This window comes from Oncorhynchus mykiss, chromosome 23 (genome assembly GCF_057628025.1).
Source record: "Oncorhynchus mykiss isolate SJ-2025 chromosome 23, ASM5762802v1, whole genome shotgun sequence".
In the NCBI taxonomy this organism is placed as follows: domain Eukaryota; kingdom Metazoa; phylum Chordata; class Actinopteri; order Salmoniformes; family Salmonidae; genus Oncorhynchus; species Oncorhynchus mykiss.
Genome location: NC_143044.1, coordinates 37,440,971 through 37,582,344, shown reverse-complemented (window position 1 = coordinate 37,582,344; position 141,374 = coordinate 37,440,971). Strand labels below are relative to the sequence as shown.

Genomic DNA, 141,374 nt, shown 5'->3' with positions numbered 1-141,374 from the left:
CATACATGTGCCTGGCCCGCCACAGGAGTCGCTAGAGCGTGATGGGACAAGGACATCCCTGCCAGCCAAACCCTCCCCGAACCCAGACGACGCTGGGCCAATTGTGTGCTGCCCCGTGGTTCTCCCGGTCAGGGCCAGCTGCAATAGAGACTGGACTCAAATCAAATCAAATATATTTATATAGCCCTTCTTACATCAGCTGACATCTCAAAGTGCTGTACAGAAACCCAGACTAAAACTCCAAACAGCAAGCAATGCAGGTGTAGAAGCACGGTGGCTAGGAAAAACTCCCTAGAAAGGCCAAAATATAGGAAGAAACCTAGAGAGGAACCAGGCTATGAGGGGTGGCCAGTCTTCATCTGGCTGTGCATGGTGGAGATTATAACAGAACATGGCCAAGATGTTCAAATGTTCATAAATGACCAGCATGGTCAAATAATAATAATCACAGTAGTTGTCGAGGGTGCAACAAGTCAGCACCTCAGGAGTAAATGTCAGTTGGCTTTTCATAACCGATCATTGAGAGTATCTCTACCACTCCTGCTGTCTCTAGAGAGTTGAAAACAGCAGGTCTGGGACAGTTAGCACGTCCATTGAACAGGTCAGTGTTCCATAGCCGCAGGCAGAACAGTTGAAACTGGAGCAGCAGCACGGCCAGGTGGACTGGGGACAGCAAGGAGTCATCATGCCGGGTAGTCCTGAGGCATGGTCCTAGGGCTCAGGTCTTCCGAGAGAGAGAAAGAAAGAAAGAAAGAGAGAATTAGAGAGAGCATACTTAAATTCACACAGGACACCGGATAAGACAGGAGAAGTATTCCAGATATAACAGACTGACCTTAGCCCCCCAAGACATAAACTACTGCAGCATAAATACTGGAGGCTGAGACAGGAGGGGTCAGGAGACACTGTGGCCCCATCCGATGATACCCCCGGACAGGGCCAAACAGACAGGATATAACCCCACCCACTTTGCCAAAGCACAACCCCCACACCACTAGAGGGATATCTCCAACCACCAACCTACCATCCTGAGACAAGGCCGAGTATGGCCCACAAAGATCTCCGCCACGGCACAACCCAAGGGGGGGCGCCAACCCAGACAGGAAGATCACTTCAGTGACTCAACCCACTCAAGTGAAACACCCCTCCTAGGGACAGCATGGAAGAGCACCAGTAAGCCAGTGACTCAGCCCCTGTAATAGGGTTAGAGGCAGAGAATCCCAGTGGAGAGAGGTGAACCGGCCAGGTAGAGACAGCAAGGGCGGTCCGTTGCTCCAGAGCCTTTCCGTTCACCTTCACACCCCTGGGCCCGACTACACTCAATCATATGACCTGCTGAAGAGATGAGACCGAGTCTGCGTCTCTCACATGGGTAGGCAGACCATTCCATAAAAATTGAGCTCTTTAGGAGAAAGCCCTGCCTCCAGCTGTTTGCTTAGAAATTCTAGGGACAATTAGGAGGCCTGCATCTTGTGATTGTGGAGGTATGTACGGCAGGACCAAATCGGGAAGATAGGTAGGAGCAAGCCCATGTAATGCTTTGTAGGTTAGCAGTAAAACCTTGAAATCAGCCCTTGCCTTAACAGGAAGCCAGTGTAGGGAGGCTAGCACTGGAGTAATATGATCACATTTTTGGGTTCTAGTCAGGATTCTAGCAGACGTATTTAGCACTAACTGAAGTTTATTTAGTGCTTTATCCGGGTAGCCGGAAAGTAGAGCATTGCAGTAGTCTAACCTAGAAGTGACAAAAGCATGGATTCAGTTTTCTGCATCATTTTTGGACAGAAAGTTTCTGATTTTTGCAATGTTAAGTAGATGGAAAAATCTGTCCTTGAAACAGTCTTGATATGTTCGTCAAAAGAGAGATCAGGGTCCAGAGTAATGCCGAGGTTCTTCACAGTTTTATTTGAGACGACTGTACAACCATCAAGATTAATTGTCAGATTCAACAGAAGATCTCTTTGTTTCTTGGGACCTAGAACAAGCATCTCTGTTTTGTCCAAGTATAAAAGTAGAAAGTTTGCAGCCATCCACTACATAGCAGTGAAAGTTAACATTATGTTTTCGAATAACATCCCCAAGAGGTAAAATATTAAGTGAAAACAATAATGGTCCTAAAACAGAACCTTGAGGAACACCGAAATTTACAGTTGATTTGTCAGAGGACAGACCATTCACAGAGACAAACTGTTATCTTTCCGAAAGATAAGATCTAAACCAAGCCAGAACTTGTCTGTGTAGAGCAATTTGGGTTTCCAATCTCTCCAAAAGAATGTGGTAATCGATGGTATCAAAAGCAGCATTAAGGTCTAGGAGCACGAGGACAGATGCAGAGCCTCGGTCTGATGCCATGAAAAGTTAATTTACCACCTTCACAAGTGCAGTCTCAGTGCTATGATGGGGTCTAAAACCAGACTGAAGCATTTCGTATACATTGTTTGTCTTCAGGAAGGCAGTGAGTTGCTGCGCAACAGCTTTTTCTAACATTTTTGAGAGGAATGGAAGATTCGATATAGGCCGATAGTTTTTTTATATTTTCTGGGTCAAGGTTTGGCTTTTTCAAGAGAGGCTTTATTATTGCCACTTTTAGTCAGTTTGGTACACATCCGGTGGATAGAGAGCCGTTTATTATGTTCAACATAGGAGGGCCAAGCACAGGAAGCAGCTCTTTCAGTAGTTTAGTTGGAATAGGGTCCAGTATGCAGCTTGAAGGTTTAAAGGCCCTGATTATTTTCATCATTGTGTCAAGAGATATAGTGCTAAAACACTTGAGTGTCTCCCTTGATCCTAGGTCCTGGCAGAGTTGTGCAGACTCAGGACAGCTGAGCTTTGGAGGAATATGCAGATTTGAAGAGGAGTCCGTAATTTGCTTTCTAATGATCATGATCTTTTCCTCAAAGAAGTTCATGAATTTATTACTGCTGAATTGAAAGCCATCCTCTCTTGGGGAATGCTGCTTTTTAGTTAGCTTTGTAACAGCATCAAAAATACATTTTGGATTGTTCTTATTTTCCTCAATTAAGTTGGAAAAATAAGATGATCGAGCAGCAGTGAGGGCTCTTCGATACTGCACAGTACTGTCTTTCCAAGCTAGTCGGAAGACTTCCAGTTTGGTGTGGTGCCATTTCAGTTCCAATTTTCTGGAAGAATTGCTTCAGAGCTCGGGTATTTTCTGTATAACAGGGATCTAGTTTCTTATGACAAATGTTTTTAGTTTTTAGGGGTGCAACTGCATCTAGAGTATTGTGCAAGGTTAAATTTAGTTTCTCAGTTAGGTGGTTAACTGATTTTTGTCCTCTGACGTCCTTGGGTAGGCAGAGGGAGTCTGGAAGGGCATCAAGGAATCTTTGGGTTGTCTGAGAATTTATAGCACGACTTTTGATGGTTGGGGTCTGAGCAGATTATTTGTTGCGATTGCAAACGTAATAAAATGGTGGTCCGATAGTCCAGGATTATGAGGAAAAACATTAAGATCCACAACATTTATTCCATGGGACAAAACTAGGTCCAGAGACAAACCAGAATCTCTAGTGGCACAGCTGGCAACTGCAATGCAGTGCCTTAGACCACTGCGCCACTCGGGAGACCTTCCAGAGCAGTTAGTGTGTTCATCTTAAGAACAGTACCAGTCAAACGTTTAGACACACCTACTCTTTCATTTACTCTTAGTAAATTTAGGTCTTAACTCTTCTTTTTCTTAAAACTACATTGTGGGTTAAGGGCTTGTAAGGTGTGCACCTGTTGTATTCGGCACGTGACAAATAAAATTTGTTTTGATTTGGGGCGGCAGGGTAGCCTAGTGGTTAGAGCGTTGGGCTAGTAACTAGAAGGTTGCAAGTACAAATCCCCGAGCTGACAATCTGTCATTCTTCCCCTGAACAGGCAGTTTAACCCACTGTTCCTAGGCCGTCATTGAAAATAAGAATTTGTTCTTAACTGACTTGCCTAGTTAAATAAAGGTAAAAAATTAAATTCACTTGATCCACCACTAAACTGTGCAGCAATTGCTAATGTAAATACTATGGTCATAGGTACTGTACCAGTCAAAAGTTTCGACACCTACTCATTCAAGGGTTTTTCTTGATTTTGACTATTTTCTACATTGTAGAATAACAATAGTGACCAAAAAAGTGTTAAACAAATCAAAATATATTTTGATTCTTCAAAGTAGCCACCCTTTTCCTTGATGACAGCTTTGCACATTTTGGCATTCTCTCAACCAGCTTCACCTGGAATTATTTTCTAACAGTCTTGCAGTTCCCGCATATGCTGAGCACTTGTTGGCTGCTTTTCCTTCACTCTGTGGTCCAACTCATCTCAAATAATCTCAATTGGGTTGAGGTCGGTGATTGGAGGCCAGGTCATCTATTGCAGCACTCCATCACTCTCCTTGGTCAAATAGCCCTTACACAGCCTGGAGGTGTGTTGGGTAATTGTCCTGTTGAAAAAACAAATGACAGTCCCACGAAGCGCAAACCAGATGTTATGGCGTATCACTGCAGAATGCTGTAGTAGGCATGCTGGTTATGTGTCCCTTGAATTATAAATAAATCACAGACAGTGTCACCAGCAAAGCACCCCACACATTACACCTCCTCTTCCATGCTTCACGGTGGGAACCACACATGCAGAGATCTTCCGTTCACCTACTCTGTGTCTCACAAAGACACATTGGTTGGAACCAAACATCTAAAATTTGGACTCACCAGACCAAAGGACAGATTTCCAATGGTCTTATGTCCATTGCTTGTGTTTCTTGGCCCAAGCAAGTCTCTTCTTCTGATTGGTGTCCTTTAGTGGTTTCTTTGCAGCAATTTGACCATGAAGGCCTGATTCACTCAGACTCCACTAAACAGTTGATGTTGAGATGTGTCTGTTACTTGAACTCTGTGAAACATTTATTGGGCTGCAATTGCTGAGGCTGTTAACTACTGAACTTTAACTCTAATGAACAATGCACACCTGTTAATTGAAATCCATTCCAGGTGACTACCTCATGAAGCTGGTTGAGAGAATGCCAAGTGTGCAAAGCGGTCATCAAGGCTAAGGGTGGCTACTTTGAAGAATCTAAAATCTAAAATATATTTTGATTTGTTTAACACTTTTTTGGTTACTACATGATTCCATATGTGGGGGACAGAGTGGCGCATCGGTCGAAAGCACTGCATCACAGTGCTAGACCCGGGTTCGATCCTGGGCTGTATCACAACCGTAAAATAACTGTAAAATAAGAATTTGTTCTTATGTGACTCTCAAAATTACATTTTGTTGGTTACTACATAATTCCATGTGTTATTTCATGGTTTTGATTGCTTCACTATTATTCTACAACGTAGAAAATAGTAAAAATAATGAAAAAGCCTTGAATGAGTAGGTGTGTCCAAACTTTTGACTGGTACTGTATATACATACAGTGCCTTGCGAAAGTATTCGGCCCCCTTGAACTTTGCGACCTTTTGCCACATTTCAGGCTTCAAACATAAAGATATAAAACTGTATTTTTTTGTGAAGAATCAACAACAAGTGGGACACAATCATGAAGTGGAACGACATTTATTGGATATTTCAAACTTTTTTAACAAATCAAAAACTGAAAAATTGGGCGTGCAAAATTATTCAGCCCCTTTACTTTCAGTGCAGCAAACTCTCTCCAGAAGTTCAGTGAGGATCTCTGAATGATCCAATGTTGACCTAAATGACTAATGATGATAAATACAATCCACCTGTGTGTAATCAAGTCTCCGTATAAATGCACCTGCACTGTGATAGTCTCAGAGGTCCGTTAAAAGCGCAGAGAGCATCATGAAGAACAAGGAACACACCAGGCAGGTCCGAGATACTGTTGTGAAGAAGTTTAAAGCCGGATTTGGATACAAAAAGATTTCCCAAGCTTTAAACATCCCAAGGAGCACTGTGCAAGCGATAATATTGAAATGGAAGGAGTATCAGACCACTGCAAATCTATCAAGACCTGGCCGTCCCTCTAAACTTTCAGCTCATACAAGGAGAAGACTGATCAGAGATGCAGCCAAGAGGCCCATGATCACTCTGGATGAACTGCAGAGATCTACAGCTGAGGTGGGAGACTCTGTCAATAGGACAACAATCAGTCGTATATTGCACAAATCTGGCCTTTATGGAAGAGTGGCAAGAGGAAAGCCATTTCTTAAAGATATCCATAAAAAGTGTTGTTTAAAGTTTGCCACAAGCCACCTGGGAGACACACCAAACATGTGGAAGAAGGTGCTCTGGTCAGATGAAACCAAAATGGAACTTTTTGGCAACAATGCAAAACGTTATGTTTGGCGTAAAAGCAACACAGCTGAACACACCATCCCCACTGTCAAACATGGTGGTGGCAGCATCATGGTTTGGGCCTGCTTTTCTTCAGCAGGGACAGGGAAGATGGTTAAAATTGATGGGAAGATGGATGGAAACAAATACAGGACCATTCTGGAAGAAAACCTGATGGAGTCTGCAAAAGACCTGAGACTGGGACGGAGATTTGTCTTCCAACAAGACAATGATCCAAAACATAAAGCAAAATCTACAATGGAATGGTTCAAAAATAAACATATCCAGGTGTTAGAATGGCCAAGTCAAAGTCCAGACCTGAATCCAATCGAGAATCTGTGGAAAGGACTGAAAACTGCTGTTCACAAATGCTCTCCATCCAACCTCACTGAGCTCGAGCTGTTTTGCAAGGAGGAATGGGAAAACATTTCAGTCTCTTGATGTGCATAACTGATAGAGACATACCCCAAGCGACTTACAGCTGTAATCGCAGCAAAAGGTGGCGCTACAAAGTATTAACTTAAGGGGGCTGAATAATTTTGCACGCCCAATTTCAGTTTTTGATTTGTTAAAAAAGTTTGAAATATCCAATAAATGTCGTTCCACTTCATGATTGTGTCCCACTTGTTGTTGATTCTTCACAAAAAAATACAGTTTTATATCTTTATGTTTGAAGCCTGAAATGTGGCAAAAGGTCGCAAAGTTCAAGGGGGCCGAATACTTTCGCAAGGCACTGTATATACACACAGTGGGGAGAACAAGTATTTGATACACTGCCGATTTTGCAGGTTTTCCTACTTACAAAGCATGTAGAGGTCTGTAATTTATCATAGGTACACTTCAACTGTGAGAGACGGAATCTAAAACAAAAATCCAGAAAATCACATTGTATGATTTCTAAGTAATTAATTTGCATTTTATTGCATGACATAAGTATTTGATACATCAGAAAAGCAGAACTTTCTATTTGGTACAGAAACCTTTGTTTGCAATTACAGAGATCATACATTTCCTGTAGTTCTTGACCTGATTTGCACACACTGCAGCAGGGATTTTGGCCCACTCCTCCATACAGACCTTCTCCAGATCCTTCAGGTTTCGGGGCTGTCGCTGGGCAATACGGACCTTCAGCTCCCTTCGAAGATTTTCTATTGGGTTCAGGTCTGGAGACTGGCTAGGCCACTCCAGGACCTTGAGATGCTTCTTACGGAGCCACTCCTTAGTTGCCCTGGCTGTGTGTTTCGGGTCGTTGTCATGCTGGAAGACCCAGCCACATCTTCAATGCTCTTACTGAGGGAAGGAGGTTGTTGGCCAAGATCTCGCGATACTTGGCCCTATCCATCCCCCCCTCAATACGGTGCAGTCGTCCTGTCCCCTTTGCAGAAAAGCATCCCCAAAGAATGATGTTTCCACCTCCAGGCTTCACGGTTGGGATGGTGTTCTTGGGGTTGTACTCATCCCTTTTCTTCCTCCAAACACGGCGAGTGGAGTTTAGACCAAAAAGCTCTATTTTTGTCTCATTACCACATGACCTTCTCCCATTCCTCCTCTGGATCATCCAGATGGTCATTGGCAAACTTCAGACGGGCCTGGACATGCGCTGTGTGCGCTGCAGGATTTTAATCCATGACGGCGTAGTGTGTTACTAATGGTTTTCTTTGAGACTGTGGTCCCAGCTCTCCTCAGGGCATTGACCAGGTCCTGCCGTGTAGTTCTGGGCCGATCCCTCACCTTCCTCATGATCATTGATGCCCCACGAGGTGAGATCTTGCATGGAGCCCCAGACCGAGGGTGATTGACCGTCATCTTGAACTTCTTCCATTTTCTAATAATTGCGCCAACAGTTGTTGCCTTCTCACCAAGCTGCTTGCCTATTGTCCTGTAGCCCATCTCAGCCTTGTGCAGGTCTACAATTTCATCCCTGATGTCCTTACACAGCTCTCTGGTCTTGGCCATTGTGGAGAGGTTGGGATCTGTTTGATTGAGTGTGTGGACAGGTGTCTTTTATACAGGTAACGAGTTCAAACAGGTGCAGTTAATACAGGTAATGAGTGGAGAACAGGAGGGCTTCTTAAAGAAAAGTAACAGGTCTGTGAGAGCCGGAATTCTTACTGGTTGGTTGGTGATCAAATACTTTTGTCATGCAATAAAATGCAAATTAATTACTTAAAAATCATACAATGTGATTTTCTGGATTTTTAGATTCCGTCTCTCACAGTTGAAGTGTACCTATGATAAAAATTACAGACCTCTACATGCTTTGTAAGTAGCAAAATCGGCAGTGTATCAAATACTTGTTCTCTCCACTGTAGGTAACTGCCCAAATAAAGGAAACACCAACATTGAGTCTTAAAAGGGTGTTTGGGCACCACGAGCTGCCAGAACAGCTTCAATGTGTCTTGGAAGGAAAATGCACCCCACAACACAACATATCATTTGTATCTCTCATTTACTCATGTCTTTCCTTTATTTTGTAAGTTACCGGTTGCCTACAGTCGGGAAGGCCTGTGATTTCTTAATCTGGCCCTGGACATTTCCTGTTTTCATCCGGCTGGTCATGACTTTTTTAATGTGTCAGGTAATTCATCCCTTGAAATGGTTGGATGGAAATGTGGTTAGCAAGCCCCTGGCTGTCCGCAAATAAATAAATAAAAACTAGAAAATGTGGCCATCTGCTTTGCTTAATATAAGGAATTTGAAATGATTTATACTTGTATTTATACTTTTAACATATAAGTAAATGTAATTCGTAAAAATGTATTTTGATACTTAAGTATGTTTTAAACCAAATACTTTTAGACTTACTCAAGTAGTATTTTACTAGGTGACTTTCACTTTTACTTGAGTCATTTTCTTTTGATGTATCTATACTTTTACTCAATTATGACAATTTTCAACTTTTTTCCACCACTGCTGATTTGTACCGTGAATATATTTGATCCTCTTCTTCTCGAAAGGTTTTTTTCAGGCGCTCTTTTGCCCTCTAATCTTGTATTGCAAACAGGTTGCAACTCCACTCCACAAAGTGGCGGAAAAGAGCAATCTAGTTAGTGGGACTGTGTACAAAAAACTGAAAGAAGAAAAAACATTGACGTTAATCATTGTAGCAACAAGCGCACGGAAGGAGGCAACGCGACTATCATAATATATCATCCGTTACGGTACTGTAACATGTTTGTCAACAATTAAATATGTTGTTTTTGTGTATATTTGATGTCGTAAGTGCTGAAAAACTGAACCTTCTTTAGGCTAACTCGTCTAAAGGAACGAGTACTTATATTTTGGATAACGTCGGTGTGCTAGCAGCCGGCTAGCTTACTATAGTTTAACGTTAGTAGCTTGTCACACTAACAAACAGAATGCTACGTTACTGCGTTCTCTTTTCCCGTCATGTTTGTTATCTAGCTATGCAACTCAAACCTCATGTTACCTGGCTGAGTAGTTGATTCATATGAGCACAGTAATAATAGTCATTGGTAATGCCTGGTACTCATTGTCAGTAAATTGTTAATCATCAGTACTTTGCGAGCCAATTCATCTCACTGTTCTTGCTTTCATACAACACGACAGACCACCATGGCTTCCGATGACATTGCCCTGCTGGCCGAGGCGCTGTCCAAGACTCATGTAGGATATGGAGAGTTGAGCTACAAGGGCCAGGGACTGAAGCTGGACAACACAGAGTCTGGTGAGTGCACTGATTGCAAACTGGTCAACAACAGGAGACTTAAATATGGCATTGTTCTCTAACAATGCCAACACGGTTAACAGCTTGGTTAACAGCTTTGATAATAGTCTTCTGTCATCTGTTGGTGAATCTGGTTGTCTCTGCAGTGAAGGAGTTGGTGCGGGAAATAGAGGAGTACCAGGGACTCCGGGCCCTGCGGTTGGAGGGAAACACAGTGGGAGTGGAGGCAGCGCAGGCTATCGCCAAAGCCTTGGAGTGCAAAGACCAACTTCAGGTACTGGGTGGAGAGAGGCTTGAGATCAATTGTCTGTCTCCCAGGATTAGCAAAGCAAACTGACTTGGGCCTACTGCTGAAAATAGTGAAGTCACCCATTCACCCCATGATCCTTAGGAGGGTGTCAGCATTTTACTGTTGAGTGTATTTCTTTACATCCTGCTTTAACTGTTTATTTTTTAGAGTTGCCACTGGAGTGATATGTTCACGGGTCGCTTGCGCTCAGAAATCCCAACTGCCCTGGTGAGTCAACACTAACAACCTCCCCTTGTGCTTCATCTAATTTTATACATATACTGATATACAGTGACAAGAAAAAGTATGTGAACCCTTTGGAATTATCTGGACTTTGCATAAATTGGTCATAAAATTTGATCTGATCTTCATCTAAGTCACAACAATAAACATACAGTCTGCTTAAACTAAAACACAAACAATTTTACGTTTTCATGTCTTTATTGAACACAGTGTAAACATTCACAGTGCAATGTCTTACCGTGGACTGATGAACATCAAGGCTTTAAGAGATAATTTTGTGACCCTTTAACAATTCTTAATCTTGGGTTTTCTGAGATCTCTTTTGTTCGAGGAATGGTTCACAGCAGGCAAGGCTTCTTGTGAATAACAAACTCCAATTTTATGACATTTATGCAGAAATCCAGATCATTCCAAAGGCTTCACATACTTTTTCTTGCCACTGTATGTTCCACAAGTCTGTAGCTCTTCATGTCTCTCTTCATCCTCAGAGGTCCCTGGGCAGTGCGTTGATGACAGCAGGGGCCAGACTGCGAGAGCTTGACCTGAGTGATAACGCCTTTGGGCCAGATGGGGTAAAGGGCATTGAGACTCTACTGAAGAGCTCTGTGTGTCACTCTCTACAGGAGCTGAGACTCAACAACTGTGGCATGGGCATCGGAGGGGGCAAGGTGAGCATTTGGAAACACTAATTGTGTGACTGCTAGTACTTACTGACTTAGGAGCATAGGCCATCAATGACTTTTCTCCATCATTTGTTTTTCTGGTCTACTGTTAGGATGTGCCACAAAGTAACCAGTGTTTTTGTCTGTTAGATCCTGGCGGCAGCGTTGACTGAGTGTCATGAACAGTCCAGTGTTCTCGGTGCCCCACTGAAACTGAAAGTGTTCCAAGCAGGCAGAAACCGCTTGGAGAACGAAGGAGCCACAGCCCTTGCCCTGGCATTTCAGGTACAGACAAACGGACACAAACTGCAACTTTATGATGAGGATCTATCCCCATATCATTATTCTCTGTAATGAAGACATGTCTCTTGTTCACACACTGAGCTTGTTAGATGCAGCTTGGCCTAATATCTTTCTTTTTTTTCTCCCCTCTCTTTTGTGCACTCTCCCTCCCCCTAATTTCTCTCGTGCTCTGTTTCTCCATCTCCCTCCTCCTCTCTCTTGTCAGCTGATGGGAAGCCTAGAGGAGGTGCACATGCCCCAGAATGGGATCAACCATGCTGGGGTGACTGCTCTGGCCACCGCCATGCAGCACAACCCCCACCTGCGCATCCTCAACCTCAACGACAACACCTTCACCAAGAGAGGGGCGCTGGCTATGGCTCAGGTATTAGTTTTTTACTTTTAACATATTAGGTTTTATTTTACGAGTTCTCTTAATTTATAATGATATTTTCCCCTCTCTGTCCCCAGGCTCTGAGGCACCTAAGGACTGTGCAGGTGATCAACTTTGGGGACTGCCTGGTGCGTTCTGAAGGGGCCATCGCTCTCTCTGCTGTCCTGAGAGAGGGACTGCCCACTCTTAAGGTCAGTAGAGGTGTGTGTGTGTGTGGATTACCCAGTCTTGTCTGATTGTTCATTCCTGTGTTCAGGAGCTAAATCTGTCCTTTGGGGAGATCACGGAAGCTGCAGCACTGGTGTTGGCTCAGGCCGTACAAGACAAACCCCATATGGAAAAACTGGATCTCAATGGTATTATTCACCACGCACTACTTCAATCAGTCTGAATGGCCATGAAATATAGATCCAAGTGTTAATGACAAATCCATTTTGTGTGTTTTGTTTATAATATATGATCTGTTTTTGTCCAGGTAACTGTTTGGGGGAGGAGGGGTGTGAGGCTCTGAAGGAGACCATGGACAACATGGACAGGGCTGACATACTGGCATCTCTCAGGTAGGTGTGTGTTGATGTCATCACAGGTGTAATTATACAACATTTAGCTATCGTCCTAGATGCTGTATTGGCCTTGTTCTACGCTCTATAGTGATGATGAGGGAGAGCCTGATGAAGAAGAGGAGGAAGAGGAGGAGGTTGAAGATGAGGATAATGGCAAAGAGATGAAGGAGAATGGAGTGAAGGATGAAAAAGAGAGCCCAGTGAAGCTTGAGCCAACTTGTCATCCAGAGATCCTCTCTTTCCTCAGCTCCCCCACTGCTGAGACACTGCTCAAACTGGGGGACAACAGGACTGGACTCATCCAGCAACACGTAAATGATTACTGTGGTCATGGGCCATTCACACTTTAACTGTTGAAGTGTATCTGAAGAGGGCCTTGTTGTGTAAGGTTAGAAGGCAACAACAGTTGTCATTGGGTTTTAACATCTATTGTGGAAACTTCCCTGGTCAGGTGGATGTCTCTGACCCTGATAAGGTTGCCGATGCCTTCCTGAGAATCTCCTCTCTGTACAGTGATGACCATGAGGTCAAGAAGGCTGTCCTGGAGACTATTGGTGAGCCTAAACAGTCAAACACCCTCTTCTCTAAGTCCTGTCCGGCATCCTGCCTTGTCTCTGTTGGAGTGGGACTCTTAATGTGACTAAGTTGCGCTGCTTGTCCTACAGACATCCTGTTGAAGAAGGCATTCTCTGGTTCCTCCCTGCAGACCTACAGCTTCCTGTCCACTCTACTGGTGATGCTGGGGCTCCTCAAGGTAGCAACACTATGTACAACATGCTTATACCGTTCACTGAGTCTCAGCCATGTCAGTTACCATGTTGGGGTCAATCCATTCAAATCCATTACTTGCAGGAAATGAACAAAAAATGTCCTGTTTTCTATGAGATTTATTTAACTTGACAGGCTACAAAAATGTAGCCCAACTCTGATTAGCAGTAATGCCAGCCCTAATGTATATGGCTCCCATGTTAATCTGTGCTGTCCAGGGTGAGGGCAAGGCGAAGAAGGTGCAGGTGTTACCTGGTCACCTGTTGGTTTTGGAGCACGCTGTCCAACAGGACTACTTCCCCCAGGACCACGCCACCCTGCTGGACACCTTTGTCGCCAGGTAAGGCTGTGTGTGTGTACCCGTTAGTCTGTCTGGGTAGGTTGTGGACATTGAATAGTAGGCAACTCCATGATCCTTGGGGTCTCAAGGGTGTCCCTCAATGAAGAAAAATAACAAATCTAATCTTCTAATACATCACAATGGAATAAATTACATTTCAATACTGTCACTATAACATCAGAATGGCGTCTAGACGCACAGAATTTGAATTGTAGTTATATGGTGGTGGAACTGGAGCATTAAGACATCACAATGGCTTCTAGACGCACAGAATTAGAATTCATATTTCATACTATGATGGAGGAACACGGTATAATTCTAGTTCGATCCGTCTAGACACCATTTTAAGAAAAACACGTCTAAATATAACTTTTCAACATTGCCTGCTCCAGAGTGTTTTCACTACTTATAAAAACGGAATATTGTAGGGCTTCCCTCATGCCCCTTCTCATCACTGTGCTAGCAGCCATGTGAGTGCAAGCTAGCTACCAACCAGAACATTAAGCTAGCCAAGACTAGCTACACAAACAGACTATAAAGCTACAAGTAGTGAGTTACAAATGGACTGTACTAAAGAAGTTAAATGTCTTACCTGTAATGAAATGTTTTACACACACATAGCTTACTTGAACACCGGGTCCCCACATTTCCCACTCGCCCACACTGACTAGTCTGAAGCCACAGGGATCTTCTCGCAGGCTCCATTCCCCTACGTGGGAGCATTGCGATCCATAGGTCGGGATTTTTGACCTGGTTACATGTACATTGAACAACACAGCAGCTTTTCGGCATGTTTTGTTATTTCTCTATAACAAAAAATCTACTACGAAGTTGTCTCTTTTACATTGGAGGTCAATAGGAAGGAATTTAGGTTTTCTTCAATTTGTGTGTGTGGTCAAGGGGAATTCCTTATTAAATAAATATAGACTGGGACTATTGGAAAGTAATTTATTGCACTGTGATGTAATTAGACATGGGTTCAAATACAGTACATTTGTATTTTAAATACTTTTTCTGTGTATTTGGCTTAATCAACTACTTCTATATGAAAATAATTTCCTATAAATACTATTTGAAACTATTTTCAAATACATTTATTTTCTTGTTTTAATTTTATCTTGTGATGAGCTTAGATTTTCCCACTGTTGTGGAGGTAAAAGTTCTTATGCGTCTGTGTATGCAACCTACAGGCACGGTAAAGCCCTGAAGTCCTGCAGCCATGCCCGAGATAGTCTCAAGTCCACACTGGAGAGAAGGATCTCCCCGGAATGCTGAGCCCTCCTGCAGCCCAAATGAACCAGTCAAAGCCACACAACCTACGCACACACTCCCACTCAGGACACACACTGCACTGATAAAGGGACATTCCTTGCATGAGGACCTCGCATAGAGATACTTTACACTGGACAGAAGGGGACGAAAACCAATCTACCTACACTCAATACATACCTGTGCGTTTTAGATTCATGAAGCTCCTCCAATGAAGATGTATTGAAGACTAGTTATTCAGACAGGGTTTCCTCATTTTTATTTTTCTATTTGATCTTGTTACTATTTTTTTTTACAAAAAAGGGACATTTTCGTTAAGCCTTTAAACTAAAGACATCGTGGGGAGAAAGTGATTTGAAAAATTGAAGTTGATGGGCACACACAAGAATGGTGGTCAGATTCCGTAAGAACATGGTATTACGTTCTAGATGAACCTAGCTGGCCACGTCTGTACTGCTCAGCCTTAATATTATCCCACCATATTATTCCTGAGTTCAACCAGGTCAGATTCATTACTGTGCATCAGACGGTGAGGAGTGGACTACAGTATTCCTGTGCATCGCACCGTATGGACAGGAATAGACATCTATGTATGTATTGCTCTTGTACTGTATGCCGTTATAACAATGTGGAGCTCAGGAGACTAACTTGTTGAAAGGGAACTTATGGGGGAAATAGAATTTACCTTTGATTCTCATGTGTCTTACAACTTTAATGTAATGAACATTGATCTGTATAACATTGGAATAGATGTACAGTATCATCAGGACTATATTGATGTTTTTCATGTTAATCTGATTGTATTGAGATGAAGGGAGTGATGTGATAAAATATTACTTTTCCAAGAGTCCTCAGTGTGTTTATTCATTTTAATCAAACTTAAACGGTAATCCTCAAACCAGAATCAATTCCTCTTCTTGTTTATTTTCACTGCCAGGGATTTACCTCAACATCTATGTTAAACACATGTATGCCTACATTAGACCTATTAAGGGGTGTAAATATTTGATAGGAACACCAGTCACTGACATTTAGTTGTTGGAGAGGCTGGTTAGTTGGCCTCAAGCCACCCTATAGAAGCCGTACAGTAGCTAGGCGATATGCATACTGTTTATACATCCCCTGAGGCGCAGCTCTACTGCGCACTTTGAAACCCACGAGAAATGAATCGAAAGACGGGGTCAGAGTGAATGGAGGGATAATGAAGTTTATTTTGGATGGGGTACAGCCAGGGGAAGAGCATGGGAGAGAGACCAGGGACCGTGAGAGAATAAACGGCAGTACAAAGAACGGGAGCTGAATAACAGGGACACGAATACGGAGCGAGAGTGAGTGAGTAAACGGTAAATGGTGGAGAGATGCTGCCTAGGTTGCGTTAGAATAAAGCGTCGACTTTGTGTTGAGACCTTCAGATATTGATAATATATTAATAATGGGAAAAAACTGCCGGACTTTAATAACTTCTAGAGATTGGACAGAATGGGTCAAATACACTGTCATGATTTTCTGTCAGCCTACACCTTATTTAAAAAAGACAGAGACGTGGGAAAGTTGTGGTGGAATAGCCAGGTAACGGTAGAAAACCAATAGAGGGAAATGTATTCCCCCATTCCCCCTGGTTTATTTACAGGAGACACTCGGCAGCGGTGAGTCCTGTGCCCAGCCGTGAATACACTGCGCGTCTTTGTGCGCAGCCGGCGTGCCAGCTCAACTGCGGTCTAAACTGCTTATCCCCGGGGGGACACTGACACACAGGCTTTGCCCTAGGAAATTCCACCGTCTCTTATTTCTCCCCCTCTCTCACAACTCTCTCATTCACTCAAAATTCACAACGGTCTGTGATCATTGTAGGTGGAGATATCTTTGAAAAATGTGTTAAAACAGTTTTTCAATTGCTAAGTAGTAACAAGTAGGCTAGTGGTCAACAAGGATTACATCGTTTTAGTTGGATTTATCTGGAAACTTTCCTCGTTTCAGGTAGGGACAATCTCCCAAACCCATATTTCCATACTTAGTGAATTGTTTTGGTTCAGGTAGACTGCGACATCAGACTACAAGGTGATAACGGTTTCATTGTGATGAAATAGCTTAAACGTGTGTATGTAGGCTATCATTGAAATACTGTCTTTAGATGCGGAAAAACACATCGTGAATAGTGAATTTCCATTATGAAACTAGGAGAAACATTGGGATTCATGCCATTCTTGCTATTATTGGCTATTAGGTCTACCCTCTAAATACATTTTCTCACAGTCTGAATCTGGTGAAGCATGTGATTGGAACAGGCAGGTTTGACAAGTTTTCAATTTTTTAGTTGCTCTAAATATATATTCAGACAGGTCTTACGCTTTTTAGCAAGATGTTCATTTTTTTTTACCTTTATTTAACTAGGCAAGTCAGTTAAGAGCAAATTCTTATTTGCAATGATGGCCTGCCAAAAGGCTTCCTCTGGGCAGGAGAGCTGGGATTGAAAATACAATACAAATAAGGATAAAACACACAAGACAAGAGACACCACATCACGACAAGAGACACCACAACACGACAAGAGACACCACAACACGACAAGAGACACCACAACACGACAAGAGACACCACAACATGACAAGAGACACCACAACACGACAAGAGACACCACAACACGACAAGAGACACCACAACACGACAAGAGACACAAAAACACGTCAAGAGACACAACATCACGACAAGAGACACCACAACACGACAAGAGACACCACAACACGACAAGAGACACAACATCACAACAAGAGACACCACAACACTACATACAGAGACACCACAACATGACAAGAGACACAACAACATGACAAGAGACACCACAACACTACATACAGAGACACCACAACACGACAAGAGACACAACAACACGACAAGAGACACCACAACACGACAAGACACCACATCACAACAAGAGACACCACAACACGACAAGAGACACCACAACACGACAAGAGACACCACAACACGACAAGAGACACAAAAACACGTCAAGAGACACAACATCACGACAAGGGACACCACAACACTACATACAGAGACACCACAACATGACAAGAGACACAACAACACGACAAGAGACACCACAACACTACATACAGATACACCACAACACGACAAAAGAAACACAACAACACGACAAGAGACACCACAACACGACAAGAGACACCACACCACAACACAACAAGAGACAACACATCACGACAAGAGACACAACAACACTACATACAGAGACACCACAACACGACAAGAGACACCACAACACGACAAGAGACACCACATCACGACAAGAGACACAACAACACTACATACAGAGACACCACAACACGACAAGAGACACCACAACACGACAAGAGACACAACAACACAACAAGAGACACAACATCACGACAAGAGACACCACAACACGACAAGAGACACCACAACACGACAAGAGACACCACATCACGACAAGAGACATCACAACACGACAAGAGACACCACAACACGACAAGAGACACAACAACACGACAAGAGACACCACAACACGACAAGAGACACCACAACACGACAAGAGACACAACAACACTACATACAGAGACGCCACAACATGACAAGAGACACAACAACACAACAAGAGACACCACATCACGACAAGAGACACCACAACACGACAAGAGACACCACAACACGACAAGAGACACCACAACACTACATAAAGAGAGACCTAAGGCAACAGAACATGGCAGCAGCACAAAACACGGTACAAACATTATTGGGCACAGACAACAGCACAAAGGGCAAGAAGGTAGAGGCAGCAATAAATCACGCAAAGCAGCCACAACTGTCAGTAAGAGTGTCTGTGATTGAGTCTTTGAATGAAGAGATGACGATAAAACGGTCCAGTTGTAAGACAATGACCAATGACCAAAGCTGCATGGTCTCGTGGAGTTTTAGCCTACAATCAGTTAGGGAACTTTAGCATAAAGATACATTATAACTATTATCTTATGTAGGATATTGAATAAATACGGATTTATATCGTTTTACGAATGGATTAACCGTATGCATAATTGTAGTTGTTGGGACCACATTTAAATACATGTATATAGATAGTTTTAACGCGGCGAGGTGTGAAACGGCTTTTTAAGTCGAGATGCGTCTCACCGAGTTGATAATTAAGCCGTGGAATGTAGACCGGCGAAAACCGATGCATACTTGCAAAGACTTGAGAAAGCAAATAGGCCAAATTACTCTAATCGGAAAAATAGACGGGTTGAGAAATTAGATTAACTCGATAAAGGGATAAAATTGAGACTCTCTAAAACATATAGGTCTACATGGGATATGGAATGGCTGTCAACTGTGTTTATCTTGTAGTAGAATAATATTTGCGCAGCCAGTTGAATCTCCTTTGATTTTCCAGATGTATTCGATGGACTGCCCCGTAGCCTTGAGGTCTCTGCTGGTACTGTTCTTGGCCATCCCGGGGGCGCACCTTGGCAAGTGCCCAAAGGAGTGCATATGTGACCAAATCTCACTCACTGTTACCTGTGTCAAAAAAAACCTGACAGAGGTGCCTTCCACAATCGACGAGGTAAGCCTAAACCCCATGTGACTGACTCATTGAAATTTTGGATTTTATGAAGTAAGCCTAATGATTACAATTCAAGGGGTAACCTGTTTGAATACAGCAGGGTTTCCCAGACCATGTCCCAGGGCCCCCTGGGTGGACGTTTTGTTTTTTGCCCTAGCACTACACAGTTGATTCAAATAATGCTTGGTGATGGGTTGATTATTTGAATCAGCTGTGTAGTGCTAGGGCAAAAACCAAAACGTGCAGCCGGGGACACTACAGGTTGAATAACAAAATCATATTAAACAAATCTCAATCATTATCAATCCCTTCCACCCATCAGATCACAGTGAAACTGGATCTGAGAAGCAACTACATCCAGGAGCTGCCATCAGGTGCGTTCAAACACACGCCGTACCTGACACACCTGTCCATGCAGCGCTGCAATCTCCGCACCGTGAAGGAGGGGGCGTTCCGTGCTCTGGGCCGTCTCGTCTTCCTCAACCTGGCCAACAACAACATGGAGATCCTCTATCAGGTGAGAGAGATTTGCACAGTGTTATATGTGACTGTTTCTGTGGTTTGACTATGTTTCTGGGGGAACTTGGTATTGAAAATGAAAAGCTCCACACTCTCTTTCTTCATCTCATTTCCCTTTATCTCTCTCTCTCTCTGTCTTGCCGCCACTCTCTCCCCTCCCTCCCATTCCCCCTTCCTCCCACTCTCTCCCCTCCCTCTCATTCCCCCTTCCTCTCACTCTCTCCCCTCCCTCTCATTCCCCCTTCCTCCCACTCTATCCCCTCCCTCTCATTTCCCCTTCCTCCCACTCGCTCCCCTCCCTCTCATTCCCCCTTCCTCCCACTCTCTCTCCTCTCCCATCTCCAGGAGTCGTTTGACGGTCTCTCCTCACTGAAGCAGCTGCTGATTGACCGTAACCGAGTGGAGGAGATCCAGCCAGGGGCCTTCTCTCAGCTGGGGTTCCTCAACCTGCTTTCCCTCACCCACAACCAGCTCACCTATATCCCCAACATGGCCTTCCAGGGCCTGCAGAACATAAAGTGGTTGCGCCTTAGCCACAACTCTGTTAACTACATGGCCACTGAGGCCTTCGCAGGCCTGTTCACCCTCACGCGCCTCAGCCTCGACCACAACGAGCTGCAGTTCTTTCCTACTGAGACCATGACCAGGTATGATGGTTGTGTTGTCTCTTCCCTGACATACACCACAACACCCTTTTTCCAGGCACCATAAAGGCCTATTCTACCAACCATCCATTCCTCATTCCTCTCTCTCTCTCTGTCTCTCAATTTTTACAATTCAATTCGCTTTATTGGCATGACGCAACAATGTACATATTGCCAAAGCTTATTTTGGATATTTACAATATAAAAATAAATAAAAATGAGAATCAAAATTGTCAACGGGACAACAGTAACAACAATAACCAGGGGTCAAAATAACCATACATTGAACAATAACAATAAGCATACAGTAGAGTACATGTGCAGGTTGATTGGTCTGTCAGAGACTGTCCCTCAACTCATGGCAGGCAACAATGTAGTGTGCTGCCAACCCACAGCTCTATGCGTCCTCCCCCAACAGGACGGGTAGCCAATCCTCATCAGAGAGGTCTTTGAAACCTTGAATAAGGGTTTCAAATTTGGGAAAATGACACTCTCTAATTGTTTTATATTTTTTACATTTTGTCAGGAAATGCAGCTCCGTCTCAGGTTCTCTCTCTCTCTCTCTCTCTCTCTCTCATTCCCTCTATCTGTTCCCTCTCTCCAGACTCCCAGAGGTGACCCGTCTGGACCTCAGCTTCAACCCCATGACGTTCCTGGGTGAGGAGACTGTCTCCATGAACAAACTCACCCACCTCTTCATGGACCACATGTCCCTGCAGGACCTGTCCCACACGGCCGTGTCCCTGTCCCCCTCTCTCACCCACCTGGACCTCAGCCACAACCAGCTCCGTGTCCTCCAGCCCTTCACTCCAGCCTCCCCCAAGCTGGCCCGTCTTAACCTGGCTGGAAACCCCATCTACTGCAACTGCTACCTGCTGCCGCTGAGGGAGTGGGGCATCCGGAAGAAGGTGAAGCTGATGGGGGTTTGCGGGGGACCGGCTCACTTCTCTGGGGAGAACCTGGAGGCCATCCACCCCCGGGACCTGCGCTGCCAGAGCCAGGAGGCCATGCTGAAGGCTGAGTTTGAGGAGCAGACTAGGGTGATGTCGCCCCCCACCCCAGAGCCCATCAACAAGGTCAAGTGTCCTGCCAACTGTGCCTGTGAGGTGAGAGAGGGGGATGCTGAGATTTTGATATGGGTTATGATCTTGCTATCCTAAAATGTATTTACCTCACCAAACCCTCTCTCTTCTATCTTATTCCTCCTGTCTTCCCTTATCCATCCCGCCTGTCCTCCCTTATCCATCCCGCCTGTCTCCCTTATCCATCCCTCCTGTCCTCCCTTATCCATCCCTCCTGTCCTCCCTTACCCATCCCTCCTGTCCTCCCTTATCCATCCCGCCTGTCCTCCTTTATCCATCACTCCTGTCCTCCCTTATCCATCCCTCCTGTCCTCCCTTATCCATCCCTCCTGTCCTCCCTTATCCATCCTGCCTGTCCTCCCTTATCCATCCCTCCTGTCCTCCCTTATCCATCCCGCCTGTCCTCCCTTATCCATCCCGCCTGTCCTCCCTTATCCATCCCGCCTGTCCTCCTTTATCCATCACTCCTGTCCTCCCTTATCCATCCCTCCTGTCCTCCCTTATCCATCCCGCCTGTCCTCCTTTATCCATCCCGCCTGTCCTCCCTTATCCATCCCGCCTGTCCTCCTTTATCCATCACTCCTGTCCTCCCTTATCCATCCCTCCTGTCCTCCCTTATCCATCCCGCCTGTCCTCCTTTATCCATCACTCCTGTCCTCCCTTATCCATCCCTCCTGTCCTCCCTTATCCATCCTGCCTGTCCTCCCTTATCCACCCCTCCCGTCCTTCCTTATCCATCCCTCCTGTCCTCCATTGTTCCCCTCAGGGTGAGACACACCACTCCTCCTGTGAGAACCGCGGCCACAACAAAGTCCCCCTCGGCTTCTCCCCCGACACGCGCCTCCTCGACCTGCGGGGCAACCACTTCCACTACATCCCTGCCAACAGTTTTCCCGGCGTTGCCAAGGTAGTCTCCCTCCATCTACAGCGCTGTAAGATTGTGGAGGTGGAGCCTGGTGCGTTCCATGGCTTGAAAGGGCTGGTCTACCTTTACCTCTCAGAGAATGAGCTTGACTCCCTCAGCCCCGACGCCTTCAAGGGCATGCCTCAGCTCACCTACCTCCACTTGGAGAAGAACAAATTCACAGTCTTCCCCAAGGGGGCCTTCAAGCTGCTGCCTGGTCTGCTGGCCCTTCACATGGAGAACAACTCCATCGCCAAGCTGGAGCCAGGGATCCTGAATGGGGCTGAGAAGCTGAGGGGGCTCTATCTGACCTCCAACTTCATCAATGGTGTGGCCCCCAGGGCACTTGACCCATCCCCCGACCTCGACACTCTTCACTTGGGAGGGAACAAGCTCAAGGAGGTTCCCAGTGATGCGCTAGCGAAGACAGGCAACCTGGGAGAGTTACGGTTGTCTGGGAATCCCATTCGCTGGATTGGGCCGCATGCTTTCCAGCCATTAGCTAGGGCACTGAAGGATCTGTATCTGGACGGCATGGGTTTGGAGAAGGTGAGGGGATATATTTACATGCCAGTACATCTGTGGTTTTCCTGTCACTCCTCTACTTTCTCCTTGTTTTCGTGTATCTCCCTTCATTCCCTTGCAATCTCATATGCTCCAGTTTCTCTTCTCTCCTATTCCCTCCCCATGACATGCCTGTGTTTTGTGGTTCTCGTGCAGATGTCTAAGGACTCTCTGGCAGGGCTGGGTGCTGGTCTGAGGAGTCTATACCTAGAGGGGAACCAGCTAGAGGAGGTGCCTGACTTCAACCCTCTGACCGGCCTGGAGGTCATCAACCTGGCAGAGAACCCTCTGCTATGTGACTGCCCCCTGCTGCCGCTACGCATGTACCACATCCGCACATTACGCTCTATCACATACACACACTGATACATGCTTGCAAACTCCCCCTCTTTCTTCCTCGCTCATGTACACACGTGCTGTAACCCACTCATGTTCACCCTCTCATACAATCTGTAAACACACAATCATGTCTTAATGAAAATATGCTGTACTCAACATACATGACAATGCCTTTGTTAAAGCCTAACTCTCTTTCCCTCAGGTGGATTGAGAAGGTGAACCTGAAGGTCCGGGCCACCTGTGTCCACCCACCTGAGCTGCGAGGCCGGAGGGTCAAGGACGTCCACGTCTTCAAGGCCTGCCCTGGAGGGGAAAGCCTGCCCTCTGCCCCCCTCCCGAAGGTTTCCAAACCCCCCAAGTCCACCAAACCCAAACCTGCCCACCTCAATGCCCCCAGACAGGTCAAGGTGGTGAAAACCAAAACCAAAGCTCGCAAGATTCAGACCCCAAAGCCCACCGTCTCCAAGAAAACCACCAAGAGAAGCATGGTGGTTTGATTGCACATAGCTGTCACTATTACACATAACTACAGGTGAGGAGATGTAACTGTCGGAGCTATAATGATGTGCCTCACTTGTCTCCCTCAAGGCTTTGACCTCTGTAGATATGCACAACTCAACACAGAACAGACCAACACACAGTGGTCTTCATAGACAGATGCTATTCTGAAGAGGGTAGAAAAAGATGTAGAATTTCAATAATGTTGAAACTATTCTTTAAACACCAGGATTATACTGCATGTTATTTCTATAATCGAGTGGCTTCCTGTTGAAAATGTATTGAATTCATACTAACATTTTCAAATGGATTTTCAAACATTATGAAGTTTAGTCCGCTATGCTGACGCTTGCTAGTGAAAACCAAACTGTAGGGAGCTCCAACATTTACTTCCCAATCTCCACATTCCACTGTACTAACACTCACTCTAATGGCCATTAAAGGGCAGTTTGACATACAGTATGTTGTAATTGCACTTTCTGTTTCCCACTTCGAAAACATTTTTGAATGTTATGGAGATCGAAATAAAGAATGAACAATTCTGTCAAGTGAGATGCTGGTTCAGTGTGGAAAAAGTTTGGCATTATAAAGAGCTCAAAGCTAGGTTCCTACCAGTACATAGCACTACCCTACTGTCTCGGTGTGTAGTAATGCATGTGTTTCCTAGCAGATCCTAGTTTAGTCAGTGAAATGTCAAACGTGAAGGAAGGTCATAAATCCCACAGACACTCAGAGCAACCAGTTCACTGAAGTACTTTAATCCAGGATTGTATATACAACAACCAAAAGGAATCTGGATATAAAACAAATAAACATTATACAACAACATCGACTGGGTGTTTGTTATTCAATGTATGGAAGAATGTCCTTAACGGGTGTCACAGTATTGGCCTTTCTGTTAAACTGGAACAGTTTTATTCAGCTCCAGAGCAGAGAATGTTCAGAAGTGGGACCAGCTCAACAGACTCATCTGATCTTCAGGTTCAGGTGATCCAAGGCTGTGATGGTGTAGAATGAAGTTAACCACAGACATTCATCTACGGTCAGTTTGGATAATTGTATTCAGGGTATATCAATTTCAGTGAGTCTCAACGTTCCATCGGTTCCACCTCTGTCTGTTGCTTTCTGCTGGTCCTCTCCCTGTGGCTCCTGCTTGACCACCCCCAGGGAGGGTGGAGGGACCTGGGCCTCTGGCAGGGTCGGTGCGATGGGGGTCTCCACCTCCTCCACCTTCACTGCTATGACTAGAGAGAAAGAGGAAAAGAGGACAAACACAATGAGCAATTAAGAAAAGTGAAAGGCATTCAATAATCATCTGCATGTTCTCTTTCTTCCAAGTTATCAACTACATCTGGTATGGCTGGACTGGACGTCATTACAGGATGTGTTTCTACTCACTCTCCTGCTCCTCAGGTTCTGCCTTAATCTGCTGTGTGAGGGATGTGTGTCTACTCACTCTCCTGCTCCTCAGGTTCAGCCTTAATCTGCTGTGTGAGGGATGTGTGTCTACTCACTCTCCTGCTCCTCAGGTTCAGCCTTAATCTGCTGTGTGAGGGATGTGTGTCTACTCACTCTCCTGCTCCTCAGGTTCTGCCTTAATCTGCTGTGTGAGGGATGTGTCTACTCACTCTCCTGCTCCTCAGGTTCAGCCTTAATCTGCTGTGTGAGGGATGTGTGTCTACTCACTCTCCTGCTCCTCAGGTTCAGCCTTAATCTGCTGTGTGAGGGATGTGTGTCTACTCACTCTCCTGCTCCTCAGGTTCAGCCTTAATCTGCTGTGTGAGGGATGTGTGTCTACTCACTCTCCTGCTCCTCAGGTTCAGCCTTAATCTGCTGTGTGAGGGATGTGTGTCTACTCACTCTCCTGCTCCTCAGGTTCAGCCTTAATCTGCTGTGTGACGGATGTGTGGTCTGACTGTTCTGGGGTTCCGGCCTCAGGTTCAGACTGTTGGCTCGGACGTCTTGGGGGGCGGTTCTTGGAGATGAAGTTCGCCAGTTTCTTCTTCACCATCCTTTTCTCTGGAACGTGCAAAGAGAGAGGGTTACAACAGAGGAAAACATTGAGTTGCATGGTTGAATCTAAAAGTGGGTTATCTGGTTTAGTTAGTATCTGTGGTGTGGGATGGTTTTGGGAGGACGTACTCTTTTTCCCCATAGGCTTGTGTTTCTTGCGACTTGCAACAGGATCTACGAAAAGGAGAGAACACAAACATTCCAAACAAACGGCACTCAAAGCATCAACACCAAACAGTGGGGTATGTGTGTTAGTGCCGTCCATCCCTCGGTCCAACCTGGACCCAGGAGTAGACATAAAAAGTTAAGTAGTTGCAAAGTTGCTAAAGTTGTCCGTGAAGCGATTTGAACAGGCAACCTTTGGATTGCTATACGTTTGCCTTATATGCCCACCCATCCACCCTGACCAAACACATTTCAATTTGCCTTCAGGAACCTGTCTTATGGACCATACCAAACGTAACATATCATACTCATTTGAGCGTCTTAGATTTTAATTTACTATGTTACGTCTAGTCTATGAGACCAGGCTGCTGAGTCCTCAGTTCTTACCTGGTCCAATGGGTGGCTGGAGCTGGTATCCTGTGACCTCGCACCAGCCCACAGGGTAGATGTCTGGTGACTGAACGTCCACCCACTGGTCAAAGTCCGGCTCCCAGCCATCAAAGTGCAGCAGTAGCAGCCGGCCCACACAGCGCCTCACGGTGGCGACGCACACCAGCCACGGCTCCATCAGGTCCACAGCTTCCAACTTCATTTTCTGAGTGAAGCCGTGACCTGAGCTGTCCTGTAGGACACACACGCAGTCACGCCCGCCCACACGCCATAGAACCAGAAACAGAACAGTGTTTCTAAACCTCTCTCAGTACCAATAGCTTCTCACAAGTCCATATACTGGAGACTGGGTATGACACTGGGTATATAAACAGCTTTGAGTTACCGTGTTGAAGAGCTGTGCTGGCGCTGTTCTGGCTCCCTTCTCCTCAAGGTATTTTGCCCAGGAGAAGGTTTTCCAGTCATAGCCTGGTAGAGAAGATGAATATGCCACCGGTATAAGGGATATGACACTGCATGTGGAACCACTCACTTAATTCTTATTATAGATTCACCATGCAGGTGGTGTTTGCCCAAAACATTAAACCAGAGCAACAAGAAAAAGGAAAAGAAAGAGAGCAGGGGAGAGAGCAGTGGAGAGCGAGCGTGTAGGGGAGAGAGCGTGTAGGGGAGAGAGAGAGAGAGAGCGCGTAGGGGAGAGAGAGAGCGCGTAGGGGAGAGAGAGAGCGCGTAGGGGAGAGAGAGAGCGCGTAGGGGAGAGAGAGAGCGCGTAGGGGAGAGAGAGAGAGCGTAGGAGAGAGAGAGAGAGAGCGTAGGGGAGAGAGAGAGAGAGCGCGTAGGGGAGAGAGAGAGAGAGCGCGTAGGGGAGAGAGAGAGAGAGAGCGCGTAGGGGAGAGAGAGAGAGAGAGCGCGTAGGGGAGAGAGAGAGAGCGCGTAGGGGAGAGAGAGAGAGCGCGTAGGGGAGAGAGAGAGAGAGCGCGTAGGGGAGAGAGAGAGAGCGCGCGTAGGGGAGAGAGAGAGAGAGCGCGTAGGGGAGAGAGAGAGAGAGCGCGTAGGGGAGAGAGAGAGAGCGCGTAGGGGAGAGAGAGAGAGAGCGCGTAGGGGAGAGAGAGAGAGAGCGCGTAGGGGAGAGAGAGAGCACGTAGGGGAGAGAGAGAGCGCGTAGGGGAGAGAGAGAGCACGTAGGAGAGAGAGAGCGCGTAGGGGAGAGAGAGAGAGAGCGCGTAGGGGAGAGAGAGCGAGAGAGAACGTAGGAGAGAGAGAGAGAGAGAACGTAGGAGCGAGAGAGAGAGAGAACGTAGGAGCGAGAGAGAGAACGTAGGAGCGAGAGAGAGAGAGAACGTAGGAGAGAGAGAGAGAGAGAACGTAGGAGAGAGAGAGAGAGAGAACGTAGGAGCGAGAGAGAACGTAGGAGCGAGAGAGAGAGAGAACGTAGGAGAGAGAGAGAGAGAGAGAGAGAGAGAGCGCGCGCGTAGGGGGGAGAGAGAGAGAGTGCGTAGGGGGGAGAGAGAGAGAGAGCGCGTAGGGGAGAGAGAGCGCTCGTAGGAGAGAGCGCGCGTAGGGGAGAGAGAGAGCGCGCGTAGGGGAGAGAGAGAGAGAGCGCGTAGGGGAGAGAGAGAGAGCGCGTAGGGGAGAGAGAGAGAGAGCGCGTAGGGGAGAGAGAGAGAGAGCGCGTAGGGGAGAGAGAGAGCACGTAGGAGAGAGAGAGAGAGAGAGAGCGTAGGGGAGAGAGAGAGAGAGCGCGTAGGGGAGAGAGAGAGCACGTAGGAGAGAGAGAGAGAGAGAACGTAGGAGAGAGAGAGAGAGAGAACGTAGGAGAGAGAGAGAGAGAGAACGTAGGAGCGAGAGAGAGAGAGAACGTAGGAGCGAGAGAGAGAGAGAACGTAGGAGAGAGAGAGAGAGAGAGAGAGAGAGAGAGAGAGCGCGCGTAGGGGGGAGAGAGAGAGAGTGCGTAGGGGGGAGAGAGAGAGAGAGCGCGTAGGGGAGAGAGAGCGCTCGTAGGAGAGAGCGCGCGTAGGGGAGAGAGAGAGCGCGCGTAGGGGAGAGAGAGAGCGCGCGTAGGGGAGAGAGAGAGCGCGCGTAGGGGAGAGAGAGCGCGCGTAGGGGAGAGAGAGAGCGCGCGTAGGGGAGAGAGAGCGCGCGTAGGGGAGAGAGAGCGCGCGCGTAGGGGAGAGAGAGCGCGTAGGGGAGAGAGAGAGCGCGTAGGGGAGAGAGAGAGCGCGTAGGGGAGAGAGAGAGCGCGTAGGGGAGAGAGCGTAGGGGAGAGAGCGTAGGGGAGAGAGAGAGAGCGTAGGGGAGAGAGAGAGAGCGCGTAGGGGAGAGAGAGCAGTGGAGAGCGAGCGTGTAGGGGAGAGAGAGAGAGCGCGTAAGGGAGAGAGAGAGAGAGCGCAAAGGAGAGAGAGAGAGAGAGAGAGAGCGTAGGGGAGAGAGAGAGCGCGTAGGAGAGAGAGAGAGCGCGTAGGAGAGAGAGAGAGAGAGCGCGTAGTGGGGAGGGAGAGAGAGCGCGTAGGGGGGAGAGAGAGAGCGCAAGGGGAGAGAGAGAGGCGCGCGCGAGAGAGAGAGGGAGAGCGAGAGAGGGAGAGCGCGAGCGAGAGAGAGAGCGCGAGCGAGAGAGAGCGAGAGAAAGAGCGCGAGAGAGAGAGAGAGCGAGAGAGAGAGAGAGCGAGAGAGCGAGCGCGAGAGAGAGCGAGCGCGAGAGAGAGCGAGCGCGAGAGCGAGCGCGAGAGAGAAAGAGAGAAAGAAATGGAGAGAAGGGGGGAGAGAGAGAGAGAGAGAAGGGGGAGAGAGAAGGGGGAGAGAGAGAGAGAGAGAGAAGGGGGAGAGAGAGAGAGAGAGAGAAGGGGGAGAGAGAGAGAGAAGGGGAGAGAGAGAGAGAGAGAAGGGGGGAGAGAGAGAGAGAAGGGGGGAGAGAGAGAGAGAGAAGGGGGAGAGAGAGAGAGAGAAGGGGGGGAGAGAGAGAGAGAGAAGGGGGGGAGAGAGAGAGAGAGAAGGGGGGGAGAGAGAGAGAGAGAGAAGGGGGGGAGAGAGAGAGAGAGAGAAGGGGGGGAGAGAGAGAGAGAGAAGGGGGGGAGAGAGAGAGAGAGAGAGAGGGGGGGAGAGAGAGAGAGAGAGAGAAGGGGGGAGAGAGAGAGAGAGAGAAGGGGGGAGAGAGAGAGAGAGAGAGAAGGGGGGGAGAGAGAGAAGGGGGGAGAGAGAGAGAAGGGGGGAGAGAGAGAGAGTAGTGGGGAAGAGAGAGAGAGAAGGGGGGAGAGAGAGAGAGTAGGGGGGAGAGAGAGAGTAGGGGGGGAGAGAGAGAGTAGGGGGGGAGAGAGAGAGAGTAGGGGGAGAGAGAGAGAGAGAGTAGGGGGGAGAGAGAGAGAGAGAGTAGGGGGGAGAGAGAGAGAGAGAGTAGGGGGGAGAGAGAGAGAGAGTAGGGGGGAGAGAGAGAGAGAGTAGGGGGGAGAGAGTGTAGGGTATTACCAGGGGGTGGTGTGAGCTGGATGTTGTGCTTCTGGCAATATCCCTTGGGTAGGATGGCATGGGAGGAAGCATGGTAGCAGAACCAGTCAGACCCATCACCTGACCCATCAATGCCCACCATCAGGTAGCCATCCAACAGCACCTGGGAGAAAGAGAGAGTAACAACAGTTACCTTGCTACTAGACTCCATTTCAAGGTAATCCAAGATGGCGTGGCAGTCGGACGTGTGTTTTGTCTTATCCTGTGTAAATAATTGTTTTCCTCGTTTTCCCCCCATATTTTTTTGTATATATTTTAATCTCAATTTTCATTTACGGACTGAATATACTCTCCTGCAACCCGCCTCACCCAATGTGGTACGGATCTGCTATTTTTATACTTTAGAACCAGAACCCCCATCAGAAGCTAGCCAGCTAACTAGCTAGTAGTCAGTCAGCCACTGCAAGGGGTCTTCACCGTTGACTCGGACACCAGCCAGCCTCAGCTCGGTCAATACCTGCCAGACTGCACAGCGCGATATCAACCCAGAGCATATCGGACTGTTTTTACTCAACCACATCTCCGGATTCCTACAGCAAGCTCTGGACCTTTACACCGGATCATCGCACCTAGCTAGCTGAAATCACATGCGGAGACCTCACCTGGCTTAACTGGTGCCTCGAGAGACGCAACCGCTCTCATCGTCACTCTGCCTCGGTTTACCTCCACTGTACTCACATCCTACCACACCCTTGTCTGTACATTATGCCCTGAATCTGTTCTACCACGCCCAGAAATCTGCTCCTTTTATTCTCTGTCCCCAACGCACTAGACGACCAGTTCTTACAGCCTTTAGCCGTACCATTATCCTACTCCTCCTCTGTTCCTCTGGTGATGTGGAGTTTAACCCAGGCCCTGTAGCCCCCAGCATCACACCAAGGTGCTCTCATTGGTTGACTCCTGTAACCGTAAAAGCCTTGGTTTCAGGCATGATAACTTCAGAAGCCTCCTCCATAAGTTTGCTTTATTCACTGCTTTAGCACGCTCCTCCAACCCAGACGTCCTAGCCATGTCTGTATCCTGGCTTAGGAAGGCAACAAACATTTTTTAAATTTCCATCCCTAATTACAACATTTTCCGTCAAGACAGAACTGCTAAAGGGGACGGAATTGCAATCTACTGTAGAGATAGCCTGCAGAGTTCTGTCATACTATCCAGGTCTAAGCCCAAACAGTTCGAGCTTCTACTTTTAAAGATCCATCTCTCCAGAAATAAGTCCCTCACTGTTGCCGCTTGTTATAGACCCCCTCAGCTCCCAGCTGTGCCCTGGACACCATTTGTGAATTGATAGCCCCCCATCTATTGTCAGAGATCGTACTGCTAGGTGACCTAAATTGGGATATGCTTAACACTCTGGACATCCTACAATCAAAGCTAGATGCCCTCAATCTCACACAAGTTATCAAGGAACCTACACCAGGTACAACCCCAAATCCGTAAAACATGGGCACCCTCATAGATATCATCCTGATCAACTTGCCCTCCAAATACACCTCTGCTGTTTTCAACCAGGATCTCAGCGATCACTGCCTCATTGCCTGCGTCCGTAGTGGGTCCGCGGTCAAACGACCAACCCTCATCACTGTCAAACGCTCCCTAAAACACTTCTGCGCACAGGCCTTTCTAATCGACTTGGCCTGGGTATCCTGGAAAGATATTGACCTCACCTCGTAAGTAGAGGATGCCTGGTTGTTCCTTAAAAGTGCTTTCCTCACCATCTTAAATAAGCATGCCCCTTTCAAAAAATGTAGAACTAAGAATAGATATAGACCGTCGTTCACTCCAGACCTGACTGCCCTTGACCAGCACAAAAACACCCTGGCGTACTGCACTAGCTTCGAATAGTCCCCACAATGTGCAACTTTTCAGGGAAGTCAGGAACCAATACATGCAGTCAGTTGGGACAGAAATTTCAAACAGAAATTTGCATTCTGCAGCACTAATTCCACAAAGTTTGGGGACACTGTAAAGTCCATGGAGAATAAGAGTACCTACCTCCTACCAGCTGCCCACTGCACTGAGACTAGGAAATACTGTCACCACTGATAAATCCACGATAATCGAGAATTTCAATATTGCACCTGGCAATCCCAAACCCGGCCAACAGCTCCGCACCCCCCGTGCTTCTCCTTCACCCAAATCCAGACAGCTGATGTTCTGAATGAGCTGCAAAATCTGGATCCCTACAAATCAGCTTGGCTAGACAATCTGGACCCTCTCTTCCGAAAATGATCTGCTGCCATTGTTGAATTCCCTATTACTAGTCTATTCAACCTCTTCGTATGAGATTCCTAAAGATTGGAAAGTGGTCATCCCCCTCTTCAAAGGGGGAGACACTCAAGAGCCAAACTGTTACAGACCTATATCCATCCTGCCCTGCCTTTCTTAAGTCTTCGAAAGCCAAGTGAACAAACAGTTCCCTGACCATTTTGAATCCCACCATACCTTCTCAGCTATGCAATCTGGTTTCCGATTGCATAGCCACGCTCAAGGTCGTAAATGACATCATAACTGCCATCGATAAAAGACAGTACTGTACAGCCGTCTTCATCAACCTGGCCAAGGCTTTCGACTCTGTCAATCACTGTATTCTTATCGGCAGACTCAACAGCCTTGGTTTCTCAAATGGCTGCCTAGCCTGGTTCACTAACTACTTCTCAGATAGAGTTCAGTGTGTCAAATTGGAGGGCCTGTTGTCCGGACCTCTGGCAGTCTAAGGGGTACCACAGGGTTCAACTCTCGGGCCGAATCTTCTCTGTATACATCAATGATGTTGCTCTTGCTGCGGGTGATTCTACGCAGACGACACCATTCTGTATACATCTGGCCCTTCTTTGGACACTTAACAATCCTCCAGACGAGCTTCAACGCCATACAACACTCCTTCCGTGGCCTCCAGCTGCTCTTAAATACTTGTAAAACTAAATGCATGCTCTTCAACTGATTGCTGCCAGCACCCGCCTGCCCGACTAGCATCACTACTCTAGACGGTTCTGACTTAGAATATGTGGACAACTATAAATACCTAGGTGTCTGGCTAGACTGTAAACTCTTCTTCCAGACTCACAATAAGCATCTCCAATCCAAAGTTAAATCTAGAAGAATCGGCATGCTATTTCGCAACAAAGCCAAACATACCCTTGTAAAACTGACTACCCTACCGATCCTTGACTTCGGCGATGTAATTTACAAAATAGCCTCCAACACTCGACTCAACAAATTGGATGTAGTCTATCACAGTGCCATCTGTTTTGTCACCAAAGCCCCATATACTACCCACCACTGCGACCTGTATGCTCTCGTTGGCTGGCCCTCACTACATATCCGTAGCCAAACCCACTGACTCCAGGTCATCTGTAAGTCTTTGCGAGGTAAAGCTCTGCCTTAGCTCACTGGTCACCATAGCAACACCCACTCGTAGCATGCGCTCCAGCAGGTATATTTCACTGGTCATCCCCAAAGCCAACTCCTACTTTGCCGCCTTTCCTTCCAGTTCTCTGCTACCAATGACTGGAACAAATTGCAAAAATCACTGAAGTTGGGGACTTATATCTCCCTCACTAACTTTAAGCACCAGCTGTCAGAGCAGCTTCCGATCGCTGCAGCTGTACATAACCCATCTGTAAATAGCCCATCCAACCAACTATCTTCCTCATCCCCATATTTGTTTTTGTTTTTCTGCTCTTTTGCACACCAGTATTTCTACTTGCACATCATCCTCACATATATCACTCCAGTGTAAATTGCTAAATTGTAATTACTTCGCCACTGTTGGCCTATTTATTGTCTTACCTTCTTACTTCATTTGCACACACTGTATACAGATTTTTCGATTGTGTTATTGATTGTACATTTGTTTATCCCATGTGTAACTCTGTTGTGTTTGTCGCACTGCTTTGCTTTATCTTGGCCAGGTCGCAGTTGTAAATGAGAACTTGTTCTCAACTGGCCTACCTGGTTAAATAAAGATATATATATTTATTTTTAACAGGTTGAATCACAAGTTTGCTGGACAGAAGAAGCCATTAAAGCACTACACAGCTGATTTAAATAATCAAAGCTTGATGAGTTCATTTCAATCAGATGTGTAGTGCTAGGGCAAAAACCAAAACATGAACCCCTTGGGGTCCCTAGGGCCGAGTTAGGGAAACCCTGCTTTTATACAGTTACAGTTTAATGGCTGCGATAGGAGGACATTGAAGATGGATCAACAACATTTGAGTTACTCCACAATACTAACCTAAATGACAGAGTGAAAAGGAAAGCCTGTACAGAATAAACATATTCCAAAACATGCAACCTGTCTGCAATAAGGAACTGAAGTAATAATGCAAAAACTGTGGAAAATAAATGATGTCTTGAAAAGAAAGTGTTATATTTGGGAGTACCACATGGTGGTGGCTGCTTCATGTTATGGGGTTAGCTTGTCATCGGCAAGGACTAGGGAGTTTAAGATACAAATAAATGGAATAGCGCTAAGCACAGGCAAAATCCTTGGGGAAAACCTGGTTCAGTCTGCTTTCCAACGGACACTGGGAGAAATTCACATTTCATCAGGACAATAACCTAAAACACAAGGCCAAATCTACAGTGGAGTTGTTTACCAAGACATCATTGATGTTCCTGAGTGGCTGAGTTAATATATGACAAGACATGAAAATGACTGTCTAGAAAAGATCAATAACCAACTTGTTTTTTAAAGAATGTGCAAATATTGTACTATCCAGGTGTGCAAAGCTCTTAGAGATTTACCCAGAAAGACTCACAGCTGTAATCACTGCCAAAGGGGATTCTAACATGCATTGACTCAGGGGGTTGAATAATTATCTAAAATCAAGATAGAACACCAATTTATTTATCTTCCTTTGAAATTAGAGTATTTTGTGTAGATCGTTGACAAAAAATTACAATTAAATCCATTTTAATCCCTAATTTAATACACTATAAGTACATTTGTGCAAATACTTGACACCCTCAAATGGAGGGACAAGATACATAGTGCTTTAATTTCTAAACCGAAAAACATATGAAAATTCCCTCAAATAAAAGGTGACATTCTGTTGTGTCACCTCATATAAAACAGTCCAAAATGTTGGAGTATAGAGCCAAATTAAGTGTACATAGACAATATTAGTTAAAAGATCACAGCATTGCAGCCAAGAATGAGAATCCGCTCAATCATTACCTTTTGTATAGTGGCCACACAGATGTTGCCCAGGTTTACAGGATTGATGGCCTCCAGCTTCATTCCCACCTCAAAGAAGCCTCCTTCCATGTACACAGTCCTGGGCTGTGGGGGGGGGGGGGCTCACAGAGAGGCATAACAGTGTTATAAAAGTCCAGTCATGAAACAAGCCGTTGTGGCATGCAGAAACACAGCGCTCCATTTGTGCTTATTTTGCAGACTCCTCTGGTGTTAATCAAACCATCAACAAATGAGCTATAGATAGACAATGATTAATGTGATCAGTCTGTATACTGACCTTCTTAAACAGCATGGGGACGCTATCACAGTACACCTTACGGAATGTTGGGTGGTCAACGTCTGGGGAAGAACGTTTCATATTATCAACCTTCAACTTTATCAACATAGAAAACAACCCCCCCCCCCCCCCCCCCCCCCCGGTGCACAAGTTGGTTTAATCCCGTACCAGCCAGTTTGATGACATGACCCACTTTGCTGGACCAGCCCACTGGGTGCAGAAGGGGGCTCCACATATGGCACCAGACATCAGAGAGGGGCTCCCCTTTGGCCTCCTGCTCCCCGTCCTCATAGACCAGTCTTAGGCGGCCTCCGGTCACAGTGTCCACCACTGCCAGCCGTGTCCGGCTCACCAGAGTGCGGTCCACCACCTCCACACGCATGCCAGTACGGAACGGACACTTCATACTCTCGGCCAGCTGTGAGTGAGTGAGTGATTGAGTGAGTGAGTGCGAGTGAGAGAGTGAGAGAGAGAGATGGCCATTACAGAGACATGGGGCAGTGGTGGAGAGATGTGGTAATTTGGTTGGTTCTACCACAAAGAAAAAGTATGTCTGACACACGTTACCTTCATATAGAAGTCCACAGGCAAAGTTCTGGCTCCAACCAGCCGGTTCATCAGATACTCCTTCCAGTCAGAGATGTTCTGGTGCACAGCTAGAAAAGGGACACACAACCAATAGTGTGCATTCGGAAACTATTCAGACCCCTTCAATTTTTCCACATTTTGTTACATTACAGCCTTATTCTAAAATTGATTAAATTGTTAGTTTTTCTCATCTACACATAATACCCCATAATGACAAAGCAATTTTTAGACATGTTTGCAAATGTATAAAATATAAAAACTGAAATATTACATTAAACATAAGTATTCAGACCCTTTACTCAGTACTTTGTTGAAGCACCTTTGGCAGCAACTACAGCCTTGAGTCTCCTTAGGTATGACGCTACAAGCTTCGCACACCTGTATTTGGGGAGTTTCTCCCATTCTTCCCTGTAGATTTGCTCAAGCTCTGTCAGATTGGATGGGGAGTGTCGCTGCACAGCTATTTTCAGGTCAATGGCTGGGCCACTCAAGGATATTGAGACTTGTCCCGAAACCACTCCTGCGTTGTCCTGTTGGAAGGTGAACCGTCGCCCCAGCCTGAGGTCCTGAGCATTCTGGAGCAGGTTTTCATCAAGAATCTCTCTGTACTTTGCTTCGTTAATCTTTCCCTTGATCCTGACTAGTCTCCCAGTCCCTGCCACTGAAAAACATCCCCATAGCATGATGCTGCCACCCCCATAGCATGATGCTGCCACCCCCATGCATCACCGTAGGGATGTTGCCAGTTTTCCTCCAGACATGACGCTTGGCATTCAGGACAAAGAGTTAAATCTTGGTTTCATCAGACCAGAGAATCTTGTTTTCTTAGCTCTAGGAAGAGTCTTGGTGGGTCCAAATTTTTTCCATGTACGAATGATGGTGGCCACTGTGTTCTTGGGGACCTTCAATGCTGCAGACATGTTTTGGAACACTTCCCCAGATCTGTGCCTGGACACAATCCTGCCTCTGAGATCTATGGACAATTCCTTCGACCTCATGGCTTGGTTTTTGCTGTGACATGCACTGTCAACTGTGGGACCTTATATAGACAGGTATGCTTTTCATATTCATGTCAAATCAAAATCAAACTTTATTTGTCATGTGCCGAACACAACAGACCTTACCGTGAAATGCTTACTTACAAGCCCATAACCAACAATGCAGTTCAAGAAAGAGTTCAGTTTATTTGGTAAATATTTTCTTAAGTAAAAAAAAATAATGAAAAAACAATAAAATAACAATAACGAGGCTATATACAAGGGGTACCTGTACAGAGTCAATGTGCTGGGGGTACAGGTTGGTTAATTGTACACATAGGTACTGGTAAAAATGACTATGCATAGATATGTAAATAGTCCGGGTACCCATTTGATTAATTGTTCAGCAGTCTCATGGCTTGGGGGTAGAAGCTGTTACGGAGCCCTTTGGTCCTAGACTTGGTAATCCGGTACTGCTTGCCGTGTGGTAGCAGAGAGAACATTCTATGACTTGGGTGACTGGAGTCTTTGACAATTTTTTGGACACCGACTAGTATATAGGTACTGGGTGGCAGGAACTCGGCCCCAGTGATGTACTGGGCTGTACGCACTACCCTCTTTAGCACCTTCAAGGTCAGATAACGAGCAGTTGCCATACCAGCCCGTGATGCAACCGGTCAGGATGCTCCTGATGGTGGAGCTGTAGAACTTTGAGGATCTGGGGACCCATGACAAATCTTTTCAGTCTCCTGAGGTGGGAAAAGGTGTTGTCATGCCTTCTTCACGACTGTCTAGGTTTGGACCATGATAGTTTGTTGGTGATGTGGACACCAAGGAACTTGGAAACTCTCGACCAGCTCCACTACAGCCCCGTCAATGTTAATGAGGGCCTGTTTGGCCCGCCTTTTCCTGTAGACCACGATCAGCTCCTTTGTCTTGCTCACATTGAGGGAGAGGTTATTGTCCTGGCAGTCTCTGACCTCCCTATAGGCTGTCTCATCATGGTCGGTAATCAGGCCTACCACTGTTGTCATCAACAAACTTAATGATGGTGTTGGAGTCGTGTTTGGTCACACAATCGTGGGTGAACAGGGAGCACAGGAGGGGACTAAGCACGCACCCTTGAGGGGCTCCAGTGTTGAGAATCAGCATGGCAGACGTGTTGTTGCCTACCTGTACCACTTGGGGGCAGCCCGTCAGGAACTCCAGGATCCAGTTGCAGAGGGAGGTGTTTAGTCCAAGGGTCCTTAGCTCAGTGATGATCTCTGTGGGCACTATGGTGTTGAACGCAATCAATTGAATTAACCACAGGTGGACTCCAAGTTTGAGAAACATCTAGATGGAAACAGGATGCACCTGAGCTCAATTTCAAGTCTCATTGCTTTTTGTTTCGAGTGCATTACTTTTAATTTTGAAAAATAAAAAATGTATACATATTTTTATTGGCAATTTTATTTATTTCAACTTTATTTAACCAGGTAGGCTAGTTGAGAACAAGTTCTCATTCGCAACTGCGACCTGGCCAAGATAAAGCATAGCAATTCAACACATACAACATAGAGTTACACATGGAATAAACAAAACAGTCAATAATACAGCAGAAAAAAGAAAACAAAAAAGTCTATATACAGTGAGTGTAAATGAGATAAGATAAGGGAGTTAAGGAAATAAATAGGCCATGGTGGCGAAGTAATTACAATATAGCAATTAAAACACTGGAATTGTAGATGTGCAGAAGATGAATGTGCAAGTATAGATACTGGGGTGCAAAGGAGCAAGATAAATAAATAAATAAATACAGTATGGGGATGAGGTAGATAGCCCATCTGTAAACAGCCCATCTATGTACAGGTGCAGTGATCTGTGAGCTGCTCTGACAGCTGGTGCTTAAAGCTAGTGAGGGAGGAAATAGTCTCCAGCTTCAGAGATTTTTGCAGTTTGTTCCAGTCATTGGCAGCAGAGAACTGGAAGTAAAGGCGACCAAAGGAGGAATTGGCTTTGGAGGTGACCAGTGAGATATACCTGCTGTAGCGCGTGCTACGAGTGGGTGCTGCTATGGTGGCCAGTGAGCTGAGAAGGCGGGGCTTTACCTAGCAGAGACTTGTAGATGACCTGGAGCCTGTGGGTTTGGCGACGAGTATGAAGCGAGGGCCAACCAACGAGAGCGTACAGGTCACAGTGGTGAGTAGTATATGAGGCTTTGGTGACAAAACGGATGGCACTGTGATAGGCTGCATCCAATTTGCTGAGTAGAGTGTTGGAGGCTATTTTATAGATGACATCGCCAAAGTCGAGGATCAGTAGGATGGTCAGTTTTACAAGGGTATGTTTGCCAGCATGAGTGAAGGATGCTTTGTTGCGATATAGGAAGCCGATTCTAGATTTAATTTTGGATTGGAAATGCTTAATGTGAGTCTGGAAGGAGAGTTTACAGTCTAACCAGACACCTAGGTATTTGTAGTTGTCCACGTATTCAGAACCGTCCAGAGTAGTGATGCTAGTCGGACGGCGGGCAGGTGCGGGCAGTGATCGATTGAATAGCATGCATTTAGTTTTACTTGCATTTAAGAGCAGCTGGAGGCCACGGAAGGAGAGTTGTATGGCATTGAAGCTCGTCTGGAGGTTAGTTAACAGTGTTCAAAGAAGGGCCAGAGGTATACAGAATGGTGTCGTCTGCGTAGAGGTGGATCAGAGAATCACCAGCAGCAAGAGCGACATCATTGATGTATACAGAGAAGAGAGTCGGCCCAAGAATTGAACGCTCTAGCACCCCCATAGAGACTGCCAGAGGTCCGGACAACAGGCCCTCCGTTTTGACACACTGAACTCTGTCTGAGAAGTAGTTGGTGAACCAGGATAGGCAGCCATTTGAGAAACCAAGGCTGTTGTCTGCCAAGAAGAATGTGGTGATTGACAGAGTCGAAAGCCTTGACCAGGTCGATGAAGATGGCTGCACAGTAATGTCTCGTATCGATGGCGGTTATGATATCATTTAGGACCTTGAGCGTGGCTGAGGTGCACCCATGACCAGCTCTGAATCCAGATTGCATAGTGGAGAAGGTACGGTGGGATTCTAAATGGTCGGTAATCGGTTTGTTAACTTGGCTTTCGAAGACATTAGAAAGACAGGGTAGGATAGATTGTAGGGGTCCAGATTTTGCAGCTCTTTCAGAACATCAGCTATCTAGATTTGGGTGAATATAAAGAAACACAAATTACAACTTGAACAGGTACATCCTTTTATCCCCTTATATGTATTGAAACACCTCCCTCCCCTTAACAAAAGCAGCACACATAAAAATGTAATAAAACATACAATTGGAAATAATAAATATACGCACATATGCACACATACAGTCAAAAGTTGACACCTACTCATTCAAGTGTTTTTATTTATTTGTACTATTGTCTACAGTGTAGAATAATAGAAGACATCAACACTATGAAAAAACATATGGAATCATGTAGTAACCAAAAAAAGTGTTAAACAAATCAAAATATATTTTAGATTCTTCAAAGTAGCCATCCTTTGCTTTGATGACAGCTTTGCACACTCTTGGCATTCTCTCAACCAGACTCATGAGGTAGTCACCTTGAATTAATTTAAACTAACACCTGTTGAAAGTTAATGCGTTTGAGACAATTTTGTTGTGACAAGGTAGGGGCGGTATACAGAAGATACCCCTATTTGGTAAAAGACCAAGTCTTTTTACCAAAATTTAAAGAACTTCTTCAAGTGCAGTCGCAAAAACCATCAAGCGCTATGATGAAACTGGATCTCATGAGAACCACAACAGGAAACCCTAACCCAGAGTTCATTAGAGTTACCAGCCTCAGAAGTTGCAGCCCAAATAAAATTGAAGTCTGCCATTTACACCTTAGCCAATCACATTTTTTTTTTTTTTTTTAAACACAGTTTTTCACAATTCCTGACATTTAATCCTAGTAAAAATTCCCTGTCTTAGGCTAATTAGAATCACCACTTTATTTTAAGAGTGTGAAATGTCAGAATAATAGTAGAGAGAATGATTTATTTCAGCTTTTATTTCCTTCATCACATTCCCAGTGGGTCAGAAGTGTACATACACTCAATTAGTATTTGGTAGCATTGCTTTAAATTGTTTAACTCGGGTCAAATGTTTAGGGTAGCCTTCCACAATAAGTTGGGTGATTTTTGGCCCATTCCTCCTGACAGAGCTGGTGTAACGGAGTCAGGTTTGTAGGCCTCCTTGCACGCACATACTTTTTCAGTTCTGCCCACATATTTTCTATAGGATTGAGGTCAGGGCTTTGTGATGGCCACTCCAATACCTTGACGTTGTTGTCATCAAGCCATTTTGCCACAACTTTGGAAGTATGTTTGGGGTCATTGTCCATTTGGAAGACCCATTTGCGACCAAGCTTTAACTTCCTGACTGTTGTCTTGAGATAATTTCCATGCCTCATGATGCCATTTATTTTGTGAAGTGCACCAGTCCTTCCTGCAGCAAAGCACCCCCACAACATGATGCTGCCACCCCCGTGCTTCACGGTTGGGATGGTGTCTTCGGCTTGCAAGCCTCCCCCTTTTTCCTCCAAACATAACGATGGTCATTATGGACAAACAGTTCTATTTTTGTTTCATCAGACCAGAGGACATTTCTCCAAAAACTGATCTTCGTCCCCATGGGCACTTTAAAACTGTAGTCTGGATTTTTTTATGGCGGTTTAGGAGCAATGGCTTCTTCCTTGATGAGCTGCCTTTCAGGTTATGTCGATATAGGACTCGTTTTACTGTGGATATAGATACTTTTGTACCCGTTTCCTCCAGCATCTTCACAAGGTCCTTTGCTGTTGTTCTGGGTTTGATTTGCACTTTTCGCACTAAAGTACATTCATCTCTAGGAGACAGAACGTGTCTCCTTCCTGAGCAGTATGATGGCTGCGTGGTCCCATGGTGTTTATACTTGCGCACTATTGTGTGTACAGATGAACGTGGTACCTTCAGGCATTTGGAAATGGCTCCCAATGATGAACCAGACTTGTGGAGGTCTACAACTGTTTTTCTGAGGTCTTGGCTGATTTCTTTTGATTTTCCCATGATGTCAAGCAAAGAGGCACTGAGTTTGAAGGTATGCCTTGAAATACATCCACAGGTACACCTCCAATTGACTCAAATTATGTAAATTAGCCTATCAGAAGCTTCTAAAGCCATGACATCATTTTCTGGAATTTTCCAAGCTGTTTAAAGGCACAGTCAACTTAGAGTATGTAAACTTTCTGACCCACTGGAATTGTGATAGTAAATTATAAGTGAAATAATCTGTCTGTAAACAATTGTTGGAAAAACAAAGTAGATGTCCTAACAGACTTGCCAAAACTATAGTTTGTTAACAAGAAATTTGTGTTTAAATGACTGTAAGTCATTTAAGTGTATGAAATCTTCTGACTTCAACTGTAAATGCTTCAGAGTTCAAGTAGCAGACACATCTCAACATCAACTGTTCAGCGGAGACTGCGTGAATCAGGCCTTCATAATCAAATTGCTGCAAAGAAACCACTACTAAAGAACACCAATAATAACAAGAGACTTGCTTGAGCCAAGAAACACGAGCAATGGACATTAGACCGGACATTAGAATCTGTCTGATGAGTCCAAATTAGAGATTTTTGGTTCCAACTGCCATGTCTTTGTGAAACGCAGAGTAGGTGGACAGATGATCTCTGCATGTGTGGTTCCCACCGTGAATCATGGAGGTGGTATGATGGTGCTTTGCTGGTGACACTGTCAGTGATTTATTTAGAATTCAAGGCACTCTTAACCAGCATGGCTACCACAGCATTCTGCAGTGATACGCCATCCCATCTAGTTTGCGCTTAGCAGGACTATAATTTGTTTATCAACAGGACAATGATCCAACACAATTCCAGGCTGTGTGAGGGCTATGTATGTCTAAGAGTGTGTAAAGCTGTCATCAAGGCAAAGGGTGGCTACTTTGAAGAATCTCAAATATATTTTGATTTGTTTAACACTTTTTTGGGTACTACATGATTCCATGTGTTATTTCATCGTTTTGATGTCTTCACTATTATTGTACAATGTCAAACAAAAATGTAAATAAAGAAAAACCCTTGAATGAGTACACGTGTCAACTTTTGACTGGTAATGTACATACACAAAAATACATCTAAAATATCAAAACATGCTATCCCTTCCCTCCCACACCCTCTCATATCCCCTGTTGGCCAACATTCATACTCCTGATAAATGGAAGGCTACTGTTCAAAAAAGGAAATTAAAAGGCTGCCATCTCAAGAAAACATTATCAGTACAACCTCTCAAAGTGTTTTTTCTAAGTGTAGAAAAGACATTAGATCTTTCAACCAGGCTGATACAGTGGGGGGTTGGAGGATTTCCAATTAAGCAAGATGTGCCAGCAGGCTATAAGGGAAGCAAACTTTACAACATCTGCTTTACTTTTAGTGAGACTAGGCAACAAAAGATGGAACTCCAAATATAGCAATCAAAGGACAAGCCTGCGGGTCAATATCTAGAATTTTAGAGAGAGTATTAAAAAAGAATGACCAACACTCAGACATCTTAGAGCATGAATAAAACATATGGGTGTGGTCTGCCAGAGTGATTGCCAGAACATCTATCACGTGTCATTTGTGTCTGGGAGGAATTTACTACGTTTTTCTATGGTGTAGTGAATTTTGTGCAAGACCTTGAACTGAATGAAACTTAACCGAGCATATGGAGTTAAGCCTAAGGCCTCCTTGTTGATTGGAGAGGGTTCAGAGGAAAGCATCATATAATCTAGAAATCAGAAACCTAGGTCAAATTTCATTTTAACAGATTGGATTCTACCAGCTAAGAAGAGAGGCAGACTATCCAAGCGTTGTAAGTCTGCTTTAACTCATGTGACTAGACTTGCTAAGTTTATTTTATGGAGGGTGGAGAATGTGTTATATTCACACCTCAATAGGAAACACCAGAGGGCGACAGACGTAAAGGCAGTGGGGTTGATGGGAAAGCATTCATTTTTCTGAATGTTCAATTTGTAACCGGAGAATGATCCAAATGTGTTTAAAAAATGCATTGTTATCAGAGTTCACGTATTCATACATATCCGTGAGATGAAATTGGACCCAAAACCAAATCTTATCAAAACTGAAATAAATAACCCCACTCCACCAGGTCGAAAGCCTTCTCTGCATCAAGAGAAGCAACCATTTTAGGGTCTGGAGAGAGGAGAGAGTATAAACGTTCAAAAGACGACGTACATTGGAAAACAGTTGTCACCCTTTGATGAAACCTATTTGATCATCAGATATGACATCCTGAATCCAGGGTTCCAACCGGCATGCTAGAACCTTAGCTAATAGTTTAACATCATAGCTCAAAAGTGAAATGATCTTTATCTTTCTTGAGTATAAGTAATATGGAGGCTTGAGTTAGCGTCGTGGGGAGAGAGCCCTGTGATAACGAGCCGGTGAACATACCTAATAGTAATGGGGCGAGTTGATCTGGGAATTCTTTTGAATAATCGGTTGGGAAGCCATCAGGGCCTGGGGCCTTGCCACTTTGCATTAACTTTAGACCCTTTGTTATCTCATCTAGATGTTGAGGGTTGTCCAGAACTTCACTGATGTCCATACTAAATGGATGGAATATTCAAGTTATCTAAAAAGTTGTCCATAGCCGTAATATCTGTTGGATTTGTAGAGGGTAGAATAAAATGGACACAAAACTTGAATAAATATTAGAGGGATCACTTGTAAGATTACAGGAAGAGTTATATAACTGAGATGCTGACTGGCGTTTAAGTTGGTGTGCCAAAAAGCGGCTGGCCTTGTCACCATATTCGTAGTACGTCCCCTTAATTTGTTGCAACAGAAACTCTGCTTTATCAGTGGAAAGTAGATTAAATTGAGTTTGAAGTTTCAACCTCTATAAGTATATTCAGGGGATGGTGAAGTTTGGTGAAGCGGTCTATTGCCAGGATTGAGTCCAGCAGTTCTTGAAATTATCTTTCCCCGTAATACAGCTTTGAAAGTCTCCCAAAGAAGAGAGGGGGAGGTGTTGTTATTTTTATTCCTTTGAATGAATACATTTATGTTAGTTGAAATAAAAAGTTGAACAATTCTTTGTTAGACAATAGGGCCATAGGGTCAAATGTTTTTTTTGCGTTCGGAGTGAATGCCAGAATGTCCAGAATGTGGGGGGAATGGTCCGAAATTACTATAGCAGAATATTCTGTAGTTTTAACTGAGGGGAGAAGGGTTCTAAAAAAAATGTAGTCTATGAGTGAGTATGCTTGATAAACATGAGAAAAGTAGAAGTCTTTTGTGACAGGGTGGAGGAAGTGCCATGGATAAACACAACCCATTTGGGTCGTGAATGTAGAAAGAGCTTTTGCCATCCCGGAAGGAGTAAGTGTTCTGGGATTAGACCGGTCGAGTCATGGTTCAATAACAAAGTTAAAGTCCCCGCCAAAGATGAGACGGTGGGTGTCAAGATTAGGGAGAGAGGCGAAAAGAGATGTCTTAAATCTAGTGTCATCCCAGTTAGGGGCGTAAACATTTGCAAGTACTTCAGGGGTCTGGAAGAGTGTCCACTAACTATTGTATAATGTCCTCCAGGATCTGAAATGATCTGAGAGGGTGAAAACTGTGCTCGTTTGTGAATCACTATTGCGATTTCCCTGGCTTCGCCGTTAAAATTAGAATGAAAAACCAGTCCAACCCAGGCTTTACGCGATCTAGTATGGTCGTTAACACATATTACATTTCTTCAAGAAAAGCACCTATAAGTATTCAGGCTGTTCAGATGTGAAAATACTCTGGAGCTCTTAATTTGCCCTCCACAACATGCAAATGTTCCATGTCACCAGTCTGACTGGAAGCCCCAAAATATCATGCTGACTTGTTGTTGAACTAGACATGAATCCTTATAAGAGGAGAAGTCAAATGAAGAAAAATGAGGAAGAGAGATTGAGAGAGAAGCTACATGAAAAAAAAAAACATTGAATTAAACAAAAACTTAGAGAAACACAAGAATCTTTGGATAATGCCAACATAACCCACCTCCTCACCCACTCAACATACATATATAAATAAAATATAAGTGATAGTACAACACCATTCAAAAAAAATACAAATTTTAAACTTAGCAGCAGAACTTCTCTCTTACTCGGCATCCGTTGATTACCCTAAACATGTACAGTGAGGTCAAACCGACCTAGGAAAGAAGTTACATACACCCTTGAAATTAAAAAATAAAATATGTCAGTAGGTAAGTGTACAATTTGGGTTTTGGCCACACTTTAAATAAAAGAGTATAACCTTCAGATATTGAAAAATGTTAACTGTGATCGGTGGCATTTCAATGGCCATAATATGAATGTAGTCCACTAGGTGTCGCCACATGACTGAGTAATGAGAAACATTCTAAAGTAGGCTATGAAAATGGTCAGCCCCAGTCTTTGTAAATTGTTACAAATGTCCTTAGGGGGAAACAATGAAATAACAGTATACAAATGGACAACTAGCATTTTGGATATGTACAATTAAGCAAATGAACCAGGGATCTAAACTCCTCTGCTAGTGCAACAATTAAACAAGAGTCAAATTGGAAGAGTGATAGTTTTAGATTCCAATGTTGTTGTGGAATCCAAGATAAAGTGAATGTGACTGAGGACCATCAGTGACCAGGGCCTGAATACATATGTAAATAAGGTATTTCAGTTTTACTTTTTGTTATAAATGAGCAAGAATGTTTAAAAACATGTCATTATGGGGTATTGTGTGTAGATTGATTAAATAAAAATGTGTCCTCATCAATTTTAGAATAAAGCTGTAACGTAACAAAATGTGGAAGAAGTCAAAAGGGTCAGAATGGACTGTATTGATCCACTAGCAAAACATTTAATGAACCCACTTTTTTTTTTTTGTAAGTGTAATCAAATTGTTGCACTTCTTCAGATACTGCTTAATAAAAAGGATGTCTCATTACCCACAATTATTTATTATTTTTTTACAGAAATGTTAACTAAAACTTTTAGACCTATAGTACTCTATACCTGTGGAGGTCACTCACCCTGTGGTGGCACCAGCAGCTTGCCGGTCATGGCACACCATCCGATGGGGTACATGTCTCCAGAACCCAGGCTGCACCAGAAGTCCTGGCTGCTGTCCTCCTCAAAGCCCTCGTACCTCAACCGAGCTTTATAGCCTGGAAAACAGAGAGAGGAAGAGGTAAACTAACATTCAGTCCATGACAAAAAAAATAATCATGTTTGATGTCTCAGGATGCCTCCTAAATGGAACCTTGTTCCCTGTGTAGTGCACTATATAGGGAATAGGGTGCCATTTTTAGATGTCCCATCAATCAGTTTCAGAGTATTTGGCTGACCTGCAAGTTGGATGATGCTAGCGATCCAATACACTTTACTGGGCAGGATGGCACTAGTGTTCAGGACCTCTACCTTTAACCTCACTGTGATGTCATCCCACTGGGCACAGAGTGGCGCCTGCAGGGGAACAGCAGCAACGTTAGTTCACCAGTAGAATAAAGAAAGCAATTTATTGCTACGCAACTTTAAAATAGAATAGGATAGTATTGTAATAAGTGAAAAGGAAGACTTGCATGTCTGAAGCAGGCCACTGAAGCAGCAAGAGAGCCTGCCTTCTCCAGGTAAGCACCCCAGTCAAAGTTTCCTGTTGCTGCAACTATATGACAAGGGGAAAAGGGAGAACCAACAGGTCTGTCTCAGAAAGGAACTAAATGTTTCCCCTCTTCTAACTTACATATAATGATTGAGAGGATTTGTCTTCCTGGCTGCAATGGTGTGATGTTTTAACTAATATTTTCAATATACACTTAATTCTGGCAGCTTCATTAAATAGTACCCACAAAACACTAGTCTCAACGTCAACAGGTGACTCCGGGATGCTGGCCTTCTAGGCAGAGTTCCTCTGTCCAGTGTCTGTGTTATTTTGCCCATCTAAATATTTTCTTTTTAATTGGCCAGTCAGATATGGCTTTTTCTTTGCAACTCTGCCTAGAAGGCCAGCATCCTGGAGTCGCCTCTTCACTGTTGACATTGAGACTAGTGTTTTGCGGGTACTATTTAATGAAGCTGCCAGTTGAGGACTTGTGAGGCGTCGGTTTCTCAAACTAGACACTAATGTACTTGTCCTATTGCTCTGTTGTGGACAGGGGCCTCCCACTCCTCTTTCTATTCTGGTTAGAGACAGTTTGCACTGTTCTGTGAAGGGAGTAGTACACAGCATTGTACGAGATCTTCAGGTTCTTGGCAATTTCTCACATGGAATAGCCTTCATTTCTCAGCACAAGAATAGACTGATGTGTTTCAGAAGAAAGTTCTTTGTTTCTGGCCATTTTGAGTCTGTAATGGAATTCACAAATTCTGATTCTCCAGATACTCAACTAGTCTCAAGAAGGCCAGTTTTATTGCTTCTTTAAAATCAGAACAACAGTTTTCAGCTGTGCTAACATAATTGTAAAGGGGTTTTCTAATGATCAATTAACCTTTTAAAATGATAAGCTTGGATTAGCTAACACAACGTGCCATTGGAACACAGGGGTGATGGTTGCTGATAATGGGCCTCTGTACGCCTATGTAGATATTCCATTATTTAAAACGTTTAAATCATTATTTATATATAAATAAAAAACCCTTGAGGAATAACGTGTACACACACACACAACATTCTCAGTATTATTTATTTGTATTTATTTTCTCCTTCTTTAAAAAAAGTCATATTGTTCTTTAGTCATAGTGTTCTTAGTTTAAATGTGTGTTGCTGTTCCTGTCCATTAGTGTTGTGTATTTTGTCATGTTCTATGTTGTGTGGACCCCAAGAAGAATAGCTGCTGCTTTTTCAACAGCTAATGGGGACTTTCTCACTCATCATTTTTCACGATTCAGTCATGATTATCCGTAATTATACATTATTTACCATTAAATTTCAATTGGGCACAACATAATCCAAAGCAAACTGCAAATGGGCTCCCGAGTTGCGCAGCGGTCTAAGGCACTGCATCTCAGTGCTAGAGGCATCACTACAGACCCTGGTTCGATTCCAGGCTGTATCACAACTGGCCGTGATTGGGAATCCCATAGAGCAGCATTCAATTGGCCCAGCGTCGCACGGGTTAGGCAGTCATTGTAAATAAGAATTTGTTCTTAACTGACTTGCCAGGTTAAATAAAGGTTAAACAATCCAACAAGTTTGTAGAGTCACAAGCTTGATGGAGTCATTGTGTGCTAGGAATATGGAACCAAATCTTAAAACTTTTCACAACTTTATTACACTATAAGTGAAATTGTCAAAATACTTATGACACCTTCAAATGGGGAGACTAGATACCAAGTGCTTTCATTTCTAAACCGCAAAACAGATATGACAATGTCGCCTCATTTTCTCTCAAATCCAAAACGCTGAAGTATAGAGCCAAATTAAAAGTTAGGCTTTTACCCCAGCAATGTAAAAGCCCTCCAAGTGGTCTCACCATCCTGTCCAGTAGAGCTGGAGCTGTTGTCCTGACTGCTTCCCAGAGAAGCAATCATGTTTCCCATCTGGGTGGACCAGGCAGTCTTAATCAGCACCTTGGCCTTCTTGGTGGGAGGCTTTCCCTGGAGAAAATAAAACATTGAGTGAAGCCAAGGGTGATGCTATATAAAAGGCTTTATAAAAGGCTATACAGTATAAAGTCTATAAACATCTAGCCTCACCACCTGTAACACACAGACAGATATTCTCTCTCACCTGAAGTCGTGCCAGGATAGAGGACTTCTTGCAGTTGGAGGAGTAGGCTCTGGAGCAGGAGACGCTGCAGAAACGCTTGGTCTTGGAATAGAAGGTGTCTCTGGTCCCGCTGAAGCCACACATCTCACACACCACTGTGTAGGGAAGAGGATGAGAATATGTTACAGAACAGATTGGTGGTTTTGGTGATCCATGATGAGTATCCTTGCCTGGAATTTTATATCAGCAGGCTAACTAATTAACTTTATATCAACAGGCTAACGCAGTCTTCCCTCACCCGGTCCGTCATCTATAGTGAGAGCAGAGTAGTAATCTCCAAAATAATCATCCATCTCATCTTCATCATCTTCATCTTCATCTTCGTCATCGTCATCCTCTGCATCAGTGTCATCCGACTGCAGAGGTCCCCCCTCAACATCCTCCTTTCAGAGAGAGGAACAAGGTTGGGTTAGAGAGAGGGTCATGTATGATTTGAACTGTTCTGAAACATGGAACTGTGCTTCAGCTATTAAATAAACTGTCTTTAACATCACAGATTACCAACCTTATGTTATAAATCTAGCAAGCTACCGCTTGTTTACAAAAGTATAGTATTGCGCTTGTTTTTTCTCAATGTCAGGTGGACACTGACACACAACACTAACGGTCACAGACTCACCGTGTCATATTCCTGTGGTTCTACAGGGACGCCACGTCTCTGGGCTTTGGGGGTGCACACGTTGCAGCCGAAGCCCTCACAGGAGGTGCAGGGGGGCCGTATGAACACTGTGGGGACAGCCCCATACTTCAGCTTCAGCTGTCCTTTGGCAGCGAGAGCCTTGAGGACGGGGTAGGGCTTGTTTTCAAAACACTCCTTACCAAAGTGTTCACAGCAAAGCTGGGAGTTCGGCGAGGCGGTCCAGTTGCTCCGAGTCCGCTGGACCTGCTTCTCCCATTTGTGAAACTCCTCTGTGTCATTGTTAGGGAAATTGTACAGAGTAACACCATCTTCCCACGACTTGCCACACCCATACGCCACACAGCGGTCGGGCATCGTCTTCTGGCACGTGATTAGACTGTTTTGAGAATGACGTCTGGCAGTCAAAGTCTAGAGTCAGGTCTTCCTTCTTGTTGTCTCGTGTGATGTCATACCACTGCTCCTGGGGCTGCACTCTGTAACCAAAGGGGCAAGATTGAATTTGACATCACATTATTGGTTAAAATGGGACCTGTGCTCCTTGCATCAGAAGTGTATTCTATACTTTAAACAAAATCTTAATTTCTTCATGTCTTCTCTAATATCGAACATAACAGTGCTGATTGCACATCCAATGGCATTCAACAATTAACATTAGTTTGCTACCTTGCTAGCTAGCAAGCTAACAGAGTATTAGTGCAGTAACCTCGCTATGCGTTTCTCCGAATCTATTCTACCACTCACCAACACTGTAAAAGCAATCTTAACTTTCGTTTATTAGTATTCTAGCAATGTACACTTGAATCCCTTCGCTTTAAAACAACTTTGCAAAATCAGCCTCAGTAACACATGTTAGTCACCTACCGCTTCTTCGTGTTTATTCCTGTGAAAGGTATTCTGGGAGTTGTAGTTTTCAGAAGACATATTCCTCCCATGTCTCTGAACCAGTGATCAATAATTCCCTATTACAGAAAAAACACAATTTCCCTTAATCGTTATTACTCTATTGACTTCTCGTCCTTTTGACCTCTCGTCCTCTGTCTCTGCGTTATGTATTTATCTTCAACATATTCTTACACCTCCTGTACGCCCTGTTCACCCACGACTGCTTGGCTGCACACGACACCAACACCATCATCAAGTTCTCTGACAACACGACAGATCACCGGCGACAATGAGGCAGCCTATAGGGAGGAGGTCAAAGACCTGGCAGTGTGGTGCTACGACAATGACCTCTACCTCAACGTCAGCGAGGCAAAGGAGATGATCATGGTCTACAGGAAATGGAGGGGCGAACACACCCCCATCCACATCGATGGGGCTGTAGTGGTGCAGGTCCTAAGCTCCACTACAATGTCCAATTCATAAAGGAATGAACATGTCCACATCACTAATGAATTAACATGTTCCACAGATACCCACACAGTTGTGAAGAAGGCATGACAGCCTCTTACCCCTCAGGAGGCTGAAAAGATTTGGCATGGGCCCTCAGATCCTCAAAAAGTTATACAGCTGCATTATTGAGAGCATTATGACTGGTTGCATCACTGCTTGGTTCGGCAACTGCAAGGTACCTGACTGCAAGGCACTACAGAGGTGATGAGTACAGCCCAGTACATCACTGGGGCTGAGCACCCTGCCATCCAGGACCTCTATACCAGGCGGTGTTAGAGGAAGAACAAAATAATTGTCAAAGACTCCTGCCACCCTAGCCATTGGCGGCAGGTAGCCTAGTGGTTAGAGCGTTGGACTAGTAGCCGAAAGGTTGCAAGATCGAATCCCTGAGCTGACAAGGTAAAAATATGGTATTCTGCCCCTGAACAAGGCAGTTAACCCACTGGTCGTCATTGAAAATAAGAATTTGTTCTTAACTAACTTGCCTAGTTAAATACATGTAAAATAAAAAAATAGACTATTTTCTCTGCTGTCGCATGGCAAGCGGTACCAATGCACCTAGTCTGGAACTAAAAGGACCCTGAACAGCTTCTAACCCCAAGCCACAACACTGCTAAATAGCTAATCAAATGGCGACCTGGAAGACCTGCACTGGACTCTACACTGAAACAGGACTCTACTCACAAACTGGACCCTACACATGCACTGGACTCAACACACGCACTGGACTGTACACATGCACTGGACTCTACTCACACACACTGGACTCTACAAACACATACACTGGACTCCACACACACACACACTGGACTCTACACAAACTGGACTCTACACACGCACTGGACTCTACTCACACACACTGGACTCTAAAAACACATACACTGGACTCCACACACACACACACACTGGACTCTACACACACTGGACTCCACACACACGCACTGTACTCCACATACACACACTGGACTCAACACACACACACACAGGACTCTACACACACACACTGGACTCCACACACACACTGGACTCTACTCACACACACACACTGGACTCTACACACACTGGACTCCACACACACACACACACACACTGGACTCCACACACACACACACACACACACACACTGGACTCCACACACACACACACACACACACACACACGCACTGGACTCTACACACACACTGGGCTCCACACACACACTGGGCTCCACACACAAACTGGACTCCATACACAAACTGGACTCCACACACACACACTGGACTCCACACACACACACTGGACTCTTCACACACGCACTGGACTCTACACACACAAACTGGACTCTACAAACACAAACTGGACTCTACAAACACAAACTGGACTCCACACACAAACTGGACTCCACACACACACTGGACTCCACACACACACACTGGACTCTACACACACACTGGACTCTTCACACACTGGACTCTACACACACACACGCACTGGAATCCACTCACACACACACGCACTGGACTCCACACACACGCACTGGACTCTACACACACGCACTGGACTCCACACACAAACTGGACTCCACACACACACACTGGACTCTACACACGCACTGGACTCTACACACACACACACACACACACCGGACTCTACACACACTGGACTCCACACACACGCACTGGACTCTACACACACGCACTGGACTCTACTCACACACACACACACACTGGACTCTACACACGCACTGGACTCTACACACACACACACACACACACACTGGACTCTTCACAAACTGGACTCTACACACACACACGCACTGGAATCCACTCACACACACACGCACTGGACTCCACACACACGCACTGGACTCTACACACACGCACTGGACTCTACACACACGCACTGGACTCTACTCACACGCACTGGACTCTACTCACACACACACACACACCGGACTCTACACACACTGGACTCCACACACACGCACTGGACTCTACACACACGCACTGGACTCTACTCACACACACACACACACTGGACTCTACACACGCACTGGACTCTACACACACACACACACACACACACTGGACTCTTCACAAACTGGACTCTACACACACACACGCACTGGAATCCACTCACACACACACGCACTGGACTCTACACACACGCACTGGACTCTACACACACAAACTGGACACTACTCACACACACACACACACGCACTGGACTCAAAACACACGCACTGGACTCTACTCACACACACTGGACTCCACACACACACACACACTGGACTCAACACACACACACACACACGCACTGGACTCTACACACACGCACTGGACTCTACACACACACTGGAATCCACACACACACACACACACACACACTGGACTCCACTCACACTGGACTCTACTCACACACTGGACTCTACACATTCACTGGACTCTACACACGCACTGGACTCTACACACGCACTGGACTCTACTCACACACTAGACTCTACTCACACATTGGACTCTACTCACACACTGGACTCTACACACGCACTGGACTCTACACACGCACTGGACTCTACACACGCACTGGATTCTACACACACACTGGACTCTACTCATGCACTGGACTGTACTCACGCACTGGACTCTACACACGCACTGGACTCTACACACGCACTGGACTCTACACACGCACTGGACTCTACACACACGCACTGGACTCTACACACACACTGGAATCCACACACACACACACACACACACTGGACTCCACTCACACTGGACTCTACTCACACACTGGACTCTACACATTCACTGGACTCTACACACGCACTGGACTCTACACACGCACTGGACTCTACTCACACACTGGACTCTACTCACACACTGGACTCTACACACGCACTGGACTCTACACACGCACTGGACTCTACACACGCACTGGATTCTACACACACACTGGACTCTACTCATGCACTGGACTGTGCTCACGCACTGGACTCTGCTCACGCACTGGACTCTACACACGCACTGGACTCTACACACGCACTGGACTCTACACACGCACTGGACTCTACTCACACACACTGGACTCTAAAAACACATACACTGGACTCCACACACACACACACACTGGACTCTACACACACTGGACTCCACACACACGCACTGTACTCCACATACACACACTGGACTCAACACACACACACACAGGACTCTACACACACACACTGGACTCCACACACACACTGGACTCTACTCACACACACACACACACTGGACTCTACACACACTGGACTCCACACACACACACACACACACACTGGACTCCACACACACACACACACACACACTGGACTCCACACACACACACATACACACACACACACACACACACGCACTGGACTCTACACACACACTGGGCTCCACACACACACTGGGCTCCACACACAAACTGGACTCCATACACAAACTGGACTCCACACACACACACTGGACTCCACACACACACAATGGACTCTACACATGCAGTGGACTCTACACACACACACACACACACACTGGACTCTTCACACACGCACTGGACTCTACACACACAAACTGGACTCTACAAACACAAACTGGACTCTACAAACACAAACTGGACTCCACACACAAACTGGACTCCACACACACACTGGACTCCACACACACACACTGGACTCTACACACACACTGGACTCTTCACACACTGGACTCTACACACACACACGCACTGGAATCCACTCACACACACACGCACTGGACTCCACACACACGCACTGGACTCTACACACACGCACTGGACTCCACACACAAACTGGACTCCACACACACACACTGGACTCTACACACGCACTGGACTCTACACACACACACACACACACACACACTGGACTCTTCACACACTGGGCTCTACACACACACACGCACTGGAATCCACTCACACACACACGCAGTGGACTCCACACACACGCACTGGACTCTACACACACGCACTGGACTCTACACACACGCACTGGACTCTACACACAAACTGGACTCCATACACAAACTGGACTCCACACTCAAACTGGACTCCACACACACACACACTGGACTCCACACACACACAATGGACTCTACACATGCACTGGACTCTACACACTCACACACACACACTGGACTCTTCACATGCACTGGACTCTACACACACACACACACACACACACACTGGACTCTTCACACACGCACTGGACTCTACACACACAAACTGGACTCTACACGCACAAACTGGACTACACACACAAACTGGACTCCACACACAAACTGGACTCCACACACACACTGGACTCCACACACACACACTGGACTCTACACACGCACTGGACTCTACACACACACACACACACACACACTGGACTCTTCACAAACTGGACTCTACACACACACACGCACTGGAATCCACTCACACACACACGCACTGGACTCTACACACACGCACTGGACTCTACACACACAAACTGGACACTACTCACACACACACACACACACACTGGACTCTACACACACTGGACTCCACACACACGCACTGGACTCAAAACACACGCACTGGACTCTACTCACACACACTGGACTCCACACACACACACACACTGGACTCAACACACACACACACACACACACACGCACTGGACTCTACACACACGCACTGGACTCTACACACACACTGGAATCCACACACACACACACACTCACACTGGACTCTACTCACACACTGGACTCTACACATTCACTGGACTCTACACACGCACTGGACTCTACACACGCACTGGACTCTACTCACACACTAGACTCTACTCACACACTGGACTCTACTCACACACTGGACTCTACACACGCACTGGACTCTACACACGCACTGGACTCTACACACGCACTGGATTCTACACACACACTGGACTCTACTCATGCACTGGACTGTACTCACGCACTGGACTCTACACACGCACTGGACTCTACACACGCACTGGACTCTACACACGCACTGGACTCTACACACACGCACTGGACTCTACACACACACTGGAATCCACACACACACACACACACACACTGGACTCCACTCACACTGGACTCTACTCACACACTGGACTCTACACATTCACTGGACTCTACACACGCACTGGACTCTACACACGCACTGGACTCTACTCACACACTGGACTCTACTCACACACTGGACTCTACACACGCACTGGACTCTACACACGCACTGGACTCTACACACGCACTGGATTCTACACACACACTGGACTCTACTCATGCACTGGACTGTGCTCACGCACTGGACTCTACACACGCACTGGACTCTACACACGCACTGGACTCTACACACGCACTGGACTCTACACACGCACTGGACTCTACACACGCACTGGATTCTACCCACGCACTGGACTCTACACACGCACTGGACTCTACACACGCACTGGACTCTACACACGCACTGGACTCTACACACGCACTGGACTCTACACATGCACTGGACTCTACACACGCACTGGACTCTACACACGCACTGGACTCCACACACAAACTGGACTCCACACACAAACTGGACTCCACACACACACACACACACTGGACTCCACTCACACTGGACTCTACCCACACACTAGACTCTACTCACACACACACACACACACACACACACACACACACACACACACACACACACACACACACACACACACACACACACACACACTGGACTCTACACACACACTGGACTCTACACACACACTGGACTCTACACACACACACTGGATTCTACAGACACTGGACTCTACACACACACACTGGATTCTAAACACATTGGACTCGACACACACTGGACTCTACACACACACACTGGATTCTAAACACATTGGACTTGACACAGACTGGACTCTACACACACTGGACTCTACACACACACTCACATATACAGTACTTACACTGACACCCCAACACACACACGCTACATATGGCCACACACACATATAATACGTGCACATGGATACTGACGCCACACACTCACATACACACTTTCACACACACCACATATTGTACGCTGCTTCTACTGTTGCCTATTCACTTTATCCCTACCTATATGTACATATCTACCTCAATTACCTCGTACACATGCACATAGACTCTGTACTGGTTCTCACTGTATATAGCCATGTTATTACCTGGTACTCCCTGTATATAGCCATGTTATTACTTGGTACTCCCTGTATATAGCCATGTTATTACCTGGTACTCCCTGTATATAGCCATGTTATTACTTGGTACTCCCTGTATATAGCCATGTTATTACTTGGTACTCCCTGTATATAGCCATGTTATTACCCGGTACTCCCTGTATATAGCCATGTTATTACCCGGTACTCCCTGTATATAGCCATGTTATTACCCGGTACTCCCTGTATATAGTCATGTTATTACCCGGTACTCCCTGTATATAGCCATATTATTACCCGGTACTCCCTGTATATAGCCATGTTATTACCCGATACTCCCTGTATATAGCCATGTTATTACCTGATACTCCCTGTATATAGCCATGTTATTACCTGGTACTCCCTGTATATATCCATGATATTACCCGGTACTCCCTGTATATAGCCATGTTATTACCCGGTACTCCCTGTATATAGCCATGTTATTACCCGGTACTCCCTGTATATAGCCATGTTATTACCCGGTACTCCCTGTATATAGCCATGTTATTACCCGGTACTCCCTGTATATAGCCATATTATTACCCGGTACTCCCTGTATATATCCATGATATTACCTGGTACTCCCTGTATATAGCCATGTTATTACCCGGTACTCCCTGTATATAGCCATGTTATTACCCGGTACTCCCTGTATATAGCCATATTATTACCCGGTACTCCCTGTATATAGCCATATTATTACCCGGTACTCCCTGTATATAGCCATGTTATTACCCGATACTCCCTGTATATAGCCATGTTATTACCCGGTACTCACTGTATATATCCATGATATTACCCGGTACTCCCTGTATATAGCCATGTTATTACCCGGTACTCACTGTATATAGCCATGTTATTACCCGGTACTCCCTGTATATAGCCATGTTATTACCTGGTACTCCCTGTATATAGCCATGTTATTACCCGGTACTTCCTGTATATAGCCATGTTATTTCCTGGTACTTCCTGTATATAGCCATGTTATTTTTATTTGTGTTTGTTTGATACATTTGTTTGATAAATTCACTATGGACATATGAATATATTTTTGGACATGCTACAATTAACAGGAGGTTGGTGGCACTTTAATTGGGGAGGATGGGCTCATGGAAATGGCTGGAGCGGATTAGCTGGAATGGTATGAAATACATCAAACACATGGTTTGATGCCATTCCATTTGCTCCATTCCATACATTATTATGAGCTGCTCTCCCTTCAGCAGCCTCCACTGCCAATTCTAATTTATACAGGTATGTGTCATGCCCTGGTCTTAGTATTTTGTGTTTTCTTTATTATTTTGGTCAGGCCAGGGTGTGACATGGGTTTTTTATGTGGTGTGTTTTGTCTTGGGGTTTTGTTAGGTATTGGGTTTGTGGCTTAGTGGGGGTATCTAGCATAGTCTATGGCTGTCTGGAGTGGTTCTCAATCAGAGGCAGGTGTTTATCGTTGAATCATATTTAGGCAGCCATATTCTTTGAGTGTTTCGTGGGTGATTGTTCCTGTCTTTGTGTTTGTTGTCACCAGATAGGCTGTTTAGGTTTTCTCACGTTTATTGTTTTGTTAGTTTATTCATGTATAGTTTTCTTCATTAAAGTACCATGAATAATAACCATGCTGCGTTTTGGTCCGCCTCTCCTTCAACTCAAGAAAACCGTTACAGAATCACCCAACACAACAGGACCAAGCGGCGTGGTAACGGGCAGCAGCAGGAGCAGCGTAATAAAGACTTCTGGACTTGGGAAGAAATCCTCGACAGGAGAGGACCCTGGGCAAAGCCAGGGGAGTGTCGCCGCCCCAAGGTGCAGCAGGAGAAACGGCAGCAGGAGCAGCGTGAGGAATGGACATGGGAGGACGAATTGGACGGAGAAGGACCCTGGGCTCAGCCTGGAGAATATCACCGCCCCAAAGAAGAACTGGAGGCGGCGAAAGCGGAGAGGCGCTGGTATGAGGAGGCTGCACGGCGACGCGGATGGAAGCCCGAGAGTCAGCCCCAAAAATGTATTGGGGGGGGTGCTCACAGGGAGTATGGCTATGCCAGGTAGGAGACCTGCGCAAACTTCCTGTGCTTACCGGGGGGCTAGAGAGACCAGGCAGGCACCGTGTTGTGCTGTGGTGCGCACGGTGACTCCAGTGCGGGTGCATAGCCCGGTGCGGTACATACCAGCTCCGTGTATCGGCCGGGCTAGAGTAAGCATCGAGCCAAGTGTCATGAAGCCGGCTCTACGCATTTGGTCTCCAGTGCGTCTCCTTGGGCCGGCTTACATGGCACCAGCCTTGCTCTCGGTGTCTCCGGTTCGCCTGCATAGCCCAGTGCGGGCTATTCCACCTCGCCGCACTGGCAGGGCGACCGGGAGTATTCAACCAGGTAAGGTTGGGCAGGCTCGGTGCTCAAGAGCTCCAGTGCGCCTGCACGGTCCGGTCTATCCAGTACCCCTTCCACGCATCAGTCCTCCGGTGGCAGCTCCCCGCACCAGGCTTCCTGTGCGTGTTCTCGGCCCAGTACCACCAGTGCCAGCACCATGCACCAGGCCTACAGTGCGCCTCGCCTGTCCAGCGCTGCCAGAGCCTTACTCCTCTCCAGCGCTGCTGGAGTCTCCCGCCTATCTAGCGCTGCCAGAGCCTTCCTCCTCTACAGCGCTGCCGGAGTCTCCCACCTGTTCAGCGCAGTCAGAGCCTTCCTCCTCTCGAGCGCTGTCGGAGTCTCCCGCCTGTTTAGCGCTGCCAGAGCCTTCCGCCTATACAGCGCTGCCGGAGTCTCCCGCCTGTTCAGCGCTGCCAGTCTGCAAGGAGCAGCCAGAGCTGCCAGTCTGCAAGGAGCTGCCACTCTGCAAGGAGCTGCCAGTCTGCAAGGAGCTGCCAGAGATGCAAGGAGCTGCCAGAGCTGCCAGTCTGCAAGGAGCTGCCAGAGTTGCCAGTCTGCAAGGAGCTGCCAGAGCTGCCAGTCTGCAAGGAGCCGCCAGAGCTGCCAGTCTGCAAGGAGCCGCCAGAGCTGCCAGTTTGCAAGGAGCCGCCAGAGCCGCCAGTCAGCATGGAGCAGCCAGAGCCGCCAGTCAGCATGGAGCAGCCAGAGCTGCCAGTCAGCATGGAGCAGCCAGAGCCGCCAGTCAGCATGGAGCAGCCAGAGCCGCCAGTCAGCATGGAGCAGCCAGAGCCGCCAGTCAGCATGGAACAGCCAGAGCCGCCAGTCAGCATGGAGCAGCCAGAGCCGCCAGACAGCATGGAGCAGCCAGAGTCGCCAGACAGCATGGAGCAGCCAGAGCCGCCAGTCTGCCAGGATCCGCCAGTCAGCCAGGATCTTCCAGATCCGCCAGTCAGCCAGGATCCGCCAGTCAGCCAGGATCTGCCGGAACCGCCAGTCAGCCAGGATCTGCCAGAACCACCAGCCAGCCAGGATCTGCCAGAGCCAACTACCTGCCTGAGCTTCCTCTCAGTACTGAGCTTCCTCTCAGTACTGGGCTTTCTCTCAGTGCTGAGCTACCCCTTAGTGCTGAGCTACCCCTCAGTCCCGAGCTACCCTCAGTCCCGAGCTGCCCCTCAGTCCAGTGGGGCCCTTGGTGAGGGCTTCTAGGCCAGGGTCGGCGGCGAGGGTCGCCTATCTAAGGACGCAAGGCAAATGGACTAAGACTTTGTTAGAGTGGGGTCCACATCCCGCGCCGGAGCCGCCACCGTGGACAGACGCCCACCCGGACCCTCCCCTATGGGTTTAGTTGTGCGGCCGGGAGTCCGCACCTTGGGGGGGGGGGGGGGGGGTTCTGTCACGCCCTGGTCTTAGTATTTTGTGTTTTCTTTATTATTTTGGTCAGGCCAGGGTGTGACATGGGTTTTTTATGTGGTGTGTTTTGTCTTGGGGTTTTGTTAGGTTAGGCTGTTTAGGTTTTCTCACGTTTATTGTTTTGTTAGTTTAGTCATGTATAGTTTTCTTCATTAAAGTACCATGAATAATAACCACGCTGCGTTTTGGTCCGCCTCTCCTTCAACTCAAGAAAACCGTTACAGTATGGTCATGTGAAATGTATCAAATAGGACCCCATTGAGTTGTTTGGTGGCCATATTGGAAAAGGCTTCTGTGGGATTAACCCTTTACACCCGTGGGAATTGGCCTATATTGATAGGGCTGTCAAGCCTTGACCATAGAGAGCTTTTATTCTCTATGTTGGTTAGGTCGGGGTGTGATTTAGGGGTGGGTTATCTAGGTGAATTATATTTATATGTTGTACCTAGTATGGTTCCCAATCAGAGGCAGCTGTTTATCGTTGTCTCTGATTGGGGATCATATTTAGGTTGCCATTTTCCAAATGTGCTTTGTGGGATCATGTCTATATTTAGTTGCCTGTGAGCATTATTATAGCGTCACGTTTCATTTGTTCGTTTTGTTGTTTTGTTCTTTGAAGTTTTCTATTCCATAATAAAGGATGGAACATACTGCATCTTGGTCTACTCCTTATGACGAACGTGACAGGGCTACATTTAAATGTTTCTTACAGAAGAAATATGAAATGCATAACCATGGTAACAATTGAAAGGAAATTGAAAGATTGGAGATTATGGGAAAATTGTTAGACCGAAAGTTCACCTGACACAAGACTGAATCCAAACATTACACTGTTGCTGTTGATTTATTGTGTATTTTACATTTACTGTACTTTTTGCCGCATTTGTTGATAACAAAATCTGAAAATACTCTGGATAAACTCAGTAACATGATACGAATATTCCTGGAAAATGTGCGGTAGGTGCAACACAAAACAAAGAAATGACAAGGGTTTGAGTCAAAGGACTAACTGGTGTCTCCAAGTGGCCACATACCTCTTCAAAGTGTGCAAAGTTCCTTAGTAATTTCAAAGCACTTTTATGATTCAAAGACGAGTCTTAAACTATAAGGTGCTTTTTTTTGAGCTCAGCTAGCTGTGTTGAGGAACTAGAGCAGGGATGGGTAAATTCGATGGGGGTGGGGGCCACAAAAAATCTGAACTCATCAGGGCCCGGCAGCTGTTGCTTGCGGGTCTGCGTACACAGAGAAAGCTGCCAGTACTGCACTGCTGCCACACATTTTCCAACTTTAGGGACACTTTAGGGAAAGTCTTCAAGAAAATCGCTATGAGACATTTTCAACACAAGTGAGCCCGAAGGCCCAAATTTGTGGGTTTGACCCATGGACTATAAAGATGGGCAACTCTGACTGGAGTGCCACTGTGTGTGTGTGTGCAGGCTTTTGTTCAAGCGTAACACTAATGCAGGGGAGCCCATCCTGGCTGTGGATGGGTTGGGTATCGGGGTTTGGAAACAGTGTCCAGGGAACATAACTATGTATCTAGTCCAGCCTAGCTCTAGAGAGCCCAAGGAGGCATTCCTACTGTAATGTAATGGATGGAATTGGAGTCATGATAAGGGAAAAGTCCAGCCAGACAGTTGCATAAACCATTGGGCAGAGTCAAAGCAGGACCAGGCAGGCATGTAGCATGGCACAACATGGTGGAGGCTAACCAACTGAATTAGATGAGGGCTCACTTCCAATACCCCAGAAAGTGTCAGTGTTATTTTTATATTTACGGTGATTTTGTTTTTTAGTAAATTGCACTTATAATCTAATCAAATTGTATTTGTCACATGCGCCGAATACAACAGGTGAAATGCTTACTTACAAGCCCTTAAACAACAATGCAGAAAGATAAGTGTTAAGTAAAAAATAGATAAGTAAACATTTTTAATTCAAATAACATAGTTAAAGAGCAGCAGCAAAATAACAGTAGCGAGGGGTACCAGGGGGTACTGGTACAGAGTCAATGTGGGTGGGCACTTGTTAGTTGAGGTAATTTGTACATGTAGGTAGAGTTAATGTGACGATGCATAGATAATAAACAGAGAGTAGTAGCAGTGTAAAATAGGGGGTGGGGGACAATGTAAGTAGTCTGGGTAGCCATTTGATTAGCTGTTCGGGAGCATTATGGCTTGGGGGTAGAAGCTGTTAAGAAGCCTTTTGGACCTAGACTTGGCGCTCCGGTACCGCTTGCCGTGGGGTCGCAGATAGAACAGTCTATGACTAGGGTGGCTGGAGTCTTTGACCAACATTTTTTTTTTAGGGCCTTCCTATGACACCGCCTGGTTTATAGGTCCTGGATGACAGGAAGCTTGGCCCCAGTGATGTACTGGGCTGTACGCACTACCCTCTGTAGTGCTTTGCGGTCGGAGGCCGAGCAGTTGCCATACCAGGCAGTGATGCAACCAGTCAGGATGCTCTCGATGGTGCAGCTGTAGAACGTTTTGAGGATCTGAGGACCTATGCCAAATATTTTCAGTCTCCTGAGGGGGAATAGGCTTTGTCGTGCCCTCTTCACGACTGTCTTGGTGTGTTTGGACCATGATAGTTTGTTGGGGATGTGGACACCAAGGAACTTGAAGCTCTCAACTTGCTCCACTACAAACCCGTCAATGAGAATGGGGGCGTGCTCGGTCCTCCTTTTCCTGTAGTTCATAATCATCTCCTTTGTCTTGATCACGTTGAGGGAGAGGTTGTTATCCTGGCACCACACGGCCAGGTCTCTGACCTCCCCTTTATAGGCTGTCTCATTGTTGTCGGTGATCAGGCCTACCACTGTTGTATTGTCGGTAGGGTTGCACATTTTTGGGAAAATTCAGAGTTGGAAACTTTCTGTGGGAATTAACGGGAATATATGGGAATTAACGGAAATATATGCAAATTAATATTAATACCATTTAAATGTTGATGTTTTTTGCATTGGATTACCATATTATACAGAGACAGAAACATTTTATCTTATCATAAGTAGACATAATTGCAAATGATTCAATCCTTCCAATAGAAATAAAAAAACAATTTAGTTACGAATTGAACTTTAATTAAATGAGTTGACCCTTCAAATGGGACGACTTCACTGAACAACACAAGAAAGGAAATATTGAATGATCCCCAAAGATTCATTGCATCTCCCAAAAACGTTTTCAACATACATCTGTAAAATGAGTCTAGAAAATAAAGCTTTGGTTGTCTTCCTCTCAGGCTTCCATGTCTCTCCCTGGACCTCCTCAATGTCCACCTCTTGAACGTCAGACTCTGAGGCCTCATCTTCACTGTCACTTTCCAACCTGGTTGAGGATGCCTCGTTGTCAGGCTCAAAAAGCCTAAAATTTCCCTGGATGGCCACCAATTTTTCAACCCTTGTATCAGGTCAGCCTGTTGCATGCTTTGGTGTGTGTGTTCCCAAACAAGGACCAGTTGTGCTCTGAGGTGGCTGATGTTGGTGGGATTTGGAGGATGATGGAGGCAACAGGGGAAAGAGCCTCATATCCACACGACTGCCATATTGCATCTCCATCCGAAAGCCCTTGCTTGGAAGTGTACTTCACCAGACTGCAAAGAACCTTGCCCTCATCCAGGCCAAGGCGGTGAGACACAGCAGTGATGACACCATAGGCCTCGTTGATCTCTGCACCAGACAAGATGCTCTTGCCAGCATACTTAGGGTCCAACATGTACACTGCGGCATAGGGAATACCCCCCTGATTTGGACAAAAATAAATGGCGGAATATTGGCATTGGACAAACCATATACACGATGGCCAATACCACCCAATTTGGCGTTGATTCATGCAAAGTATATTGCAAATGCCATATGGCAATTGCCAATTGTAACACTTCAAAATTCCAATAGGGGGCGTGTGCGTTCCACCGGGGCTTTTCATATTGCAAATGGCACCCAAGTCAACATCCAAAAGCCAAAATTTTAAAAAAGATAAAAAAATAAAAAAAACTTAAAACCCCTTAAAAAAGTGCTTTCTGGACCTTTTTTCGAAATTCTTTCGATTTTTTTGTCAATTACACATGTGTAAGAACTGTATGAGTATACTTTTGTCATCATATATATATATTTTTTAAGTACATGCGCAGAAGGCATATGTTTTGTCCATTTGCAATATGATTTCATAGGAAGTCAAAAGTCAAAAGTCAAAAATGTCAAAATTTGGTAAAAAACTTCACACATCCTTAAAAAAGTGCTTTCTGGACCTTTTTTCAAAATTCTTTCGATTTTTGTGTCAATAACACATGTATAAGAACTTTATCAACATACTTTAGTCATACTTTATTATCATATTTTTTTTTACTTGTGCATAAGGCATATGTTTTCTCCATTTGCAATATGATGTCATAGGAAGTCAAAAGTCAAAGTCAAAAGTAACGATTTTCCTCCGTGCAACTGATGATCTAAAATGTGCAACAAAAATTTTTTGATTTTTTTTGTTTATGTTTCCTTACTTTTTCAAAGTCACTGTGCATTTGCAATATGTTTTAATGGGCAGGTACCATCACGAATTTGTCATGCTCAAAATTCAAACTTTACTTTGCTCAAACTATACCTTTGTCAACTTGTATTATCATATTTCTTTTTGTTTTACTTGTGCATAAGGCATATGTTTTCTCCATTTGCAATATGATGTCATAGGAAGTCAAAAGTAAATATTTTCCTCCGTGCACCTGGTGATCTGAAATGTGCACCTGGTGACCTGAAATGTGCACCTGGTGATCTAAAATATGCAACTGGTAACCCAAAAAAAAAATTTTGGGATGTTTTTTTGTTTGTTTCCTTACTTTTTCAAAGTCACTGTGCATTTGCAATATGTTTCAATGGGCAGGTACCATCACAAATTTGTCATGCTCAAAATTTTTTAGATGTATTTTTTTTTGTTTCCTTACTTTTTCAAAGTCACTGTGCATTTGCAATATGTTTTAATGGGCAGGTACCATCACAAATTTGTCATGCTCAAAATTCAAGCTTTACTTTGCTCAAACTATACCTTTGTCATCTTGTGATCTAAAATATGCAACTGGTTACCCAAAAAATTTGTTGATGTTTTTTTGTTTATGTTTCCTTACTTTTTCAAAGTCACTGTGCATTTGCAATATGTTTCAATGGGCAGGTACCATCACGAATTTGTCATGCTCAAAATTTTTTAGATGTATTTTTTTTTGTTTCCTTACTTTTTCAAAGTCACTGTGCATTTGCAATATGTTTTAATGGGCAGGTACCATCACGAATTTGTCATGCTCAAAATTCAAGCTTTACTTTGCTCAAACTATACCTTTGTCATCTTGTGATCTAAAATATGCAACTGGTTACCCAAAACATTTGTTGATGTTTTTTTGTTTATGTTTCCTTACTTTTTCAAAGTCACTGTGCATTTGCAATATGTTTCAATGGGCAGGTACCATCACGAATTTGTCATGCTCAACATTTTTTAGATGTATTTTTTTTTGTTTCCTTACTTTTTCAAAGTCACTGTGCATTTGCAATATGTTTTAATGGGCAGGTACCATCACGAATTTGTCATGCTCAAAATTCAAGCTTTACTTTGCTCAAACTATACCTTTGTCATCTTGTGATCTAAAATATGCAACTGGTTACCCAAAAAATTTGTTGATGTTTTTTTGTTTATGTTTCCTTACTTTTTCAAAGTCACTGTGCATTTGCAATATGTTTCAATGGGCAGGTACCATCACGAATTTGTCATGCTCAAAATTTTTTAGATGTATTTTTTTTTGTTTCCTTACTTTTTCAAAGTCACTGTGCATTTGCAATATGTTTTAATGGGCAGGTACCATCACGAATTTGTCATGCTCAAAATTCAAGCTTTACTTTGCTCAAACTATACCTTTGTCATCTTGTGATCTAAAATATGCAACTGGTTACCCAAAAAATTTGTTGATGTTTTTTTGTTTATGTTTCCTTACTTTTTCAAAGTCACTGTGCATTTGCAATATGTTTCAATGGGCAGGTACCATCACGAATTTGTCATGCTCAAAATTTTTTAGATGTATTTTTTTTTGTTTCCTTACTTTTTCAAAGTCACTGTGCATTTGCAATATGTTTTAATGGGCAGGTACCATCACGAATTTGTCATGCTCAAAATTCAAGCTTTACTTTGCTCAAACTATACCTTTGTCATCTTGTGATCTAAAATATGCAACTGGTTACCCAAAAAATTTGTTGATGTTTTTTTGTTTATGTTTCCTTACTTTTTCAAAGTCACTGTGCATTTGCAATATGTTTCAATGGGCAGGTACCATCACGAATTTGTCATGCTCAAAATTTTTTAGATTTATTTTTTTTCGCTTCCTTACTTTTTCAAAGTCACTGTGCATTTGCAATATGTTTTAATGGGCAGGTACCATCACGAATTTGTCATGCTATAAAAATCCTGCAGGAATGTGAAATTGACTGGCCCGATGAACTCGGGATGGCTTTGCAGTGATTCTGGGTCATCTCAATCGCTCGTTTGGGTTGATTTCAGAATGTCGCTTTTGGTGATGTTTTTTCACTATAGAATCATATTGCAAATGTACAAGAGTCAAGTGGACAAGAGTCCATCAGTCAATTAGATATCATTCTGACCACCAAACTGATACAAACTGACACCAAACCCCCTTTTTCCAACTCGTTTAGTAGCCAACTATTACATACTTCAGAGCTGGCCCAAAATTCACAACGCCTTCGGTTCAAACCATAAAAAAACCATAAAACACGTAGTTACGTTCTAGCTGCGGGTCCATTTCTTATGTTATGTGTTGGCCTAGCTGAGGCGACCCCGAATCCCAAGTTTCGGCTCGATAGGTCATTTGGTGTCCGAGAAAAACCCTAATTGGTGCTGAAAATCCACTATTTTCCATGACTTGCTACGGGGTCCTTGAATGAGCTATCGGACAGAAACGTTGGGGTCTGTCTATATGGGCCGAGACGTTCGCAATGCACCTAGTCTTGCGACTCTGGGACATTTCTAAATGTCGTCATTTTTGTGATGCAAAAATGAATTGAAGTTATTGCAAATGTACGAGGCTGTTTCTCGGTCCGAGAACCGTCTAGAGCCACGTAACTCGCCACGCACCATCGACCGGAGGTCTAGAACAGGTTTCTAAAGTTTCGGAACTCTAGGTCCGACCGTTCATTTTTAGCTCCTACAAAGCTAACTATTGCAGCCACTGTCTGTCTCTACGCACCCCAATACGTCCCTCCATCCAAGTTGTGTTTTAGTGTGATTTTTTTTTCCTTTGATTTTTTTTGGGAAAAATGACTGATTTACAGTTCATGGGGGTTTCCTAATCACATATATGAAGTTTTGGACAGATCTGACTTTTTTAACCCTTCAAAACAGCCCCTAAGACACCAATTATGGCACTTCCGGTTGGCACAGGAAGCTATAAATCAACACATGTCTTGATTGACATGGCCACTTACAGAATCCTGAGTTTTAAGTCTTTACGTTAAGAATTGACTGATCTACACAGGGTTGAATGCACTATGTCTATCAAACTGCAGGCAGTGTATGGGTAAACACTTTTAGGGTGATTTTAACCACTTCCGGTTGGTCCAGGAAGCTTAGAATCAACACAGGTAGACCTCATAGTGGCCTGATGGACTGGTACCGAAGACAGGTTCATACGGCATTCATAACCCACATAGGCCTCAGGTTGAATTTTGTGGTGCAGGCTATGTATTCCTATGGGGAGAGATGACACTGTAATCTGTGAGATCAAAAAACACTGTTTTACTGTTAAGGGTTAATGCCACACGGTCAAGGTTAGGCTTGTTCAGATCGGGAGGACCTTAGGGACATTCCTATGGTGGAATCTTTCTTCTCACCCTAACGGTTCTCTCACTGTCACCCAAAAGCAAATTACATTGTGGTGCAGGCTTCATTTTGGGCCTACTATTCTAATGGTTGCTGCGCCTAGACCAAGCGAGCTACGGTCAAGCGGGATAGCTCGTTGAACTCAGCACAGTCTGGAGACTATGGTGATGCCATTTTGTTGATTTCAGAATGCCATTTTGGTGATGGTCCCTCTCCGTTTAAACATATTGCAAATGTACAAAAGTCAACTAGCAAGTCAGTGTCCATCAGTCAATTAGATGTCATTATGACACCAAACCCCGTTATTGCAAATGTACAAGGCTGTTTCTCGGTCCGAGAACCGTCTAGAGCCACGTAACTCGCCACGCACCATCGACCGGAGGTCTAGAACAGGTTTCTAAAGTTTCGGAACTCTAGGTCCGACCGTTCTTTTTTAGCTCGAACAAAGCTAACTATTGCAGCCACTGTCTGTTTCTACGCACCCCAATACGTCCCTCCATCCAAGTTGTGTTTTAGTGCGATTTTTTTTTCCTTTGATTTTTTTTGGGAAAAATGACTGATTTACAGTTCATGGGGGTTGCCTAATCACATATATGAAGTTTTGGACAGATCTGACTTTTTTAACCCTTCGAAACAGCCCCTGAGACACCAATTATGGCACTTCCGGTTGGCACAGGAAGCTATAAGTCACCACATATCCTCATTGGGGTATGCTTTTACAGAATCCTGAGTTTTAAGTCTTTACGTTAAGAATTGACTGATTTACACAGGCCTGAATGCAGAATGTCTGTCAAACTGCAGGCAGGGTATGGATATACACTTTTAGGGGCATTTGAACCACTTCCGGTTGGTCCAGGAAGCTTAGATTCGACACAGGTAGACCTCATAGTGGCCTGATGGACTGGTACCGAAGACAGGTTCATACGGCATTCATAACCCATATAGGCTTCAGGTTGAATTTTGTGGTGCAGGCTATGTATTCCTATGGGGAGAAATGTCACTGTAATCTGTGAGATCAAAAAACCCTGTTTTACTCTGAATGGTTAATGCCACACGGTCAAGGTTAGGCTTGTTCAGATCGGGAGGACCTTAGGAACATTCATGTGGTGGAATTTTTCTTCTCACCCTAACGGTTCTCTCACTGTCACTCAAAAGCAAATGACATTGTGGGGCAGGCTTCATTTTGGGCCTACTATTCTAATGGTCGCTGCGCCTAGACCGAGCGAGCTACGGTCAAGCGGGATATCTCATTGAACTCGGCACGGCCTAGGGATTATGGTAATGCATTGCATTGCCTGCTCTCTGTGTCTTTAAGCACCGCACTTTGTCACTCCATCCTTGCTGTGTGTGTGTGTGTGTGAGAGCTTTTCTTTGACATCTGTTGGGAGAAATGACTGACTTACAGTTTATGGGGGTTGCCTAATCACACATATGAAGTTTTGAAAAGATCTGACCTTTTTAACCCTTGGAAACAGCCACTATGACACCATTTAAGGCACTTCTGGTTGGCACAGGAAGCTATAAATAAACTCATATCCTGATTGGGGTATGCCTTTACATAATCCTGAGTTTTAAGTCTTTACGTTAAGAACTGAGTTATTGTGTTATTTCAGAAAATCATAGAAAATCACAGAAATGTCGCAGAGCTCCGCAGCACACTTTAAAAAGATTCGTATGAACACCCTGCAACTGGATCTGTAACCGTTGAAAAAAAAAAACGCCTATTTGTGACCATCACCAATTTGTCATTGTTCCGTTTCTCTTAAATGACTTAAATAATTTCTCTACTTCCATTTTAAGCCTTTAATCCCAGAAAAATGGCCGTAACTCAAAAACCGTCGAGGCCTAGACGCCATCCCGTTCGGGGCCAACTGCCCGTTACGCCAAACCTACGCTCACCAAGTTTCGGCTTCGAAATATTTTCAGTTTTTGAGATAAGGCCCCGTCGTGATTCGTGATGTTTTGCCAAATTGCCATATGATTCCGTATGCCATCTGGTGGGAATGTCCGGGACGGCGGAAAAACGGTCCGAAACTTGTTTTTTTTTTTTTACGGAAACCGAACGTCCGACAAAGTTCATTCGATGACTTCCCGGTAGGTCCGGCCCTACCGCACGGCCCGACGCCGACCGCGAATTTTACAAACGATTTCGGACGTCTGGTAAGGGACCGTACATTTGCAATATGGACTTTCTCACTGATCATACACGAAATGCCGAAATGTTCCCTTAAGGTATGTAAGGGCTTCAGGCAGAAGTCTTCACGCTTTTTGATGTATTTCAGAATGGCAGTTTCCTCTGCTTGGAGCAACAGTGAAGTGGTCAGAGCAGTATGGATTTCTTCTCTTACTTCTGCAAGCAGTCTGAACATCAGACAGGATGGCATTGTCTCCCTCAATCCGTGCAATGGCTACTGCTATAGGTTTCAGGCTACTTACCACTCTCTCCCAAAATACATCTTCCAGGAGGATCCTCTTGATGGGACTGTCCATATCGGCAGACTGTGATATGGCCATTTCTTGGAGAGACTCCTTTCCCTCCAGGAGACTGTCAAACATGATGACAACACCCAACGTGTGTTGCTGGACAGCTTCAATGTGGTGCTCTTATTCTTCTCACTTTGCTTGGTGAGGTAGATTGCTGCTATAACTTGATGACCCTTCACATACCTAACCATTTCCTTGGATCTCTTGTAGAGTGTATCCGTTGTTTTCAGTGCCATGATGTCCTTGAGCAGATTCAATGCATGAGCGGCACAGCCAATGGGTGTGATGTGAGGGTAGGACTCCTCCACTTTAGACCAAGCAGCCTTCATGTTCGCAGCATTGTCTGTCACCAGTGCAAATACCTTCTGTGGTCCAAGGTCATTGATGACTGTCTTCAGCTCATCTGCAATGTAGAGACCGGTGTGTCTGCTGTCCCGTGTGTCGGTGCTCTTGTAGAATACTGGTTGAGGGGTGGAGATGATGTAGTAAATTATTCCTTCTCCACGAACATTCGACCACCCATCAGAGATGATTGCAATACAGTCTGCTTTCTCTATGATTTGCTTGACTTTCACTTGAACTTTGTTGAACACTGCATCCAGCAAATGAGTAGATAAAGCATGTCTGGTTGGAGGGTGTATGCTGGGTGAAGAACATTCAGAAACAGACATTGCCCGTGAGCATCAGGGGTGAACCAGTTGCATACACAGCTCAAGCAAGACATTCATCAGCATTTCTCTGACTACGTTCCTCCATTGAGTCAAAAAAACTTCTGATTCCAGGAGGACCATGAGCTGTTGCTATCGACAAGGTGTCTGATTCATAATTTTCACCTCAAATAGGAACTTTATGCACTTGGCTAGATTCTGCATCTTCGTAGCATTCTTCACATATGATTTGGCACAGTATTTGAAAATGTACACAGCTTTTCCTTCTACATTATCTGCAGTGAAATGTCTCCACACATCAGATACTGCCCGTGGCATTTTCCTGTAATGATTAGAAACTAATGAGTAAAAAATAATAATAATACAATTCCATGTACAGATAAATAGTTAAGCAGTTCGATTAAACAACTCCTTTGTAAGAGACGTGTTTTAAAATGAAACATGTATGGAAACAGGTGAATTAACACTCCTCAGTTAGCAGGCTCAAGCAAGCAAAAAAAACCATGGTAGCAAAAACAAACGAGCAGAAATTGTTAACAAGTTAGAAATTATTTAAACACACTTTGCTGTGGGCTACTATTTACTAGTTATTTAATAAATCATGTATGTCATGTAAAATATATTCACCACACACAGTACTGTAACCAAAACTTACCAGAAAGCACGTAGCCCTTGGCTCAGACAGTGTAGTAGTGTGGGCTCAAGAGCATCTCATTAGTGTACAAGAGCTTGAGAATCAGCTGTACATGTGATGGAAGAGTACACTGTGCATACAGAGAGTTGCAATTCCATTGAATTGGGGATAGTTTAACCAAAATATGCCACAAGACCTAGAATTGCCTTATGTATCCCACAAAAAAAGGTTCAATGTTATAAGCTAACTTTTTGATGAATGTAAGCAAAATTCACCAAATTCCACGGCTTAACTTTCATTGGAAAATTCCCATTAAGATTCTGGAAATTTACCGGAGAGTTTCCGACCCTTTGCAACCCTGGGCTTTGGCAAACTTAATGATGGTGTTGGAGTCATGCCTGGCCATGCAGTCATGGGTGAAAATCAAATCAAATCAAAGTTTATTTGTCACGTGCTCCGAAAACAACAGGTGTAGAACTTACAGTGAAATGCTTACTTACCAATAGTGCAGAAAATGTATTAGGTGAACAATAGGTAAGTAAAGAAACAACAGTAAAAAGACAGTGAAAAATAACAGTAGCGAGGCTATATACAGTAGCGAGGCTATAAAAGTAGCGGGGCTACATACAGACACCGGTTAGTCGGGCTGATTGAGGTAGTATGTACATGTAGATATGGTTAAAGTGACTATGCATGTGTGATGAACAGAGAGTAGCAGTAGCATAAAATAGGGGTTGGAGGGTACAGGGGGGGGCGAGCACACACCCCTGAGGGGCCCCGTGTTGAGGATCAGCATGGCAGATATGTTGTTACCTACTGTAGAAAAGGCCCATGGAGTTGGTGGAATAATCCTTTAATTCATAGCAATTTACTCAGCTGGGCCAGGGGCGCTTTAATTAGGTCAGGTGGAAATGTCCGACAGATCTCAACTCCATAAAAGGAGGAAATTGCCATCGCCTGATCTCGCTGCTTTCTCTTCCTTAACTCCATCTGATCCAGAAGTTCTGTGCGTCCATGAATCCACGTAAGTCGACCGACTCTTACCTTTCATCTGAATTATCTGTGGCGATCGGGAGAGTGGGCCATTCAGTTACTGTTAATAGTTATTACCGCGGAGCGCGGCTTGGAGCGCACGCTTCAAAGATATTGTGTAATGTGAATTGTCAATGATCACGGCCCCCATAGGCCAATTATGCAATTATGCAATCTATATGGTTCATGTGTAATGAAATTAATTATATGTACACATGAAGACAATTGAAAGAGTGAAATGAGAAACGTCATTGTTTGCTAACTGATTGTCTTTGATCATGGGGATTATAGATTGTATCACCATTCAATGTTTGTATTCTTTCATGATTTATGATAAATAGTTACGAGCCTAAATGACTTGCGAATGATTACTATTGACTTCTTAATGAACTAGACTGTTGAATCCCCTAAATTATGTTAATAATGAATGATATGATTTGATCTTTGATTATGATATTTGATTGGATACATGTTATTTGTTTCCTTTGTGATTCAGCACAGACTACTCAGTAAATATACCACTTTATGGTTAAAGGAATTCCTGCCTCAGTCTCATCCATTCCTCTGTCACCTGACACGTGACCACCTGTTCACCTTCACTGTCAGTCATCTTACCTGTCCAGCTACCCACACAGATTCCACTAATCTTTCAATGGTCCTTCGAGCTGGATGATGACTGAACCAAAGACAGGTGAAAAGGAAATGGAGGCGGAGAGGGAAGAATTGTCTCCACTGGAAGGAAGAAGAGAGGAGGAGAGAGCAGGAGCTAAGCCTAAAGCAACAAAGGCTTCATCCTCAACCACCAGCAGCACCAGAAGAACCAGGCAAGCACCTGGTTATCCTAAGGATTATGTGGTCGAGTTTCCGACATCAAAGGGCAAGCCCACCAGAGCTCAAAGAGTTGATGGATCAACTATACGTTTCAGCCATCAACCATCTCCTTTGAGCCAAGGACCGGAAACTGCTTTGGAGCAAGAAAGTGGTCTACATGAAGAACCTATGGAGGAGGTAACTCCCACCGCACAGGTCGACCAGCTTCCAGAGGCAGGCTCCGCTCACCCCTTAACTAATGGGAAATCGTCAAAGCACTCTAGACGGAGTGGGAGTTCGACCAGTGGATACCCCTTTGGAAGTGGCCATGGCAGCCGCCATTCACTAGCCCTCAGCGATTCACAGACTGCTGTCCTACAAGAGAGGATGAAACTATTAGCTTTGGAGGAAATTGAGCGTCAGATTGAGGAGGAACGACAGGCTGACGAACGATGTCACCAATTGAATGTGCAGGCCCGTAGAGCTCTACAGGAAAGGGAATTCATTGCCAAGGACCTGGCACAGCAGCGACGGCACCGTCAAGCCAGAAGGGAATTGGAGGAGGCACGGATGGTCTCATCCTTCCTGGAGAGGAACGAACAGGGAGTTGAACTGACCACCCCTCCACATGGACCTGACCTTTCTGCCTTTCTTTCCCAATCTGCCCCTCTGGTACAGCATGGCACACAGTCCCCGGAGGCTCCGGGGTCAACAGCCAACACGGAGCATGGGAGACAGGCAGCTCCGCCAACGCCCTCTATGCCAGTGACACAAGTTAGCATTCCTCCATCTGGACAAAGCATCACTCCTTCGCCTTTTCGCCAAATTCTCGCCCAATTCCGGCTGCCACAAATGGAGGGTCTGGGACAGTAGGGGACCGGCCCAATGAGGCCACAGTGGGCTCATCAGAAGTCCCGGGTTTATCCTTCACGCAACCAGAAGAGGGAGCCAACATTATGAAACTTCTAGTAGCCTCAGCCTATGGAATTCCCAGACCCAAACTGCCATACTTTGAAAACGGAAAGGAGAGTGAATTTGTCCTTTTGGAAATGTCATTGGAGAGTCTACTGGGTATTCACAGTCATCTGTCAGAACGCTACAAATACCAAGTACTAATGGATCATTTGCGGTTTCCCAGTGCATACAGGCTGGCCCAATCCTTTATGCACTCCGCAACACCATACACTGTAGCTCTCCAGGCCCTGAAGGCGAGATATGGTGAGCCACGTCAGCTAGTCCAGAATGAACTAAACAACATCCTGAACACGTCTCCAATTAAAATGGGAGACCAAGCTGCCTTCCGAGAATTCTCCCTGGCTGTCCAATCCCTGACCTCGATGCTCCAATCCGTTGAAGGAGAAGATGGGAACGAGCTGAAATGTGTGCCACCGGGGGAAGGAAGGAGTTTGAACGCCAGGAGGGACAGAAAAGGCCAAATCCCACTACCATGTACTTAAATAGTGAGGCCGGGGAGGAACCCGGGAAGAAGACCCCTCTCAAGAGCAAGAACATCAAATTCCAGCCTTACTGCCCATATTGCAATAGTAAGGGGCACTTCCTTGGCTCATGCCCCAGGGTAAAAAATCCTTCTCAAACTCAATTGAAGGCCTGGATCACTTCAGGCGAGCGATGCTACAAGTGTGCCCGTAGCCATAAGTCGGAGACCTGCACATTAAGGAAACCCTGCAACCGCTGTAAAGAAATCCACCGTGTTGCATGATCTAATTCCCCAAGCACAGAAGGAGCAGAGTATGCTCATGGTAGGAGCTGCAAAGGAGCTGTACCTCGACCAGCAGAACCGGTCTCCACGGGTCATGTTGAAGGTGGTCAAGGTCACTCTGCAAAGTGAAGGGAGAAGCATTGATACATTTGCCGTTCTAGATGATGGGTCAGAAAGAACAATCATTCTTACAGCGGCCACCCGTCAGCTTAACCTGGAGTGGACCCCCGAGACCCTTAATCTCAGAACGGTGCGACATGATGTTATCCAAATGAAAGGCTCTGCTGTAACCTTTAGCATTTCACCTTCAGGAAACAGGGACGTGGCCTATAACATCACCAATGCCTTCACGGCAGATGGCTTGAATCTCGCAGAGCACTCCTGCCCGGTAAGTGTTCTACAGAAACAATATCCTCATTTACGGGGATTGCCTCTTCCTAACCTGGCCAGAGTAGCACCACTTATCCTGATTGGGTCAGACCACCCACATCTCGTAGCTCCGACTGAGCCTATACGAGCTGGACCAGAAGGAGGGCCCATTGCTGTCCATACATCCTTGGGTTGGGCTGTGCAAGGTCCATCCCATCTACTTCTCTCTACCCAAGCTGTACAGTCACAGCAAGTCCTCTTCACCAGAAGTAATCCAGATGCAGCCACTGACCTCTTTCGGAATGTTGAGATGCTCTGGACGATGGACACCTTCTCCAACCGGAAGCTACAGGAGGTCACTCGCTCGAAACATGACTCCTATGCATTAGACCTCCTGGAGAAGAGCACCACCACTACTGAAATGGATGGCGTTAGCAGGTATGCAACCCCACTGCTACGGGTGCCCAACCATCCTCCTCTGGCAACCACGACACGGGCTGTACTCCCACTACTGCGTGGAACGGAGCGACGCCTGGTGAAGAGTCCTGAGCTTGCAGAAGTTCATAACCGAGAGATTCATAACCTTGTGAAGGCAGGCCACGTCACTGAAGTGACAGCTCATGAAGAGGGAAACGCACTCCGTGAATCCTGGTATCTCCCTCACCATGTTATCCAGCAACACGGTGGGAAGTATAGACTTGTCTTCAACTGTTCATTCCAAGCTGCTGGTCAAAGCCTGAATGACTGTCTACTCCCCGGACCAACCTTAGGTCCTTCCTTGCTCGGTGTCCTTCTCCGGTTCCGGCAGCACTCTACAGCCATCAGTGGAGATATCAAAGCCATGTTTCATCAGATTCGTTTACTGCCTTCCGACACCACACTGCTCCGGTTCATATGGCGAGATATGGAACGAGATGCAGAGCCCACAATCTATGAATGGCAGGTACTCCCATTTGGCACCACCTGCAGTCCTTGCTGTGCCATATACGCTCTGCAGAGACACGCACGGGAGCATCCAGACAGTGACCCAGAAGTATTGGATTCAGTGGAAAATGCCTTCTATGTGGATAACTGCTTACAGAGCATCCCATCCATGGCTGAAGCGAAAGCACTCCTTGATAAAGTACGGAATCTCCTGTCCAAAGGGGGATTTGAGGTCAGACAGAGGGCTAGTAACAGAGCGGAGGTTATCCAACACCTCCCGCCACAAGCTAGGTCCAGTAGCAGTGAACTATGGCTAACGCAGTCTGGTGCTAACCCAGAAGAGCCCACTCTAGGACTGAGGTGGAGCTGCATACCGGATACCCTGGGGTATAAGCACCGCTCATCCCCGAGTACCGAAACCCCCACTCTGCGCACCATCTATCGGACCTTGGCCAGTCAATACGATCCCCTTGGGTATATCCTGCCATACACAACACGGGCCAAAGTCTTAGTCCAGGACCTGTGGCAGACCAAGAGGGACGGGGATGAACCAATCCACCCGGCTGACCTAGTGGAACGATGGATCTGTTGGGAAACGGAGTTAACGGAGCTCTCTGATGTTCAAATGCCAAGATGTTATATACCATCCTGTGCTGACCAACCGGGATCATGCCTGGAACTGCATGTATTCTGTGATGCTTCGGAGCAAGCTTATGGGGCGGTTTCCTATCTTAGAGTGGAGGATAAGGCAGGCCACACCCATGTCTCCTTTGTCATGGCCAGGTCCAGGGTCGCACCCAAGAAGCAGTTGTCAATGCCTAGGCTGGAACTCAGTCCTGCCCTTTCTGGAGCTCAGTTGGCCTCTACCTTGCGAGCCGAGCTCACCTTGCAAAATCCAAAATCTACTGGAGTGATTCGACCACTGTATTGACCTGGCTCAAGTCGGAGTCCTGCAGGTATAAGGTGTTTGTCTGAACTCGCATTGCGGAAATCCAAGACCTAACAGAAGTCCAGGACTGGAGGTATGTTGATAGCATAAACAATCCTGCTGATGACGTTACTCGTGGTAAAACCCTTAAGGAATTGGCTAAACCCCATCGCTGGAGCTTGGGACCACCATTCTTGTCCCAACCAGAGAACGAGTGGCCGACAGCCCCCAGGCGTGCAACCAACTGAAGCTCATGAGTTAAGGAAGTCCGCCCAATGCTACAGCATCTCTACGGAACCAACAACGGCTCTCCCTGACCTAACACAATCTCAAACACTGCCGGATCTGATCGCCGCCACAAACCAGACCTCAGATGGGTTGGCTTCTATACCCACCTCCCTCGCGGCAGAGGCACTACTCCTCCAGCAAGCACAAGCAGTTAGCTTCCCTGAGGAGTTAAAAGCTCTGAAAGCCGGTAGGGAAGTGGCTAAGGACAGCCATCTTCTCTCTCTTGCCCCAGAATATGATCCAATCCTTGGAGTGATCAGAGTCGGAGGGAGGCTGCGCCAAGCAGAGGTTTTGGACCCAGATGCTATCCACCCAATTATCCTTGACTCCAGACACCCTCTTACCAGGCTCCTCATCAAGAGTTATGATGAGCGGCTTCTCCACCCAGGGCCAGAGAGGGTCTATGGGGAGATGAGGCGGAAGTACTGGATAATTGGAGGACGAGGAGCCATTCGTAAGCACCAATACGCCTGCGTAGAATGTCAGAAATGGCGGGCCGGAGCTACGGTGCCCAAAATGGCAGATTTACCCCCTGCTCGCATGCGCCTCCTTAAACCACCCTTCTGGTCAACAGGAGTAGATGTCTTTGGCCCCTTGATGATCAAGCTAGGTCGTCGTGTGGAAAAGCGCTGGGGCATTCTATTCAAGTGTTTGACAACCAGATGTGTCCACCTGGACCTACTGGAGAGTTTGGATACTGAAGCCTTCCTCATGGCCCTACGGCGGTTTATCTCCCGACGGGGGAAACCCTACGAGATCCTGGCTGACAGAGGTACGAACTTCAAGGCAGGAGAAGCCAGGTTGGAGGAAGCCTTCCAAGCAATGGAACCCAGCCTCCAGAATCAGCTGATGGACCAACAAATCTCATTCAAATTTAACCCTCCAGGAGCTCCTCATTTTGGAGGAACATGGGAGCGAGAGATCAAATCTGTAAAGACGGCCTTACGAGTCGTACTAGGGGACCAAACTGTCACTGAAACTGTCTTGAGGACCTTCCTGATAGAGGTGGAAGGGATTCTGAACTCCAAACCCTTGGGATATCTCTCTGTAGACATCGCTGACTCCGATCCGGTTACACCGAATATGCTCTTGATGGGACACCGAGATGCGTCACTTCCTCAAGCCATGTATGCTGATACCAACCTCGTAGGCAGACGCCGGTGACGACACAGCCAAATTTTAGCTGACCATTTTTGGGCCCGATTCATTCGGGATTACCTACCAAGTAGGTAGGTACCTAATATTTCAACTATCCTTACCACCTTGGGGCGGCCTGTCAGGAAATCCAGGATCCAGTTGCAGAGGGAGGTGTTTAGGTCCCAGGGTCTTTAGCTCAGTGATGAGCTTTGAGGGCACTATGGTGTTGAACGCTGAGCTGTAGTCAATGAATAACATTCTCACGTAGGAGTTCCTTTTGTCCAGGTGGGAAAGGGCAGTGTGGAGTGCAATAGATATCACATCATCTGTGTATCTGTTGGAGCGGTATGCAAATTTGTAGGTCTAGGATTTCTGGGAAAATTGTGTTGATGTGAGCCATGACCAGCCTTTCAAAGCACTTCATGGCTAAAGACGTGAGTGCTACGGGTCGGTAGTCATTTAGGCAGGTTACCTTTGTGTTCTTGGGCACAGTTGGTCAAATTCAGCTTTTGAGTGCCAGTGAGAGATGATGTGTCACAATCTAACCATTATCATCATGAAGTCCACATGGGCCTGTTACAGAGGCTACAACCTTACAGAACATTCAGAAAGAAATGTATTGTGTAGCGAGAGATATGACTCGCTGTCATGTTGAATAGGGATATGATAGTGTACATAGCAAAGCACTACAGAACGTTCAGAAAATGTATATAATAAAACAGAAATGATAAGGTGCCATGTAGAATAGGCCTATTGGGAATCATGCCAGTCCTATATGCATTTATCCAGTATGTATAGGCCTGTATGGCTCTGCATTTACTTACATTCTGAACGTTTCAGTAGGCTGCTGAACGTGGCCTGGTAGGAGCCAGGGGCCCTAAGGAAGGAAAGAAGAGAGGTGACTGAAAAACCTCCGCATTATAAAGAAGTATTCAAGAGTGTAGTTCTACTAGGTTATATGAAATAAATTGTTGCATGGTGCAACCATTGACATCCCATTAATGTATTCAAATTCCCATGTCCATAATTTACCACCATGCATGCAGTTGCAATTCTGATTTAACCAGATACATTGTATCATATGTGTACTACATTGCAACATATAGGATACATGCATTGAAATACACACTTTTCAACCATTGCATTTTCCAGACCCTGGAGATAACAAGCTATTTATTCTATCCCCAATAAATTGCAGCTGCGCTGGATTTTTTCGCATCACCTCTTCGCCACAGCCGACAAGGGTTTGCTGCCGGACGTTTATGTTCATCTTATGCTAAGGGTGGCATAAATGACGGGTGTAATCATGGAAGATATATATTGGGACAATTTTCTCGCATCAGATGAAGCTATACGAGTTTAGAGGAGAGCCACTACGTGTGTCTCCCTCTCTCTCACACCGAGCCCCCTCCTCCTCCGCTGGCAATTTATAAAGAACAAAAAATTCGACTAGGGAGGGGGTTGATACGCCGAAGCTGAAATCGAGAGGCGAACCCAGGAAAGGAGTATATTGTACACGCGACTTTCCCCCCCTTCGTCCCCCAAAAGGAGGGGGAAAAGTCAGAATTGTGGAATCGAAAAGGAAAATAAGGTTCAAAAGACGTGAAAACGTCTTCCGTTGTGGATACCGTATATATTTTTAATTCGAAAAAATATGGCCGAGAACGTTCTGGACTCTGGCCCGCCTTCAGCCAAGAGGCCTAAACTATCCTCTCCGGCACTGTCTGTCTCCGCAAGCGATGGAAACGGTAAATGTTGTTTTTATTTGGTTTGTTAGGGTATTATGTGTTTTTATTTGGTATTTTAAAATTGAAATGTGATTTTTATTTGAAATAGGAAGGGACCGTAAGATTGCCCCACTGTTTTTGTCGTACTAGCTCTAGCTAGCGAGTGTATGTCGGACTTGACTAGCGATAGGCTAGTAATTTCAGCACTACGATGAACGCTGGCTACTACTGTAGCTAGTTACGAATGCGGTGCTTAGATTGATAGCTACTTCGCTGCATGGGTAGTTGGCTACAGCGTATATTTGTCGTTGGTATTTAGGTAATAAATACCGGGAAATATAAATGGTATGTCAGGAACACAGTTAACATTTTAAATGATCCCCGATGTTGACAAGTACTTCTTCCTTTTAGGCGACACAGCTAACGTTAGCTTGCTAACTATTTTTAAGTAGCCAACGCGCTAGCTAGTGCTGAAGCTTACCGCTTGATCGGTGTGGCAAATGATGGTTGGAAAAACTTATAATAAATTAGCAAACTAGCTAAGTGGCAATCCATGAAACACAAATGGTCCAACTCGCTCACCAGTAAATGGACTTGTCTAGCCAAGTAGCTAGCTACTTTGCTAACTAGTGAGCTATTTGTAGGTTGCTAACGAGCTATTTAGTCAGCTCGCTAGCTAACTTTCAAAGCGAGTTATGACAAAGCTCATCGCCATACAATGCTAACGTGTTAACTCAAACGCACCAACGAACAGTAAAATTCAACACTGTCTGATGTGTATATACTTTTTCCAACAGAGTATTTCATAGTTATCATTAACTATATATATATATATATATCTATATCTGTGTATGTGTATATATATATATATATATATATATATATATATATATATATATATATATATATATATATATATATATATATATGTGTGTATGTGTATATATATATATATATCTATATATGTGTGTATCTATCTATCTATATCTCGTTAGCTAGTAAACTAGTTGTTGAAGTTTCCTTCACCTGGTTACCTGGAAAAGTTACATGTTTCCAATTTTAGTACGCTAGCTTAGTTTGATTGCTGGCTAACGTTAATTTCATAGTTAGATAACGTTAGCTACTGCAGCAGGCCCATCCATGTAGCTACCTAGCTAACCGAGTGATTGTTATGCTCAAATTGCCATTGTCAGTTTTTCTGAAGATGTGTGGGAGAGACTGGAGGATCCAGGCCAGAAACCTTACACAAAAAGGTGAACAATTACACGGTTAAGACAAAAAGCCATAGAACGTGGCCACATTATTTACCACTCTGATGTGTTAAAATGGCCTGCAGATGCTCGCTAGTCGTTATGTGAGAAGGCATGTTTGAAATGGGACTTGAAACTGTTCGTACATTTTGTCATTGCAGAGCTACGGCCTCCCATTGTCCATCTGATACGTGCTCAAGTCAGCCACTTGACACAAAATACTTTAAGGGTCCAAGTTACCCTAATAACCGAAAATAATCCAGTGCATGTACTGCACTTTTGAAACCCCCCCCCCCATACAGTTCAGAGAATGCTGTGGCTGTCCAACATACCCAGAATTTGTTTTATGTAGGCCTATATGTAATTTGTAAATTCTCTAGTTGTCATTTTGTGATGAGCAGACTCATCCCTGGGTTGTGTTCAATACTCTGGCACAGCTTTGCATAACGTTGCCCACTTTTCTCTCATTTGTTGCCTACTGTTCAGTGACCCTGGTGATGGTCCAGAGGGTCTCTATTAACCTGGCTCACTGTGTGGTGTTAATGCAATGTTGTGCCCCGTGTGTGTAAACTTGTCTCTGCCGAGCTAAATCACGCTCGAGATCCGGCACAGACAATCTGGTCGGCCACTGTGTGTGGGGGTGGGGTTGTGTGTCTGCTTGGGCATCTGCCTTCATTTCAAAGCTTTATTTTCCTCATTATACAAATGTAGGTATCTGGCTATGCCAATTAGCCACATCATTTGATGCAACCATGTCTGAATGCAGTACAGTGGATTTGGTTTTGTTAATTTGTTATGCTAGCAATGTACCCTAGCACACCTCTCCTTCTCTTATCTTCCAATCCCCTCTTCTCTCACTCACAATCCCGTCTTGCTCGTTCTCCCTCATCTCTCCATATGCTCTCTTTCTCTCCCTCTCTGCACAGATTTCGGCTCGTTGTTTGACCTGGAGCATGACCTCCCGGACGAGCTTATCAACTCCTCAGAGTTGGGCCTGGTCAACGGCGGGGACCTCAGCCAACTGCACACCAGCCTGGGAGGTGGGTTGGGCCCAGGGGGAGGGGGTGGCCAGGACGCGGTGGCCAAGCACAAGCAGCTCTCCGAGCTCCTTCGATCAGGCGCTCCACACGCCTCCACCCAGCAGGGCGCAGTGGGCAGCACAGGCGGGGCCAGCATGGGCCACCTGGGAAACATGAAGATGTCCCCTGGGCCCCAGGGCATGGGCCAGCAGCAACACCTCTCACCTCAGCAGCAGGCCAGCATGATGCAGCAGCAGGTGGGGATGGTGGGCAGCATGAATCGGGGAATGATGGGGGCCCAGAAGGGCAACGGACAGCAGCAGCAATCCATGATGGGTGGGCAGGTGATGAACGGATCCCCCAGGATGGGCTTCTTGAACCAGGGGATTGGGGGGAACAGTAACGTGCTGGCTGAGACTCTGCAGCAGCAACAACAGCAGCAGGGGGCTGGTGGACAGGCTGGACTCAGAGTACAGCAACCTGGAGCAATGAACAAGGTATGTATGGACCCTTCAGACCACAGGAGAGAGATGCTTTTTTTAATTGACCTGTTCTTTATTTTACCAAGGAGGGGAGATTGGTGTCTTTTTTCCCCCCACATAAGCCCCCCTGACCAAGAAAGCTACAAGCAGTTATTTTTGCCCACACAACATTACTATCCAACAGTTTATTCACACGAAAAGAGAGCAGGCTGAAAGAGCACATTTCAGTACTCCTATTAAGGATGTATTAATCATGGTTTAAAAACGTACAAATTGGAGTTGTAGCGATCAAAAGCTTGGGATGGTTAAAGGCTCTGTCGGGGAGCTGGAAAGACCACAGGAAAGAGCATGGCTGGGATATGGAGGGAGAAAGCCGGGGAGGAGGGAATTTATGCAAATTGATGAAAACGTTCACTTAACCTCAAGTACTTGGAGAGGTGGAGATGCATGAGCACACACACCAGCGCTGCTTCTTCTGCTTGCTCTTTGGGGTTTTAGGCTCTGTGTCTGTATAAGCACTTTGTGGTAACTGCTGGTGTGATATTTTACTACAAATTGGGAGCCACGTGGAAGCCCTTGATTAATATTTCACATCAGTGGTGGTCTTATTCCAACGTGTCAACATGAAATGTGGGGCAACTGGCATGGCGGAGTAGTAATTGGCCTGTCTGTTCTGAGCCATCATTAATGAGTTAATTGAACCCACCAGCGCTACCTGCCGCTAATTGATTAGAAATGAAGTACATTGTCTCTCTTTAGAAGTGGTTGATTTAATTGGTGTGTAAATGGAAGGGAAGTTGATTAGTGGTAAAAAAGCAGCATGATTTAATAATCTCTCTCTGAAAGGCGATGGTGGTTCTTTTAGCGTAGATGCTCTTCACTGTAAAGTGGGTAATATCCCTGGGGTTGTGTTAATTTAACAGGGCTACTGTCTGAAACAACACAAATGACTTGAACACTTACATTTTCATACACATTGTTTGGAGCAGCATATAAAAGCTGTAGAAATAATGTCAATTTATTAAACTGTTTTTCTTCTCTCTCTCTCCCCCCCCCCCCCTCCCCCCAAATCTCCTCAGATGGGTATGATGGGTAACCCGGGCTCCTATGGAGGCCCCTATGGAGGGCAGCAGGCAGGCCTGGGGGGAGCAGGGCTGGGCCCTCCGCTCCAGAACAAAGGCTCCATGCCCAACAGCCTGGCCCAGTTCAGCATGGACAAGAAGAGCCAGCCCATGCAGGGCATGTCTGCCATGGTTAGGAAGTTGGCTAGCTAGTCTGTTATGTATTTCTTCTCACTTACCTGTCACAAAGCTTTCTTATGCAGGTGGTGCTACCGTTTGGGTACCAGTCAACTGCACTGACCAGCCCTTAACTGACACAGTTCTCTTTTCTCTTCCTCCCCTCTCTATTCCCAGGCCTCCCAGCAGTCCGCTGCAGGTGTGGGCGGTGGAGCCGGAGGCACTGCAGGGATGGTCCCCAACGCCCAGGGAGGCCTAGGGCCCGCCGTGTCTGTAGCCGCAGCAGCCGGGGTGCCCCCTACGGCCGACCCTGAGAAGCGCAAGCTTATCCAGCAGCAACTAGTGCTCCTGCTACACGCACACAAGTGCCAGCGGCGGGAGCAAGCCAACGGGGAGGTGCGCCAGTGCAACCTGCCACACTGCCGCACCATGAAGAACGTCCTCAACCACATGACCCACTGCCAGGCCGGAAAGTCTTGCCAAGGTGAGCTGATGAAACACAGAAGAGAAAGACCTGCAAGATAGTTCCCTGTCACACCTTTACCTGAGATGTGTATGATATTCACCATTGTCTTGACGTACTCATCACATTAGCCTTTTCTCCCTCCCTCCCTTTTTATTTTCTTCTTTCTGCCCCACCCCCTCTCTCTTCCCCAGTGGCTCACTGTGCTTCATCCAGACAGATCATCTCTCACTGGAAGAACTGTACACGGCACGACTGTCCGGTCTGCCTGCCACTCAAGAACGCTGGGGACAAGAGGAACCAGCAGTGTGAGTGTCTCTGCCCATCAAACGCTACCCCCCCCCAGCTGGCTCCTGTAATAGTAGTATGCGCTTGTAGTATTCCTTTTTTTTTTTTTTGTGAATTTTACCCCTTTTTCTCCCCAATTTCGTGGTATCCAATTGTTGTAGTAGCTACTATCTTGTCTCATTGCTACAACTCCCGTACTGGCTCGGAATAGTGTGTATGTTTGTATACAAGTGGTCTAGATGCTATGAGATATTGTCTTATGATTGAACTCTGCCGTGGACTTCTGGATCTGTTGCCGTATAAATATGTTGTAAGTGACTACATTTGAAACTTCGACAGACCAGTTCCTTGTGTTCCTGACCTCGGTGTTCATAGCATGCGTCCTAGAGGACAGAAGTGTTAACACCAATGGATTTGCCCCTCTACTGTCTCTACAGCTCTGCTAGGGGGTGCTGGTGTAGGTCTGGGTAGTTCCCTGGGCTCAGTGCCCGGAGGCCAGCCCAGCACCCCAAACCTCAACCCCCCCAGCCAGATCGACCCCAGCTCCATCGAGAGGGCCTACGCCGCCTTGGGCCTCACTTACCAGGGCCTGCAGAGCCAGCCCAACCAGGCTTCTCTGCCCTCACAGGGCTTGCAGAGCCAGCCGGGCATGAGGCCGCTCAATCCCATGGGTAAGCTGTTTAGTTAGTCCAGTCTAATGTATGTATTCTTTTTTACTGGTTTAAATAATTGATGTACTACAGCAACAGTGTGCATGTCCCTCTTGGGGATTGAAGAATGTAACCAGTCAATATCCACAGTAGTAAGGTTACTACCCCCCCCCCCCCCAACACACTTTAATGGGAATTACTCCAGCACGCATACGTTTATCTCTGCACGTTTTGTTTGTCAAAAAGTCATTTGCAAATAAAACACGCAGGGAAAGTTATTTCTATCATTGACTTGTAAGTAGTGTTTGTTGGTGGCTCTGAGAATAAAAATTTAAAAGTAATGTTGAATATTGACTGTGTTAATGTTTCTTACACTCTGTCAGGGGGTAACCCGATGGGAGTGAATGGAGGTGTGGGTGTTTCACCCCAGAACCAGCAGGCCAGCCTGCTACAGGACACCATGCTACACCTCAATATGAACTCCCAGGGGTGAGTAGCAGACCTGCTTTCAAATATACTTTATAGAATAGTCCCTGAAGTGCAAACCCCACTGACCATATCTGACACTCCAGGCAGGTGCTATCAAACGCTCCATGTTGTGCTTTTTTGATAAAATACAGTGATGAATTTAACTTTGTTCTTTCTCTGTTCTAGTCTGATGAGTGATGCGGGCGGGGCGGGTAACATGGGATGCATGCCCACAGCGACCCCACCCTCTGCAGCAGGCATGAGGAAGAGCTGGCACGAGGACATCACCCAGGACCTGAGGAACCACTTGGTGCACAAACTGTAAGTGACTGAGCTGGAATGGAGGGACAATAGCCTCTGGATGAGGGCTTAACACTCTTATACGGCTAAAGAGTTACAGCCTGTAGTGGGGCGTGTGAGCCTATACCAGAACACACTACTCTTCTACATTTGCACACACTGTACATAGATCTTTCTTTTGTGTTATTGACTGTACGTTTGTTTGTAACTCTGGTTTTTGTCACACTGCTTTGCTTTATCTTGGCCAGGTCACAGTTGTAAATGAAAACTTGTCCTCGCGTGAGCCTATAGTGGGGCGTGTGAGCCTATAGTGGGGCGTGTGAGCCTATAGTGGGGCGTGTGAGCCTATAGTGGGGCGTGTGAGCCTAAAGGATCTCTAATTTGTGGATAATGAAGACATCCTGCTAAATTTGGTTTAGCAGTGTCTTTCATTTGAATTTGGTTCAATTAGTTGTATACAAGCCAAAAACTAGCCCTCGTTTCAATGCAGCTAATGCGATCTCATGTCATAGATGGGTATTCTGTAAGAACACGGAACATTGAATTCCTAGACAAATAGGAAATATGAAGAGAACTCTTTGTGGTAAATGTACCAGCCCAGACACTGCAGAACAGGCCGCAGACAGTTTCACAGTAAACTCACATCCTCTGGGTTTTCATACAGCGCAGAACGACTATGACAGAACACACTGACCACATTCACCACATCTAAGCACCTCTCCACTGTCTCCCAGCTCAGACACAGCTAGCTAGGTGTGATTGTCTGTTTTCAACACTTCCCTGCTGCATCTCCCCTAGCGTTCCTCTTAAATCATTCTCTATTCTTTCTCTTTGCACTGAAATGTGATTTGCGTCCTGCTCTCGTTCATATCCCCCCCCCACCCCAGTTTCCTTAGTCTCTTGTCTCTCTTTCTCTCTCTGTGTGTGTAGGGTACAAGCCATCTTCCCGACCCCAGACCCTGCTGCTCTGAAGGACAGGCGGATGGAGAACCTAGTGGCGTATGCTAGGAAGGTGGAGGGGGACATGTACGAGTCTGCCAACAGCAGGGTAAGCTGTTACACTGACTGAGTGAAGACTTTAACTGAGTTCCTGTTGAGAGGGGGGCAACCCTTAGACAATACAAATGTCTGTGGAATACAAATACACTTCAGAATTTCTCTAATTTTGTGTATTTTTCTGTTCCTAGTGTGTTAACTAATTTCCCCCTCTTTCCCTTACGCTGTTCCCCTTTCTCATCATTACCCCTCTTCTATCATCCTAACCTTCATTCATCTCGCTGTCTCCTTCACTCTATCATTTCTCCTTGTATGTCTCTCTCCTCCCAGGCGGAGTACTACCACCTGTTGGCTGAGAAGATCTATAAGATCCAGAAGGAGTTGGAGGAGAAGAGGCGGACGCGGCTCCAGAAGCAGGGTATGTTGGTGGCCACCCCTACAGGGTTTAGGGCCCTGGGCCAGCTGGCATGGCCCCCTACAGGGTTTAGGGCCCTGGGCCAGCTGGCATGGCCCCCTACAGGGTTTAGGGCCCTGGGCCAGCTGGCATGGCCCCCTACAGGGTTTAGGGCCCTGGGCCAGCTGGCATGCCCTCACTGCCTCTCACTGAGTGGACAGGATACACATGTAATATCACAAATGGATGTGCATACTGCATTCAGATTCTCAGACAGGACACACATACTTTTTAGAGTGCAACAGTGGCAATACATCTTTTCACCTCTTCACCCCTACAGATGGTCCCCTCCCTGACCACTCTCTGGTGCGGCCCGGTGGACCCAACCAGATGGTTAATAGGATGCAGAACCCTGCAGGTGAGTCCATGGGGACAGGAGGGGTTGCCAAACAGACATTATTGGACTGTTTTTAGTGGTGTTATACCTTATCGTTTCACTTGAGAGGTTACTACATTTGGCTCATGTTGACAATATTTTATTCTGTAACTTTGTTAGTGTGCCTTGAGCTATCCTGGTTACTATGTCCAACGTTATGCAGCACGTTTAGATGCATAAGCACCTAAATATGTTTTCTTTGTGTTCATCCTCATGCTTGTTTTCTTCAGGTATGAACCAGTTCAACCAGATGGGGATGCAGTCTATGGGTCAGAGGTTGACCCCTCCTCTACCCCTCACACCCATCAACCAGGTCAGTACTCTGTAAAAAAAAAAATATATATGCACTTAATGGTCGTTGTTTTGAGAAGGGCGAATTATACCCAAATACAAAAGTTTGTGTTCAATTGATCTTATTTTGACGCAAGAGGAACGGTATCATGTCATAGCACTTACGTATACATTGATTAAACACAAGGAGTAGTCCCTAGTATCAGTGTCTGAATGGACTGAGCTCTGTTCTAAACCAATGTCTGTGTCCCCTTTTTTAGATGGGCATGGGGAACCCCAGGATGAACCAGCCCAACGTGGGCCAGAACCAGTACCTGCCCCAGGGACAGTTCCCAGGCTCCGGTCCAGGCCTCGGCACTGGTCAGCCTGGCATGGCACAGCCTGGCATGAACCAGCAAGGCAACCAGGGAGGCATGGCACAGCCTAGTATGAACCAGCAAGGCAACCAGGGAGGCATTGTACAGGTGAGAGGGTGGGCAAAAGTGGAACTATATGGTCTGTCGCTGCCCTCAATTATGTAGATGCAGGAAACGGAAGGGCAGATTGGGTTCTGCTGTTGGTTTTAATTGTGAACCATAGTACCAAACTAACTAAACACAATCGCTAAGACATTCCCACACATCTGTACATGCACAAGTGAAACCCTCCTTCCTACACTAGCGTTTCCTCATGTAGGTTCACTGGAGGGATGCCCCCGTCATACATTATGTATGTTAATGTCTGAATAATGTATGAACTGTTCATGCTAAATACCTCATCTCTCCTTACAGACTCAGATACCCATTCCTTCCCCTCTCCCCGTCAACAGCCCTCTAGCTGGGCCCGGCTCGGTCGGTGGGGGTAGTGGCGTCCCCTCGGTGGGGCCCATGGGTCCCCAGAGTGTGGGTGGAGGCCCCTTGTCCAACCTGCCCCTGTCCAACAACCCCCAGCAGCCCAACTCCATCCCCCACCTCGCGGCCATGCGCCAGAGCTCGCCCTCCCCCGCCCGCAGTCTTACCCCCACACCCCACCAAACGCCACCCAGGCTAGCGGGCTCACAGACCCCCCAGCCCCACACCCCCAACCCGTCTCAGCTGGCCCCCCCAGGCCCTCAGCAGCAGCTAGGGCCCGGCAGCCAGGGGCCAGGCTCCAACAAGCCCATGCAGCAGGGGATGGGGGCGGGGTCTACCACCCCATCGCACCCTGGTCACCCCTCCACAACCCCCAACCCACATGGAGGCCAGCTCCCTCGCACGCCTCGCACTCCGGTGAGATTGACTTAATAGATCATGTAGAAAAGTACAGCCACATCTCCAACATGTGGTATGAATAGTACATTGATTCAGTACCAGTTTTACAAAAGTAATCTCAACATTGACATACAGCTGCAAAATGGAACAGTTAACAGCCAATGTACTAATGATTTGTTTTGGAACTTCCTCTCACCCACCTTACTGCACTCAGTTGCCTGTCAATTTCCTCACCTTCACTAACTCCCATGGGGGTTGTTGCATTCTCTTGTGATATCAATTATTTTCTAACCCCCCCAGATGTCCCAGAAGGGGGGCTTCCAGCCCCAGGACGGTCAGGCTCTGACCCCAGCGTCGGTCAGCAGTGTGGACACAGCCTCCCAGCAGGCCTCCCATTCGGATGCCTCGGCCTCCGTGGACCCCAAGACGGAGGTCAAGCAGCAGCAGCAGGATGAGGAGGATGACGGGGAGGAAGGCTGCTCCAAGGGGGGGAAGTTATCCAACGTCAAGATGGAGAACAAACCCATCAAAATGGAGGGGGTGAAGAAAGAGGAGTGTGGGGGCAAAGGTGTTCCCATGGAAACGTCATCATTGGTGGGGGTAAAGAGTGAAGACAGGGTGAAGACTGAAGACCGGAAGCCGGAGGTGAAGAAGGAGCCAAAAGAGGAAGAGAAGGGATCCGAGTCCCCTGGTACACCGTCTGGTGCCCAGAACAAGAGGAAGAGTAAGGACTGTGTTTTGTGATGGCATATGTACTGAGTTGTTTCTATAACCACACAGAGTATGTTCCTGCTTCTAAAAATGTATGCCGTTATCTGTTTCTGAATCCGTCTTGAACCTTAACCTGTCTCTCTACCCCTCTCCTTCCCCCTCTACTCTTTTCACCTCTTCTCCTTCTACCTCTCTCAGTCTTTAAGCCAGAGGAGCTGCGCCAGGCCCTCATACCCACCCTGGAATCTCTATACAGACAGGACCCAGAGTCTCTGCCCTTCAGACAGCCTGTCGACCCTCACCTACTGGGCATACCTGTATGTACTGCATATTCGCACGGTTTCAGTTAATGCTCCACCAAAAATGTGCTTTTTACATGTGAAGCTAGCCAAACCAATTTCCCATCTGTGGAATAATAAAGGAACCTAAACTCTCCCTCCCCAGGACTACTTTGACATAGTGAAGACCCCCATGGACCTGTCCACTATAAAGCGGAAGCTTGACACGGGTCAGTACCAGGAACCCTGGCAGTATGTGGACGACATCTGGGTCATGTTAAACAATGCCTGGCTATACAACCGCAAGACGTCCCGCGTCTACAAGTACTGCTCCAAGCTGGCTGAGGTGTTCGAGGCCGAGATAGACCCCGTCATGGTCAACCTGGGCTACTGCTGTGGCCGGAAGGTGAAATGGGAGTGTGATGCGGGGGGGTTGTGTTTGTGGTTGGTTACTAGGGTGTGTGACGTACAGTGTCATGCTAGATGTGGCTATTACGTCGTTAGTTTCGCATGGAGACGAGGCTTGGCTAATTTCAGCGTTGGCATAACACACCGCCATATTAACTTTCAACACTTTTTCAAATTGAGCATAACCTTGCAGCTATTTCTGACTTTGCTCTTGAATGGGCTAAGCAAAGTGGTCAACAGGGATGACTTGAGCGTCTCCGTTCTTGAAAACAAGGCTCAGCCCCATACAGCTGTTGTCTTGTTCTGTGACAGTGAGCCTGAAGGTCCTTGTGAGCCAGGACTGACCCATTCCTCTGGCCTAACCAAGTGACCCATGATGACGCCAAAACATTGTTCTATTGCTTTGGGCAGAGGCTGTATATAGTCTGTCCTCTTGGGTCTAATGGTGCTCATGATCATGTTTCCCTGGTCGCATGGTCTGGTAAAACTCCTGGCAATGTGTAACAAAAAGCAGATTTGTAATTATCTCTTTTCATTCTCCTTGCTCCAGTATTTTTGTTACTACTTACATTTGTAAAATGGGTAGCTCTTTTTTAATTTTTTTTTTTACCTGTACTGAAAAGCTCTGTACAAATATTATATTCCTCCTGGTATTGAAGGGCCAAACTATTTTGAAAATGTAGTTTGGGTTTAAGTAAGTGTTAATTTATCGTCTCTTTCTCTTTCCTGTCTTCCTTTCTTCTCCTCCCTCAGTTGGAGTTTTCTCCCCAGACGTTGTGCTGCTATGGGAAGCAGCTGTGCACTATACCCCGGGACGCTGCCTACTTCAGCTACCAGAACAGGTATGGAGAGGGGGGGAGGAATCTGAGTGACACACACTTATTCTATGTTGAATTGTGTTTCTATGGAAATAAATGGTTTGCCACTTCATTTTCATATCTGTTCAGTGTCTGCATTGTCCCATGTTTCCCCTCCTTCCCCCTCCAGTTGATTCTGTCGCTGCTGTGGTGGTTTTGCTCATCTTCTCATGTCCAAATGCTAATCTGTGCTTTGCCTCGGCCTTCTGCTCTGTTGTCTTGTCCTCCCTCTCCTCACCATCCAACCCTTTCGGTCCTCTCCCCCTGTCGTCAATGCCTGTGACATCTGCATTGGCTTGCTTTTGTCTGATCCAATCATGCGCCTCCAAACCCCTCCCTCCCCTTCAATCCTGAATCATGATTGGCTGTTCTGACGACGACCCCTGCCCCGCCCACTCTGCGCTCCTCCTGCGTGCTTGCTCCCGCCATGTCCTGCCATGCCTTGCCCTGATTGGTGGCTGCCTCCCCGTGCCTTCTCTGTGATTGGCTGTGCTGTTGGGGAACGGTGTAGTTCACCAAAATTTGGGCTTCTTGCTGACAGGTACCACTTCTGTGAGAAGTGCTTCAACGAAATCCAGGGGGACAACGTGTCCCTAGGAGACGACCCCTCCCAGCCTCCGACGTGAGTAGAACGTTACCCTCTAGCCTTCCCTCAACTTGTCTTTTAGTTTTAACGTAAATTTGATTTTATATTTAGGCTTTTATTATTTGACTCCTCATATGCCAAGCTTCTCCCTCATATCTGCTTAAAGTACCTCCATTTGCTGTTATTGGTAATATTTTGTGAATGTCTCCCTTCCATTTCTGTGTTTTCTGTGGTATTCTGTCTTCTGCAGTAGGTGATTCGTTTTATTGCACATCTGTACTGCTGCTGTTAGTGTTTGTCTCACCTCAGACGGGTCTTCCTCTATAGCTCTACATCTGTTTTGCAGCATCTCTTTTGCAGCATCTCTTTTTAGTAAATCACGATTGGGATGAAAACATGGCGTATTATATCTGGATATCTGGCAGGTTTCATGAGTCTTATACTTTCTATATGAAATGTTTGACGAGGGCACAGCCAGAGAATCAAATGCTCCCACCTTGTGGTGATTTTTAGAATTTTATGTATTTATTTAACGGTTGGGGGAGGGGGGCCGAGGGAGAGTGTTGGGAAATCCTGTAAAGGTTAGACCAGTGGTTTTCATCCGGTGTGCTTTGGCACAGTGGTGTTCCTTGAGGAGTGCTCATTTGTGCCGTGAACCCTTTCTTAATTAATAAAAATAATAATAATTGCACTCATTTGTAAACGTGACCTGTTGAATTCACATGGAATTTAGACTTGGGAGCACCAGTCTATCTCAGATAAATACATTGAATAGCACTTTGTTACATCTGTATTGTCGTTTCAAGTCTGGTGTGCAGCGAAGTTACACATGCACACAAGCATGGCTTTGTGTTCGTGGTTTACCTTTACAATGCAGAAAAACACTTGCCTCTAGCTCAAACGTTCAAAACTAAATACCTTATTTTTATATATATTTTCTTTTATCATGAGCTGTGGCAATAGTTAAACAATAAATAGAAATGCAACGTATAAAGTGTTGGTTTCATGAGCTGAAATAAAAGCTCCCCAGAAATGTTCCATACACACAATGTTCTCTCATTGTGCACAAATGTGTTTACATCCCTGTTAATGAGCGTTTCTCCTTTGCCATGATAATCCATCCGCCTGACAGGTGTGGCATATCAAGAAGCTGATTAAACAGCATAATTATTACACAGGTGCACTTTGTGCTGGAGACAAGAAGGCCACTCTAAAATGTGCCAGATAATTGAATGTTAATATCTGTACTATAAGCTGCCTCCAACATCGTTTCAGAGAGTTTGCTGATGGTGGGGTTATGGTATGGGCAGGCGTAATCTATGGATAACGAACACAATTGCATTTTATCGATTGGGAATTTGAATGCGCAAAAATACCATGATGAGATTCTGAGGCCCTTTTTTTAAAAATGTGATTTTAAATATTTAAAAAATAATGAAGGTGTCTTTCACCAACAGATGCATATCTGTATTCCCAGTCATGTGAAATCAATAGATTAGGACCTAATGAATTTCAATTGACTGATTTCCTCATGAACTGTTACTCAGTAAAATCTTTCAAAGAAGGTTGGGAACCACCTAGGCTGTGGTTCAGCCATCTTACCTTTTTCCATTTTCATAAAAAAAAACTTGAGGCTTTTGACTGGGTGTGGCCTGGTTGCGGACGTTGACTGGGGATGGCATTTCTTTTTTCTCACTTCAGTTCCATCGGTAAAGATCAGTTTGAGAAGAAGAAGAATGACACATTGGACCCTGAATTGTAAGTCCACCATTAGAAGTAAATATCTTGTTGAGTAATTGCATTCATGTTGTGATTGCATTGTGAGCGCAATGTAGTTGTAAGTAGTAGCAGTGATTGATTTGGTTCCTCTCTGCAGGCTTGTGGAATGTATGGACTGTGGACGTAAGATGCACCAGATCTGTGTGCTGCACAATGACACGATCTGGCCGTTAGGGTAAGTCTGTGTGTGCCCTGTAACCTAGGAAAGATGAGTCAGTTTGCGTTTAAGAGTCTGGTTTCTCTAATGAACTCTTTCTCCTACCAGTTTTAATTGTGATGGCTGCTTAAAGAAGTTGAATAAGACACGTAGAGAGAACAAGTATGCCGCCAAAAGTAAGTACCAATGTCTTTATCAAAAAAATAATCTAAATATCACTTACCCGTGTCCATTTTGATGTAGTTCATCCCTCTTTACCTAGCTTACTTGTAACTAAACTAAGCTCATCTCCCTCCCTCTCTCCAGGGTTGCCCCACACTAAGCTGGGCTGTTATTTGGAGACGAGGGTGAATGACTTCCTGAAACGTCAGAGCCACCCTGAGTCGGGTGACGTCACCATCCGAGTCGTCCACGTCTCCGACAAGGTGGTGGAGGTCAAACCAGGCATGAAGTCCAGGTAATGGACAGGCACCATGGGGGGGGGGGGGGGTTACCTTGAAGAAATGGGACAGGAGAAAGGGATAATGGTAGTGGTGGAACAAGTGAGGTTAATGTAGTAATTTGCTGAAGCCAAAATCAACCCATAGCCACCACCCTCTAGGCACTTTTGTACATCTGAGAGGATTGGATAACTCAAATTCTGAGAAGTGTTTCCCCCCCCAGAATTGTTAGATGGAGAAACAGTAACTCTCTGAATGGTGAAGTTCTGAAGATATTGGTATGCAGGGTTGGGGAGTAACTGATTTACATGTCATCTGATTACAAAAAAGTGAACTAATCAGTTAAAAGCAACAATATTGCAGTTATATTAGACACTTTTGAATTCAGAAAGGATGTTTGAGAACACATGCATTGACATCTTCCTGTTTTCTCAATGATATTGAATTCAACATTGAAGGTGTACATTAAGTTTGTTCCACCTGAGAGTCTGATCACAAGTCGGCGATCCTTTTTCCCTTCTAATGCATCTTAAGGGGACAGTAATCTAAAAGTAACAAAGTAATCAGGTTATGTTACTGATGACCGTAACTAGTTACTAACGGATTACATTTAGAAAGTAACCTACCTAACCCTGTTGGGAAGCATGCATCAGTTGTCTCACTCTTGTCGTGTCTCCAGGTTTGTGGACACTGGGGAGATGTGTGAGTCGTTCCCATATAGAACAAAAGCCCTGTTTGCCTTTGAGGACATCGATGGCGCTGACGTCTGCTTCTTCGGCATGCATGTACAGGAGTATGGCTCGGACTGCCCTCCTCCCAATCAGAGGTAATGGTTCTGTTAAGGGTCCATTTTATCTTAACTCAGTTGGGAGCAGTTATATGTACATGCATCAAAGGACTTGACCTCATCTTTAATCTTTCTCTCTCTGCCTACTTGTCTACCCCAGACGAGTGTACATCTCGTACCTGGACAGTGTTCACTTCTTCCAGCCTCGTTCTCTGAGGACGGGTGTCTACCATGAGATTCTCATTGGCTACCTGGAGTATGTCAAGAAGCTGGGGTACACAACTGGTCACATCTGGGCGTGCCCACCTAGTGAAGGGGACGACTACATTTTCCACTGTCACCCTATGGACCAGAAGATCCCCAAGCCCAAGAGGCTACAGGAGTGGTATAGGAAGATGCTGGACAAGGCTGTGGCGGAGCGCATAGTGCACGACTTCAAGGTAAGAGTCTTGAGGAAGGCTTGAGGGTTCCATGCAGGGACAGAGTTCGAATTTTAAATGGCTCCATTCACAAGTGGAGGGGTTGAGCGCACAAGAACAGAGTCATTGGATTGGCTTCTGAGAAGGAGCACAATTTTTATCACTGCTCATGTTTTGGTGTTATGCATTTGTTACATAAAGCAGGACGAGTGGAGGTTGAATCTCTCTCCCTCTCTCAGGACATCTTCAAGCAGGCCACGGAGGACCGTCTGACCAGTGCCAAGGAGCTGCCGTACTTTGAGGGGGACTTCTGGCCCAACGTGCTAGAGGAGAGCATCAAGGAGCTGGAGCAGGAGGAGGAGGAGAGGAAGAGGGAGGAAAACAGTACTTCCAACGAGAGCGTAGATGTAAGTGGGATAAGTATTTACTACAAGGTACATTGCTGTGTGTTCTTATGGGTCTTTTGATCTCTTTCAATGTGATTCAATTTGAACTTTTAAATACAAAATGTTAAATTGATGCTTGTATGAACTGCATTTCTACATTTGATCTAAATCAAAAAGGGTTACTACTGTGTGTGTAATTCACCTCCAGGCCACGAAGGGCGACAGCAAGAACGCCAAGAAAAAGAACAGCAAGAAGACTTCTAAGAATAAGAGCAGTATGAGCCGAGCCAATAAGAAGAAGCCAGGCTTGCCCAACGTGTCCAATGACCTCTCTCAGAAACTCTACGCCAGCATGGAGAAGCACAAAGAGGTAGGAGGAAGAGACCATTGAATGTGTTTAATATATTTCTGAACATAAGTTACAAACATTAGGTAGTAAATCAGGCTCCGTTGGAGTAAATTGGTGAGAATCAGATTTTAGGACCGGCTGAACGAGTCACTTTCGCAAACCCAAAACTACTTTCCACTAAGACCGTATCTTCTCACTCTTCTCTGTGTTAACCCTTCTCTCCTTGCCAGGTATTCTTTGTGATCCGTCTGATAGCAGCACCCATGTCCAACACGCTGGGCCCCATTACGGACCCCGACGGCCTGATGGCCTGCGACCTGATGGATGGGCGCGACGCCTTCCTCACCCTGGCCCGGGACAAACACTTGGAGTTCAGCTCGCTGCGCAGGTCCAAGTGGAGCTCCATGTGCATGCTGGTGGAGCTCCACAACCAGAGCCAGGACCGCTTCGTCTACACCTGCAATGAGTGCAAGGGCCATGTGGAGACACGCTACCACTGCACCGTCTGCGAGGTGAGGGGCTGGTGGAGGGTTAGAAGGGGAGGAGGAAAGAAGAGGGGATGGGTAAAGCTGGGACGATGCCTTCCTCTTTTTTTTTAAATGTTTTATTTCCTAATACAAATTCGATGCCATGTCCCTGTTTCACTGCCTCTCCCATGTGCACACTAATTAGCTGGAGAGATAAGCGCAAGCATTTACACATTGCAATTGTGGAAAAACGCACTGTTTTTAAAGCAACTGCCATTATCAAAGAGAGGAGAGTAAGTTTTCGGGGTATAACATTTTATTTCAACTCCAATATTGAGATATGGCACCAGCACTTTACATATGATTGTGAAGCCTAATGTGGTTGAGATGATGCACCTGCGGAGAGTTGCACGCCATTCATATAGAATACATCAACTAGTCTAGTGCTACAGGACATTAAAACTAGAATCCTTAGTTGCTACATACATTTTTGAACTTATAAATTGATGAATAATGTGTGGAGTAGTAACCAACACATGCTTTCTCCCCTCTCTGTCCCAGGACTATGACCTGTGCATCACCTGCTACAATACTAAGGGCCACATCCACAAGATGGAGAAGCTGGGTCTGGGCCTGGACGACGAGAGCAACAACGCAGCCTCCTCGTCCATTGCCAACCCCGGGGACTCGCGGCGCCTCAGCATCCAGCGCTGCATCCAGTCTCTGGTCCACGCCTGCCAGTGTCGCAATGCCAACTGCAGCCTGCCGTCCTGCCAGAAGATGAAGCGCGTGGTGCAGCACACCAAAGGTTGCAAGCGTAAGACCAACGGCGGCTGCCCCATCTGCAAGCAGCTCATCGCTCTCTGCTGCTACCATGCCAAGCACTGCCAGGAGAACAAGTGTCCTGTACCGTTCTGTCTGAACATCAAGCACAAGCTGAGGCAGCAGCAGCTCCAGCATCGGCTACAGCAGGCCCAGATGCTGCGGAGGAGGATGGCCAGCATGCAGAGGGTGGGTCAGCCACCTCCGGGACCGGGGGGAAACGGTGGACTACCATCTCCGGGAAACAACGGCACCACAGGGCCCAGCACCCCCATGTCTGTGGGCACGCAGCCCCCCACGCCTCAGACCCCCACCCAGGGGAACATGCCCCAGCAGGGGATGGGCCAGGGCCCCCCAGGGCAGCAGCAGGGCAGCATGCCCCAGCAGCACCACATGCAGCACCAGTTCCAGCAGCAGATGCAGCTGCAGCAGCAGGGGGGAGGGGGAATGATTAACTCTCCTCAGCAGCAACAGATGGTCCAACAACAGCTCCAACAGCAGCAACAGGGCCAGTCTCCAAATGTCCAGCAGATGCAGCACCCAGGAGGTCTGCCCCCCTACATCCCCAGACCTCCAGGAGCCTCACCCCTCCACCAGTCCCTGGGTAAACCTGGTCTGGGCCCAGCCACCCCTCCACAGCAGCAGACGAACCCTAGTCAGGGTTCCATGCCCCAGGGGCAGCAGCAGGGGCCTCCTCCGGCAGCGGTGGAGATAGCGTTGAAGATCCAGCGTGTGGCAGAGACCCAGCGTCAGATGGCCCAGGCCCAGATCCTCCAGAGGCAGCAGGCGGCCCAGGGTGGAGGCATGATCCCCCCTCACCACCAGAACCCCCAGGCCCAGATGCAGAGCATGGCCCACCCAGGAGCAGGCATGGTAGGGCCCCAGGGCCAGGGTCTGGCAGGCAGGACCCTGATGGAGCAGCAGGGGATGGTGGTGGGGCCAGGAGGCATGCAGCAGCAGTCCCAGATCCCCCCTCAGGTTCAGCTCCAGCAGCAGGCCCGACTTCAGAACCCCAACCAACAGCAGTGGGGAGGCCCTGGTGGGATGACTCCCCAGCAGAGGCAAGGCATGATGGGACAGATGGGTCACCTGACACTGCAGCAACAGCAGCAGCTTGCCCAGCAACAGCAGCAGCGGCAGCTTGCCCAGCAACAACAACAACAACAGCAGCAGCAACAACAACAACAGCAGCAGCAGCAGCAGCAGCAGCAGCAACAACAACAACAGCAGCAAGGTCAACCCCAGCAGCAGCAGCAACAACAGCAGGCAGGGCAAGGGGGGTTAATGGGGTTGATGGGAGTTCAAGGTGGCGTGGCTGGGGCGGCGGCAGCAATGGTGGGGACAGGGAACCTCCCCCAGGCAGCTCTACAGGACCTCCTGCGTACCCTCCGCTCTCCCAGCTCCCCCGGCCAGCAGCAACAGGTCCTCAACATCCTCCGCTCCAACCCCCTCCTTATGGCTGCCTTCATCAAGCAGCGAGCCGCCCGATACCAGGGAGGTCCAGGGGTGCCTGGGGCACCGGGAGGAGGCCCAGGAGGGGGGCCTGGAGGTGTGCGGTTCCAGGGGGCCCCTGGTGGGGTAGGAGTTGGGCCTGGTGGTAACCAGGTTGTTATGGATGGTCAGCAGGTCAACGTAAATCCTGGAGCGGCCCAGGCAGGTATGAACATGGGCCAGGGAGGAGGAAATATACCCACTATGGCTCAGCTACAGCAGTTGCAGCAGCAGCAACTGCAGCAGCAACTGCAACAGCAGCAACAACAACAGCAGCAGCAACAACAACAGCAGCAACAGCAGCAGCAGCAACAACAGCTGCAGCGCCCCCTCTTGCCTGGGAGTTTGCAGCAACAGCAGCAAATGGCAGCGCAACAACCGCAGCAACAACAAGGCGGTATGCCGGGCCAAGGCACCCCAATGTCCAACATGACTCCCCAGTTCAGAGAGATTCTGATGCGAAGGCACCTGCAGCAGCAACAGCAGCAGCAGCAGCAACAACAGATGAGTAACAATGGTCAGTTCCAGCAGCCCCCCCAACAGCAGGGTCAGGGCCAGCAGGGCTTCATGCAGCAGGGCCAGCCTGGTCAACCTGGCCAGACCCAGTCTGGGGGAGGAGGGCTGCAGCAGGGGGGGGGGCAGGGGCCCCACCCGGGTCCCGGGCAGGGCCAGGGCTACCCTGGAACCATGTCCCAGCAGGTGGCCACAGCCCTGCAACAGAGGCTGCAGCACCAGATGCAGATGCAGCAACAGGATGGTGCGGGGCCTGGGCAACTCCAACAGGGGCAGCAGGGTCCCCCCCAGCCCCAGTCCTCCCATGCCATTCTCCAGCAGGCCCTCCACCAGAGACTCCTCCAGCAGCAGCACCTAGGAGGGGGCTCGCCTGCCCAGCACGGCAGTCCTATGAGCCCCCAGCAGCAGATGGCCCAGTCCCCACACCCCCACCTCCAGGGCCAGGCTCTGGGCGGTCAATCTCTCAGTAACCAGGTGCGTTCTCCTCAGCCTTCCCCTCGGCCACAGTCCCAGCCACCCCACTCCAGCCCCTCGCCACGCATGCAGCCCCAGCCCTCCCCTCACCGCATCTCCCCCCAGACCCAGACAGGCTCCCCACACCCAGGTCACGTCTCCCAGCACCACCCTGGCATGGTGGCCTCCCAAAACCCACAACAACAATTGTCACAGCAACAACAACAGACTAACTCTGGGGACCCGGGTACATTTGGTTCGGACCCAAGTGCTATGATGTCCCAGATAAGTGGGATGGGGGGTTTGCATGGCCCAGGGCAATCGGACATGTTGGGTAATAACAACCAGGACCTGGGGACGAACATTAACCACAACAGTTCAGACATTATGTAACCTACTACTACGTCTGTCTCAGTGGTCTGAAGAACTGCCTTCATGGGTCTTGCTGGGATTGAATGGAAGGGGGATGGCAGTTTTAAAAGGTATTTTTATTTAATATTTTTCTGATGTATAAATGAAAAGAACTTAACTTCCTATGGGAGATGCAACATTTTAAATCTACAAGTCAATAAATGAATAAATTAAACGAATGGTAAGTTATTGCTGTTTATGTTTTTATATATATATATATATAACATTTTTGCCAATTGTGTGTATGGAGTTTCTGGATGTGCGAGTTCTTCCTTAGTATATGACACAAGTAATATTTTTGGGGACTGAATTTTTTTGCTTATTTTTTTTTTTACACGTATTTTTAAGATTTTAAATGTGGTGGAAAATTGCAGTGAGCTAATTACAATGGACCTTTTTATCGTTCTGTTTTCCTTCATAAAACCAGTCATGATTGTATCTGTTTTGCAGAAGTATTTTTTTTTAATATATAAATATATTATAATGATCAATATTTTTGCTGTATCTACAAACAAACATCACAACATATCTTCCTGCCTTTTTTTTTGGGGGGGGGGGGGGATACTTTTTTTCCCGGTAAATGTACCTTGCGACTGCTACATTTCACAGAATATATTTTTGAAAATGACTGTCCAAAAACCGAGAGGATTCAGAAAGGTGAGTTTTTTTATTTTTAATTAAAAAAAAAAAAAAACATTTTATTTCTTGACTTTTTTTCTGGTTTTGTAATCCAAGTTAAACTTAAGTGTTGTGGGGAGGGTGTTGAACACTGGCTGATCTCCCTCTTGGACTGACTGTCTCAGGTCAGAAGCTTCCAGTTTTGACGCCCAGATCTTCTACGTGTCTCCCAATTTTTTTTTTTTTTTTTTTTTTTTTTTTTCTCTCCCATGAATGTGCACTCCCCTTTTACCCCCACACTTACTACAGAATGTTGGATGGACTTACTGAGGATGTTGCCTGTTGCCAGCTGATTCGGATAGATTGGCTGTGTGCGTGTGTACATGCATACCCTCATGAAATGAAACGCAGAGGAACGGGGATATGGGGAATGTGTAGCGGGGTTTTCTAGCTACAAACTCGCCTCTTTAAAAAAAATAATAATTATTATTGTCAACAATGCTGCCCTTTCCCACCTCTCCTAGTCACATCCCCCTTGTTGTCTTTTGCCCTGCACCATTGGGTGTAATCTAATATTACTGTACAAAGAACTGGACTTTAATGAAATGCTGTTTTTGTAATAAAATGAACAGCATAAAGTTGGTGTACAGACTTTAACCTAGGATGAGCAGAGAGACTCAATTATAGATATTCTCCTTTTGATTTCCTAGCAACTCGGACTCCTCCCAAATTGAAAGTATTGAGGTTTCTGTAAGGTACAGTAGGTCATATGAGCACCAATGCGCCTTTGTATTTTTGACAAACTGGGGTTATTCTAACAAATCACATCTTGTTTGCTGTGATCACCAACACATTCACATGCGCAACACAATACCGGGGAGAAGGCTTATTAGTGTGGTCAGACAATGTCATTAAAGATTTCACAAGTTCACTAATTTTTCTCTATAGGTTGGGATTTGGGGGGAGGGGAAAAAAGTGGCAATATCTTGAGACTTATTTTATATAAAAAGACAGTCTTTTATATATATATATATATATATAAACTTGAAGCTACAGGAATTAGATTAAACTTTTTTTGTATTAAAGATGTGATGCAAAATGACACTGCGGTCATTGATACTGCGGGTTTGAGTATATCATGCCATTTTGAAGAGATGTACATGCATATAAATGTATACATACTGAATCACTGTAGAAACCATGGCAACTGAACTTTTGTTTAGTTTGTTTCTTCCTAAAGAGACTGGAAATAAGACTATTTAATATTTGTTTAGTGTTCAAATGGAATCTTTGACCACTTTTCTCTACATATTTTGGTGCTTGTGCTAAAAGGAAGCAGAAAAGAACTGTTGCTCCATTTTTCTTTAGTTTCAAATTTAAGTTATTTTGGTGGTCTGATTTGTATTTTTTTTTGCAAATAATTTAATTGTACAATAAAGTATGTTTGTACCATTGGAAAAATACCTGTAATGTCTATTTACACAAGCTACAGTAACATGATTAAGCCAATCGTACATTGGTTACACGGACAACACATTTACTTCATTATCTCGCCCACATGACCGCCGATAAATTAAGAAATCTGTCACAAACGAACAATTAAAGCTCAACATCCATTTATTTTTAGTACAATATAAATAATCTCAGACATTGACAAGTTATAGACAATGGTTTTTGATTAGACAAGCCATAAAGTGCAAAATTCTTTGCTCAGCAGTGAATATTTAAGCAACTAACCGCATTTGGCAATATCAAACGAGTCTTGTCATGGCTACCGCATTAGCGCATAGTTTAATCCGAAGAAAAATAGGTAACACTTGACACCCAGTGTCATAACCATGTAACACTAATGACCCATATTTACACCTGTGACATATTGTGTTATTTTATGGCTGGTTATGAGACCCACATAAGTCAACCAACATTTTATTGTAATCATTTTTTCCCCTGCCAACAAGTTTCCTTTCTCTTGAAAGAGAATAATACATTTTGTCATATTTTAAATAACTTGTAGAAAATACTCTGACAATGTCATGAAGCATTATGACCATCCTGTGTCATTTTACTTGGTGTTGAAGTGTAGTTTCTTAGTCCTTCAAGAAGCATTTTGACAATCCTAATTATATAAGCCCATCGCGTACATGCCGTTATGTCAGTCATCAGTCAAAAAGGTGTCTTGTCCTGTTCCTGCATTTATCCTAGTCATCAGCAACAGCACATTGGGGTAGGTGCATGTCTGACAATGTGTGCGCAATTACAATGAGCATTGAATATGGTAAATGTAAAAAAATATATACACTGTTGACAGGCAGGCCATGGTGTAATGGAATGTTTTGCCTTGTGTGGTAGGTTTTGTGGGTTTTGACACTTATGTACACTACCGGTCAAAGGTTTTAGAACACCTAACTCAAGGGTTTTTCTTCATTTTTACTATTTTCTACATTGTAAAATAGTAGTGAAGACAAACTATGAAATAACACAGAATCATGTAGTAACCAAAAAGGTGTTGAACAAATCAAAATATGTTATTTGAGATTCTTCAAATAGCCACCCTTTGCCTTGATGACAGCTTGGCACTCTCTCAACCAGTTTCATGAGGTAGTACAGTGGAATGCATTTCAATTAACAGGGGTACCTTGTTAAAAGTGGAATTTCTTCATGAGTTTGAGCCAATCAGTTGTGTTTGTGACAAGGTAGGGGGGTATACAGAAAACAATCCTATTCGGTTAAAAACCAAGTCCATATTATGGCAAGAACAGCTCAAATAAGCAAAGAGAAATTACAGTTAATCATTACTTTACGACATGAAGGTCAAGTCAATATGGAACATTTCAAGAACTTTGACATTTTCTAGTGCAGTCACAAAAACCAAGCACTATGATGATACTGGCTCTCATGAGGACCGCCACAGGAATGGAAGACCCAGAGTTACCTCTTCTACAGAGGATAAGTTCATTTGAGGTACCAGCCTCAGAAATTGCAGCCCAAATAAATGCTTTACAGAGTTCAAGTAATGGACACATCTCAACATCAACTGTTCAGAGGAGACTGAATCAGGCCTTCATGGTTGAATTGCTACAAAGAAACCACTAGTAAAGGGCACCAATAATAAGAAGAGACTTGCTTGGGCCAAGAAACACGAGCAATGAACATTAGACCGATAGAAATTTGTCCTTTGGTCTGGAGTCCAAATTGGAGATATTTGGTCCCAACCGCTGTGTCTTTGTGAGACGCGGTGTGCGTGAACGGATGATCTCTGCATGTTTATTTCCCACCGTAAAGCATGGAGGAGGAGTTGCTTTGCTGGTGACACTGTCTGATTTATTTAGAATTCAAGGCACACTTAACCAGCATGGCTACCACAGCATTCTGCAGCGATTCGCCATCCCATCTGTTTTGCGCTTAGTGGGACTATAATTTGTTTTTGAACAGGACAATGACCCAACACACCTCCAGACTGTGTAAGGGCTATTTGACCAAGAAGGAGAGTGATGGAGTGCTGCATCAGATGACCTGCCCTCCACAATCATCCGACCTCAACCAAATTGAGATGGTTTGGGATGAGTCAGACCGTAGAGTGAAGGAAAAGCAGCCAACAAGTGCTCAGCATATGTGTGAACTCCTTCAAGACGGTTGGAAAATAATTCCATGTGAAGCTGGTTGAGAGAATGCCAAGAGTTTGCAAAGCTGTCATCAAGGCAAAAGGGTGACTATTTGAAGAATCTCAAATATAAAATATATTTTGATTTGTTTAACACTTTTTTTGGTTACTACATGATTCCATGTGTTATTTCATAGGTTTGATGTCTTCACTATTATCCTACAATGTAGAATAAAAAATAAAAAAAACCCTTGAATGAGTAGGTGTTCTAAAACTTTTGACCGGTAGTGTAGGTGTCATAACCAGCCATAAAATAACACAATGTATGTTATGACAAGTTGTCAGCTGTTATGACATGGTTATGAACATGTCAATGTGTTATGACGCTGGGTGTCAAGTAAAGTGTTACCAAAAAAATCTGTTCAGTATTTACTAATACACAAGTTTTCTCCTTCAAATAATAAATACATTGAATTACATTCAGTCAGATCGATATATAGAAAAAATAAGGACTAAAAAGACACAATACCCTTCAGTCTGTTTCCTCTTACTTCAAGCTCAAAGGATAGCTGAATAAACATCCAAAAAGAGGGGGCAGTCAGTGTTGCTTTGTTGTGAGTGCGCGTGCAGACGCACGTTTACAAGCCCCAAAATATCTCCAGAAAGAGTAACTTCAGGCAGTCCCATAATCCCTTGCTGCATTTGATCGCAGAGGGAGATCAGATCATTTTACCGAGTCATACTCACAAGACACCATCAGCCTCGGCTTGGAGTGGGATAAACAGCCACTGACCAATGGTAGATTCCACAAAGATGACCACATCATGATGTAAATACAGTGCAATTCAGAACAGACTGTTCCCAAGTCAGTTTTTTTGTAAAAAAATAAATAAAAAAGGTTTTGGTTCCACTTTTAAGGGCAGTGTACACTGCATGTGTTGTGCAGGGTGTTAGTGGGATCCAACATGTCTTGATTATCACTATGTACCCATAGAGAGGAGAGGAGAAAAGTATGCAGACTGATTAAGTCATTTTGTAGAGGATTTCTAAATCATTACAAGACTCTAAGCCACATCTAATAATAACAGTCCATATGCAGTGCACAAAACCCTTTCTTGTATAGAAGGCTATGATATACAGTATACTGTGTATAGCCGGCTCGATGTAGGAGTGTATGCCCATCTCAATGTAGTCGGTGTATACTGTACACTACAGTCTGCCTATTGAACAGAAGAGGAAGTTAGTGTGGACAGAGGTCACTCACAAGGCCAGAAAGGGAAGAAGGGTAAACGTATGAGGAGAAAGAGTTCACGCATTCCCGACAGTGTGAAGATAAAACTCAAGACTCTCTAGAACTCTCTAGAACTCTAAGCCCCAGCCTCTGAAGAAGCCTTTGGCTGCCAGGGCCTCTCTGAAAGTCACTGTGAGAGAGTTTATGGTGACGTCAGTCACGGTCACCTCCCCTGGGCCTATCACTGGGTTCCAAACGTCCGACCTCTCTGACACGGTCACTTCCTCTGAGCCAATCACGGAACTCCAGTCCTCTGCCCTATTCTGCCCTAATGGGAGGGGAGATAGGAGGAAAGAGGGAGAGAGAACAGGAGAGGGTAAGTTTGCTGGGATTTCATCAAGTCTATCACGTGTATTGAATGTATGTGTACATCTTCCCATTCTAAATCAACTGATATGTCAGCTTCATGACTTTTAACAGTTTTTATCATTATGATAAAGGTTAAATAACACTGTGCTCCAGTAGGAGTTGTAATATCAATGATGATAACTAAAATGTGTCATTGTTGTTAACTGAGAATTTGGGGATTGGAGACCACAGACTGACACATCTAAGGTCATTAACCATTTAAACATAATTGACTAAAGTTATATTTTGAATGATTTTGCTCACAGTAGCTAGGTATCCATTCAATTGGTGACAGAATTACATGAGAATATTCTAGAATCGGTGTAAGGAAAATATAAAAATTTTCCCACCAGTGGTATGTTTCCACAAATGGACTTGTTGTTGAGGATAAAAATCAGTGCGCGATGACGTAGTGCATACAAAATGTACTTTTTGTTTAGGTTTTCATGTACCGAATAAAAAACTAAAGTTCAATGTGTTTACATCGCATTTTCAACTCTACCCATAGTTTTATGAAAAACTGTTGTTTTAATTAGCAAATGTACCTACTCTGGTCTTGACACGTGCTCTAGCCAACACCTCACAGATACAGTGTAGGTAGGCTACAGTGCAGGTAGGCTGTGCGGGTTGGCTAGTCTACATGATGAGATTATTATGGACAACAGCGAGAATATTTGTATTTGTCAAACGTCAGTCAAGCATCGATCATCATTTCACCAGAATAAGACCCTTAATATTTATTAGACAGGAGCATCAAGCTTATCACCTTGCACTTTCACCACCCTGTGAAGTTCATTATCATTTATTTCATCTGTAGCCTAATCAACTGAATGGTTTCCCGAGTCCTAGTGAGAGGGCCACACACCATATCATCGCGTGACTCCAAATTTACTTCAATATGATGGTTATTATATTAATATTTATGCATATAGGTGATTTTACCGCCCAAAAGTTATCACTAAAACTCTACTCATCACTACAGGGACAAACCAATTTGCTTGCACTTGGTACTTTATACAATGCATTAAGGTAAGGTTTTGCAATATAAACACCATCCGTTATGTTTTAGTTCATTATAAACAAAAAAACATGTATGATTTGTAACTATTTGTAATTTTAAAGTGTTTTCCATGGTTGCAAAGCCAAGAGATGCAAATGCCACTGCAATTCAAGAACAAACTTATTATTAAGTTACATTTCTATCGTGACCTAGATTATGTATCTCATTTGTTCCTGACATCATGAACTCACTGACAAAGGTTGATAAGAGCACTGTGCATTGCTTGCATGATGAGTACATTGCCTGTAGGCTATGCATAGGCCATCTGTGTTCTACCAGGAAGATTGACATGTACTGTGCCATACATTAAACCCTATTGTCAACCCTCTCTCTTGCCATTACTTGTGTCTGTTTGCTGTGCCCAGTTTGGATGGGATCGGGGAGCTTATGTTCCTGGTTGTCTGCCCAGCGGGCCTCCTGTACTATACCTACTAACAGGTTCACACACACACACACACACACACACACACACACACACACACACACACACACACACACACACACACACACACACACACACACACACCAGTGTCATAGTCTAGAATTAGGTCAATTTGGTGATTAGGCAGAATAGAAACTTCCTGTGACCGACTAACACACTTACCATTCAGAATGCCGCTGGACATCTCTGTCTCTCGCTCTGACTCATCCTGTCGAGCTTCCTCCTCCTCATCTTCCTCTTCCCTCCTTCCCCAGTCCTCATGTGTGGGGTCCTGTGTGGGGGTAGGGGGACCAGGGGGAGAGGCCAGGCGCACGAACTGTGACGTCCTGGGTTTGTTTTTGTGGTGGTCCAGGTGGGGGTGCAGGCTCCGTCTACAGGCCCCGTAGGTCGGATCCTCTGCCTCAGAGTCCAGTGAGCGAGTCAGGGAGAGACGTAGGCGAGCTGGAGGCTTCTCTGGGGCCTTGTGGGCACTACGGAGATCCATGGTGTAAATAGTGTTCTACAGAGAGGGGAATAATAAAGATGTCTTATAGAGTAGCAGTGTTTCTCCAACATCCTTACTCCTTTAGTTAGTATGCCAACTAGTATTACTCTGTCTAAACAGACACAGGAGAAGATACATTTAACATTAACCCATCCCACCTGTAGTAGAAGCCTTTTAGCTTTGGGTCCTCTCTTCCGGTACCCTAGAGCTCTGTCCTTTTGGTCTCTGGTGGAATGGTAAGGTCAGTCAGTACAAACAGGCATAGTTTACTATTACTACAGTATGGTGTATTAATACTACTACTACTACAGTGCTATGCTATTCGTTAGTTAGGTAAGGCCTCTACAGTGTCTCATGGACTTACTTTTCCTCATAGGCCTGCACCAGACGCTGGTCCAAGATGTGCTCCTCTGGTTCCCATGTACTGTATCTGTACAAAGACATCGCCGTGGTTACTCATCCATCCAATAATACTCTGCATGACTCATGGTCCTGGATTACTGGATATGATGATGACGTCATAGAGATGATACTCACTTGGGGGGCCATCCCTTCCACTTCAATAGATATTCCACGTTCCCCTGTGACACAGAACGTTGGAGACAAACATCAATCAGGGAGAAAGAGGAGAGAGAGTGTGTGTGGGAGGATGTTAATGGTAATGTTGCTATGCTCACAGTCTACTCCAAGCACATAGATAAATAGCCTATAATAACTTTTGAAAATCAAGGAAATGCATGTCTTCTCATCTATACGATGTAATCATGTCATTACCGGGAAGTCAGATTCCAGATGACTTTACTCTATATATCTTCTTGACTTTGACAGTTGCTAAATAGAATGACGTCATCGCACGAGCACACTGGTGACTTGAGAGAATTGGGAACGTCACGAGACTCCCCCCTACATACGCACACGCTCAAAACGTTATAAAATTAATATGTGAACTGGACAGGGATTAAAGACATGCACAACAATATTTGACCGAATGCAATGTTTTTCCCTATGTTACGGGGACTGGCTATTTTAACGGTTGATGAGCGCCTGCACGGACAATGACTCATGGACGGAATCGAATTCATTTTTAATGCAATGCAAGACCAACACTTACAAGGACTTCGTTTCATACATGATGCTTGTCAAACGAGGCGGCCGCGGTTTGCGCCCTAATAACCCAAAAACCTGTATCTGCCATTTCCTCAAGCGAAACTGCGTAGCTCTTCACAAATACGCAATAATTGAATAACCCGTGGGCTATTCTTCTGCCAATGCACAAGACTGAATGCAATGTTTAGGTTCCGATATGATGCTTCCGTTAGGATAGACCACTGGCACCCGGAGTGTAAAGCGACTGCAACACGCTCCACGTTATGTTAAATTTAAAGAGATACTCCCCACTTTCACGCCCCCTTAAACGTTTATGTCAATGGATACTGGATATAAATAGACCACTGGTAAAGTGCTTTTCAATGTAGCCATCTGTGTTCCCTACTAAATATAGGGTACCCTATAATGGATATTCTCCTAAATGCGTAAAATTGTCATTATCCAATTATGGTACATGCGTTTTATTTCCAATATGAACGCCTTACCTTTCTAACTCTTTTCTTGATTATTGATTCCACAGCAAACACTTGTTCACCAATCGCTGACAGCTCCATTGGTCCAATAATGAACGTTCTGCTTACTCTTTGAAATAAACTGATCTAGTAGAGATGAGAATAACCGCTGTTAGTTCAACTCTGTCGCTACAAAGTAACTGTATAGGCTATGACAAATATCTAGAAGTCGTGTTTAAAAATGGTATTCTCCTCCCCCAACCCTCCCTCTAGAAAGTGAGATTTGTTTTCGATTTAGTTCCAGATTAATTTCTCCATTCCACTCGATCTCTCCGTACGTACAGTGACTTCTCAAATCTGCGACACATCTGCACTGTTTGGCGCGTTCCCGTACTTCCAAACGCGCGCTCTTCGTTCCACAGTGTCAAAACAACGCTCGAGCGAAACGCCCGTAACATGGGTCCGCGCACGCAAATGACACTAAACATGCAGTAGCAGGAAAACAAAGCAGGCAACGTAGGGTTTATTATAAATGCGCTCCATTTTCCATCCAAATTCCAACAATTGCACTCAAGAAATTAAGCCACATCCTCAGGTGTACATATAAAGTGCCATTACAAGCTTTTATTTTTGTGAGAAAAAAAAAACAGAAAACAGTAACAGAAGGGAGGTGGGTGGGATTGTCATGGCAAAACGCTAAATCCACTATGTCACTATTTACTGGTTTGAAAGGGATTTTCTACCGGTGAGTTTGGTTGCCCAACCTGAAGTCCCCTAGGGGCATCCCCAGACCAGCAACCTCATTGTTTTGTCTCATGATGTGTGACTGTTGCAAATGATTAAATCATCAGTTGAATGAATCATGTGATTGGATGCTCAGATGAATAGGAAAGCTTTTAGGATTGAGCCCACCAGGTGCAAAATGTAACAACCCCTCTTTTGGTAGACAATAATGTCTGCATCCTCTAAACAAGTTAAGGCCTTATCAAGTCTTAAATAATTCACAATATGTTGTTGTGATGATGATAAAGATCTATCAACCAAATCTCTCAAACAGCTGTTAAAAATTCTCAATTTCTAAACTAACAGGTCTTGGACTCTCAAACTTTCCCTTTTTCTTCTACACATCTATCGGACATACTTTCTCTTTCCATTACTCCCTCAACTGTCAACCTTTTCCCTCTGACTCCACTTTACTTTTTGTGGACATTACCATTGTGGACATTACAGCCAAGGTATCTTCAGATATATCCAAATCTAACAGCAGTGCATTTCCAGCGAATAACTGGAAACCTTAATTAGCATTTGTACCAATTCCACAACTCTGTATATTTGGCTCGTGGATTTTTGCAGGTCTTGAGGTCATGAGTTTTTCTTGACCACACGATCTAACCAGAAAAAACTCTGGGCCCTGATAAAAAACAGGTGTGTGGCTTTTCCTGGTAGGGCCGCATGGTCAAGAACAAATCCTGGCTCTACCATGATACAATATACAGCCATTTGTCAATTAATTCATTAATACATTTTAATTGAACCTTTATTTATATAGCCATGTGTCAATACCTGGGCCTAACATGGCTTCAGCCAAGAGGATTTCTAATTTGAAGACATGAACTAGCAGAGTTTCCTACTAACAGACAGGGATGGTCTCAGAAGCAACAGAGGATAAAACAGCTACATACACAGGTCCTCCTGTGCTATTGAGAAAACGTGCTTCTCACCAACTATATTACAGTCTATGTACACAATAGACACACCATGGAGTGCTTGGCATTCCATTGGTTGCTGTCATCATTAGCTCTGTGTTTGTACAAACGTTATAATTTTTGGGGGCGGGATTTAATGTTGTCCGGGTGAAAAAAAATTGAATTGTGAGCAGTGACATGATCAGAGGAAGACAGACAGGTAAAGAAGAGATGCACACTGTCACAGTAGAGCAGAGAATGACAGATAGGAGAGAGAGAGGGACAGAGAGAGAGAGAGGGACAGAGAGAGAGAGACAGAGAGAGGGGGGACAGAGAGAGAGAGCGAGGACAGAGAGAGAGAGCGAGAGAGAGCTAGCAAGAGTGACAGATGGGTAGTATTACACACAGTCACATGCCTCTCACACTTGGAAACTGGAAACGTACAAAAAAAATGAAAAATAGTCATCAATATATATAAAAACACAGAATCCCAAACACCAAACATAACGTTGTGTAGTGTGATTTCTTCATTACCTCCCTGTATTCATCTGTTTCCTTCATCGCTTAAGGTCTCATCAGCCAGAGTCCAGCAATGGGTGTGTGAGAAAAAAAAGTATGTCTGGTCGGTGTGCATCTGTGTGATTGGCTGAACACAACCCCACCTGCTCTTCAATCTGTCTCCTGATTGGACCATGTTATCCTGAGCAACAACTGGGAAAAGTCTAATCCGGTAGAGAAAAGGTTGCCGGGCACATTCAATCAACAGCCATCTGACCTCCATGTTTGGTGGACCTCCACCTCCTCAGACACCACCAATAGGAGCTCACCATTTTTCCCTCTCAGCTGGTAACGCAGGAACTTCCTGTTGTGTGGAGGGAATTGAAAGAACAGACGGAAAATAAAGATGTCAGCTTGTTATTTATTAGAAGTTAGACAAGGATCAATCATCATTGTGGATGGCGGCCGTGGAAGTGATTATTATTTGGGAATGAGACTGACTTTGTATTACTATGTGGCAACACCTAGTGGAGACAATACAAATTACATTCTCTCTTGGCTGCTCCACAATGTATGTAAAATGAACAATGCAAATAACGATGGACTCAATCTACTGACTGGACAGGATAAAACACACACACACTACCTGAGCTCATCAGGGTTTCCGATGGTATGTGGGCTACGTAGTTTGGAGTCGAGGTTGTAATAGACTCCACCCACCTCCCGCACCCCTATCCAGTGCTGGCGTTTGAGTGGCAGGCGCAACGGACCCCAGCGCAGATTGGATGGGACGTTCAAGATGAAGCCCGTTACGTTGGATAGCGCAATACTGCCCACATCCCTGCAGGAACACAATACACAAGTCAATCACGAGCTCCTGAGTGGCGCAGCAGTCAAAGGCACTGCATCTCAGTCCAAGAGTCGTCACTACAGGTTCGAATCCAGGCTGAATCACAGTCGGCCATGACTGGGAGTCCCATAGGGTGGTGCACAATTGGCCCAGCGTCGTCCGGGTTTGTCCGGGGTAGGCCGTCATTGTAAATAAGAATTTGTTCTTAACTGACTTGCCTAGTTAAATAAAGGTTACACAATCACAGACTTCCATGAGTGGATTTTCAGTAGCTACTGTAATGTTGTAAATCCATGATGATGTCTGTGGGGTAAGTTAAGCCACCCCTTGTTTCTAGATATCTATACACAAACTTGATCATGTGACCAAATATTTATGAAGAGGTCATCATTTTATGGCATCTGTGAAGGAATAAACCACATGGGAAAAGTGATAAGCAAGTTATGCCCGAAGAAAAGATTTTCACAAATTCTAATGACTTTGATGCTTGTATTTACACCAAAGTAGATACTTCTATGATTGTTCTATACATCAGTTGGGGTCTCTATAAGCAACATTATGAGGTCCTTAACATTGCATGAACATGCAACCTTGTAGCTGTGTGGGCTAATATAGCCAAAATGTTTGCCTTGGGATAAATTGAGTAATTGGCCACCATACCCCATACAAATGATGATTACATTTAGTCAGTTCTATGCATAATATGCATAGTAGTATAGTATTTTTGCAATGTGTCATGCTTATGAACTCAAGATTATCATGCCTGTGTTTACAAACGGAAAACAAGCAGGGGTCTAGCCCCTCTTAAGGTTCTTGAAAGTAGCCAAGGAAGTGAAAGAAGGGAAGAAGTCCATTGGAGCAGCAGCAAGGGATGAAACAAGTTGACTGAATGACACTGAAGAGGTACATTAACAAAAAAGAAAACAGCGGAGGCACAAGGTCTTATCTGATGACATGGAATCTGAGCTTGATAAACATATCCGGAATTTTGCGGACCAGTTTCATGGGCTTAGTAGCCTCTAATGCAGAGAACCTTCCTACAAATTGGCACATTTAAACAACATCCCTGTCCCAGACAACTGGTCAAGAAATGGAACAACATCCCTGTCCCAGACAACTGGTCAAGAAATGGAACAAAATCCCTGTCCCAGACAACTGGTCAAGAAATGGAACAAAATCCCTGTCCCAGACAACTGGTCAAGAAATGGAAGGGTAAGTCATATTGAACGGAGAGATCTATATCTGAATGTAGGAATACATTCAAGATATACACAGTGTACAAAACATTAGGAACACCTTCCTAATATTGAGTTGCACCCCTCCCTTTTGCCCTCAGAACAGCCTCAATTTGTCAAGGCATGGACTCTACAAGGTGTCGAAAGCATTCCACAGGGATGCTGGCCCATTTTGGCTCCAATGCTTCCCACAGCATTGTCAAGTTGGCTGGATGTCCTTTGGGTGGTGGACCATTCTTGATACACATGGGAAACTGTTGAGCGTGAAAACCCAACAGCGTTGCAGTTCTTGACACACTCAAACCAGTGCACCTGGCACCTTCTACCATACCCTGTTCAAGAGCATTTTAAACTTTTGTCTTGCTCATTGACCCTCTGAATGGCACTCATACACAATCCAGGTCTCAACTGTCTCAAGGCTTAAAAATCATCTACAAATCCTCCCCTTCATCTACAATGATTGAAAGTGTATTTAACAACTGACATCAGTAAGGGATCAAGTTTTCACCTGGACAGTCTGTCATGGAAAGAGCAGGTGTTCCTAATATTTTGTACATTATAATATATTGAATATATCAAAGGGGGCTGCGGAGGGGAGAACGGCTCATAATAATGGCCGGAACGGAGCAAATTGAATGGCATCACACACCTGGAAACCATGTTTGATACCATTCCACTGATTCCGCTCCAGTCATTACCATGAGCCCGTTCTCCCCAATTAAGGTGCCACCAACCTCCTGTAAAATATACCACACACCCATTCCATGAAATCAACTTTGACCTACCAGCCCCATCACCCACTTACCCCTAGCTATGTTTTCAAAACTGTAATGTTTACATGAATTCTGATTATTTCCAGGGATACACAACATCCTGAAATATATGTAGATATATTTGTTAGAAAGAACATTTGCCTTGACGTAGTGATGCTAAATGTAAAAAAGGACTTAACTTACGCCACTCTCCCCTATGAATGCACTGTATTTATGTCGCAATCGGTTTCGGTAGCTGTTTGGGTAATCATGAGTAGCTGCCATGTGCTCAACAGGGATTCAGAATGAAGAGGATATGTAAGGAAGTCTTCCTCTTTCCACTCTATAGCTGGCGTACGGCCAGTGATTGAAGTGAACTAAATTGAGCACTGCTGAGTCGACTAACATAGTTGCAGACAACACACGCACCAAAAAGGGAGAGGAGTAAACAAGATGGAGAACACAAATGAGCATAGCATTATGGTTCCAATGGCTCAGTGGGTTGGATGGTGCTTGTTGTGGATTTGAAAACCTCTACATCGTTTTGGATAAAAATGTTAAATGACTAGATAGGGAAGAAGGCCATATAGCTTTGATGAGAATAGAGGTATACCTTCTTTTATCCCACCAGACAGCCTCGTATCCTCGGGTCTGCAGAGCGGCCATAATGACATTCACGTCATAGTTCCCATTTCCAAGCATGCTCTTCTTGTGGGGGGTTACCAGACTGCCGGGAGAGAGTCTGTGGAGAGGGACAAGAGAGCGATGAGGACAGAAGAAGCAAGAGAGAAAAAGGTTGAGAAAGGTAGAGAGATGCAGAAGGTAGAAAGAGATGCAGAAGGGGGGAGAAAAAGAGAGAGGGGGTGAAAGAGGAAAGGAATTTGACAAATAGAGAATGGAGGAGAGAAATATCTCCCCTAGAGGACACAACTTTAACCACCCACCTCTGGTAGATGTCCTGGAGAGTATCCCTGCTAAAAGCTGCCCCATCCTGGAAGACGTTATTGAGCGCGTGCAGAGCACACAGCTCCCGCCGCTGCTTCTCGTGGTAGATGGGCGGTGGAGGCGTGGCCGGAAGGGTGGAGAGAGCATGCTCTCCCAGGTCTGACCTCTCCCCCCCCACCCCTCTTCCCATCCCTCCCCGCACCACCCCCACCCCTTTCTGCTTGCTCAGCTTCCATGGCATACAGCCCAGGTCCTGCAGCCCCCCTCTTGCCCTCCCCTTCCCAGAACATGGAGCACTCCCCATCACCCTGTCGCTACGCTGACACGACTAGCATCGTCATGGCAACCTTTCAGTTGCTGTAGGGGCGAGAGTGTGACAAGGGAAGGGGGAGGTGGGTCTACTGGATGACACTGAGGGGGGGCCAGGTCACTTCAACTACACCTGCTGTTTCAAAAGGGATGATTGGAAGAAGAAAAGAAAAGAAAAACTGCTGGCAAACAGTGTTCAAGTTGAGTGAGGAGGCCCGAATTGAATGTGAACAAAAAGTTGGGTGTGTAGACATTGATATTCCAGTTGCTTCAGTATAAAATTAGAATGAACCACAAGGATCATCTATGGAAAAATTAGCAAGAGAAGCAAGAGTATGAGTCTCTTTTTTCAACTTCCTCAATTCTGATGTGTGTCATCGTAACTTTTTTATGAGCACCTCAAGTGTCATGAGAGCTTAGGAGTTCTTTCCATTTCTAGAGAGCCCAGAAGACCACGGCTCCACCACAGAGTTTGCTCCAGTGGAAAAGATGAGGGACCTGATACAGGAGGCTCTGTGACATGTAGACAGACAGACGACTTCTTAAGAAAACAGCTGAGGGAGGAAGAGGCAGAAATCCATGTTTAGAGGTTGTCACCTAAATCAATGCCATGCTGAAATAATTTAGGGATAACTATGTTTTTCTAAAGCGTCTTTTCAGCAGTGGTCAACAGGAAGGAACACAAGACAGAGTAAACATTTATACTAACAGCTGACTCGATAAGAGCGGCATGATTGTGGCATCACAGCAAACTGATATAACTAGACAACAGGCGTAAGAGTCTTAGTATTATTTAGTATTCTGTAAAACAAGTGATATTTACAGATTAGCGAAATATGTCAAATCTACCTGATATTCAAATCCATCGCTCTAGCTAAAATACAGTGGAACAGGAAGGCAGCTGCAAAGACTAGATGTTCCTTCTATGGCTGGCTGTATGTGCCATTTGTTTGATAGCATAAACATGGATGCGAAACCCTTCATATTTAGTATATTTATCTGTTGCCACTTACCTTTCGCTTCATGCGATACTGTAGTATGGGTGTCATAATCCTGGTTAAATTAATTGTTTCGCCTCTTTTCCTGGGGTTGTTTAGTCCTTTGTCTTTAGCACCTTTTCCTTGTCGCGACGTATATGAGCATGCGCAAAACGTCAATAGCTTGTTTGCTTGTCATAGGATTGACGCAGGCTATCTGCGAACTGTAGTCCCACCACTCCCTCGAGACTAAAAAAATAACTAAATCTAGGGTTTAGTTATCTAAAAATGGGTTGAGACCAAGCATTTATTTTATGCAAAAACATCCGCAAATTGAATGAACGTTTATAAGGGCTCTTTTGACTTGCAGTTACACTAGCAGGAAATACAGTCCGAGTCACTGCACTTATTTGGAAGAAACTTTAATACTTAAAAAAAGAAACCATGGGAGGAATGTAGTAGACAGACAAGAGTGTGTGCAAGAAAACAAGTAGTGTACATGAAGGCAAATTGACATGGATTAAATACTGTTCAATAACAGCAGTACTGTAAGAACATGATATTGATTTTACCCAACAAGCCCATGCTAAGTCTGACATACTTAACAATAATACATGCAGAGACAGTGACATCATGAGGATCAATTCCCCAAAGACAATAAACCCAGAATGACCAAAAAAAAAAAGTCAACAAAATGCACCTATACCAAAAATGAAGTATTACTCAACTCTTAATACTCCTGTCCGAGTTTCCGTGCCAACACAGAGGCCATGTCCATCAGCAGTTCCTCCCGGACTTGGTCCTCCCTTTTCTGCAGCTCGTGGGTGTAGTGTCCCCTCAGTGCCCTCATCTCTGCCAGCCTCTCCAGCAGCCCCCTCGCCAGCTCCCTCCTCTCCTCCACCGGCTTGTCTGGGTTGTTGTCCACAAGCTCAGCCCTCTGACCACACAGATACAGAGCAGTTCTGAGGCCTCCAGCATCATCCTCCAGTAGCTGGGCTAGCGTGGAGCCTGGACCCAAATAGTCTGCATGGGTGAGGACAATGAGGATGTGGCCTGTGGCACTCTCTCCGACCAGCTCCAGGAGGGCTCTGGTAGCACTAGCAACATCCTGGTCCACCCCATCTCCAGAGCCAGGGGTCTGGAGCACCAGCAGGAAGGCATGTGGGCCTGGGCTGGCCAGCTGCAGGCTGCGGAGGGTCTCCAAGGCTCTCTTACTGTCACCCAGAGATGGACCCAGGAGGTCTGGGGTGTCGATTATGATCAGCTCTCTCCTGTCCACCACCACCCTCCGCTTGGTACACTCCATCACAGCCCCCAGGGACCCCCCAACCTGAGGGAGGCTGCAGCCAACCAGGGCATCTGCAAGGGAGGTCCGACCTCCACCGGGAGGCCCCGTAAGGATGAGCCTCAGCCCAGGCTCTATGGAAATAGGGCTGGGAGAAGGCTCTGTGCCTGGGGGACTGTCACTAGAAGCCCCTGGAAAATAAATAAACGAGTGGAACAGTTAATTCAATGAATGGAGAGGGTTTTGTGTCATGATTTCATCAAGTGCTAGTTCTATTATTAAGGAAAACAACCCACAAGACTAAAGGACAGTTGATAGGATGTTTTTTTGTGCAGGAATACAGACGCAGCAAGGAACATAATATAAATGTCTAATTTCCTCTTTCAGTTTGCTTACAGATTCCACACATTGCTTCACATTTGATAGTGAACCTGAGGGGAACAGTATGGGAAACTAAATTACACATACAGTACCAGTCAAAAGTTGACACCTACTCAGTCAAGGGTTCTTTATTTTTACTATTTTCTACATAAAATAAATAGTGAAAACATCAAAACTATGAAATAACACATATGGAATAATGTAGTAACCAAAAAAAGCAAAACAAATCTACAAATATTTCAGATTCTTCAAAGTAGCCACCCCTTGCCTTGATGACAGCTTGGCAAACTCTTGGCATTCTCTCAACCAGCTTCATGAGGTAGTCACCTGAAATAATATATTTCAATTAACAGGTGTGAATTGTTCAAATTTGTGGGATTTCTTTCCTTCTTAATGCGTTTGCGCCAATCAGTTGTGTTGTGACAAGGTAGGGGTGGTATTCAGAAGACAGCCCTCTTTGGTAAAAGACCAAGTCCATATTATGGCAAGAACAGTAGTTCAACTAAGAAAAGAGAAATTATAGTCCATCATTACTTTATGACATGAAGGTTAGTCAATACGGAACATTTCAAGAACTTTGAACATTTGCAAAAACCTATCAAGAGCTATGATGAAACTGGCTCTCATGAGGACCACCACAGGAAAGGAAGACAGAGTTACCTCTGCTGCAGAAGATCATTTCATTAGAGTTACCAGCCTCAGATTGCAGGCCAAATTAATGCTTCAGAGTTCAAATACCAGACGACATCTCAACATCAACTGTTCAGCGGAGACTGCGTGAATCAGGCCTTCATGGTCTATTTGCTACAAAGAAACCAATACTAAAGGACACCCATAAGAAGAGACTTGCTTGGGCCAAGAAACACAAGCAATGGACATTAGACTGGTGGAAATCTGTATTTTGGTCTGATGAGTCCAAATTTTAGATTTTTGGTTCCAACTGCCATGTCTTTGTGAAACGCAGAGTAGGTGAACGGATGATCTCCGCATGTGTGGTTCCCACTATGAAGCATGGAGGTGGTATGATGGTGCTTTGCTGGTGACACTGTCTGATTTATTTAGAATTCAAGGCACACTTAACCAGCATGGCTACCACAGCATTCTGCAGCTATACGCCATCCCATCTGGTTTGCGCTTAGTGGGACTATCATTTGTTTTTGAACAGGACAATGACCCAACACACATCCAGGCTGTGTAAGGGCCATTTAACCAAGGAGAGTGATTGAGTGCTGCATCAGATGACTTTGCCTCCACAATTACCCGACCTTGAACCAATTGAGATGGTTTGGGAGGAGTTGGACCACAGAGTGAAGGAAGAGCAGCCAACAAGTGCTCAGCATATGTGGGAACTCCTTCAAGGCTGTTGGAAAAGCATTCCAGGTGAAGCAGGTTGAGAGAACATTTTTTGCAAAGCTGTCAAGGCAAAGGGTGGCTACTTTGAAGAATCTAACACATATTTGGATTTGTTTAACACATGACATCAAACTATGAAAACACATGGAGTCTTCACTACTACCCAATGTAGAAAATAGTAAAAATAAAAAACATTTGAATGAGTAGGTGTCCAAACTTTTGACTGGTACTGTATAAAGGAACAGAACTTGCAATTAACTAGAGAAGTGAGAAAAGAGAGGGAGAACCTTACCAGAGTTGTTTTGAATGATAACAGTGAACCCGCTGAGTTTTGTGAATGAAGCTGATAGACGAACAAAACCATATCAATACATTATCAACACTTTCAGAGTAATGAATCAAAGACATTATCATTTATAAGGTGGGTGGGTATTAGCAATCTCTTACCAACTATAAACCTCCAAATACGCGACAGCCACTTCAGTAAATACTGTAAGCCTGACACACAAAGACAAAATTAACAAATCATTCACCACCACATCATACATTATATAATTACCTAAAACCTGTGATGGCAATCAATTAATCTACTGCACATTTACATTCCGATGAGTTTAGTAAACATGTTAATGAATATTTTCCTGAGTGTGGGTTTTGATAAGGGAAAGGGAAGAATTGTGACAGTACGTACTACGAAGAGTTCCCATCAGGTGGCTCACCCAAACCCACAGTGAGGACACACCTAAAACAGAGGGAATAATACTTAGTTTAAAATAGGATTTAATCAAGACATTTAATCTGTTGCTCAGATGAAGATATGCAGGCGGAATAATGCAATAGGGTTCAAGGTTCAACCTCCAGGCATGATGACATACCAGTGAGTGTGCAGAAGAGATGGATGGGCCATCTTATCAGAGCTGGGAGGGCTGCAGCGGACCAAAGAGATAAATGAACTCACGCAGTATCAAACAAAATTCTATTTACGGTGGCATAACAAATTGATTATAAAGCAATCAGATGCACAACACCAGCTGATGTTAAAACCATACAGTCAGTCCCCAGATGGGAGAGAGGATCATCTTACAGATAAGACAACATTATGTACATCAAAAAAGCATTTGCTGAAATAGTACTGTTGTGGTGTAAGACTCCTGACCCTGTGAGAATCTGTAGAGGAGATAGCCCACCACAGTGAGAGCTCCTGTCAAAACACTGTTGAAGTCCAACCACAGACCTGCAGGGAAAGATTAGAGAAGCATGAGACTGATCAATGTTCTTTACTTGTCAAGAGTTTAAACTTTAACCCCAATACATTTTGAAAAAATGTATTTTTTGTTCTACTTTTATAAACTGTGGGCTTACCAGCTTGGTACACTTGTGTTTTGTATTGATTATAGTCTAAATAAGTTATTGTATATATTTATAACATGTAGCCTACATTTCGGACTCAACGGTCTCACGGAGATTGAAACAGATTTTTAAAAAAATTAAAAAAACTCTGCTCGGCATGTTACACAAACCGAGCAAATGTCGGTATGATACTTGTTACTTTTACATCTCGGACGGATAGGATAACAATTACATTTATCGGATGTGAATATCCTTCTTACCAGTGCTACCATCTCCACAGTCGGTTGAGGTACAATCGCTGTCCGGTTTGCAGTCGCACTGGTCCATATTAACAGGTAAGCCCGGTCCGTATGCTACTGGCCAAAACCAAAGCGCCATCTCTCGTTACGTGGTACTTTGAGGAGTCGTCGGAACAAAGGTGTTCTTTATTGTAGCTGAATGAGCGATATAATGCAGTATGTGTGGCACTGAGACACTCCTTTTTTCTAATCATACAAGTAGGACGGGAAATAAAGGTAACTGCCAAAATAAAGGAAACACTTGAGTAAATGAGGACATATAAATTATATTAAAAGCAGGTGTTTCCACACAGGTGTGGTTCATGAGTTACTTAAGCAAATAACATCCCATCATGCTTAGGGTCATGCAGAAAAATGCCCATTATTTTAGCTACTATGGCAAGAGACCTCAGTAGCTAGGTTTTCATCCAATTGTCGACAAATTTAATGCAAATATTCTAACAAATATATGCACTTTTTCCCACCAAACTGACTTGTGGATAAAAATCAGTCAGTGATGACATTGCACACATTTACTTTTTCACGTACATTTTAATGTACTCTGGTCTTTGCATGTGCAATCTAGCCAACAATTTGCAGATATAGTGAGGGTATAGGCTATAGTCTACACATGTTGATATAATGGATAAGAGTAAGAATATTTGTATTAGTCAAATGGCAGCCAAGCATCGAACATGTCACCAGAATAAGACCCTCGATATTTATTGGGAAGAGGCATCAAGCTTATTACCATGCACATTCACCACCCTCTGTAGTTCATCATAACTTATTTCATCTGTAGCTTAATAAACTGCATGCTTTCCCGAGTCATAGTGGGAGGACTACACAACATATCATCCCATGACTCAAAGTTTACTTCGAAATGATGGTTCTTACTCTCACTGAACTAAAATATAACTGCAACATGTAAAGTGTTGGTCCCATGTTTCATGAGCTGAAATAAAAAAATCCTAGTAATGTTCCACACTCACAAAAAGTTCCTCAAAAATGGTGTGCACAAATGTGTTTAAATCCCTGGTAGTGAGCATTTCTGCTATGCTAAGATGATAGATCCACCTGACAGGTGTGCCATAAAGAAGTTGATTAAATAGCATGATCATTACACAGGGGCACCTTGTGCTGGGGACAATAAAATGCCACTAAAATGTGCAGTTTTATCACACAACACAATGCCACAGATGTCTCAAGTTAAGGGAGCATGCAACTGGCATGCTTACTGCAGGAATGTCCACCAGAGCCGTTTCCATAGAATGTAATGTTAATTTCTCTACCATAAGCCGCCTCCAACATAGTTTTAGAGAATTTGGCAGTAAGTACAACTGGCCTCACAACCACAGACCACATGTAACCACACCAGGCCAGGAACTCCACACCCGGCATCGTTTTAGATCAGCCCATCTAGACAGCAGATGAAACAGAGGAGAATTTCTGGTCTGTAATGAAGTCCTTTTGTGGGGAAAAACTCATTCTGATTGGCTGGCCCAGGCCCACCCATGGCTGTGCCCCTGCCCAGCCATGTGAAATCCATAGATTAGTGCATAATGAATTTATTTACAAATGAATTTTATTGACTTCATTATATGAACTGTAACTCAGTAAAATTGTTGCATTTTTATTTTTTGTTCAGTATAGTTCTTAAAAAAAAAAATATTCAGTACATGGGACTTTAACCCATCAGCACAGGCTTTTATCTGCAACAAGTCAATTTGATGGAACATGCACATTGTTTTTATGCAGAATTAAGAATATTCACCTGAAAATCTGTTGCCAATTGGATGGAAACCTAGCTAGTGACTTTGAAAGAGGGGTCTCAAAGGTACATAGGGGGTTTAAAGGGTGTGTGCGTGTCAACCTTATGAAACACTTATGGAATATTCTGGAGTGGAGCCTGAGACAGCGTTTACCACCATCAACAAAACACCAAATTATTGAATTTGTCATGGAGTCGCATCCCCCCCAAAAGTGTTCCAGACACTTGTACAATCTATTCCAAGGCGCATTGAAGCTGTTCTGGCAGCTCGTGACGGCCCAATGCCCTATTAAGACACTATGTTGATGTTCCCTTTACTTTGGCAGTTACCTTTATGTTCAAAAACTGCAGACAAGTAAAATTTGAAGCAATTACAGACAATTATATAAATGGTTCCTTTTAATTTTTTATTAAAGTTTAAAACATGTAAAGAAACAATATTATTCTAGCAACACAAATGAGAAACTTTCCATTTTAAGTACAGTGATATATCTCAGATTAGAAACCTTAAAATGGAAGCCCAAAGATAGACCAATAATCCTGCGATCTAGTGCCTCTGACCAGAATATCGACAGCGTAGATGTCAACATATTTTGACATCTACGCCTCATTTGGTGAGCTGTGCAGTCAGGGCGTCTATTAGCTCTTGTTTCTTGGTCCCTGTGACCTTCACCCCAAACTGCTTACAGGCGTCCTTCAGCACAGGCACCGTCAGCTTACCCAGGTTGCCTTTCTGTACGTGACCCCTCAGCTCGTCCTCAGACATCTCCACCTTGGGCTTCTTTTCTGTGCCGCCTGCCGCCTCAGCTGAACACACACAGGGCCAGGATGTTACAACAACCAGTATTTCAACAGTGAGACTGCCAGCTACTACTCTGTTCTTTCTTACCCCATGGGCCAGACCAAAATCTCCCCTACAGGACACAAAGCAAGTAAACCATACACCACAATATAGTTCATACAGAACTCACCTGGTTTGCGTTTGGGTGCAGTCTTGCCCTCTGGGTTGTAGTCAGCAGGGTACACCAGATCTCTGAACTCCTGAGCCAGGGAACCAAGACGCTGGTCCATCATATTCACATTGGGCACTGAGAGAGGGAGCAAGAGAAAGATAAGGAGAGATTGAACAGAAAGAATGGACGAGAAAAAGCGAGCTTGAGCACTGCTAAAAAAGAAGGATGTGGGCCAATCAGGAGCATATGGTGTGTGTGTATTCATCTTACTGGTGAGATCCTCTATGTGCTCCGGGGCCATGAGATCTAAAGCCAAGGCTTCCAGGTTCCTGTAGTGCTGCTGGAGGACTGGGTTCTCAAACGCATCACTCCTGGAACACAGGAAGAGCAACACAGACAACACAGGAATGGGAATCTCAAGACTCATTCTAGGACGTTTACAATAGTGTTCCCCTTGTTTTCTGGTATGCTTTCACTGTAATGTTTTATGCTTTAACTCTTTTCAAAATGTGAATCCTGGTATGAAATAATAATGTTCAGTATTCACTGTAATAAAAGGGCCGTACCTGTATTTGAAGCGCAGCTTGTGTACTATCTCCTTCATCTTGTCCACCTGAGACTCGGAGGCCGTGGGGAGCTGAGGAGTGTCCAGGGTACGGATGTCATCCGCGTAGGGCAGGAAGATGCCATGGAAGCCTGAGGCAAACACACACACACGTCATTACAATTAGTCTGAACATTTAAAAGTATTTTAATTGTGTGGTATTTGTGCAAGACCACGGCTGCAGTGGGACCCAATGACAGTACCTGGAGCCACAATCTGGGCCTGGCCATCATCCACCTCCTCTTTTTGGGGCACCAGTGCTAAGAAGCGTGGGGGAGAGTTACGAATCCGTGTATATTTACACAGAGCAAACACGTTCCTCTCACTACACCTGCGCAGCAACGCTGTGAACACACAGGCACTCCCTGGGATGGAAAAACAGGACATGGTGAGAAAGGGGTTAAAGTTGGAACTCAAAATGGAACTTGGAGGACGAACATGGGCTGATGTTTCCCAGATTACAGTTTGACTTGTAGTTATGTTTTCAACTGTCACCGTTTCTCTTCCCATCATAGTGACAGGTTCACACACACACCTGTGACCATTTCCTCCTCTGGGTAGATGAAGACAGCAGATCTGAGGTGGTGGTGCAGTTTGAGACGCTCCATAGGCTTGAACCCAATCAGCTCCAGACCCGGGTCAGAAAACTTCTTTATCACATCCACCTCGTCTTTCTCCATCACTATCTGCCTGCCTGCATACACCTATACAGACAACACACATCACATCTTGACTGAAATTAACCAGACAGAATGCGAAATATGAATATGAAATCATACTTTCTTTTTTTATACCCCTTTTTCGTGATATCCAAATTGGTAGTTACAGTAGTAGTCCCATCCCATCGCTGCAACACGCCGTGCATCCTCCAAAACAACCCAGCCAAGCCGCACTGCTTCTTGACACAATGCACGCTTAACCCGGAAGCCAATGTGTACACCCGGGCACACCCAGACCGCCAAAGGAGCGCTATGGGACAGGAACATCCCTGCCGGCCAAATCCTCCCCTAACCCGGACGACACTGAGCCAACTGTGCACCGCCCCCAGTTGCGGTGCCGGCTGCGACAGAGCCTGGACTTGAACCAGGATCTCAAGTGGCACAGCTAGCACTGCGATGCAGTGCCTTAGACCACTGCGCCACTCGGGAGGCCCATACTTTCTTTGATACACTTTAAATATATATTTGGTTTGATTTGAAATTCCCACTTAGTTACCTGAACCCTCTTGGTGTCACTGGGGAGCAGCAGACTGCCCGTCTGTGTGTGGTAGAGGCGTGTCTTGGTGCGGACGGGCTCGTTGTTGTCTCTGTAGAGCTTGATGGCGTTAGGCTTCCTGGCCTGTAGGGCCGTGATGTACACACCCACTGCCACGTTCATCCCTTCCCCCAGACACAGATTCAACCTGACACAGAGGACAAGAGAGGAGCCATCAGCAACCAGGGCCCTATTCAGTTTTGTTAAACATTTGTAACATCTAAACATGTCCTATAAGAACACAATCTAGAAGAAAAAGAAACGCACACCTATTTAGGCGAGGTGCTGGCTAGCGGAGTAGAAAACTTGAAAATAAAAGAGCCGCACACTCTAGGAGCTCAGGTGCAAAACTTTAATTACCAACTTTTCGACAGCCAAGCTATCTTCATCAGGGTATAATCACAAACACTGCGGGATGACTCATTTATATAGTGTCAAAAGACACAGTGCCACGCCTATACAATGATGAGGGAAACAGTGCTGGGCTGTGCTCTGTACCTTGCGACCGATCTCTTCTTCATCTCCTTGGCTCTGACCCTCTTCTGGAGGTCCTCCAATTTCCCACAAGGCTCCATCTGCAGGCCCAGCTCAGCCTCATCCTCGGGGGGGCTCACCACGTCACAGAAGAAGAGCGAGACGTCGAACCCACCTGGCTTCATCAGATGCATAAGGTCTATCACCACACCTGTGAGTGACAGAGAGTTCACTGATCCAACATTGTTTGTGATAAACTAAACATTTGCAAGACCAAGATGTATTTCCAGCCCCTTTCAAACCCCTTCACCTTCAACCCTGTTACATCAAGGAGGCCAACTGCCATAGAGACACAATGTTCTATCTCTTTGACAACTGCCTTCCCCCTTTCTCCAGACCCACCGGTCTCTTTGAGGTCGCTAGCCTTGGTGCGGGCCTGGCGGTCGCGCTCGCCGTCTCCCCCATGTGGTGTGTCTCGGCAGGTGAAGATCATGAGGCGTTTGTGGGAGAGCCGAAGCTTGATGTCACTGTAGAGGTTGGAGCAGCACCACAGCGCCTCACCCAGGTTGGTATTCCCACTGCCCATTGTCTCTCCTGCCACCTGGGCACCTTTCTCCCCACGCAGCCCATCCACATCCTGCACCCGACGAGCACCTAGAGGAGAGAGAGATGGGAGGAGATAAAAGAAAAGGATAGACAGAGAGATAGGTGAGGAGGAAGGGTAAAGATAAGCAGATTGGAGATACACAGAGAGAATAATAACAAATGTTCAAATGGGTTCCAGAAGAATCCAAGACTCGATCAAAACACACACTGAAACTGCAGGCCAGGGGGACATACCAGGTAAGTCCAGGTCGTGGTAGATATAGACATGTTTGAAACTGTTCCTGGGGTTCTTGCTCTGTTCCGTCCCATAGAACACTAGAGCCACCAGGTCCTTGTCACTGCTGATTATTTTACTGGTGTAGACACTGCGGACACACTGGGGAGGGAGAGTAGCACAATACAATAAAACACTGTCAGAGGGTTAAGTAGGACCACAGAGATCAAGAGAGGAGTGGAAAAGGGCCATCAGTCATGTCACTTCTCATGGTGCTAAGAGTTCAGTCATTTTCATAATGTCTGAGATAAGGAGAGAAACAGAGGCAGGGGAGGGGGTGAAAAAAGGACAGGAAATGGTAAGCGAAAACAGAGAGGGAGTTAGAGACAGTGAGAGAGAATGACTACCTGCATGGTCATGTCAAATGGCGAGGGCTCTTCATCCTCCCCCTTGATGAACATCTCCTTGGAAGCATCCACCAGAAACACCAGGCTGTCACGGCCTGTGCTCGTATAGTCCACTGTGGAGAGGGATTACATTACATATGCTAACCCCCATTCTATTCAGTATTGATCCATTCAATCACCATCAATGTTGGTCTTACCTCCAGACTCATCCCTTTCCTCTCCATCCACATCTTCATCCTCATGGTGGTAGTCGTTCCACTGTGCCATTGAGGCATGCAGTAATCTTGCCCTTAAAATAACAAGGAAACAAACGCATACGTGCACACACACACACGTGCACCCACACACACACACACAGTGTGAGAGAACTGTGGTTGTTATAAAACTCTGATCAGGTAATACCAGATGATGTCGGGTTCAATTTAATGTGGCACTCCAGTCGCCTTTTGGGTAAGTGGCTAGTTAGTTCTTGAGAACTCAAGGAGGGTATACCCACTATACAGTTGCCCCCCTTTTGGGTTCTTAGCTGATAGTATGGACCACAGCTACTCTCCCTCCCCATGTGAACCACAATCCCGACGCTCTGTTTACTCCGGAAACTCTAAACGCAAATACGCCACTTGGGAAAAGGTTTTGTAAACCTTTGGAGTGTAACTTTTATATAAGCGATAAATAATATTTAAAATACAAAACACACACTTTTACTGTGCAGTTTAGCAAAGTTGCACCCGGCTGTTTTCACACACGGCCTCAGCTACGATATCTCCATTACACCAATACGTTCCACATTTCCGGTGTTTCTTAAAATACAGCCGTGTGCAACTTTCAAAAACTGCATGCGGTAAGTCTTCTGTATTTGATTATTCCCCCTCACTTATATTCAAGTTAAGTTCCAAATGTTTCCAAAACTGTATCCAACACCTGCATTTGCGTTTAGACAGAACATCGGGGAATAGGCTGCAAACAACTTTTTGAATGTAATATAATCACAATTTCTAAACGATATATGGTTATCTTAGCATCCACTTATCAGCATACATAAGAATGCACTCTCATTTAAACTATACAGACGAATGAAAGCATACCTTATGGCCGAGTGTATGATGTTACAAATGTGATTTCGTTGGAAATAGTTAACTACAAACCTTGTTTTGTCTTGATGCAGGTGTTGATCAGACCGTAGTCGTGTTTAATTGCGTCGTCAGTTGCGACGTGAACGCGCATTACTTTTTCTATGGTGAAAATGTTCGTGGGTTCATGTAAAGCTAAATGTGCATAGTGCCATCTACTGTGCGATTGAGGTTGAGACGATTTATGAAACAAATATCGTCCAAATATTTTTCATATCAATCGTAAACTCACTTGCACAAACACAAGATTTCTTAATTTTATTACGGATTCTTGCGTACATTTCACAATATTTTATCAGACGCTTTGACGATGTAGGTCGTCACCGTCAACTGTTTGAAGCTAGCCACAATAAGGATTGTGGAATTTGCAGTTTTCCTTCAAAATAAGATTCCCCCATTGAAACATGCAAATGAATACAAATAGTGGAATAATACCTATTTGGACTAGATGCCAAACAAGGTTGGATGTTTTTATATACCTTCAAAAAAAGACAATAAGTAGTTCATTTGACACAAAAAAGTAAAGAATCAGTTGAAATCGCACTGTGGATGTAATTAGACTTCCGTATTGCATTGGGGGCATACTTATAATAAGCACTATCAAATCACATTTTTTATTTGTATTTTTTATTTCACCTTTATTTAACCAGGTAGGCAAGTTGAGAGCAAGTTCTCATTTACAATTCAGACCTGGCCAAGATAAAGCAAAGCAGTTCGACACATGGTGTAAAACAAACATACAGTCAATAATACAGTAGAAAAATAAGTCTATATACAATGTGAGCAAATGAGGTGAGATAAGGGAGGTAAAGGCAAAAAAAGGCCATGGTGGCAAAGTAAATAGAATATAGCAAGTAAAACATTGGAATGGTAGATTTGCAGTGGAAGAATGTGCAAAGTAGAAATAGAAATAATGGGGTGCAAAGGAGCTAAATAATAAATAAATAAATACAGTTGAGGAAAAGTTAGTTGTTTGGGCTAAATTATAGATGGGCTATGTACAGGTGCAGTAATCTGTGAGCTGCTCTGACAGCTGGTGCTTAAAGCTAGTGAGGGAGATTAGTGTTTCCAGTTTCAGAGATGTTTGTAGTTCGATCCAGTCATTGGCAGCAGAGAACTGGAAGGAGAGGCGCCAAAGGAGGAATTGGTTTTGGGGATGACCAGAGAGATATACCTGCTGGAGAGCGTGCTACAGATGGGTGCTGCTATGGTGACCAGCGAGCTGAGAAAAGGGGGAATTTACCTAGCAGGGTCTTGTAGATGACCTGGAGCCAGTGTGTTTGGTGACGAGTATGAAGCGATGGCCAGCTAACGAGAGCGTACAGGTCGCAGTGGTGAGTAGTATATGGGGCTTTGGTGACAAAACGGATGGCATTGTGATAGACTGCATCCAATTTGAGTAGGGTATTGGAGGCTATTTTGTAAACGACATCGCCGAAGTCAAGGATCGGTAGGATGGTCAGTTTTACGAGGGTATGTTTGGCAGCATGAGTGAAGGAGGCTTTGTTGCGAAATAGGAAGCCAATTCTAGATTTAATTTTGAATTGGAGATGCTTAATGTGAGTCTGGAAGGAGAGTTTACAGTCTAACCAGACACCTAGGTATTTGTAGTTGTCCACATATTCTAAGTCAGAACCGTACAGAGTAGTCATGCTCGACGAGCGGGCAGGTGCAGGGAGGCAACAATGCGGTGGAGGCAGCAGCAGCAGAGACGAGGAAACAGTCCTAGCCTTAGCTTAATTGCCTAAGAAAAGAAGAAGTATACAAAATGGTGTCATCTGCGTAAAGGTGGATCAGAGACTCACCAGCAGCAAGAGCGACATCATTGATGTATACAGAGAAGAGAGTCGGCCCAAGAATTGAACCCTGTGGCACCCCCATAGAGACTACCAGAGGCCTGGACAACAGGCCCTCCGATTTGACACACTGAACTCTATCTGAGAAGTAGTTGGTGAACCAGGCGAGGCAATCATTTGAGAAACCAAGGCTATTGAGTCTGCCGATGAGGATGTGGGGATTGACAGAGTCGAAAGCCTTGGCCAGGTCAATGAATACGGCTGCACAGTATTGTTTCTTATCGATGGATATCGTTTAGGACCAAATCAAACACAATATGCTGAAACACTTTAAAAAAACTTTTTGGCATCAAATGTACTACTTATTGTCATTTTTTGAATTTATATATCAATATTCCAAACTTGTTTAGGATGATCTAGTCCAAATATGGCATTATTCCACTATTTGTATCCGTTTGCATGTTGCAATGGGTGACTTTTATTTTGAACGCAAACCCAAAATTCCACAATTTTGGCCAATTCTTATTGTTGCTAGCTTCACTCAGGTGTCCCAGTCTCACTCTATCCATTCATTGGCTGTTTTTTAAGCCGTATGTATGTATGTATGGGCATTTTTGACAGATATATTTTGCTTTGAGTCACAGTGACACAGCAACAGCTGACTAGCATGTTAGCTAAGAGCTTCGTACGGTTGTGACTCGTGAATTTGCCTCAATTATTAGATATTCGTTGTAATTAAGCTTAGCTACTATATGCCTTTTTATTTTGCCCAGCGTAAGGCATTTCGGACTATTTGTGTTTTTCTATTTGCGGAACCAGAACGAACTATAGTAACTTAACACTACGTTAGCTAGTCGGATAGCTAGATAACACTAGCTAGCTAACGTTAGTTCGTACACATTGAACACAGCACTAAACCTAATTTTACACCACCAAGCTGAATTATGGATCCGAATAACACCTCGTACGCTGTGAAACTGTACGTTTACGACATATCTAAAGGAATGGCTCGCCAGCTGAGCCCCCTCATGCTAGGTAAGTTGTTAACGCGTTAGTTAGCTAACTAGTTTTGCTTGGAATATAAGTTGTTTTACCCGCTGATGTAGAGTTTGGATTGATGAGCAGAGGCTGAGGATGCATTTTAGGCCTATGCGCTGAATTTAGAATCAATTTCTGTATCTTATGAACCCCAAGTTCGCTACAAATTGTAAACTTAATGTATAACGTTATCAACTATTCTGTTCTATTCACAGGTATACAGCTTGATGGAATATGGTGAGTAAATTATGTATTTTTTGAATGATTTAATTATTATTTTAGGGAGGACAAAGGTCATGTTATGTACACCTTTTAATATTTATATTTTCCCCCAGTGTTTTTTAAGTCTGTTAATTGGGAGTCCGTCTTTATGTGAAATAAACTGTAGCCTTTTTCCTCTCACTTAGGCACACTGCTATTGTTGTACATGGAGAGGAGTTTTTCTATGGGGGAGATGGCATCACAAACTGCCCACCTGTAAGACAATGTTTTATTCTATTCCTTCCTAACATAAACTAGACCTGGAAATCTCTTTGTTATTGGTGTACATAAGTCTAAGTTAGTTACCCCAAGCATAGATCTTGTTAGTTGTGATACAAAACTTATCCTTATCTCATCGCGCACCAACGACTCCTGTGGCGGGCCGGGCGCAGTGCGCGCTAGCCAAGGTTGCCAGGGGCACGGTGTAGCCTCCGACACATTGGTGCGCTGTGTTAAGCAGTACGGCTGGTTGGGTTGTGTATCGGAGGACGCATGACATTCAGCCTTCGTCTCTCCCGAGCCCGTACGGGAGTTGTAGCAATGAGACAAGATAGTAGCTACTACAACAATTGGATACCACGAAATTGGGGAGAAAAAGGGGTAAATATTTTTATTATTATTTTTTTTTTTAAGTTGAAAAATGTGCAGTTAAACCAACAACCCCTGGTCAATTTAAGGCACCCCTCCGCACCTCTATGATTCAGAGGGTTAAATGCATTTGGTTGTACAACTGACAAGCAAGCTGTGTGTTTTTAGGGCGGAACATCCTTGGGACAACCCAACTCCATAATAGATCTGGGCACCACAGAGGTGACTGAGGAGATCTTTATGGAGTACCTGTCTTCACTGGGAGAGTCCACGTACAGGTGAGGCTGTGGCACCTGGTCGATCTCAACTCCACACGTAATGGCGATGTGCAGTCTCTCTTTCTCCCTTCTATCTTTACTCTGTTCCTATCTTTGCCTCACATCTTCTTTATCTGTAGGGGGAACCAATACCATCTGTTTGAGTGGAACTGTAACACGTTCAGTAACGAAGTGGCCCAGTTCCTCACTGGCAGCAAGATCCCCGGCCACATCACAGACCTGCCGGCTGAAGTGCTCTCCACGTGAGTTACCCCTCTCTCCCCTCCCCTGTCTCTATAGCAACAATAACCTGTTGTCAGACATTTAGAGTGTAGTGCAGAAGCATGGCACAGTGATAGTCGAGCACATATTGTTCATGAGTGACATGGGTAACAATTCCACCTCTGACACTTTCATGCTGTCTCTCCTCTACCTGTAACCCTAAATCTACTTTCAATACTGTCTGAATAAAGAGAAAAATATGGAAGTCTCTGTTCACGTGTAGAAGATATATATATATATATATATATATATATATATATATATATATATATATATATATATATATATATATATATATATATATATATATATATATATATATATATATATATATATATATATATATATAGTGCATTGCGAAAGTATTCGGCCCCCTTGAACTTTGCGACCTTTTGCCACATTTCAGGCTTCAAACAAAGATAAAACTGTATTTTTTTGTGAAGAATCAACAACAAGTGGGACACAATCATGAAGTGGAACGACATTTATTGGATATTTCAAACTTTTTTAACAAATCAAAAACTGAAAAATTGGGGGTGCAAAATTATTCAGCCCCCTTAAGTTAATACTTTGTAGCGCCACCTTTTGCTGCGATTACAGCTGTAAGTCGCTTGGGGTATGTCTATCAGTTTTGCATATCGAGAGACTGACATTTTTTCCCATTCCTCCTTGCAAAACAGCTCGAGCTCAGTGAGGTTGGATGGAGAGCATTTGTGAACAGCAGTTTTCAGTTCTTTCCACAGATTCTCGATTGGATTCAGGTCTGGACTTTGACTTGGCCATTCTAACACCTGGATATGTTTATTTTTGAACCATTCCATTGTAGATTTTGCTTTATGTTTTGGATCATTGTCTTGTTGGAAGACAAATCTCCGTCCCAGTCTCAGGTCTTTTGCAGACTCAATCAGGTTTTCTTCCAGAATGGTCCTGTATTTGGCTCTATCCATCTTCCCATCAATTTTAACCATCTTCCCTGTCCCTGCTGAAGAAAAGCAGGCCCAAACCATGATGCTGCCACCACCATGTTTGACAGTGGAGATGGTGTGTTCAGGGTGATGAGCTGTGTTGCTTTTACGCCAAACATAACGTTTTGCATTGTTGCCAAAAAGTTCAATTTTGGTTTCTTCTGACCAGAGCACCTTCTTCCACATGTTTGGTGTGTCTCCCAGGTGGCTTGTGGCAAACTTTAAACGACACTTTTTATGGATATCTTTAAGAAATGGCTTTCTTCTTGCCACTCTTCCATAAAGGCCAGATTTGTGCAATATACGACTGATTGTTGTCCTATGGACAGAGTCTCCCACCTCAGCTGTAGATCTCTGCAGTTCATCCAGAGTGATCATGGGCCTCTTGGCTGCATCTCTGATCAGTCTTCTCCTTGTATGAGCTGAAAGTTTAGAGGGACGGCCAGGTCTTGGTAGATTTGCAGTGGTCTGATACTCCTTCCATTTCAATATTATCGCTTGCACAGTGCTCCTTGGGATGTTTAAAGCTTGGGAAATCTTTTTGTATCCAAATCCGGCTTTAAACTTCTTCACAACAGTATCTCGGACCTGCCTGGTGTGTTCCTTGTTCTTCATGATGCTCTCTGCGCTTTTAACGGACCTCTGAGACTATCACAGTGCAGGTGCATTTATACGGAGACTTGATTACACACAGGTGGATTGTATTTATCATCATTAGTCATTTAGGTCAACATTGGATCATTCAGAGATCCTCACTGAACTTCTGGAGAGAGTTTGCTGCACTGAAAGTAAAGGGGCTGAATAATTTTGCACGCCCAATTTTTCAGTTTTTGATTTGTTAAAAAAGTTTGAAATATCCAATAAATGTCGTTCCACTTCATGATTGTGTCCCACTTGTTGTTGATTCTTCACAAAAAAATACAGTTTTATATCTTTATGTTTGAAGCCTGAAATGTGGCAAAAGGTCGCAAAGTTCAAGGGGGCCGAATACTTTCGCAATGCACTGTGTATAACACACACAGTTGGAAGTTTACATACTTAGGTTGGAGTCATTAAACTAGTTTTTCAACCACTCCACAAATTTCTTGTTAAACTATAGTTTTGGCAAGTTGGTTAGGACATCTACTTTGTGCATGACATGTCATTTTTCCAACAATTGTTTACAGACAGATTATTTTACTTATAATTCACTATCACAATTCCAGTGGGTCAGAAAGTTTACATACACTAAGTTGACTGTGCCTTCAAACAGCTTGGAAAATTCCAGAAAATGGTGTCATGGCTTTAGCTTCTGATAGGCTAAATGAAATCATTTGAGTCAATTGGAGGTGTACCTGTGGATGTATTTCAAGGCCTACCTTCAAACTCGGTGCCTCTTTGCTTGACATCACGGGAAAATCAAAAGAAGTCAGCCAAGTCCTCAGAAAAAAAATTGTAGACCTTCACAAGTCTGGTTAATCTATGGAAGCCATTTCCAAATGCCTGAAGGTACCACGTTCATCTGTACAAACAATAGTATGCAAGTATAAACAACATGGGACCACACAGCCGTCATACCGCTCAGGAAGGAGACACGTTCTGTCTCCTAGAGATGAACATACTTTGGTGCGAAAAGTGCAAATCAATCCCAGAACAACAGCAAAGGACCTTGTGAAGATGCTGGAGGAAGCAGGTACAAAACTATGTCCACAGTAAAACGAGTCCTGTATCGACATAACCTGAAAGGCAGCTCAGCAAGGAAAGCCACTGCTCCAAAACTGCCATAAAAAAAACGTGAAGAACGGGGGTGGCAGCATCATGTTTTTGGGGTGCTTTGCTGCAGGAGGGACTGGTGCACTTCACAAAATAGATGGCATCATGAGGGAGGAAAATTGTGGATATATTAAAGCAACATCTCAAGACATCAGTCAGGAAGTTAAAGCTTGGTCGCAAATGGGTCTTCCAAATGGACAATGACCCCAAGCATACTTCCAAAGTTGTGGCAAAATGGCTTAAGGACAACAAAGTCAAGGTTTTGGAGTGGCCATCACGAAGCCTTGACCTCAATCCTATAGAAAAATTGTGGGCAGAACTGAAGAATCGCGTGCAAGCAAGGAGGCCTACAAACTAAAGACTCAATTACACCAGCACTGTCAGGAGGAATGGGCCAAAATGCACCCAACTTATTGTGAGAAGCTTGGGAAGGAAACCTGAAACATTTGACCCAAGTTAAACTATTTAAAGGCAATGCTACCAAATACTAGTTGAGTGTATGTAAACTTCTAACCCAATTGGTTATGTGATGAAAGAAATAAAAGCTGAAATCATTCTCTACTATTATTCTGACATTTCACATTCTTAAAATAGTGGTGATCCTAACTGACCAAAGGCAGGGAATTTTTACTAGGATTAAATGTCAGGAATTGTGAAACTGAGTTTAAATGTATTTGCTAAGGTGTATGTAAATTTCCGACTTAAACTGTGTGTGTGTATATGTGAGTATATATAAATCAGGACAGCTTGTTCAAAACACAAGTCACTGTGTATGTTGTTCATCATGTTACTCCCCGTTGATCAGATTCTAATTTGTGGTGTTCCACTCTCACCCACAGGCCTTTCGGCCAGGCGCTACGCCCTCTACTGGACTCCATCAATATTGCACCTCAGGGGGGCAACACCTTCAACGGACACTATGGCCAGAGATAGGCCAGAGATAGGCCGATAACACAGGTGCACAGAGTAATATATTATACCAACAGTCTGTGTGTGAGGGGTGGGAGATCTGCAGCTCACCTTTTGTGAGTCCCTTAGGCTGTGTTCACACAGGCAGCCCAATTCTGAATTGTTTTTCACTAATTGGTCTTTTGACCAATCAGATCAGCTCTGAAAAAGATCTGGTGGGAAACGATCTGATGTGATTGGTCAAAAGACCAATTAGTGACAAAGTTCAGACATGGGCTGCCTGATGTATGTCAGTCAGTGGGCCAGGCAGAAACCTCACCCTACCTGACCTCTTTAATACCTTAACACCAACCCAGCCTGGCACACCCCATCCCCAGCCATACCTAACTCTCCCCTTTTTCCACTATAAAGTTGGCCTGATCCGTGCCTGTATTTTAGTATGTCCACGGTTATCAAGATGGCTGTAAGTATATAATAAGCTGGAGCTTTCTTCTACTCTCCGTAGGATCCCATGATCGGCTGAATGTAAAACTAGAGAGCTGCAAAGTTTCTCTCTAGAAAGTGCAGCTCTTTCCTACACGGGTGGGGGTAGGGTACATTTTTACATACCTTCTATGTTTTACTAAATAAGTATTAAGCTATTTTACTGTTATATTGTTTTGTGTTCTTTTTTAATTACCATGATATGACTGGGTTGCCAATAGAGGGAGAGAAGGAAAGGAAAAGAAAAGAGAAACGGCTAAAGTGGTGATAAAATCTAGACAAATTCTGACTTGCACTTGTCTTTGTATTGGGAACTTGTGTATTCACATGTCTTTGTACCAACAGTCTTGTGTCAAGGTTTATCCATCCCTTGAATACATCGTCACACACTCTCAGGGTCATCATGCGAAGATGACCTCAAAGTACTGAATGTTTGATTTTTCTTTTTATAACTAAAGAGACCACAACCGGTCGTTTCAAATCGGAACAAAAATTCATAATGGGCAGAACAAGAAAGGAGGTGGGCAGAGCCAGTTACAAGCAAGCGAGATCCTTTTGGCGCGTTCTAGCATACATTTGCATATTTCTGCTTGGGAACACCTACTCTGTGAAGTGCGTGTGCAATAAATCAATTCGCTTTTGCACTCCTAAACAGTGCCATTTTTAAAAAACTTTAGCAAAGGGTAAATTCTAGGAAACTTAGTCCACTGTTCATAACAGTTTCAAGTTTTGGGAACAGAACTGTAATGAGATCAAATGTTTAAAATGTTTAATCAATTAGCAGAATCTCCAGCTACTGGGCTTCCTCTCACTGGAAACGCCAAGCGGATGCTTCACATTTATACAGTCGGTGAAATATCTGGCTCATTGTTCTGTGTCCGGATCTTTCCAGAGTTTGTATTCTCATACCTTGTCAAATGAGCAGGAATACACCATATACAGGAATTCTCTAAGATTGAAATGTTGTGCAGTCTAATGTTGGTCCAGCATAGGAATACAAAAATCAC

At 45.1% G+C, this 141,374-nt stretch overlaps 9 protein-coding genes across 24 annotated transcripts; 4 read left to right on the top strand and 5 right to left on the bottom strand.

The window, feature by feature from the left end:
* The first annotated feature begins 9,203 nt into the window (after window positions 1–9,203).
* On the top strand, window positions 9,204–15,637 carry LOC110502866 (ran GTPase-activating protein 1). Of its 3 annotated transcripts, none has more exons than XM_036960603.2 (15): window positions 9,204–9,455; window positions 9,865–9,982; window positions 10,129–10,256; window positions 10,440–10,499; window positions 11,138–11,182; window positions 11,327–11,461; window positions 11,685–11,843; window positions 11,930–12,043; window positions 12,109–12,208; window positions 12,328–12,412; window positions 12,504–12,726; window positions 12,867–12,969; window positions 13,081–13,169; window positions 13,402–13,523; window positions 14,714–15,637. In XM_036960603.2, the coding sequence occupies exons 2-15, from the start codon at window positions 9,871–9,873 to the stop codon at window positions 14,796–14,798; spliced, it is 1,560 nt and encodes a 519-aa protein (XP_036816498.1). In that variant the 5' UTR covers window positions 9,204–9,455; window positions 9,865–9,870; the 3' UTR covers window positions 14,799–15,637. The 3 variants fall into 3 exon arrangements, with proteins under 3 accessions (XP_036816498.1, XP_090073557.1, XP_021436881.2); XM_090217431.1 differs by having other exon boundaries at window positions 11,003–11,182; window positions 11,930–11,980; XM_021581206.3 differs by having other exon boundaries at window positions 11,003–11,182.
* Window positions 15,638–15,894: 257 nt separating this feature from the next.
* On the top strand, window positions 15,895–24,762 carry chadlb (chondroadherin like b). Of its 4 annotated transcripts, none has more exons than XM_036960602.2 (8): window positions 15,895–16,124; window positions 19,216–19,386; window positions 19,709–19,903; window positions 20,251–20,552; window positions 21,154–21,655; window positions 22,398–23,084; window positions 23,256–23,422; window positions 23,641–24,762. In XM_036960602.2, the coding sequence occupies exons 2-8, from the start codon at window positions 19,216–19,218 to the stop codon at window positions 23,933–23,935; spliced, it is 2,319 nt and encodes a 772-aa protein (XP_036816497.1). In that variant the 5' UTR covers window positions 15,895–16,124; the 3' UTR covers window positions 23,936–24,762. The 4 variants fall into 4 exon arrangements, with proteins under 4 accessions (XP_036816497.1, XP_036816495.1, XP_036816496.1 ...); XM_036960600.2 differs by having other exon boundaries at window positions 15,906–16,135; XM_036960601.2 differs by having other exon boundaries at window positions 15,930–16,120.
* Window positions 24,673–51,459, bottom strand: l3mbtl2 (L3MBTL histone methyl-lysine binding protein 2). 4 transcript variants are annotated; one of them, XM_090217429.1, is made up of 19 exons: window positions 51,368–51,459; window positions 50,486–50,979; window positions 50,105–50,249; window positions 49,828–49,961; window positions 49,571–49,694; window positions 47,681–47,763; window positions 47,447–47,564; window positions 47,132–47,266; window positions 36,053–36,141; window positions 35,654–35,903; window positions 35,486–35,547; window positions 35,188–35,292; window positions 34,755–34,829; window positions 29,964–30,105; window positions 26,890–26,972; window positions 26,502–26,736; window positions 26,079–26,123; window positions 25,797–25,955; window positions 24,673–25,180 (listed from the first exon to the last, which is right to left on the bottom strand). In XM_090217429.1, exons 2-19 carry the CDS (start codon window positions 50,858–50,860, stop codon window positions 24,999–25,001), a joined length of 2,541 nt encoding a protein of 846 aa, XP_090073555.1. In that variant the 5' UTR covers window positions 50,861–50,979; window positions 51,368–51,459; the 3' UTR covers window positions 24,673–24,998. The 4 variants fall into 4 exon arrangements, with proteins under 4 accessions (XP_090073555.1, XP_090073556.1, XP_036816491.1 ...); XM_090217430.1 differs by having other exon boundaries at window positions 51,248–51,391; XM_036960596.2 differs by lacking the exon at window positions 34,755–34,829.
* Window positions 51,460–81,992: 30,533 nt separating this feature from the next.
* LOC110502858 (histone acetyltransferase p300) lies at window positions 81,993–105,401 on the top strand. 2 transcript variants are annotated; one of them, XM_036960585.2, is made up of 29 exons: window positions 81,993–82,525; window positions 84,681–85,270; window positions 86,335–86,508; window positions 86,671–86,977; window positions 87,151–87,264; window positions 87,682–87,915; window positions 88,278–88,383; window positions 88,549–88,683; window positions 89,593–89,710; window positions 89,989–90,076; window positions 90,393–90,470; window positions 90,719–90,801; window positions 91,040–91,243; window positions 91,550–92,026; window positions 92,309–92,732; window positions 92,918–93,036; window positions 93,164–93,403; window positions 94,159–94,247; window positions 94,804–94,884; window positions 96,550–96,606; window positions 96,725–96,802; window positions 96,893–96,960; window positions 97,091–97,241; window positions 97,904–98,050; window positions 98,172–98,451; window positions 98,670–98,837; window positions 99,025–99,186; window positions 99,396–99,677; window positions 100,194–105,401. In XM_036960585.2, the coding sequence occupies exons 1-29, from the start codon at window positions 82,432–82,434 to the stop codon at window positions 103,302–103,304; spliced, it is 8,259 nt and encodes a 2,752-aa protein (XP_036816480.2). In that variant the 5' UTR covers window positions 81,993–82,431; the 3' UTR covers window positions 103,305–105,401. The 2 variants fall into 2 exon arrangements, with proteins under 2 accessions (XP_036816480.2, XP_036816479.2); XM_036960584.2 differs by having other exon boundaries at window positions 94,774–94,884.
* Window positions 105,402–105,539: 138 nt separating this feature from the next.
* cbx7b (chromobox homolog 7b) lies at window positions 105,540–113,218 on the bottom strand. 3 transcript variants are annotated; one of them, XM_021581200.3, is made up of 7 exons: window positions 113,068–113,218; window positions 112,759–112,872; window positions 111,704–111,747; window positions 111,531–111,596; window positions 111,325–111,391; window positions 110,845–111,181; window positions 105,540–109,100 (listed from the first exon to the last, which is right to left on the bottom strand). In XM_021581200.3, the coding sequence occupies exons 2-7, from the start codon at window positions 112,825–112,827 to the stop codon at window positions 108,901–108,903; spliced, it is 783 nt and encodes a 260-aa protein (XP_021436875.3). In that variant the 5' UTR covers window positions 112,828–112,872; window positions 113,068–113,218; the 3' UTR covers window positions 105,540–108,900. The 3 variants fall into 3 exon arrangements, with proteins under 3 accessions (XP_021436875.3, XP_036816478.2, XP_090073554.1); XM_036960583.2 differs by having other exon boundaries at window positions 112,759–113,143; XM_090217428.1 differs by lacking the exons at window positions 112,759–112,872; window positions 113,068–113,218 and adding an exon at window positions 112,278–112,574.
* Window positions 113,219–113,323: 105 nt separating this feature from the next.
* LOC110502861 (josephin-1) lies at window positions 113,324–120,162 on the bottom strand. Of its 2 annotated transcripts, none has more exons than XM_021581201.3 (5): window positions 120,013–120,162; window positions 118,690–119,553; window positions 118,359–118,487; window positions 115,555–115,749; window positions 113,324–115,272 (listed from the first exon to the last, which is right to left on the bottom strand). In XM_021581201.3, the coding sequence occupies exons 2-5, from the start codon at window positions 118,992–118,994 to the stop codon at window positions 115,170–115,172; spliced, it is 732 nt and encodes a 243-aa protein (XP_021436876.2). In that variant the 5' UTR covers window positions 118,995–119,553; window positions 120,013–120,162; the 3' UTR covers window positions 113,324–115,169. The 2 variants fall into 2 exon arrangements, with proteins under 2 accessions (XP_021436876.2, XP_021436877.2); XM_021581202.3 differs by having other exon boundaries at window positions 115,629–115,749; window positions 120,013–120,157.
* Window positions 120,163–120,382: 220 nt separating this feature from the next.
* On the bottom strand, window positions 120,383–126,700 carry LOC110502859 (GTPase IMAP family member 4). The gene is made up of 7 exons (XM_021581199.3): window positions 124,606–126,700; window positions 124,152–124,229; window positions 123,871–123,921; window positions 123,687–123,737; window positions 123,443–123,493; window positions 123,288–123,338; window positions 120,383–121,452 (listed from the first exon to the last, which is right to left on the bottom strand). The coding sequence occupies exons 1-7, from the start codon at window positions 124,721–124,723 to the stop codon at window positions 120,707–120,709; spliced, it is 1,146 nt and encodes a 381-aa protein (XP_021436874.2). The 5' UTR covers window positions 124,724–126,700; the 3' UTR covers window positions 120,383–120,706.
* Window positions 126,701–126,780: 80 nt separating this feature from the next.
* Window positions 126,781–132,348, bottom strand: xrcc6 (X-ray repair complementing defective repair in Chinese hamster cells 6). 3 transcript variants are annotated; one of them, XM_036960582.2, is made up of 13 exons: window positions 132,052–132,348; window positions 131,104–131,195; window positions 130,907–131,019; window positions 130,520–130,661; window positions 130,082–130,333; window positions 129,704–129,890; window positions 129,167–129,353; window positions 128,487–128,655; window positions 128,155–128,316; window positions 127,914–128,043; window positions 127,618–127,718; window positions 127,366–127,482; window positions 126,781–127,201 (listed from the first exon to the last, which is right to left on the bottom strand). In XM_036960582.2, the coding sequence occupies exons 2-13, from the start codon at window positions 131,171–131,173 to the stop codon at window positions 127,002–127,004; spliced, it is 1,830 nt and encodes a 609-aa protein (XP_036816477.1). In that variant the 5' UTR covers window positions 131,174–131,195; window positions 132,052–132,348; the 3' UTR covers window positions 126,781–127,001. The 3 variants fall into 3 exon arrangements, with proteins under 3 accessions (XP_036816477.1, XP_021436871.2, XP_021436872.2); XM_021581196.3 differs by having other exon boundaries at window positions 131,992–132,168; XM_021581197.3 differs by lacking the exon at window positions 132,052–132,348 and adding an exon at window positions 131,606–131,716.
* A 1,449-nt stretch (window positions 132,349–133,797) lies between these two features.
* LOC110502855 (desumoylating isopeptidase 1) lies at window positions 133,798–141,163 on the top strand. 2 transcript variants are annotated; one of them, XM_021581195.3, is made up of 7 exons: window positions 134,372–134,867; window positions 135,086–135,107; window positions 135,278–135,347; window positions 135,888–135,997; window positions 136,117–136,239; window positions 139,815–139,932; window positions 140,390–141,163. In XM_021581195.3, the coding sequence occupies exons 1-6, from the start codon at window positions 134,777–134,779 to the stop codon at window positions 139,906–139,908; spliced, it is 510 nt and encodes a 169-aa protein (XP_021436870.1). In that variant the 5' UTR covers window positions 134,372–134,776; the 3' UTR covers window positions 139,909–139,932; window positions 140,390–141,163. The 2 variants fall into 2 exon arrangements, with proteins under 2 accessions (XP_021436869.1, XP_021436870.1); XM_021581194.3 differs by having other exon boundaries at window positions 133,798–134,867; window positions 139,815–141,163.
* Window positions 141,164–141,374: the final 211 nt, after the last annotated feature.

Coding starts and splice junctions, on each gene's coding strand:
- LOC110502866 (XM_021581206.3), top strand. CDS start 9,871: ATGGCTTCCGATGACATTGCCCTGCTGGCCGAGGCGCTGTCCAAGACT. Junction 10,257..10,439: donor AGTGCAAAGACCAACTTCAG/GTACTGGGTGGA, acceptor TTTATTTTTTAG/AGTTGCCACTGGAGTGATAT. Junction 13,524..14,713: donor CTGGACACCTTTGTCGCCAG/GTAAGGCTGTGT, acceptor TGCAACCTACAG/GCACGGTAAAGCCCTGAAGT.
- chadlb (XM_036960602.2), top strand. CDS start 19,216: ATGTATTCGATGGACTGCCCCGTAGCCTTGAGGTCTCTGCTGGTACTG. Junction 19,904..20,250: donor ACATGGAGATCCTCTATCAG/GTGAGAGAGATT, acceptor TCCCATCTCCAG/GAGTCGTTTGACGGTCTCTC. Junction 23,423..23,640: donor CCCCTGCTGCCGCTACGCAT/GTACCACATCCG, acceptor TCTTTCCCTCAG/GTGGATTGAGAAGGTGAACC.
- l3mbtl2 (XM_090217429.1), bottom strand. CDS start 50,860: ATGCCCGACCGCTGTGTGGCGTATGGGTGTGGCAAGTCGTGGGAAGAT. Junction 36,142..47,131: donor GCTGCTGGTGCCACCACAGG/GTGAGTGACCTC, acceptor TCCCTTTTCTAG/CTGTGCACCAGAACATCTCT. Junction 26,124..26,501: donor CCAGCCACCCATTGGACCAG/GTAAGAACTGAG, acceptor TCCTTTTCGTAG/ATCCTGTTGCAAGTCGCAAG.
- LOC110502858 (XM_036960584.2), top strand. CDS start 82,432: ATGGCCGAGAACGTTCTGGACTCTGGCCCGCCTTCAGCCAAGAGGCCT. Junction 87,265..87,681: donor GGACAAGAGGAACCAGCAGT/GTGAGTGTCTCT, acceptor CTGTCTCTACAG/CTCTGCTAGGGGGTGCTGGT. Junction 90,802..91,039: donor CCCTCACACCCATCAACCAG/GTCAGTACTCTG, acceptor CCCCTTTTTTAG/ATGGGCATGGGGAACCCCAG.
- cbx7b (XM_021581200.3), bottom strand. CDS start 112,827: ATGGAGCTGTCAGCGATTGGTGAACAAGTGTTTGCTGTGGAATCAATA. Junction 111,748..112,758: donor TCAAGAAAAGAGTTAGAAAG/GTAAGGCGTTCA, acceptor TCTGTGTCACAG/GGGAACGTGGAATATCTATT. Junction 109,101..110,844: donor GTCCAGCGGCATTCTGAATG/GTAAGTGTGTTA, acceptor CCCTCCCATTAG/GGCAGAATAGGGCAGAGGAC.
- LOC110502861 (XM_021581201.3), bottom strand. CDS start 118,994: ATGGGGAGTGCTCCATGTTCTGGGAAGGGGAGGGCAAGAGGGGGGCTG. Junction 118,488..118,689: donor CTCCAGGACATCTACCAGAG/GTGGGTGGTTAA, acceptor CCCTCTCCACAG/ACTCTCTCCCGGCAGTCTGG. Junction 115,273..115,554: donor GGAAACCCTGATGAGCTCAG/GTAGTGTGTGTG, acceptor TCCACACAACAG/GAAGTTCCTGCGTTACCAGC.
- LOC110502859 (XM_021581199.3), bottom strand. CDS start 124,723: ATGGCGCTTTGGTTTTGGCCAGTAGCATACGGACCGGGCTTACCTGTT. Junction 123,922..124,151: donor CCTCTACAGATTCTCACAGG/GTCAGGAGTCTT, acceptor GGTCCGCTGCAG/CCCTCCCAGCTCTGATAAGA. Junction 123,494..123,686: donor CCTGATGGGAACTCTTCGTA/GTACGTACTGTC, acceptor TTTGTGTGTCAG/GCTTACAGTATTTACTGAAG.
- xrcc6 (XM_036960582.2), bottom strand. CDS start 131,173: ATGGCACAGTGGAACGACTACCACCATGAGGATGAAGATGTGGATGGA. Junction 130,662..130,906: donor CATTTGACATGACCATGCAG/GTAGTCATTCTC, acceptor CTCCCTCCCCAG/TGTGTCCGCAGTGTCTACAC. Junction 127,719..127,913: donor AAGCTGCGCTTCAAATACAG/GTACGGCCCTTT, acceptor CCTGTGTTCCAG/GAGTGATGCGTTTGAGAACC.
- LOC110502855 (XM_021581194.3), top strand. CDS start 134,777: ATGGATCCGAATAACACCTCGTACGCTGTGAAACTGTACGTTTACGAC. Junction 135,108..135,277: donor ATACAGCTTGATGGAATATG/GTGAGTAAATTA, acceptor CCTCTCACTTAG/GCACACTGCTATTGTTGTAC. Junction 135,998..136,116: donor CTGGGAGAGTCCACGTACAG/GTGAGGCTGTGG, acceptor CTTTATCTGTAG/GGGGAACCAATACCATCTGT.